The following is a 121575-nucleotide window of genomic DNA, read 5'->3' as shown; positions in this document are numbered from 1 at the left end:
TTTACTTTTAAAAGTCTATGATAACTAAGTGACCCCCTGATGTGTCACTATTTTTGACCTCAAGGGCATGACTTGAGTAGCTTTTGTAGTGGTTCACTAGGCAATGCTACATGTCAAATATATATTTCAAAGCTCTTGGCATTGTAAATGAAATTGAAATTGTGGATAACAACTGACGATGAACAATGGACAAACTGCCATCTCTGAGAACTCTGTGTTCAGGTGAGCTAAAAATTAAAGCTGAAGAAATTCAGCAGTTTAAGTTTTATGAAATACAATCAAGTAACAAACTGTTCATACAAAAAGTGTTTAATTCATAAATAGATCAGTTAATAAAGATATGGATTTAGAATGATTTATAAACAACAGAAAGTTAAGACATAGAATTAAATCTTCATGATCAAATTAACAAGGTAAATTTCACTACCACTAGCCTATATAAGTCAAAACTACATGTGTCAAAAGAAGGAAAGAAAGAAAGAAAAAAGAAAGAAAGAAAGAATCAGAAAAAAAGGTTGTTTGAGCCCTTATCCGAAGTTTGATAGAAAGGACCGAAAAGATTGCAAAAAACTTATGCACTTGGTATTTGATCAATGGCACTATTTTTTGTTTTGTGTAATCAATATTTATCCTATCCCTTTAATCAAATTGCCATTTTAACACTTATTATCTCACTTTACATGAAAAGAAATTATAGTATGTAAAAGATAAGTATAATGTTAGATATACCTGTATTTTGTATTGAGTGAATAATAAAAAATCTTGAAAAGTGCCATAAGGGGCGGAAAAAAGCCTATGAATCACTAAACAATATCATACTGGAAATCCATACTGACAAAAAAATAAGAAGTTACTCGGAGAAAAATAACAAAAGATGATTACAACAATATAGAAAAAGAAGTGTTTGCATGTTATATTCCAGACTACAGAGCAATTTTCTGTGTTTATTATACAATATGCTAACATTCTTGAATAAAATCAAATTATTTTGAAGTGTATAAAGCTATATCTTTGACTTGTAGTTTACAAAACTATTGTTTGAATTAAAAAAAAAAGATAATACAAAAACCTCCAAAATGCCTGTACCAAAGTAATATGTTTATACATTTCCCTATGTGTGAATGTCCCATGCACAAAATCATTGCTTCATCATCAAAACTCAACATAAAATAGCAGCATAGTATTTCATGTTTTTTTTCTGTGTAAATATAATATTCATGCATGTTAAGTAATATGGACATTCTATGCTACAAATCTTTTGATATTTGACCATAAGGTATTGTAAGCAACAGATATTTTACCACCTATACATTATATTATTAAAACAATTATTATATATAGCTTTATACCCTTTACCTATATTTTCATGCATACCTAATTTAATTCCTACAACAACAAATTTATGTTTTAAAAGCCTAACAGTATTATGGCTGGAGAATTAGTTCTGATCTAGAGGGTCATGGTACATGACAAATCTCAAGACTCAAAAATCAATTAGACATGTAAAATTTAAGGGTTTGCAATTTCATTATAAACTATATCTTATTTCGTTACATTTCTTTGGGTCATTTACAACACTTTAGCTCAATTAAGATACTTTTGCTCTGTTAAATCCTCTTCAACTTCAAATCCTTCAAATTAAGTGTTGAGTGCCAAAAATTCCAATTAAATTCACTGCTGTTTTCTACTCATTTTGATTTCCATTATGAAATTTGTTCAGAGGAAGAGATCAAATTAAAGGCATTAAAACAGTAAAAAGTGGAGCCATGGGAAAATTTTTCTACATTTCAAAAAATAGTTTACACTCCTGATAATAGTTTTGATATACAAGTCTGAAGCAAGCAAGCCCTTTGACCATGCAAAAAGAATGGTGTACATTAACAAAAAAAATATGTACAGTCAAATACATAAAGTATACTTTATATAGATGTGTGTATGTATATATATATTACTTGCCAGCTGCATATACTGTTCAACAAAAACAAACAGGCAGATACTGATATTTACATAAGAAAATTTTAACAACTTTGAAAAATTAACAGTTTGCAAAATACTTGCCATTATTAAAGCCACACCAAATAATCAAATATACAGTATATATAATAACATCCTGCATGGATAGATATATAATATATTGCTTGTTAGAAAGAAAAAGAAGAAAAAAAACCCAATAGAAACAGTAACATATGTAAAAAATATAAATATTCAAATTTAACAAATGAAAAATCTGTCTAATAAATTGGTACGCAGATTATAGTGAAAGCTAAATTTAGTAACATGAACATATTTCCCCAACAATAATATTTAAGTTTGACCTATACATAAGGTATTACTAAAATTTGTTTTACTTTTAAAAAAAGAAATTGATTATCAATATCATATGTATATCAAATATGCTAGTCTAGAAAATGAATGAAATCAGTTTGGAGTGTTTTATAGAACTTATTTGAAAAAGGAACATTACGTCTAAAATTGAAAAAAAAAGAAAATTTGTTTGTATTATGACAGGAATCCATCACAGACTTTCATAAATCAAAAGTACAACAATGTCAGGAAAACTTTCAACTCGGAGTATTCTGACCAGGCTTTTTACTTTAACCTCTTGGTCTTCAAACCCCTTAACTTAATAATGGGCCATTCCAAAATAACAGTAGGACAAGTCCATTAGTCAAGTAAAGGGATGTGAAGAAGTAAGTGCTTTAACAATAAATTAAAAGACGAAAAAAAACCAAAAAACAAAACAAAACAACTACACACACAATTTATCAAAAGTTGTATTCATGGTGCCATTTACAGATGTTTTATCACACAGTGATTTCCCTCTAACCCCAAACCTGGTGAATTATTGGATTAGCCCAGCTATGAATTTTTGTAACATTCCATTCCAAGTTTTAGGGATTTAAATATCAAATATTCCAAATTTAGTTAGCTACCAAAGGTATAAAGCCTGGTAAGATTGCGCGAATGTACAGGCTGGCCTGGCTCTATACTGCTGGTGTAGGCGGGTCTTTTTTCAGTTCCAGAAGGTCAAGGGTTAAATATACATAAAGACAGACTGATCTTAAGTTTATCTAATTGTGAAATTGAGCCAAAAACACACATCATACTTTATAAAGAGCAATCTTCAGTTTAATATTTAACAAAAATATGTATGGCGCCAAAGAGGGCAAAAAAATCTTCATTTCTTCTTTTCACACACAAAAAAATCTTTACTAAATCCTTATTTTATTTAAATATAAATAATTTCTGGATGTTAATGTAATATAAATAATAACAGACAAAGACAAAAATAATAATGAAATAACCTTCAATAAAAAAAAAGTAAATTAAAAAATGTAAAAAAAGAAGAAGAAAAAAATACTGGATTTTAGAAAACTGTGGAATGTATCAAAATTGTAACAATTTGAGAAGTCATCTCTATTTTTGGATAAAAACACTAAAGGTCAGTTTAAATTTCTTTTCTGAATGTAATACAGTTGTTGCAATTGTTATATGATATTAAATTATTTTAAGGTATAATTATTTTGCTATTAAATTAACCTACAGCCTGCCATCTGCAACAGATTCTACCAATGTGACCAGTGCAGACCAAGATCACATGGCACATCCATGCTGTCTGTTCATTGTCTGCACTGTTCACTACTCAGTAAGCACTCATTTAAAAATTTTCCCCTAAAAATGATGAATGGTTTTGCCCAGACTGAAAGATGGACAAGTCCATTTTAGATATTAAGTGTGGTAAAGTTTAATCAGAACAAGAAAGGTCACAAAAGTTGTAAATTTTTGCTTAATTTTAATTTTAACCGTTTTGATTAAAAAAAAACAAAAACAACACAAAACAAACAAAAAAACACAGAGGTAATGTAGTTTGAAGAACAGATTGTCACCTTAGTGCAATAACTGGTTAACTCCTATTAAATTTAAAAGAACTTAACCAATTATTGCACTATGGTGGTGATGAGATATCAATTCATTCTCGTTGCAGTTGTTTATGTTATTTTTTATAGCAATTTTCAAATTCTGAGAATAAAACCATGCTCAATATCAGGTCTATCAGTATTTTCTATGAAATATCTTAAAATGAATTAACAAATACAAGAACTACACTTTTTTAAGTAGCCAAAAATGGCACCAGGACAAAATCATAAATTTTCCACTTTTTGGGGGGATTTTTTTAGTTGTTTTTTTGGACTAACAAGTTCTACAGAACTAACAACAATCAATGAATACAAAAAATTGAAGGATAGAACTTTCTTGAAATATAAGCAATTTAATGAAAAGGCACCTCTTAAATGTTATATATAAACAATTTTATCCATTATTTAAACAATCAATAACAAAAGTTCAAAACTACACAAAACATCTTCATACATGTATGATCTGCCATTAATTCAAAAGATTACTACACAAGACAACATTTTATATTAGTACTCAACTTTTAACTGACAATATGCTGACAATGTTTTCCTCAAATAAATTTTCTACAAAACAACACTTATTGTTTATTAAAGCAACACAACTCCAGATTAGCGATCAAATTTTCAAAAATCAAAACTAAAGACAAATTTTCAAAAATCAAAAATACAGACAAATCTTCAAAAGTCAAAACTAAAGTCAAATCTTCAAATATAAAAAAATACAAATTTTCAAAAATCAAAACAAAAGACAAATTTTCAAAAATCAAAACTAAAGACAAATTTTCAAAAATCAAAACTAAAGACAAATTTTCAAAAATCAAAACTAAAGACAAATATATAAAGGGTTGTTAAGATACGAGTATACCCAATCTATCAGTTGTAAGTGGTTATAATACCTAATTCAAGGGTTAAATGGCAAACAACCGTTTATGCAAAGCCATATAACCTGCCAAAAATATTATTCATTCATATAACCTGCCAAAAAAATCTTTAATCCATATAACCTGCCAAAAAATCTTAATAAGAAATTTATAAATTAGCACAATGCCTACGTTTAGGGGAAAAATCAATTCATTAATTTGCAATAGCAGTGTCTATTGATAATTCTAACATTACTATTATCCAATAAAAATCAATGTTACAAACAGGCTATGTTTTAATTATGCATAAATTGTGGATATAAATAGCAATCACTCTCATAAAATCACCATCATATTCATTTGCCCAAGATCAAAGTTATGCATAGGTATGTATATTTATTCACATTTATTTCCATATAAGATTTAAAAAAAAAATCTATTGCTATAAATTTTGTCCTAGCCTAATTTTATTATCAGTACCAACTTTTACTTCAAAAGGTGAAAATGTATATACATTTGTATATATATCAGCACTCTTAAATATCTAAAGATTGTCCCTTCTGATTTAATGCAGCTTAACTATATTAGAGCCCCTTGATTGTCTACAATTATTAATATTTCAACCAATTAAAATCTCCTTAATTAATTAATGTTGTAAAACTGAATATATGTAATGAAAACAAAAGAAAATATATCATTAAAATGGAGTCCATTGTCAAAATAGAAAAAAAACAACAACAATATAACAAAATTCACATACACAAAAAAATAAAATAAAAAAGTACGCCCAATGTAACATTCAAATAACCATATTATATGACAATAAGTAACAGATATAGAAATATATTATGACAACTATAACCCATTTATCAGACCCTAAAGACAATGCATGTTCCTGTTTTTTAGTCTGTTAAACCATATCCCATATTGCTTAATTTAAAAAAAAAAAAAATATTAATTGTCTTAATTGTTAATTTGAAAATGAAAAAAAAATTCTCTCCGACAAAATCCACTATTGACCAGAAAGCCAGGAACAAGAAATCATTTTTCAGGACACACACTTGACGTATGATGTCGATTAACTGTTATTTATGTATTTGGTACTACATGATTTATTTAGATTCGAGAGCTCCAAAACAGGCGGCAAACATTCCGCCAACGCAGACGCAGCAACAAACGCAGCCCATCAGAATATAGGTCGCGGTTATGAGCCAAAACGCGAACCAGTACAGTGTAGGATCACAGTAATTATCTGCATTGGAATTACTTGACCACTCGTCCTTTGTCCTGTATACCCAAACATTGCCTGAAATATACAAGACATAACAAATTGTATCATATATATATATATATATATATATATATATATATATATATATATATATATAAGATCAAATTTGGATAAAAAGTATGTCATGACAGCAGCTTTTGATGTTTAAAGATATACTTAGCTCATCTTTGAGAAAAATATTTAAATCACAGAAGTTTATTAAATTCTACGAAATTCGTATTGCGTATGACTGTCTTATTTGAATAAGTATGTATGGGAAGCTGCGTTCACAATTACAGACCATTTAATGTTGGTCTTTTCTTAAAAAAACTGCCAGTTTTTTTAATGACACTGTATATACATCTTGTGACCATTGATAGTGTGTTGAATTTAAAACATAACATTTCTACTTTGTGTGAAGTCAAAACATGTTTATTTTATATCTACAAAGAGACTGTGTAGCAATTATCAATATTTTTTGAGCATAGTATATTTTTAACAGAAGTTCTTGAAAAAAAATACAAAAACTGAACATGCAGTTTTATATTAACAGAGAAGGAAACATGTATTTACATATAAAACCTCTCAAGCATCAGCCTTTGTTGTATTTTATTTTATAAGCATGACTCAGGGTTCCATGTCATAATACGTGACTGCAATGACAGTCGCAATAATTTCATTATCAAATGAAAAGAAATGGCAAATAATTCCTTTGGTTCTGTTTAGATTTAGTTTACAAATTTTACAGGAGGTATGTTGCTAAAGGAAAATTTCATGAGCATGCTATGCCTCCTTTTATTGACTTTGTAAAGTTTAATTCACACTTGCCATATGGGCTTGTAGGAGTGTAAACTAAATCAATCATCTCAAGTTATACCACTTAACAAAATACAAATATCGTTAAAAATAAGCCAACCAAACCTTACCTGCAATGAACCAAGCAAAAAGGAAACAATTAAGTGTAGCATCGAAAGGATTTGTTTTAGCATTCTTCTCGTCGCCATCTTCCTCGTCCTTGTTCTTACATCGCTGTAACAGACTAGACAGATTCTTCACGATACCAAATGAGCCGCCAACTATCAGGTAAATGGGGATCATACGTTCCGCAGGACAGTCATCTTTATGTATGGCTCCTATAAAACAAAAACAAAGCTAAATTAATCTTGACCTGATCACCAATCTGGTGGTTTAAGATAAGTTTAAGTTATCAAAATATCACGTCTTTCAATAAATCTGAGTTAAAATATCGGATATTTAGAGAATGGAAGATCGGGAAACCGAATGTGTTTGCCTCATTAAATAAAGTTGTTGCTTACTTACTTACTTACTTACATAGTTCTTTTTTAATTTTTGCTGCTTTGGGCTTCTTTAGTGATTTTGCTTCTTTTTTTTTAAATTTTTTATGAATACACGTACATTTGTATTTATATAATTAACATTTTTGGTGGATCTTACATCATGTCATCACTGTAAATGTCACAAAACAAGCCAAACCTGCTCAAGTTCAAAAAGGGAGATTTGTTTTTGATATACAATGTACCAACTTTCACACAAAAACTTAACCAAAGTGTGATGTTGACACCTGGGTGAGAGACATAGGTCTGCATTTTCTTCAAAATAATAGTCAACTAGAAATGTGTCCATAGGACACGGATGCCCCCACACGCCACTGTTCTGTCAATCTTATGACTCTAGGTCAAATATTTTTTGGACTACATGTGCCACAAGTTGAAAACTAAAAATCAACAAAGGGCCATAATTCTGTTAAATTTGGTCGCAGCAAAAATTCCTTACTTTAAAACCATCTACACATTAAGGTTGTTAATCCCTGGAAGTTTAAGCAAAATCTGCCATCCGTTTAAGAGGAGTTGCGTTCACAAAATTTCTACGTAGTATATAATGAAAAAATCAACAAAGGGCCATAATTCTGTTAAATTTGGTTGCAGCAAAAATTCCTTCCTTAACTACCATCTAAACATTAAGGTTGTTCATCCCTGGAAGTTTAAGCAAAATCTGCCATCCAGTTTAAGAGGAGTTGCATTCACAAAATTTCTACATAGTGTATAGTGAAAAAATCAACAAAGGGCCATAATTCTGTAAAATTTGGTCGCAGCGAAAATTCCTTCCTTTACTACCTTCTACACCTTAAGATTGTTCATCCCTGTAAGTTTAAGCAAAATCTGCCATCCGGTTTAAGAGGAGTTGCGTTCACAAAATTTCTACATAGTATATAGTGAAAAAATCAACAAAGGGCCATAATTCTGTAAAATTTAGTTGCAGCAAAAATTCCTTCCTTTACTACCATCTACACCTTAAGGTTGTTCATTTCTGTAAGTTTAAGCAAAATCTGCCATCCGGTTTAAGAGGAGTTGCGGTCACAAAATTTCTACATAGTATATAGTGAAAAAATCAACAAAGGGCCATAATTCTCTTAAATTTGGTCGCAGCGAAAATTCCTTCCTTTACTACCATCTACACATTAAGGTTGTTCATCCCTGTAAGTTTAAGCAAAATCTGTCATCCGGTTTAAGAGGAGTTGCGTTCACAAAATTTCTATATAGTATCTAGTAAAAAAATCAACAAAGGGCCATAATTCTGTTAAATTTGGTCACAGCAAAAATTCCTTCCTTTACTACCATCTACATATTAAGGTTGTTCATCCCTGTAAGTTTAAGCAAAATCTGCCATCCGGTTTAAGAGGAGTTGCGTTCACAAGATTTCGGGACGTACGGACGGACGGACGGACTGACGGACGGACAAGTGCAACGCTATATGCACCCACATTGTGGGGGCATAAAAATTATCATTAAATATGTTGATACCGGCCCCAATATTTGCCATGAACTTACCCATTACAATCATGGCTACTGGAATAGCCATTATGACTGCCAACATTATCGTACATCCAACTGAAAAATAGGGAGAGAAACCTTAATATTGAGTACATGCCGTATTGATTTATTGGCACAATGTTCACTTTGTAACTTTATAATGTTTTGAAAGTACATTTGTACATGCATTATGCATAATTATAGAATGTAATCTTTTTGAAAAACTGTGAAACAGAATTTGATATTGCTTTTAATATGATATCAAAACAATGGCTTTTAGTATGGACAATGAAGATTTTTCAGTTTTAGATACACAATGTATTTTTATGTATCATTCAGTACAAATTCAACCAAATCAGTTTTTTCAATCAAACAAGTGTCATAATACCATATATAAATAATACTGACTTAGTCAAAGGCATATTTATGATAAATATATATCAATTTTTAGGGCAAACTTAAAGGTGTATTTTCACTAACAGAAATAAAATTGTTTTAGCTTGTATCAATATTTGAAACTGTGTATCAATAATATATTGGATGATGGATATCGATTATATATCGATATTGCGATATTCAACGACAGCCCTACTGGATATTTTCCTCTTATGAAACAATTTAAAGACTACAGTGGGATTAAAACCTACAAGCAGTGTGGGTAAAATGACTCAAATACAGCGACCTTTACCGCACTGCCTGAGGGACCACTGTTAACTTTGCATTAAATTTTTTTTACAAAATATGCATACATGTGAGGAACTTCCACTTTCTGCAGCCATATTTTCAAAGATTTTTCTTAAAATAAGGGGTATTTTCACAAATGAAAGAAATCTCCCTCTTTTTGATGTCAGAACTTTTTTCTTTGCAAATTCTAAAATCTCCCTCTTTTTGAAAAAAATCTCTCACCTGATCATCCAAAAAAATTCACATGTATGATGTATGAATATATCTGCAGAAAAACTGTCTATACTTACTTGTTCCACATAGGATGACCATAAATTTCTTGCAGAAATCCACATTTCCTTCGGATTCTTGTTTGGCGGCCTTCATCTTACCATACAGAGAGTCATAGGATGGTGGTGGTGCTGAAATTAACAAAAATAAATCAGTATTTTTTTTCAAAAATACAGGAAAAAAAATCTCTGTAAATCCTGCATGAAGTCAAACAATTAAAGGCACATTATACCTCAGGAATAAATAAATTTTTACTTCTTTACAAACATGAGTTTTATAAAAGTTTTAAAAAAATGGTTTCAGAGAATGCTTTTGGATGCTTGTTACCAGTCAATGTGAAATAATTGTCATAAATGTAGCTAAATGTAAACCAAGTAATATGTACACGAAATACATGCAGTATTTTGACTTCCATACAAAATACTTATTCACTATATATATACCTTTTGCCAAAGGCGACAGAATGAAAGATGGTTCAGGGAATTGGGCAATTTGTAACTTTTTTGATACTATAAAGTATACCAAAGTTAAAAAGTTTTTGAGAAATATAACTAAAAGCATTTCTGAGGCATAATGGGCCTTTAACAATGCACAATTATAGACATACATTGTACATATACATAATTAAAATTTTTCTTATATGCTTTGGTGCTACATGTACTTTAATGATTATATTTATAATCCTTAGCACTTTCAAGTTAATTGGTCTTTATGGAAGGCCAGTAATTCAATGAATAATTACGTTGAAAGTATTAAGTAACAGTCATAACTACAAACCATGAAAGGATATTATATATGGATGTTGTTGCAAGTGTGAGATACATGATCCGATATAATATTTACATATATATTCATATAGCAGATAATAAACCAAATCTTATTAACAATTCAACACATAAATGCTCATTCTAAATCATTTAGGACTTTATCAGCATTTTTTAAGCAATTCTTTACAAAATTATCCAAACGATACATTTCTAATGTTTTTATCAATATTTGAAAAATGCATGGAAAATGTGTACATTGTAGACCAGTCCATTTAAATATCTGGCCGTCTGGACGGCTGGACAAGCTGATTCCAGTATACCCCCCTTACAACTTCGTTGTGCTTGGGTATTTGACCCCAAAAACAATAGGGGTCATCTACTAATCATGACTAACCTCCATGCCAAATATGAAAACTGTGGATCAAAGGAATCTCAAGTTATTGGGCGGACAAGGTTTTTTTAGTCAAGGCCCCTGTGACCTTGACCTTTGACCCAGTGACCTCAAAATCAATAGGGGTCATCTACTAATCATGACTAACCTCCATGCCAAATATGAAGACTGTAGGCCAAAGGAATCTCAAGTTATTGGGCGGACAAGCTTTATAAAGTCAAGGCCCCTGTGACCTTGACCTTTTGCCCAGTGACCCTAAAATCAATAGGGGTCATCTACTAATCATGACTAATAACCTCCATGCCAAACATGAAGACTGTGGGCCAAAGGAATCTCAAGTTATTGGGCGGACAAGCTTTTTAAAGTCAAGGCCCCTGTGACCTTGAACTTTGGCCCAGTGACCCCAAAATCAATAGGGGTCATCTACTAATCATGACTAACCTCCATGCCAAATATGAAGACTGTGGGCCAAAGGAATCTCAAGTTATTGGGCGGACAAGGAAAAACCGAAGGAGGGACGGATGTTCTTACCAGAGCTACATTATGGGGTTTTCTTTTGTTATTTCTTTTGTTCTTTTTAACCCCACAATGCAGAAAATAACCCCACAAGAGAAACGGAATGAATGACATCAAAGACATCTATTGTTATGAGAACAATAGACCAAACCCCATAATGTACTAATAATTTACTATTACCCATATCGTTTGAAGGAGTAGTAGACGAGTAGTTTGGTGGCACATGTGTGGTAGCCCCTGTATTTTCGCCCACATATTGATCGTATGCTGGGGGTGGTGACTCCGCCCCAAGCGTATAGCCTGCTTCCTGTAAATATACAAAAGAATTGGAATAACTTTTTCTATAAAGCAGCACAATCTAACTAAAGTTCAGATCTACTTATTTCTTACATGCAGATCTGATTGCCACGGTATATGTTTTGCCTTCATTGTGATTCCAATTTCCCGAGAAAGCTATTTTAAGCCATGCAATCAAACCGACCTTTACAGATAGGCATTAGAAAATATCGCTGTGCATGGAAGTAAATTCTTGTTAAGACAAATGTTTCAAGTCATTAGAAACAATCAGCTGGCAATAAAAGACTTAATTTTTAATGCCAGGCAAGAGTCTTTTGCCAGTTTACCTTCAGGCTAGTATATGGACAATCCCATGTTAGTTCTCAAAATAGTGAAAATTGCCTACACAGTACTGGTTTTCTGGTGGTTAAAATTATAAACTACAGAGCTTACAAAATTATAGGGGTGTGACGTTTATACGTTAAAATGGGTATGGTCAGTTTTTTGCTAAAATTCAATTACCGGTAACCGGGTAAGTATTTGACTAAGGGGCGGAAAAGTTTAAATTGATTCTAAATATTACCTTAGTTTTTTTATGACAAAATATGCCAAGTGTTGTATTTTGATTGTACTCAACAATGCATTTTTTCTGATCTGATCAAATATGGTATGATGCTAGTGGAAAAATAGTTACACCATATTCAGATATGTATTGTTATCATTTTGAGTAACAAAATATGAACAAAATGTCATATCTTGATATAAAGAAACAAAGTTAATGTTAAACTTTACTATTTCACTATACTTTAATCTCTAAACCTAACCAAACTTTTTATACTACGATTTACAATATAAACTAAATAGATCTACAAGTACATAGAGTAAAGTGTATTTGACACTTAAACACGTAAACCATGTTATATCTTTCAATGTATTTAAGTGTAAACAAGAAATGTGGCTTGGGTATTTGATAAATGTGAAATATGGTAAATTTAAATAACTGTTTTTTCAAGGTCCTTTCACATTGTATCAATATTGGTATTTCCTACCTATGACTTTAAAATAGTGTACAAGACTTTTCGTAACTCTGTCACATTCTTTGATTTCCATCTCTTTGTATAAGTTAGTGTTCATCCCTGCTGTTCTATAGAAATTAGAAACTTCATGGGAGTGATAGCGACAGGAGAATGTTTTAAATTTCTGTAAAACAGCTACAGATGAATACTAACATACTTAGTGTCAAGCTTTATTTGGCCTCATTATTATTCACTTAATTATGTCACTACGTGGTTCTATGAAGCACTATGAAAAAAAGAAGACGACTATGAACGGAATCCGATCGGATATAGTATCGACTTTTGTTCTTCTATGAAAATTAACATACAAAATTTTTAAGAAATACAGCATTTTCATTGGATGACAAATAAAGCTGGACACTATTTAAGTTGTTGTAACATTTAAGCCATCACCCCTTTTCCAGAAATTTAAAACTTGTAAATCAAATATGCCTGTGTCCATTCTGAGCTTATTCGATGGCTATTTTCAAATTCACTGACAGTTTCTTCATTTTCAGTTTTTTTTTTCTCCAAAAAATACAAACATGTCATTACTGCATTACCTCATTCTGATAAGATCTTACAATATGAAAACTTGTACATTTCCTGGTTCAAAAAACAGGATGTAAATAGTGTCGCACAATTCATAATCAACAATTTAACTTTCTTTTCCACATATAACTATACAGGGGAGGGCCTACAATCATGGGGTTAAAACTTTTGATCTGTTACTGTTTTATATATTTATTATGTACAATGTACACTTGATGATTATGTGTTTATAACATTGTGAAATTGTAAATTGAGTGTATTAATACAATTACTACACTTTAAAAGTATAAACACTAACATAACAGAACATTTTAGTATGGCTGATAAAAATCAATCAAAATTGGCTGTTTTTTTTTCTTCAATTTCTCCCAACTTGCCTCATTCAACAACACAAAAATTTCCAAATTGAGGGACCCAGAACTGTGTTCCAAAAAGGGGTGGAAATGAAAAATCCCAATGCTGATTTAATAGCCGACAGTTTAAATCCCTGCCATGATTATAAAGGATAATCCTTTTTTCCCTTTCATAGTTATTACTGATAAAAAGAAGCAATCCCAATGCCAAAACATGTTTTTTTCTCCAATTGAAAATCATAGTTCACTGAGTTGTTGAGTTTTCTTTGAAAAAAGTATTTTTGTTCAAAAGAGAATCCTTTGAAATCACATATACAAAATATGAACATAAGCGCTATAAATAGAAGCTATTTTTTTATCCATTAAACGTTTAACAGTTTCTGTTTGTAACTTGAAAAGTTCTTAGTTTGGCCTTGTTATGACGATTCAAAAAAATTCCCAAACTCCTATGGTGTTGATGCCTTGGTGCCATTCTGAAATTGTTTGAAAAAAGGCCTGCAGAGGATGTTATATCTATATATTTCATATTCCAGATCTCTACTTGCAGTATTATTAAAACATGTAAAGTAGTAATTTATCACAAGTAGCACAATAATTATAAGCCCTTGGCAGTTAGCCAGTTACAGATTGGTATCTGTGTTGAACATATTTCATTAATGATAAATTTATATGTTATTTCTATATTATAGATATTACTATACTATAGTGAAATAAAAGATTAAAGCAAGCTCTTGTTTCAATTTCTTGTTTTCCTATCCACTACGTGACAATTTCATTTATCAATGCTTTGCTTAGTTTCATTTTTAGACTATGACATTTTTTGCTTAGTTTCATTTTTTAGAATATGACAAAAACTTTGTAATTTTTAAACTAATTCAGAGCTTCCTGATACATGTTTATTTTTCTCTAACAAACATTTGTAATTATATTTCATCTTCCATTTAAATACATATTCATATCTCATTTCTTACTCAAGATTTAAAAAGAAAAGACAAAAAAATTCAATCTAGATGATAAAATACCTAAATCTGATAAAAATATACAAATCAGCTATTGTTTTTAACATAACATATAGTTTATTAGCATAATTATAATTAACATATTTACATGTATGTATTTTTGGTCCTATACTACTGGCTATTCTTTCAGCCAATAAAAATAGACATGAAGTTACAATTTGTATATGTATGACATGTTCAGAGATTTTTCTGCTTACTGGAATTCCAGAAAGAATGTGACTTTCAGTTTCACAACCAGGTCACAGATTGAAATCATTGTCAAACTGAAAGTAGAATTTCTGATCTCATCTTTTCTTCTGCAATATACATGTAGCTATGAAAATTGATTTATGTTTTATGCAAAGTTGATTCAAAATGGCAGTTTTATCCAGGATGACCCCTTCCTTGTTTCAACTTGATGAACTCGAAGTATTAAGTCATTTCACATTCAACTTGAAAATTTTACAATATAGGCAAAATTTTTCCCTTCTTTATTTTGGGTTTGGTTAAAAAACCCTTCCCAATTTATAACTGTATTTTTTCTTCTTTCAAATTCTCAATTTTGGCACCACACTGTGCATTATTTGCCAATTAGACTGGACCCAGACACTAACCCAAAATTAAAAACAAACAATCCATGAGAGAGTCTATTATTAACCTAATTTAAGCATTACATATCATAGCCAGCATTCCAATTAACCCATTGAGTAATGTTTTCTTGATGTCTGAAGATGTATGTCAAAGGACATGGAGGTGTATTAGTATTAATATAACAACCTGGCAGTGTGACCTTTTACAATAATTATTGTCAAACTGTTGCTAATAAGATATTGCCTTACAGTTATTTTATATAAACTTCGTCTGTCTTTCCTACTCAAGTTTCAACTGAATGAAATAAAATGCAAAGACTGGAAAAAAATGTAATTTGTAAGTGGTAAACAGTGTCCCGTGTCCTTTTTGAAAAAGACAGGTTTTAAATCCATTAACCCTTTCCCTCATATAGACGTGTTTTGACGGCTTTTTGTCCCACCCCCCCCCCTTTTTGAGGCCTCAGACAGTGAAAAAATTTCAGGCCCAAACACTGTTTCTTGTTCAAGAAATGTTGTTAAAATAAGTGATCACTTTTACAGTGCTGCCCCCATCAAAATGGTCCATCAAGGGGTTGCTAGAAGGGGAATAAGCCCCCTTGTGTTTGGGGGGTTTGAAGGGGGCAGCAGTCCCCGTCATCGCCAAGAAAATTTTGGACTTGTGACAGGCTAAAAATGGCCTCAGGTTGATCTTAGGGTAACTAATTACCAACGCAGAAAAAGTCTTTTACTCTATCTCAATCCATTGCAGCTTTTGATGGGAAAAAAACAATGCAAAATAGTGATTTTTTGCAATTTTGAGACGCCCCCCCTCCCCCTGGACCATAGTTACAAGAAATTTACGATTGCGCCTGCTGTTACAGAGGCTATGGTCCAGTCAACTTTTATTCCAAGTTTCGTGAGTATTGAAGCATTTTTCACAGTTTCATAGCAGTTTGAACTTGTGACAGGAGGCAAAAAAGGCCAATTTTCACAATATGCTCATGAAGGAAAGGGTTAATACATCAAATGAATTAAATTGAGTACAGATGACAGATTATGATAATTTTTAGTTGTTTTAGTTTAGTGTAAAAAAGTAGATTTAAGTTAAGATTTTTGGGAAAACTGCATGAAACATTGATTTTATTTTAAAAGAAAATTTCAATTTGGAAGAGGCCTTTAATCGGAGTCAGAGTCTGTCATAAAAGCAGGAAAATCATTGCATGCACTTACCGAGGAGGTGAGACAGGCCTTATTGTTTATATTTAAGTTTTATATATTACACAGAGCACCAGACAAGCTGCATATTTGTGTAAATACACGATTAAAATTGTCCAATTACTTAAATAAATTAAAATCATAGCATAGACTTACATTGACAATAGGCACATATATCCATACATGGAACAAATCACATGTTTAAATAAATTACCTCATTCATTAATCATTATTATCGGCATGAGCATTGAACTTATGCTTATGCTAATGGATTGGAAAGATATTTTTCATTATTGAAAACGAAACTTCAGGTTTATAAATAACAAATGAGCGGCCCAAATTTATTCAACAGTTTTGTTATTTTCTTTGTCTTCAAATGTTCTTTTTACTTTGTATTTTATTGCAACCTGTGTCAGGTATGCAGCGATTCTTCTGTCAATCATCTCGTTGTTGATAGTATTAAAACGTAGCACAACCATTGAGGTAGAATATTAAAAATAGATTATTTTTATCAGACATATCTTTGAAAGTTTGATTTGGGTATAGAAAATATATTAACATATACACAAATGTGGAATACAAAATATATATGTGAGTACATGCCATTTATGTGACAACTCCTAGAAAACATTAAGATACTGACATACTGTTATATTGGTCTCATGACTATGACTAAATAATCTACTAACTGACTGAATATGTTTTATTTTTAGCATGGAAATAGCATTAACTTTCTCTTTTAAACAACAGAGTTGAAATTAACTTACCGACCAAACATATAATATACAACATAATTTACCAATAGATTGAAATATTTTTCTCAAAATAAGAATGAATTAGACAAAAATTAAAGAAAATTACCACGTCTTTGCTAGTTGCCATTTCTTTGGTGACACAGTAAACAACACTCGTACGAATACGAAGGAATCCGATTTTTTTTCTAAAACAGCTTCGTACCAATATTATTTCGAACCACACACATTTCTTGCATATATTATTCATTTCTTTTTTGAAAATGAAGTCAGTAGTTAAGCCTGATTGAAATGTTATTGCATTTATCAAATTAAGTTAATGTTATTTTTTCCACGGATTTATATTACATAAATCCGTCATTTTTTCTTATTATAATTTCAAATATATTCGAATAAAGGATACACGTATACAGTAATGATATAAAACAAAAGTGGCTAGCCGTACGTATAAAATAACATATCAAGACATAGATCTGGATTTTTTGGCTGAGTGCTTCAGTTTCAAATATAAAACTACTATTTGACTCCACAACACTCTTCTTATGGTGGATCTGGGGATCCTCCCAAGAAAAAAAATGAAATCTGCATGTTAAATTGTGGCTTATCGTGCATTTTAGGAAACTTCTTTTTCACAAACTCTCGAATTAAGTACATGCAAGCTAAATTTCTGGTGTAGTTTCATAGACATTTTTCTCTTTAACACATGCAAGAGCGTTAAATGCTAAACTTTCTTCAAATGCTACGTAAATGATTTGGCTTCTTGGGCATTTTCGTCTGCAGATTTTATAATGCACGTGTAGACCTACATTTTCAAGAAATTTCAAATGTGCGTTAAATGCATGTACTAACTTTCACTTTTTACTCATAATAAAGATGCTGCATAATCAGGATTCTTTTCAAAGGCTGGGGAAGAGAGCGTTTCCTTAAAAAAATGGAAAAAAACGCGTATATCTCGCCAAAAGTGGATGAAAAAAGAAAGATGTAATTTGAATTTTAGGGGAACACTTTATAACTTTTAAAATATCTTTTTTCAGAGAGGAAGAGGCCTATAAATGGCCCTTGCTATAGAAGGGAGGTGGACGCCCTAATAATACTAGATATAACCCCTTTAATTATATATTTCTTTTACGTGACAATATGTTTCTATGTATATGTTTAATTTGTAATTATTGTATTTGCCATTAAGGCCCCCACGATTACACGTTTAAACGGATTCGTTTCGATTTTCATTCATAAACGTTTACGATATTGTTAACCGTTTAATCGAAATGACCATATTGTCTTACAAAATTTCTTAAACATTGCCTGTAATCATGGATTTTATCAATTCTAGTGGTTTATTCCAAAGTAAACAAACGGAAAATAGGCGTTTTCAACCCTCCACGCAGCATTTCGGTCCAAAATTGCTCGTGACATAATACATTTTTTGGTAAAAATGGGTTACAATGCAAAAAAATGTGTTCTGACTCAATCGTGATGAGCCCTGCGCATTCTTTATTTGTACATGTGTGAAAAATAGAAAGAAATACATCATTTGGCGACTCAAATACATGGTGTGTATAGTACATAGAGGTACCACCGTTTAAACGGTATCGTTTCGGTTCTTAGCAATCGTGTAAACGTTTACAAAAAATTGTAAACGACGGAGCCTTATTTGCCATCACATAAAAATAGTGTAAATGGCCAAAGGCAAATTAACATGTTGTTGCATGTTAGCCAACAGACTGAAATGAACTGATTAAAATAGAAAATCCGTTTGGAATGTTGTGATCGATACTGTTGTCAAACATGTTCATACATGTGCAGTTAATTGGTAGCTTACCCGGTATACCACGGAAGTAAGCCACTCTGAATTCACCAGAAATAAAAATCCGCCAACGTATCGTTCTTGGACAGGCTGTCAAGCAGTTTACCAATACTAGTGCCTGCAATTGATATTACATCTGAAATGCCAGGAAGGATGCATACAGTGCGAAAGACCATAGAGAGGATTGCACCATTAATCACAACGAAAAAGACCCCGTATCGTCTTGGAATCGAACCGGGGTCGCCCGATTCACAATCCATCGCTCTGTTATTGTAACTTATGTTCAACAAAACACACCTCCCTCAATGACCTAGTGTACTCACAAATTAAATCATATTCATTTCTGGTAAGAATCTGACCAATATCTCATCACACAAACCTGTCAACATTTAAGAACGTATAGTTTGTAATTTCTAGCAGAAAATCTAACAGCTTAAAATAGAGCCATTTGCACACAGAGCTATATTTTTGTATATAATTTATGTCTCTGATGAGCAGTTATATTCACTGAAAAAAAATCCGGGAAATATTATTAAAGGATTACAAAACAGATTCATCGGTAGATACTTCACCAAAAAGAATAGCAAGTTTATCGCAAGTATCCCTATTTGATTGATGTTCGCCAAAAGAAATAAGAATATGCTTCAGTCGGTGCGGGGGTGGGAACTTGGCGGTAGCTTTTGTCTTTCATTTATCACTACTATCCATGAACAGTCGAATCAAACCGAGCCTGCAACATTTGCAATATTGTTGTATTGTGCCCTCTTTTTTCTATATTATTTTGTAGTAGTAATAATAAAAGTAAATTTCTATTCGAGAAAAATATAGAATTTTATTGACATGAACCAAGCTCTATAAGGCGATGTGCAGGAGAATAGTTGTCGAGAAATTTATAAGTTCAAATGTTAAAAAGCCAACCTTAAACTTTCTTGTACAAGGTACAAATCCATTGGACATACATAAAAATGCACGAGAAATATGCGCGCGCAGGTTTGATTTGGCGCCAAATTTGCAGGGAATGTTTCAACTCGCAGTGTGGAGGGATTTTAACATTAATTTTGACTGTCTCTCGTGGTTACATTTAATTTACTGGTGTATAGACCTTAAATGAAATTTTGATTGTAGTTTTAAACAGTTTATTTCAAACAATTAATACATTTAGAATCTGGGACTAAAATGTAACTTTCTGTTTAGAACGAATAAGTGCATTAATCAAAAAGCTTATTTAAATGTCTTCTCCTACATTTTGTATTTATTTGTATTAATCAGTTATTTTATTGCAGTATTTGTGTAATATTATTTGAAACAATTAAATTTATTTTTCAACAATTTTGAAATGAAAAAAAAAATCAGATCTTATAACAAAAATCTAAAGAATGAATTAAGCTGCGAATTAATTTATATGCTGAGTATAGTGAAACTAGTTTAAAGGATCTAAAGAATAAAAAATAAGGTACAATAACATGCTTAGATAGAATGAAAAATTAAAGAAGTTTGGGAAGAGTTAGTTGATTCGAATAGGCTAACATGGTCAATAAAGGTAGAGCAATGACGGGTGAGGATTTTGATTGATTTCGCACGTGCATTGTACCGATTAGGAATTAGCGGCCGCATACCGCTGAATTTTACATTTAGACATCTAGAACATCTTGAAAAGTTGAAAATTACACCGATTTGTATACGGATTTTCTATGATTTTAGATATTGTCATGCTATCTCATTTGAATTATCGATGTTAAATTCATTGAATAAATTCAATTTTACACGATTGATTAGTAAATCATGTTTAATTCATTCAAAATAATAATGTAAATACTGATGACCTGTCAAAACTTGCATAGTTTTCGGATAATGAGTAGAAATGTATTTTCTGTCTACAATATACTGAATAGACTAGTTTAATGCAGTTCGTATGGATTTCTCTTTGATACTAAGCAACTTTACTTCATTTTCAGTTTAGAATAGGCTTGTTTTAGCTGGTCTTTAAATGTTAAATGGCTGTTGATACCTAGGACAAAAGATACATGTAACATAAATCACAACCAGGATTGAGTAGAAAGTTTAAAGCTCATATGAAACTCACTCCAGAGGCTGAAACTTGGGGGTGTTACTTCCATAAGACAGATATTCCAATCCATATCAGCAGCCATTGTTAGATTCTTTTACTGGTAGTCATTTTTTCTCTTTTTTTTTCTCATTTTATGGTTAGTTGGTTAGATATTCTCTTATTAAGAATCAATTGATTTATTCTGTGTTTACAGATAAATATGACCACTCATCGTGTCTTAGTGACTGGAGCATCGGGTTTGCTTGGTAGAGCTATATTAAAGGAGTTCAAAGCATCATCTAGTTGGGAAGCTCTTGGTCTGGCATTCTCTCGGGCTCGAGCAGATCTAAAGAAAGTGGATTTAACTGACAGGAAAGCTGTGAATGATGTAGTCAATGAATTCAAGGTAATTTGATCATATCATAGGTTTGAAACTGCATCAAAAGTCTCATGTACAAAACCTTGATTGGTATATTTTTTATGGTTAAGTTAATCAGAATTTCTGTACTGTGTATTGAGGTGTGGCATGTTACCAACCAAAACGTTAAATCCAGGAGTATATTGTTAATGTATTATCCTACAGATACAGAACTAATTTTATCTTTAGAATTACCACATGTTTTATTCTTGTAATATGCTGAAATTGCGATTTTTGTGCTCCCTGAATGAGATCATAATTATAGTCATTGCATTTGTCCATCCTTTCGTACAGACTTAAACTAAAGATACATGTACTTTAATTGGCTATGGGAATAGTAATTGAATAGAAAAAATTGCTGTGATGCTATTCATCCAGTAAGCTTTTGTATGGTCATGTTTCTCCTAAGGGGCAGAGAGAACAAAAGGTAAGAGAAAAGAGTAGAAACTCTAAAGGACCAAAATTTAAGGAGTTAATTCCTTCTGTGCACCTGTTATTCACTTATCTCCTTCACTTATTTCCTCCTCAACAGCTGCTTTTACTGCAGCAACATCACTTTTGGATGTTACTGTTGCTGAATGGCCAGATCTGGGCTCATGTTTGATATCCATTCCACCTGATTTAAATAATGAGACTCTTCCTAACCGAGGGATATAATATATAATAGGATACTATCCCATAATCTTGGTCTAAATCTGATTTAATAATCAGGCATGGCAAAGCCAAGCAGTGCCCAAACTTTAAAAAATACTCTTTGCTCTTCTTGAAAATTGTTGTCCTTTTCTGTCATTTTTAGACACAGTGTACATAAGTTTTTTTGTTTAAGTGAAAATTTTAAACTCTGCATTAAGGTTTAGTAATAGAAAGAGCATCGAAACACGAGGCTATCTGATGTGTATGTCAGGGGGCGTAGCGTAGTATAAATCAGATTGCAGAGGGTTTTGATGTTCTTTCTCTTTTGTATCTTAGTCAAACATAAAAACACGTTCCCTGATACCACGATATGAAACCCCACAAAAAAGTAACCAATGAACGAGCATCTGAATAAGATATTTCCATCGCTATTCCTTTCTCTGTCGTCACAATATGTAAACCCCGGACAAAATGAACCAATCAATGGGCATGCTCTGGAGTGCAGGTACCTAATACATGCACTCCAGTTAAGGCACTGTGCATGTATATGTATACAATTTGACTCTGACACATTTTCAACAGAAATGTCCCCAAACTATGATACAATTCTAAGTTATTCATGCATATACATGCAGGGGAGAGTAAAACTTTTATAATAGTTAAAGTATATGAAACGAGTTAGTTACGGGGGTATAACAGTGGCTAGGGCGACATCGAGGCATGTTTCTGCCAAAAAAAATGTCTAGACCTCCTGGGGACAAGGTCACCATTTCTAAAAATAGCAAAATGGTTTCCAAACAATAACTAAAGTTAGGAATGAGATATTGTAATCAAACTTGGTTTATAGCAAGTTTATATAAAGATCCTGGTTGGGATTGCAAATAAATGAAGTAATTTTTTGAACACAGTTGATACTTCATTTTATTATAGGTTGAGTTCAAATTTTCCTTCAGACCACTTATTTTTCAAAAAGTCAAAGATGCTGGAGGGGGTATTCAGTGATTTTTTTTTCAATTTTCAAAACAACCTGTGGCTTTATGAAGGAAAAAATATATCGCAATAAATCAGAAAAGGGGAAAATCAAATTATAACAACTGAGAATTTCAATTCAATTTAACATTTGCATGTTACATAGCAGAGGCTTTCTATAGGGACAGCTTTCTGTCTTCTAGCTGATGTGTCAGCTGCTGTTTAGTAAAGATTGTGCACAGGGCATTTTAGGGGGAAATTGTAGCATTTTTAGGGGGAAATATACTTATTTTTGGCTAGGGGAAACAGCCTTTATTCGGCTGTAAAATACAGGGAAAGAATCACTGGTATTGATCACCTTTAGTGATAGCTCTAGTTGTTTTTACAGCCAGATGTTACAGTTTGTTATTTCATGTTATTATTGTTACAGCCAGATGTTATTATTCACAGTGCAGCAGAGAGGAGTGTTGATGTGATAGAGAAAGATCCAGAGGGAACAAAGAGAATCAATCTGGATGCTACACAATTCTTATGTGAAGCTGCTGGTATGATCTTGCATTTATCTTGTAAATCATTGTTGAAAAAATAAGGCATTAATCCATAATATCTTGAATTTGTGTAATGGCCTTGCCTTGCTGAATAATGGCCTTGCCCTGCAGTTTTATGCATTGTCCTGCTTTGCAATAGCCTTACCCTGCTGTTTAATGGTCTTGCCCTGCTGTGTTATGACCTTGTTCTGCTGTCTGATGACCATGCACTACTGTGTAATGGCCTTGTCCTGCTGTTTAATGCTCTCTCCGTTGTGTAATAGCCTTGTCCTGCTGCCTTATGCCATTGCCCTGCTTTGAAATGACCTTGCCCTGCTGTCTAATGACCTTGCCCTTCTGTGTTATGTCCTTGCCCTGCTTTGTAATGACCTTGCTCTGCTGTCTGATGACCTTGGCCATCTGTGTAATGGCCTTGCCCTGCTGTTTAAATGCTCTTTCTGCTGTGTATTGGTCTTGCCCTGCTGTCTTATTTCCTTGCCCTGCTGTGTAATGGCCTTGCCCATGTGTCTAATGACCTTGCCCTGCTGTCTAATGTCTTTGCCCTTATGTGTTATGGCCTGGTCCTGCTGTCTGATGTCCTAGCCCGTCTGAGTAATGACCTTGCCCTACTGTGTAATGGCCTTGCCCTGCTGTTTAAATGCTTTCTCTGCTGTGTAATTGCCTTGCTTTGCTGTCTAATGTCCTTGCCCTGCTGTGTAATAGCCTTACCCTGCCACCTTCTGTGTAATGGTCTTGTTCTGCTGTGTTATGGTTTTGCCCTGCTGTGTAATGGCCTAACCATACTGTGTAATTGCCTTGCCCCAGTGTGTAATGGCATTGCCCTGCTGTTTAAGATTTTGTTCCTAAATGAGTTTTTGAATTATAAACTTTATTCATTTTGACACTGAAATGGTCACAAGGTTCTTCCACCAGATAAGCTAGAAAGGCATCCTTTCAGTGTGAAAAAGAAATGTCCTTGCCCTTCTGAGTAATGACCTTGCCCTACTGTGTAATGGCCTTGCCCTTCTGTTTAAGTGCTCTCTCTGCTGTGTAATAACCTTGCCCTGCTGTCTAATGTCCTTGCCCTGCTGTGTAATGGCCTTGTCCATATGTATAATGACTTTGCCCTGCTGTATAATGACCTTGCCCTGCCACCTTCTGTGTAATGGTCTTGTTCTGCTGTATAATGGCCTTTCTCTGCTGTGTAATGACCTAACCATACTGTGTAATGGCTTTGCCCTGGTGTGTAATGGCATTGCCCTGCTGTTTAAATTGTTTTCTTAAATGAATTATATCTTTATTCTTTTTGACACTGAAATGGGGCCACTCTTAAAAAATTATCTGTTTGCTATTGCCGGCCGACCCAGCGAAAATGCCCCGACTCAAAAGTTTTTTTCAGCTTAAAAAAATCAGATTTTTTTTATTTCCGCCAAATCAGCCAGGGCATTCCACCTAAAAAATTCCCTCGAAAACAAAAATAAAATCGGAGGAAAATCACACATTTAATATGTAAAGTAACGAGTGATCATTCATGAGGGCATTCTGTGCGTTACTATTTAAAGTATTTACATAAATAGCGACCAACCAGGGAAAGATATTTTCCTTACGTCATGCAGTACTGCATGCGCGCGGCAATTAAGTCGAATTAACTAATAATAGAACGTATCAAATTAAGGTGTGGAAACGGGATTAAAAATAATGTTTGTTCAGTTAATGAATATTTGTAAAGCATTTATATGGTCACTAGTTTACCATGTGGTAATTTTAAGTATAGGTTAGAGTGCATATTGGGTGTTCTTCGTAAATAAGAAAGCTAAAAAGGAGCGGAGCTTGCGGAGCGACTGTAGCTTTCTTATTTACGAAGAACATCCAATATGCACTCTAATCGGCTTAGTGCTCCGCCCACTTGCGTTTTATAATATAAAACGTCCAGTTTATAAAATCTGTTCTATTAAGATTTGTAACCTGAAAATTTGAAAAATCCTCGTCGGTGATTGGCTTAAAAAAATTGGCGAGCACTAATTCATGTTATGATTACTAGTGAACATGTTTTTTATTGTTTTTGACTGTCTTTTACATGTTAGTTTTGCCGATGATGATAGTGTAGCCAAAATTTCCACAATCTGTTACAACGTACTAAGTGTATTAACTTACGTTCAGTAAAAATTATATATAAAAAAAAAAAAAAAAAAAAAAAAAAGCCTACCTACCGACCCACTCCTTATAACTCTGGGTCGGCAATAGCAAACATATATATTATTAAGGATGGCCTGGTCATAAGGTTCTTCCACCAGAGAAGCTGGAAAGGCACCATTTCAATGTCAAAAAGAATAAAGTTTATAATTCAAAAAATCATTTAAGAAGAAAATCTTGTCAATTCTTAGTGGTTTTAGTGGTGGATCTTTTGCCCTGCATTCTTCATTTCTACAAATGATTGATTCAGTATAAATTTAAATGAAAATAATTGTTGACCATGGTGTAACTGTAAATATGATCAGGGGAAAGAACTCATGTAATACATTTAGTCTAGTGGTTATAAAGAGTTTTTACCCCTGATTTTGAGGACTTCTCTACCTATGTTTACTAAACATTGTTAAGTAGTGCATGATTTTTCATTGATTTTACGTAGTTTTCAGCTGGGACTTGTTACTTACATTTGAATGTATTTCTTGAATAATGCAACATGTGTGTCATACATTTCAGTTTTTAGAACATGTATAATAATATAAATGTAAAAAATATGTTACATCATATAGACTGTTGATATACATTGAGAATATACATGTAGGTTAATGTTGATTCTAAATTTTATGTTATATTCAACTACAATGATTTTTGATTGAAATTTTTGATAAAACAACAACAATAACAACAACAACAATAACAAAAAATGAAAAAATCCCATCCACAAAGAGTGTGTCCATAAAATTAATATTGCTCAATAATGTGTTGTTATATTTTCAGTATATATTTTCAGATGCCATTAACGCCTGGGTTTTATTTATAAGTACAGATTATGTGTTTGATGGAAAGAACCCACCATACAAAGTAACAGACGAGCCCAACCCATTAAATCTTTATGGTAAAGGTAAAGTGGAGGGAGAGAAGCTTACACTAAAAGTCAATTCAGGTGATATTCCAAATGCTAACCTTACACTTAATGTCAATTTGGGTGATATTTCAAATGCTAACCTTACACTAAAAGTAAATTCTTGGACGATATTACAAATGCTTACCTTACGCTAAAAGTCAATTCAGGTGATATTCCAAATGCTTACCTTACACTAAAATCCCAGGGTCTGTTATGCCCTGGGGTTGTATGTAATTATATTTGTGAATGAGTAAGCCCTTATAATGTTTCAAGCAAAAGTTTAAAACGATATCTTGGTCATCATGTATATGATATAATTAATCAGTTATAATTATAGTGCCACAAATTACTAAAAAATCAAAACCAAAGCAGTTTATTTATTTCCCTCAATGTTTGATATGATCCTGGATTCAGTGCGTCACGGATGAAGGGTCGAAATATTGTTCTTTACCATCATGCGGTACTGGAAAAAACCCAAATGAAAGAATTCTGTAGTAAAATAAAAGAAAAAGTATATCCTGTTGGAGGAAAAACAAACTGTCTCGTTTTCAGAGCACAAATGTTAAATATGAGCGTTTTGAAGTGTCATTCCAATTTCTGTCATCATAACGTTTTTGAAGAGGGACTTTGAAATATTATTAAGACGGTAGTTTTCGTCTGAAGGCTTGCTCCTTTAAAACAACAATGATTTTTTTTTCTAAAATGTTTTAGGTTGGTCAAAAATGCTACCCTTATTCATGCCTAGAAATTGTCAGATTGGGAAGTTGTTATGAGAACTGGACATTGTCAATGTTCTGTTTAACCAATCAAAAATATTTTGTTGTCACAAGTTCAGTGGAATTGATACCTAAGATCTGTGAATGGATTTTAACTTCAACTTGCATGTAATTTGTATATCATTTTGATGTTACGTCCTTAAATTTACAGGTTATGGTGTGTTACGTGTTCCTGTTTTATATGGTGAAATAGAGAAACTTTCCGAGAGCGCAGTAACAGTGTTATTTTCAAAGGTCAAAGACACTTCAACTAAGTCATTAATAGATGCTAAACAACAAAGATTTCCCACACTTGTTGATGACATTGCATATGTCATAAGGGAACTGTCTGAAAAAAAGTTACAGGTAAATAGACATTTAATTAAATAAAGCTCTAAAATAAATCATTGCAGTGCACATGTTGTAAATTTGATGGCAAACATCGGCATGTTCAATAACGAACATGTACAATTATGAGCAAATAAAGTAGTGTATTTACAATATTGAAAATGTAAGTTAGTGTATGTACAAAAGTGAACATGTAAGGTAGTGTATGTACAATAGTGAACATGTAAGGTAGTGTATGTTCAATAGTGAACATGTAAGGTAGTGTATGTACAATAGTGAACATAAAAGGTAGTGTATGTACAATAGTGAACATGTAAGGTAGTGTATGGACAATAGTGAACATGTAAGGTAGTGTATGTTCAATAATGAACATGTAAGGTAGTGTTTGTACAATTGTGAACATGAAAGTTAGTGCATGTACAATAGTGAACATTTAAGGTAGTGTATGTACAATAGTGAACATGTAAGGTAGTGTATGTTCAATAGTGAACATATAAGGTAGTGCATGTACAAGAGTGAACTTGTAAGGTGGTGTATCAGTATGTACAATAGTGAACATGTAAGGTAGTGTTTGTACAATAGTGAACATGAAAGGTAGTGTATGTACAATAATGAACATGTAAGGTAGTGTATGTTCAATAGTGAACAGATAAGGTAGTGCATGTACAATAGTGAACATGTAAGGTGGTGTGTGGACAAAAGTGAACATATAAGGTAGTGCATGTACAATAGTGAACATGTAAGGTGGTGTATGTACAATAGTGAACATGAAAGTTAGTGTATGTACAATAATGAACATGTAAGGTAGTGTATGTTAAATAGTGAACATATAATGTAGTGTATGTACAATAGTGAACATGTAAGGTAGTGCATGTTCAATAGTGAACATATAAGGTAGTGCATGTTCAATAGTGAACATGTAAGGTAGTGTATGCACAACAATGAACATGTAAGGTAGTGTATGTTCAATAGTGAATGTATAAGGTAGTGCATGTACAATAAAGAATGTAAGGTGGTGTATGTACAGTAGTGAACATCTAAAGTTGTGTTTGTACAGTAGTGAACATGTTAGGTGGTGTATGTACAATAGTGAACATGTAAGGTAGTGTATGTACAATAGTGAACATGTAAGGTAGTGTATGTATAATATTGAACATATAAGGGAGTGCAATGCCATGTATAATAGTGAACATGTAAGGTGGTGTATGTACAGTAGTGAACATGCAAGGTGGTGTATGTACAATAGTGAACATGTAAGGTAGTGTATGTATAATAGTGAACATGTAAGGTAGTATATGTTCAATAGTGAGCATTTAAGGTAGTGTATGTATAATAGTGAACATGTAAGGTAGTATATGTTCAATAGTGAACATGTAAGGTAGTGTATGTATAATAGTGAACATGTAAGGTAGTGTTTGTACAATAGTGAACATGTAAGGTAGTGTATGTACAATAATGAACATGTAAGGTAGTAGATGTACAATGGTAAACAAATGAGGTAGTGTATGTACAATTGTGAACATATAAGGTAGTGCATGTACAATAGTGAACATGCAAGGTGGTGTATGTACAGTAGTGAACATCTATAGTTGTGTATGTAGAATAGTAAACATGTCAGGTAGTATATGTATAATAGTAAACATGTAAGGTAGTGTATGTAATAGTGAACATGTAAGGTAGTGTATGTAATAGTGAACATATAAGGTAGTGTATGCACAAAAGTGAACATGTAAGGTAGTGTATGTAATAGTGAACATATAAGGTAGTGTATGCACAAAAGTTAACATGTAAGGTAGTGTATGTAATAGTGAACATATAAGGTAGTGTATGTACAATAGTGAACATGTAAGGTAGTGTATGTAATAGTTAACATGTAAGGTAGTGTATGCACAATAGTGAACATGTAAGGTAGTGTATGTACAAAAGTGAACATATAAGGTATTGTATGTACAATAGTGAACATGGTGTGTAGTGTAGTACAATAGTGAACATGTAAGGTAGTGTATATACAATAGTGAACATGTAAGGTAGTGCATGTACAATAGTGAACATGTAAGGTAGTGTATGTACAAAAGTGAACATGTAAGGTGGTGTATGTACAATAGTGAACATGTAAGGTAGTGTATATACAATAGTGAACATGTAAGGTAGTGTATGTACAATAATGAGCATGTAAAGTAGTGTATGTACAATAGTGAACATGTAAGGTAGTGTATGTACAATAATGAGCATGTAAAGTAGTGTATGTACAATAGTGAACATGTAAGGTAGTTTATGTATAATAGTGAACATATAAGGTAGTGTATATACAATAGTGAACATGTAAGGTAATGTATGCACAATAGTGAACATGTAAGGTAGTGTATGTACAAAAGTGAACATGTAAGGTAGTGTATGTACAATAATGAACATGTAAGGTAGTGTAGTACAATAGTGAACATGTAAGGTAGTGTATATACAATAGTGAACATGTAAGGTAGTGTATGTACAAAAGTGAACATGTAAGGTGGTGTATGTACAATAGTGAACATGTAAGGTAGTGTATATACAATAGTGAACATGTAAGGTAATGTAGTACTATAGTGAACATGTAAGGTAGTGTATGTACAATAGTGAACATGTAAGGTAGTGTATGCACAATAGTGAACATGTAAGGTAGTGTATATACAATAGTGAACATGTAAGGTAGTGTAGTACAATAGTGAACATGTAAGGTAGTGTATGTACAATAGTGAACATGTAAGGTAGTGTTTGTAGAATGTTGATTATGACAGATATTTCCTGTACAGTATTGAATATAGGAAATAGAAAGCCAAAGGAATGAACTTTTTTACCTGTCATAAAAAGGGAAATTGTGAGTTTTATAATGTTGTTATAGTGGATTTAGGACTTGAAAGATTCTTATCACCTGAATACAGCAAAAGGTTTATCAGCTACAATTATTGTCAATGAGTAACCTTTTGAAAAATGTAACAGGACACAAAAAAGTGCTTATAAAGAATAAAAATTATATCATTTTTGGCTTAAAAGGCCTTTAAGATTGAAAAATATATATTAAAAAATGATAATTTGATGATAGAAATGACAGGCTTATACTACCAGTATAAGGCAATACAATACTGCATACTTGTTCTGTCAGATCTGCTGCTGTTCAGATTTAATTATAAAAATGTCCTGTAACTACAGTCAAACCTGTTTTAAAAACCTCCTTTGAATAAAGATCACACTGTAAATAAAGGTCACTCTGACTAACCTTCAATTTTTGAATAGAACATAGTAACCTGTATATAAAGACCACTTGTCTATAAAGGGCATGTTCAGTTTGTCCTTTTGTTTGCCTTTGTGCACAGGTTTGACTGTATTGATGGAAATTTAATGCTTAACAAATCCATAGAACAGAATAACCTACATATTAAGACCAATTGTTTATAAAGGGCATGATCGGTCTGTCCGTGTTTGACTGTACTGATAAAATTTAATGCTTAACAAATCCATCACAAATACTGAAATAAAAAATTCAAAACATTGTGAAGTGTTTTACTTTGAGGAGCAATGAAAATTGTGAGTGTTTTCCATTAAAACTATATATTTCTTTTACATTTCAATAAAGTATTCTTTCCTGGAGGCATTAACACAGTTGATTCACAATCTATGGGTCATCAAAGTCCTTCCAATTTTATTTCCCATGTTTGATGATATTATTACAGCTTTATTCTGTACACGAGCAAGAGTGGTTTCATTAATTGAATATTTCCTCCATCAGATGATGTCTGGATTCCAGTTATATGTCGTATTTATTACCCATTTTGATAGCAATATGACAGGCCTTTTTACTGGTGTGAAAATGTATAACACTGTCAAGGGTGTTAGTGACGTGTGAAGTTCTTTAAAGGCTTTGTCAGTGTAATGATTTTGTAAGTAAAGTTCGACGGCAGCCACAAATGGAAAGTTTGTTTACTTATCACACATTCTAGACTCGTATCTATGATCAGAAAATTTGGTGATTTCCCCGATCAATGAAAGATGTTTCCACTGGGAAATTTACATTATTTCCTGCGGGTTATTTTTTGTCATTACAGTGTATGATAACGAATTCTTGAACTATTAAATAACACGATATATTTCCATTAATTTGCAAGTGGTATTTCTGCTTTATGCGAAAGAGCTGTAGTGCCGTTTTATCATGGAATATATGATATAAATGTATGTGTAACAGCACTAATATATTCTTTTGAATAATAATGGATTTTTTTTATTGAGAATAGGTGATATATGTCTTGTTGATTTAATAATTAGTTTTGTATATGAATTTGAAAACTAGAAAGAAATCAGAGACTTAGATTACAGAGGGATAAGAAGCTCTAAAAATAGAAAATTTTCCCGTCCTGACCTACAATCCCTTGCGCAAGATTCATTGGCCCATGTAGTTTATCAATTTCCACCATCTCATTTTCCGTAACTGGATGCCGGATGTGTAAACATCCAGTACAGAGAGTAATTTACATCTTCCTAATCTCTTATGCTTTTTTACATTTTTGCAACTTCTTTTCCGTAACTTCCTTTGCTTAACATAACAAATTTTAGATAAAATGGTTGTGTACTTATCGGTCAATTTTTCTTGTGTAAAAACATGGTCTTGGAAAATCTCACAAAAATGTGAATTTGCGGGATAATCATTCCCTGAGTGTATGATGTCATGGCTCCCTCCCCAATATAAATATAGCTCTGTGAAAAAATATATATTTAACCCTGAATTTGCTGAATTTTTGTAATGGACATGTCCTGCTTTGAATTTGGACTGGTCTATTATTTATGTTAGGGATATTTATATAAAAATAAAACAGTAGATAGTTCTCGAGTTTTACAATATTTACCTCCCTTGCCAAAAGTGGCAGCCATTTTGAGGTTCAATTTTCTACATGTATATTATATAACCAAATTTGATTAAAATTTTTTTTGATTAAAGATGCAATATGTGAAAAGTTTATACACATATTAGGCTACATGAATAATAGGAGATTCCATAAATTATATTGTGAATTACTTTTAATTAAGGGGGGGTGGTCCTTGGCCGAGTGGTTAAGGTCGTTGACTTCAAACCACTTGCCCCTCACCGCTGTGGGTTCGATCCCGACAGGGACTTTGGATTCTTTCATGTGAGGAAGCTATCCAGCTAGCTTACAGAACGTCAGTGGTTCTACTCAGGTACCCGTTCGTGCCTGAAATAATGCACGGAAGGGCACCTCAGGTCTTCCTCCACCAGTAAAGCTGGAACGTCGCGATATGACCTATAATGTGTCGATGTGACATAAAACCCACAATAAACAAACAAAACTTTTGATTAAAGTAAATAAACCCCTAAAAATGCTCGTGTAGGAGAGGTGCATGTATGTTTTAGAAACAGAGCTTATTTCTTTGTTTACATCTGTTAACACATTCATTACTTAAATTTTCAGGATCCAGAAATTAAAGGAATCTTTCACTGGTCTAACAATGAAGTTTACACCAAATACGACATGGCTGTGACAATGGCAAAAGCTTTCGGTATTTCAACTGAACATATTGCACCGGATATGTCCTCTAGTAGTACAGCTAACAGACCTGATAACTCGCAGTTGGACTGTTCTCGAATTGAAAATCTTGGCATCAATAAACGGACAAAATTTTCCGAAGCAATAGTGGACGTTTTAAAGCCTTACCTTTGAGATTTGATTTAATAATTTTTGGGCTTGGTAAAACTGGTGCGTACATTTATATGTTGATTTTTATGATGTAATCTTAACAGTGGTTTATGTATGTTTTGAACAGGGGAATTTAGTGTTGTTTTGAAGAAAAAGTGGATTTTTTATGTCAGTAAAAATTATTGACTCCCCTAACAAAAATGGAACATGATATATGTGTCATTTCCTTAAAAAGTATATGAGATACATTTTATTTATTTTAAGTCTCAGTGGATTGGTCTACAATGGGCACATTTCCCAGAAACGTGTCAAATTTTGATAAAAAACAATAGAAATGTATCCTTTGGATAATCCTAACAAAATATTGCTTGAAAAGAAAGTGTTGATAAAGTTCTAAGTGATTTAGTATGGACATTATTATGATGAATAATTATATTTTGTTCTAGAACATTTTATTATCTGCTATATAAATATATGTTATATTGGATCATGTATCACACTTACCAACAATTATTCTTTCATGGTTTGTTGTTATATCTGATACTAAATTCTTTCAAAGTTATTATTTATTGTCTTACACACATTCCATTATAGACCAATTCACTTTAATGGAGCATTTATAATGTTACAATAAGACAAGATTTAATGTAAGTTCAAATGTTTTTATTATAAAAGCAATTCTTACAGATTTTACATGTATAGTTGATATTTTTATTTGATAAATACTTATACATGTATATATTGTTACCTTAGTGCAGTAACGGGTTAACTCCTATTAAATTATATATGGAGTTCACCTGTTACTGCACTAAGGTATGTTATGATATGTATGTTATGTTGGGAATGAATATATTTTGGAAAATACTTATATTTTATGAGATCTATATATTTGAATAAAATAATATCACAAAACAAATAAATCAGTCTTTGTCAGGTTACAGAAGGAGAAAAGTCTTCTTCATGTATTTCATTATAACATAGATAATCTTTTAACAATGTTGGTAAGTTAAGGGACGGAATAAGGGGCATAAGTGAAGAATTTTGTACAAAGTTAGATTCTGTGTATACTTTTAACCTCTCTCGAATGACTTTTCTGCATGCGTCCTTGAGGGTTGGTATATTAAAACATTGGTTCGTTTCTTGCTGAAACTGTGTACGATACATATGTGGTATCAGGGCTAATACCTTTGGTATGTACCTTTTTAATATGAACACATTAAAATTAGGTATTAAAGCTTCCCTTTGGCAAGTTCTATATTGGTCTTTCAGGGCAATGTGGCAGTTTTCATCCCACGCAGCACCGTGTTTAAGTAATACAACAGCGACTGGAAGATTTGAAACTTTTACCGCCATGGATAATGCTGTCATGACAACTGTGTTTATTTCACACGTAAGGTCAAGGTCACAATTGGCATTAATTAAGCACTTTGCTGTTTTGATTCTCCTTTGGTAAAGTTCACATGCACCTGGTTCAAGTCTGCCAGTCTTTGTAGTAGTACTGAACAAGAGACATCTTTGGGAATTGTAATTGTGCAGTTTAGTTGCTAACATTAATGGTGTCATCCCGTGCTCTGTACTCATATTTACGTTAGAACCGGTGTTGACACAAAATTCTACTGCTGTAGAAAGTCCCATTTGGCACATTTTAAGGAATGGTTCAAAATCACAGTTGCCTTTGTTGTTTCTATCTGCTCCATGTTCTAGCAAGTATAAACATATATCTTCTGAACTATTTGATATGGCATGTTGCAAGGGAGACACTAGCATGTTGTCTTTACATGGATCAACACAGCAACCTGTTCAAATACAGATGAAATGTTGGTTTGTATATAAATGTTGAACAATAATAAATATTCAAGTCCTTATTCAAATTCTTCACAATTTATTTATGCCTTTTAACAGAAGTTTGCTACATTATGCACAAGTCAAACTTTTTTGTCTTAACTATGCCCTACTTTTTTGTCTAATGAGAATACCTAAATTTGAAAATCCCTGCTCAAATCAAACTCAGTTTGACCTTGAATCATAAATGACATTGACCTTGAAGGCCAAATTATTGTAATTTCACACTTTTATTTTGCTATTACTGGCTATACTTTGTAAGTAATGCATGACTTGTCTTTACAGTTAGACAAAAGAACCCTTATGAGAAAAGTCGGATGACGAATAATTCAAATACGAACTTGACATTTGAATTATGGACTTAAATCTTCAAGGTTTAATTGTTGAAATGTGCTTAAATTATCATTATTTAGATATTTGATTTATACTTGCACAAAAGAACACATAAGACAAAACCGACACATTTGACCGAATTATTTTACCATCACTTTGACCTGTTGATGACCTTGACCGTCAGAGTCATATTGTATTACGCATGAATTTTTATTACTGTCATTTATGGATTATATTCATTCTTGGAAAAAAGAAGTCTTATGACCAACCTGACACAATGTTTTATTGAATGTGACCTTGACATTTAAATGAACTTGACCCTCAAGGTCACATTTTAATTAATTTATCTTAAACTATCATAACTTTGTTTTTAATTCTTATCACTTATTATGGACAGGTTAAATTCATATTGGGACAAAGCAACACTTATCACCACAGAGACATGTTGAATAATTTAAGTATGACCTTGATCTGTAAATTGCGTTGACAGTCAAGGTCATGCATGAAAATTGAATGATATTTTGTCCAAAAAAATTATGTATTATAGGTATATTCTACTATACAATATTATTCCGTCTTCGGATTTATTGACTTTAGAAAGTTGGAAAAGTCGAGATACCCCCTTCCCCCCCCCCCCCCTCCACTGGCAATGGCTTGTGTTTCTAATGAATATGATATCTTTGTAAGGTTCTTGAAATAAATCTACGGCTATGTTAATTTACGTATCATGAAAAGGTAAATGATATTGTTTAAATACAAAATATCCAAATATTTAAGGAGAACCTACCAGCGTTGACTAACATTGTGGCAATGTTGAAGTTGCCTTGTTGACAAGCCACGTGTATTGGATCGTAACGGTTCTTGTCGCATTCAAGAATAGGGTGATGCTGTAAAAGCAGATGCGTGATATCCGTGTATCCTTTGTAGACGCTATGATACAAGGCTGTGTATCTAAATAAATAAAGAATATATCGTTACATATTGCTTACAATTCTTACTTTGTTCAACAAACCCTTGAACAAATTGGGATTAAAAATGTGGCATATCTGACATGATGTAGTTGAAGTCTTGTTTCAGACGTGTAAACAATGTAATGATCGGTAGACTTCAAACGCTGATCACTTTCCTTGACAGGTAATGACTAATCAATTTGACCTTGACAAAATGATCCATGTTGCAGTATTTGTAAGGTTGTTCAACTAGTAACAGAAATATTTTAACCACATTATGAAAATATTTCAGAATGTGGCTCACCCGTGACTTAAAAAAGCAAAAAAAAAAATGTTTGTCTGTGGTCGGTTCTTGTCGTCAAAAACATCCATTTTCAAAATCATTCAAAAATGCCTTATCTCCAAGCTGTCTAGTACCAAAATAGTTTAGCTTTTGCAACCAACATAGAGACAGGCCAACCTTCAGATGTGTGCAGCCTGAGCAAGCTGTCTACTTTTAGCTGCTACACCTTAAAATTTCATCTTGATATCCCCAAAATTAATTATAACAGTTCCTAAAAAGCTCGTAAAATGCGTTCAATATTTACTTAAAGGCCTCAGAAACAGATATTTTTCTTTCTTTAGAAAGCGCAGACATGAGTTTTATCATGTTAGAGTTAATGGTTTTATTACCTGAAGAAAGAAGTGCTTAATATAGCATTATTTGTAATAAAAGTATTTTCACTTCCATACTAAGAAAATATAACTTTACTTATTTCTAAAAAAGCAACAGTAGCAAAATATTGTTCTGGGGTAATTGGCCAATTAGTAACTTTTATAAAACTATAACAGAACACCAAAATGAAAATCTTTTAAGAACTGAAAATAAAAACATTTCTGAGGCATACGGGGCCTTTAAGAACAAAAATAGATAGCTATTTTTAATCGTTAAAACTGGTCTAGTCCATTTAAGAAAAAGCGGATATAGGGTTAAGGTTAAATTCAAGACAAGACGGAAAAGAAGTAATAAATGTTAATAAAATCACTGGCAAATAAATCACATGATTTTTATGAAGATTAAAAATTTCTTCAAAATTAATGTGTCCTGCTTTGAAACTAGAGCACTCTAAATCTCTGATTCACTCACAACCTTAATAACAGCTCTACATGTCCGGATTAAGGCGGTATGAATGTGACTGACATTATATTACCAGTATGATAATAGCATTTGATGCTAGACTTGTTTTCTTAATTTACTTGACAGGCAATTTTCCTATTTATCTTAACCTTCTTAAACTCCCAGTAGGTTTCCTCTAGTAAATTTCATTATGACCTAATATGACGAATTGTCGTCTGGGAAACAGATCTTCAATGACATTTTCATTCATTTTATAATTCGTTGGCTTTAAATCACTTGCTCCTCACCACCATGGGTTAGAAACCCGCAAGAACATTTTGATTCTTTCTTGTGAGGAAGCTATCCAGCTAGCATACGGACCGTCGGGGGTGGTTCAAATTAGGTACCCATTAGTGCATATAAAGGCCCTTCCATTACCAGTAAAGCTGGACAGTCGCTATATGACCTTTAAATTGTCAATGTAACTAAAAACCAAACAGAACAACAACAATAACACTAACAACCGCAAAAAAGACAGGAAAAACAACAAAAACAACAACAAAAATATAATCTTATTACTTGTTCTCGTCCATAGCATTAACGTCGGCTCCGGCGTCCAGCAATTGTTTTACTAAATGTATACGACCAGTTACCACTGCTACAATTAAGGGAGGTTGACCAGGTTCACTGAAAATACAACAGTTTATTTTGTGTGTAAAATTGTTTGAATGACGAATACACAAACCAAATACTAATACCGAGTAAATAATTTGAAACTAATTTGTTACTATGTTAATCTGGAATGTTTCTCCGCCTCAACCTAATTTTGTTATGCAGTTATGCACTAGCTTATACTGCACGGGCTTATACTGCAAACATATAAATGTGTGTTATGCACGGGCTTATTGCTAATAGATATATGTGTGTTATGCACGGGCTTATTGCCATCAAATATCTGTGTGTTATGCACGCGCTTATGGCCAACAGATATCTGTGTTGATAGTACTTAGTATTAGACATAACGCAAACCATGGAAGAATTTAGATAACCTGTGAGATGCATTACTTAAAACTTTATCAACATTTTTTTGCAGGCATTATTCTATAAGAATATCCAAATGATACATTTCTATTGTTTTTATTAATATTTGAAATTCTAAATGAAAATGTGCCCGTTGTAGACCAATCCACTTTAATGATTAATGATTTTTTCTACAAATTTACTCTTTTTTTCTTTTTACCATTGCAAAGATAAAATAAAGATAAAATATTACTCTTTTCTTAATTGAACACGGTGTTCAAATAAGATTTAATTTCCCTGCATGAATTATCACTTCATATTGATTTTATTCGTCGATACTAGTATTTGTTACTATGCATTGAATAAATCATTGTTTTTTTTTCTAATTAAATTTCCTCCCATTTATACTTTCTGTTTATAATGTCGCTTTTCATTGGATAATCGTAACGTATATTAAGTTAAAAAATGAAAAAATCTCCATTGTTATCAAAAACAATGATGCTTTTGTATTATGAATTCAGTACAGGTTAAATTGCCGTATATATCAACGATTGTTAGCAATATAACCATCGCCTAGCGGCTCATGTTATATTCCCAAAAACTGTGTATATATGGCCATATAACCTGTAAAAATCTTAATAACTTGTAAATATGTTTGACGGGTTATATGACCAATTTTAAACGACAGTAAACTTATATAACCAGAGCCGCTAGTGTTATATTGCAAATTACCGTTTATATATATACGGTCATATAACCTGGCGCACATGTTTATGACAAATTTATGATACAACACAACTAATTAAAGAATAAACGAAATTTACCCCATAAATTGACATCAGCCGTTAATACAGAAAATATAAACGTCATGTTTATTCAGTGAAAAGTGACGTTACAAACGTGCAGTATTATAAAGAATATATTTACGTCATGCTTATCCAATGAAAATTGACGTTACAAACGAGCAGTGTCATAACCAATAACGAATTATGAATCTTATAACGCATATGATAATAAAATGATAATAATTATACTGAGATAATTCATAATTTGAGAAATTACAATTTATACTTACATGTATACACTCCCTGGCGCAGTAACCATTTTTTCTGGATAACTCAAATCTATACCCTGTACTTGTAATAAGTACTCTAAATTCTTTTGATCATTTAATTTTAGTGCTCGAGTCAGAGGCGTTGATCCATCACTGTATCGGAAGTTGACTTTCGATGTACCGTCATGACATTCTAAAATTAGAAAATGTTTTAAAGGAATTGCGAAATCTTATGTAGCAAAATGCATTTCGACACCCTTTTCGTACGATAGTAAATCTAGCTATACCGAAGTATCTAAAATAATTTATAATCAAATAAAGGAAATGAAAACGGGGAAAATGTTTGGCTTATCAGTATGACAAATGCATGTCAAATTTTGGCGAGGGTAGGGATTTCTTTTACGTAATCTTATAGCGTCATGAGTTTTGTTTTGTTTTGTTTTTGGCAACTGTTGCGTGATTTATTAATCGCGTGACACTAAAGTTTGCCATAAGATTACGTAATATGAATGGGACTTTTTATGTTAAAAAAAACTTATCCCTTAAAATCTTTAAAAACTTCAAAATACTAGCATATTAGAGCAGTGCCAGTAGTTCGATTAAACCCTGACAACTAAGTCACATGTAGTTATTACTATTTAGAAAATAAAAATGTTATGAATTATGAGGTGAGTAAAGAAAAGATAAGTTTTCCCCATCAATTTTTAACAGCTGCACATGGACAGTATGTTTTGGGGATCATGCTTAAAAGCCTTCAGTTTTGTTTATTTGTTCCAGCAATTGGGATGCTGACAGTTTTTATCTATTTCCGGTCTTAGTGTGGCGTCGTGGCCGAGCGGTTAACGCGTCGGATTGGTAATCTAAGGATTGCTGATCGCATGGTTTCAAACACTGTCGACGCGCGAGCCGTTAATTTGTTTCCTTAAGCAAGAAATTTTACATTCATTGCTTAGAACAAGGTTGGCTCCAGGAGCGGATTCGAGAGTGTTTCAATAACGTTATAGCGTCCAACACATTTGAACTAAAATGGATTTGTATAATCCTTACTAGAACAATAAAGCGCGTTAACAGTGCGTGAGTGGAGGAGGCACCATCTATACAGCCTTACAGTTAGGTGATAATATAAAAATAACATCAAATATTTAATCTATCTATCTATCTCTGGATACTGCCAACCCCTCTTACGAGTGTTAAAGGCAGGTATACATTGTATACATTTAAGAAACAGCTATAAGATACAAGGGAATCCGGGAACCAGTCCCTAGCTCTTATTGAATAGACCCCTTGGTTCTTTTACATGCCCAGTGTACATGTATACTATATAAAATTCGAAACCAACACAATCTTACCTGTGTTTTTGCACGTGTTATCCGTGCTGGCTTTAATATCATCATAGAGACCAGGAGAGCGCCATCGTCCGAACTGAAAATATTAATATTAAAAAAAAAGTATATATTTGTAATACATGTATATTTGTAGTTTTATATAAAAATGGGAATTTTTAATTAAAGATAAGGGTAAAATGTAAAATTAGACGATGAAAAATATGGTTTTTATCACTGTGTGTCGTGTCTATCTGAAAATGTGAAAATGAGCTTCATCTCTTGTTTATTGTTTTTTTTTTTTTTTGGGGGGGGGGGGGGGGGTGGGGGGTGGGTTTCCATTTGATTATTCCTCTATAAGGTACGCAAGTAATCTTTGGACGAACTGGCTTTCAAAATGTGTTGTTTTTTATTATCACAATAAATAAATAAATAAATAAATAAATAAATAAATAAATAAATAAATAAATAAATAAATTAATTAATTAATTAATAAATATAAATAAATAAATAAATGAATAAATAAATAAATAAATTCATTCATTCATTCATTCATTTATTCATTCATTCATTCATTCATTCATTCATTCATTCATTCATTCATTCATTCATTCATTCATTCATTCATTCATTCATTCATGAAAGAATGAATAAATAAATAAATTATTATCATTTTATTATGCATTAGCTTCATTCTATTAACGTTTTCATCTGGCCATCTGTGGATTGAAATGAAAAAAAATGTTGTCACCGTCTCGTACATATTCATCTGGTCATAGTCCAAAAACGTTAAATAAATATGTCTTACGGATAACATTCACTTTCAAGGGCTATTTTAATGAAAGAAATTCCTTTATCTAGATTATGTGACTTAAGAATCGGATAATTTATCATTTATGAAGTACTAAATTTAAATGAAAACGTGACGTCTCTTATCTTGTAATATACCCACATTACTATATAAATAGATTTAGTTTTTTCCCTTTTGTATGTCGATGATGACACATGATTCAAGATAGATGATGAGTAATTTGCACCCAATCTGACTTAAATTCAGATCTACTTATTTCTTACATGTAGATCTGATTACCACCTTATATGTTTCGACTTCATTGCGATTAGGATTTCTCGAGAAAGCTATTTTTAGCCATGCATTCAAACCGTTCTTTACAGATTGAAAATAAACGAAGTATCAAAATATCGTTGTGCGTGGAAGTAAAACAAATAGAACTATTTTTTAAGTAATTTAAAACAAATAAACAGGACAATATAGACTCATTTTTTAATATGCAAGATTGTTTTGCCATTTTTCCTGCCGGCTATTTTGTTCTCGATATCCTGAAATTTACCTAAAAATAATTCTTTTAATTGTGCAAAGTGACCCAGCAATGAAAATCGCTTTTAAATGGTATAAATGGGAATAAAGCTACACCTTACTAATAATAATATCCTATATTAGTTTGTTGCGTTGTTGGCATGATATCGGCATATGTATAGTAATATCTTTGCCGCAAGGTGTGAGTTCGAGCCGTCCCTGTACACATACTTTTTGTAAATTATTTGTTGTTGTTTATCTTTTTTTATTATGAATTCCCCCCACCCCCTCCCTTCTTAAGTATCTGATTGTTGTAAAAAATTAATGCTAAATATAAAACATGCTACAAGAAATAGTGACAAAACGCTTTCCACATAGAAAAATAGTAAGGTTTGGTATTTTCAATAAATAAATATACCCCCCCCCCCACACACACACACAGTGCGGAAGTAGTATTGCTTGAATGAAAGATCAACTTCTTGAATTCACGTTTTCAACTTCACGAATTCACGATTTCAACATTTCAACTTCACGAATCCAAATTCATGAATTTACGTATTGAACTTCATGATTTCATCTTCGTGAATTCACGATTTCAAGTTCGTGAATTCCGTATCTTGAAAACGTGAATTCACGATGATAAAATTGTGACGAAATCGGGACATTCTGAGGTTGAAATGTTCCCACCGGTCTATCGTACGTTTATGATGTGATCACCATTGAGTTATTACGCCTAATTATCGTTCTGTGGTAGTAAGACACAAAAACAATCGTTTTGGTGTAAAGTGTGGTACTGGCGATTTTAGTTTTGTTTTTAGTTAAAAATAATGCAGATGTATGCAAAAAGGAAGATAAATATTTTCGGATAACACCGGCGTGAACACTATCCATTCATGGTCATCAGCTTATCTGAATAACCTTGGTTGTTTGTTTCGTATCAAATGATGTGTTACAGTTTTCTGAAATTGTAAATTCAAGAAGTTAAATTCGTGAAGATCAAAACGTGAAATCTTGAACTTTTGAAGCTGAAATAGTAAATTCGTTACGTTGACATCGTGAATCCATAATATTGAAATGGACAATTCATTAATTCAATATGATTAAAAAAAATGATGAACAACCTTCGAATAACTCAAAATCTAGTTTTTCCATGTTAACACGTGGCCTTTCATCTAATTTTGATTAAAAATTGTTGTTTTGTGGCATTTTTTATTTTTTTTTTTATTAAATAACTGATGTATGAAGTTGAAATTGTGAATAAATGAATTTGAATTAACGAATTTATGAAGTTAAAATGTCCCCCTGGTCTTCCATACAAAACTATCGTCACACTTGATTTGTATCATATAGTACGACGTTCTATAAAAAGTTAAAAACGAAATACATGTTGTGTAACTGGAGATATTTTCCTTTATAATCGGCGGCTAAAAATCAATTAATATTTAAATACATGAAGTTTGTAAGAGAATAAATCTAACCGAATACAAATTTCTCGTATCCCAAGATATTTTATTTGTTTTCAGTTGAAATTTAGAGGTAATATGGTATGGTTAATTTATTCATTCATTCATATAGTTATCTTATACATGACTGTATATTATAGTTATAAGTCGGTAGGTGCAAAATATGTATCTTCATGATATTTGATATGCTTTTTATTTACAAGTACATGTAGATCTTCTTTTACGAAAACTTTCAATAGTAACTGATACGTTTAGTCAATCGTATGATTTTACACTTTTATCAAGTTATTAAACAACATTGTACCTGATTCCATTTGTCTCTGGCGTACCGGAAAATGTTCCAACTGTCGTCTGCAGCTAGATTTCCGGATGTTTCAGCACGTTCATCCGTCTCCTCAGCAGACGACCGTTCGCCAGACGAAATATTCCGTCTCATCTCTGAATCTTCACTTTACTTCACTTCACTTCACTTAACTTATGTGAATCTTAAATAAGAACAAGATTCCTCTTTCTGTCAATAATGTCCATGTCGTCAGCTTACTTTCACAAACGTGTATAAATGTATATATATTTTTTTTCTTACACTCACAAGTCGAAATCTGAACCAGCTTTTTTTTTAAATTTAGTAATATAGTAACACACATTCCATCCTCGTATGAATTTAAATAGTATTATCAAAGTATGTTAACGTATACCCGTTTATCACGGATAAGTCTTCATTTCACAACTTAAATCGATCACAATTTTCTTCGGGTTGAACTTAACTGGTTTAATCTATTTTTACGGTCAGTAGGAATGAAAGAATACCCAGTTATGGATTAACCAATTCGCTATAAACAGAAGTATATGCATATAAATAAACCTATTTTTAACAAAATACATACAAGTATGGTGTACCGGCAGGACATTAAGTTAACTTCTTACGGTTCTATCTTTCTTACTTTTTACTGTCTCAATTCTGAGTTCCTGTAACGAAAGGTCGCTAGTTTTGGCATTGAAAGAGTAAATAGGACTTGCTCACTTTGCAGTCATCAAAAAATAAGTGATGTGTTTTAAAGGCCCATTATGACCCCAAAAATGCTATTATGTTTATTTCACAAAAGCTTTTTACCCTTAATGTCCTGTTAGCGTTTCCAAAAAGTTACTTATTTGCAATTTACATGAACCATATTTTGCATGTTATGCCTTTTGGCAATTAATACAGTTATAGAGATTTAGTATTGTGTATGGAAGTCAGACTACCTCTTTGTTTACATTTGTTTACTTTCATGACAAATAATTTCCATCAGCGCTACTTTTTACAGAAAATAAGCATCCAGCTGGCTGTAAAAGCATTATTTTAACGTAGTAAAACTCATATTTGCCCTTTCTCAGGAAGAAAGTCATTAGTTTCTGAGTTATAATGTGCCTTAAAAGCAGCATACCTCCAGATGAGCCAAAATATTTCAATGAAATCAACCTTGAGAAAAATTTACTAAAAGTTTAGAAAAATTAGAAAGATTCAATATTCAAGTAAAATTTTACATATTATAAGTGACTAATTGCTTTTTTTCATCATTTCTAACTATAATTCTACTGCGTTACTAACGCAGTAAGGTCAATTTTTGGATATTTTTACCTATTTTTGTAATTTACGTGGGTTGTAAGTGCCATTGATAACGTGTAAGTTTCTTCCTTTCGGTAACTATACAATATTGTACTGTTAAATACATTTTCAAAATTTTCCTGAAAATAAGCATTAAACTGGAGGCGTGCTGCTTTAAATGTAGTGAACTAATAAAATACACATTCAAAGAGCTCCTCTGAGGTCCAAACGCCTTAAACATAAATTTGAAAACCTTACAAAATTCAACTTAGGCACTTAGAATAAGTAAAATGGAAAATATGAAAAGGATAATAAATAAATAAATAAATATAAATAAATAAATAAATAAATAAATAAATAAATAAATAAATAAATAAATAAATAAATAAATAAATAAATAAATAAATAAATAAATAAATAAATAAATAAATAAATAGATCTATTCCGGAATGCAAAATAAAAATTATTATTAAGGAAAAACGTATTGAGCAAATGATCTGAAAGTTTGCACACAAATTATTTATAAATAAGTTATTTAATTAATGACATTTATATTACTGCACGTTTGTAACGTCGCTTTTCATTGGGTATGCGTGATGTTTATATAGTTTTTTATAATACTGGACGTTTGTAACGTCACTTTTCATTGGATAATCATGACGTTTATATTATTAGTTATAAATATTGTTGACAGGTTATATGGCCCTATATAAACGGTTGTTTGTAAATATAACCCGAGCCGCTAGGCGAGGGTTATATCGCAAACAACCGTTTATATACGGCCATATAACCTGTCAGAAATATTTATAACGAATTTATAATACAGCAAGCATCATTTTTAAGAGAAAAAAGTAAGCATTCTTCATAAATCGACAGCAGCCGTGTATATAAAACTATATAAACGTCACGATTATCCAATGAAAAGCGACGTTACAAACGTGCAGTATTATAAAGTTTTATATACACGGCTGCTCTCGATTTATAAAGAAATCTCGCTTTATTCCTCTATAAATGATGCTTGCTGTATTATAAATTCGTTATAAATATTTCTGACAGGTAATATGGCCGTATATAAACGGTTGTTTGCAATATAACCCTCGCCTAGCGGCTCGGGTTATATTTACAAACAACCGTTTATATAGGGCCATATAACCTGTCAAAATCTTTATAACTAATAATATATAAATTCATCGAAAAACGATTTCCAACACTGAACTTCGCAAAAAACACGCAGCATTACTTCAGAGCGATATAGAACATTTCAGATTGATATGTTTTCTGATTACGTCCGAAACTAATATTTGTTTGAATCAGCATGCCTCCAGATTCACGCTAATCTTCACGACAATTTTGATTATGTGGTAAAAAGTAAAATATTGTGAAGTAGACAAAGAAAGTAACTAACACATCGCAAACGGCAATTAAAATCCACGTAAAAAGCATATGGTAGGAATCCGGTTTAAAACTGGCGTTCTGCTTATTAGTCTAATGTGTGCTTTTTTGGGAAAATAACAAGAAAACGTACATTTTACATTAATCCATCTATGTAATCCATCCACCTTATTAGCGCCATCCTAACAACGGTATACAGTATTGAAAAAAACATATTTTGTATTGTTTGATCAACGTAAAAAGTAACAGATAAGAATAAATGAGTAGAAAATTTGAACAGAAAAGTCAATTGTGAAGTCTTAAAATATGTATATGACCAGTTTATATCTTCAATAACTTCGTCAAATCATATCTTAAAGTCTAGCCTAATTTCGGACTGAATTTACATTAAAGAAAATATTTTTTTAAAGTAAAAATGAAAGAAATACAAATTCATTTCGCACCTCAAAGCATAATGGTGACCTCCCACGCAGCCGATAAACATTAACTATACTATAACCGACACCGAGTATTCTTCAATCTTCATAGATTCTTAAATTACAGGATTTACCCAAAATGCATTGCAAAATAACAATATGTAAATATAGTATCAATTATCAGCCAGTTGTTTTTCTCCTTGCATTCCAGCTGCAGCTAACGTTGGTTTTGCCATATTACTTACATAATGAGCAAAAATGATCAGTAAAAATGATCAGTAAAAATGATCAGTAAAAGTTATCAGCAAAAATTATTCAGCTGGAATGTATGACATATGAATATGAATATTTGTTTGCCATATGCAATACTACGAAAGCCTTATAGTATCAAAGAGATTTGAAAGGTGTTATAACGCGAATCAAAATGTTATTTACGCGAAACAAAAGGTGTTATAACGCGCAAAAGGCGTAATGACGCGAATAAAGGCGTAAACACGCTACATGAATGGCGTAATAACGCGAATAAAAAGGCACAATAACGAGAATACAACGCGTTATTACGCGAAACAAAATGCGTAATAACACTAAACAAAAAGTGTTATAATGCAAAACAAAAGGCGAAATAGCGCGGAACACTTTATTTTATTTGATATCATTAGGGTTTCGTACAATACTGCGTGCATAAAAAGCATATATAAATATATATGATGCAAAAACCTACAACACATACCGTATATTGTTTAATTCCATAAATGTTGTGTTTGTTTCGAAATTTAATAATGAATATTATATATTATCCATTGTATAAATGAGCCGCGTCACGCAAAAAACCAACATAGTGCGGTTGCGACCAGCATGGATCCAGACCAGCCTGCGCATCCGCACAGTCTGATCAGGATCCATGCTGTTCGCTTACAGACACTATAACAAGTAAATAAAATGATAGCGAACAGCATGGATCCTGATCAGACTGTGCGGATGCGCAGGCTGGTCTGGATCCATGCTTGTCGCAAACCTATTATGTTGGTTTTGTCATGACGCGGCTCAAATGTATTCATTCGCGTCGCAAATCTTTCATTTCTACTCCGTTAAAGTAAATTGATGGTAGTTGATATCAAAAAGGGTATCTAATTCTTCAAAGTTTTGAAGTTTCGGATAAAGTGGGTGGGAGTTATATTAAACTTGCAAAATTTGCCATAATTGTTTTTGAAAAAGTTTATAATTACGTTGTTTGCACATTCTTATCTGCGTAAAGTGTTTTTTTATTAAAAGCGTCTAATGAATCATTTCAGAAGTAAATGATACAATATTCCCTAACAAAATACTCAATATCTACCTTAGTAAGTTTATCATGCGCAAACCACTTGACGGGAAACTTAACCTTTTAACCTGTTTGCGGCAACAAATTTTGCGCACGCAACCAATGCAGACTTAGATCAGCCGGCACATCGAAAGACGCAATGAATGAAAAACTATCATTTTAAAATGCTTCACCGTGTCCGAGCGTCTGTCTATAGATATTTAGGTAACGTTTAAGCTATGCAAAATAATAGCTTTGGCTATTATAATATATATAATATTTTCCAGGCTATTTTGCCTTATGATTGGTAATAAATGTTTCTTAAATGATGATTTAAATAACAATAAAAAATAAGGGGAATTAATAAAGATACGATGTTTTCAATATAGTTCAAACTGTTTATTTTATCAAGTCAATGTCTCGTATCAAAAACTCAACCAATGGAAAGTACCTATTTTATATGATTCTTTGTAAGTTTATGTATTATATGGTTAGACATCTTTGATCAGCTTTTAACTAACCTCACTTGCGACCCGTATAATTAAAATATGAAATTTCTCTTTGACTGTAAATGACAGAAAAACAAGACAAAAACAAAAACGTATAATTTTTGCACAAAATATATGTTTGTATTTATTTATTTTGTAGTGAAGAACATACGGAGTCACTTCGCGGGAATACGCAACAGGTATGCTGTTTATTATAAGCAACTTTATGAAAAAAAAATCAGACTCTTTTCTGTTTTTTTTTTGTAATTGTTGTCAATTATTCTTGATGTTGATGGCATTAGCGAATTAGATAGAGATAAATTGATGTGGCGCAGCGTATTTAATACTACATTGCTATAGCAGAATGAATTAGTTGGTTGGATCGAGTAAGTGTATTAGAGGAAATATATACGATACGAAATATTTTCAAGAGTAGGGACACACTAGAAGAAAATACAGTATTCTATATGTGATTTGTAATTACCCTCCAAACCCTAAACCTTTTGGTGGCCATGCATGCAGTCTGATTATCATCTGCCCACTTTGCTATTCAGTCTGTTCACACTTTGCAATTTTCAATAAAAATGGTGAAATGTGTTCCAGTTTGAAAGATAGAAAAGTCCATTTAAGATAGCGGCGAGGGTTATATTGCAAACAACCGTTTATATATGACCATATAACCTGTAAAAATCTTTATAACTAATAATAATATAAACGTCACGATTATCCAATGAAACGCGGCGTTACAATCGTGCAGTATATAAACGTCACGATTATTTAACGAAAAGTGACATTACAATATACACGGCTGTTGTCAATTTACGAAGAAATCTCACTTTCAAAAAGGAAGTTTGCTGTACATATATTATAAATACGAAATTACGATGGTGAAAAGTCGAAACCACGATGATGAAAAGTCGAAAATTCGATGGTGAAAACTCGCAACACACACATAAATCGAAACAACGAAAATACGACGGTGAAAGTCGTTTCGAAGCGTACTCTTCGTCATCAATAATGGTGTATTCCTAATTTAAACTCTTAAGTGAGAATTTTTAATCAAAATGTTTGATACGAAAATATACTGTCTCGATTTAATACCAGCTAGGCTTCATAAAATATGTGATGGCCCTATAAATATTATTTTAACAACAAGTACATATCTTATCAGTGTACGCATTAAACACAAATTGAGAGGCCAGGCTGTTACCATATTAAGATTCTTATTAAGAAAGTCGTGTTGTTCTGTACTGTTGTCGTAGATTTACATTATACTTTCCCGCGCTACTTTGTACGTAAATGGCGCTTTGTGATACGTTGACGTCTATGACGTCATTATTGTATTTCAGTGTTGTTGTTATTGTTTGACGTACATACTTGTAGTAAACTGAGAAAAGACAGACTGTAGTACTTTATCAACCAATATACGATAACTGTATTTCGTTCTAAAGTTGAGAAGACAGACATGTTTTCTTTTATTTGTTTGTTATTTGCATTTACAACATCCTGTCTCGCTAAATCTACCCCGCCTACATTAAAGCACGTATGTGTTCGTGATGGGAAGACTTACCAAATAGGAGAGAGATTTCGGCCGACTCCTTGTGAACATTGTTTTTGCAGTGCTGATGGTCATCATATGTGTGCTATTGTCGATTGCTTCTTCACACCATGTGTTGACGCCGTACATGATCCTAAAAAATGCTGCCCTCAGTGTCCTAACGGTAAGAGAATTTGTTTTCATATTCTTTGCAATTATTACCAATATTTCTATCGGTAGAAGTAGAAATGTATAGAAATAACTACAGGTTTAATAAAGTATGTCTACGTGAGAATATTTAAAGAACAATTCAAGTATTTGAAGTCGCCTGAGCAATAAATTAATCTTATAACTTCACTTTTTGTATCTTTTTTTGCCCATTTCGTCATATTTTAAAGTCTTTGGTAAATATAGGTAAAGGCAAATATTCCGAATGTTTGAATCCTTGAACTCAATGAACTAGCAACATGTGGTACACACATAATGACGTAGGCCAAAATCAAGTAAATTGCTAATGAGTGGTGTAGCAACCAGTAGGGTGCCGAGGGTAAATTATCCAAACTTAAAAGGGTGTACTGTTTATCCATTACACGACAAACAAACTATTTAACTTATTACATATACAATTTGAAAATAACATTTATTGATGTTGTCATTTTTAGATTTTATATTTCAGGCGAGAACTGTAAACACTCGGACGGAACCATTATAAAGAAGGGAGAAGTATATAATCCAAATCCATATACAAGCTGCATGTGTCCACCTTCGTTTGATTTTGGATCAACACTTGCAGTATGTGATTGATTTTGATTTAAACATATTTTATTGCCAAAAATAAGACATATACATACATAAAGACAGTTTCGTACAATACAATGACATGGCATATTTGGCAAAAGGGTTGACCCACAAGTTCTCTCAACATAAGCAACGGGTCTTCCCTGATGCAATAAATAACAATAAGTTATTTTACAAGAATGACTATCAGTCAGATAGAAGCAACAAAACTCACATATATATAGTACTTGGCTTTAAAAATGATTTTAGGTAAGAAAGAACAATAAAAATGATTTACTTGCAGTATGTGCAGTGAAACCAACTGCTGCTCCAACTACTGTTGGGCGTGAACCAACTCCAGCTGCCCCCTCTCACGGCTAATGATTTAGAAAATAGATTTACTGTTGTTTTAGCTTTGCTTTTCATCTTTTCCATGGAATCATGGTGTTTATAATGAAAGTTGCATTAAATAATTTTGATTCACAATAAATGTCATTTCTTTTGTTTGTATATAATATTATCAAAGCACAGACAAAAAAACTGTATGTGGAATTACAAATGTGCTCACCTTTCTCATTTCCTCATACATATGTATAGATTTTCTGTACGAAATCTTAGCATAGAATTACTTTCACTTAAGTCTTATCTCTTAAACCCCCACTCCCTGCTGATGATGGTCCTGCAGCATAATATCATGACCCCATCTATGTCTGAAACAAGCAATCGATCGGACGTTAACAATTTTGTTTATTCTATAGTGTTTAATGGAAGCCGCATCATTACTTTATCTTAATGCAAAAAAATATAATACTGCACGTTTGTAACGTAGCTTTTCATACAAGGCTATATGTTGTCAATTTACGAAGAAATCTCACTTTTTTCTCCAAAAAGAAAGTTTGCAGCATAATAAATTCGTTACAAAGATTCCTGTGATGGGTTTTCAATCAATGAGCTTACAAACCAAAGTTATAAAGGAAGGTTTTACATTGTATTTGAATTTAACGTTCTAACATGTATTGTATACTGTTGGAACAATGGAATCAGAGAAACTTCAAGTGGCCTGGTCTAATAAAAGCTGTTGGTAAGAGATAATAAAAAACACCTGCCATCCGAATTAGCTAAATGAAACCTGAACGTTAAGTATTCAATGAAGCTGATGAGAAATTATGTAAAATATGCAATAACCTAATCAAATAATATGATAAGACTTATTATGGCTTTTGCATAGCATTTAACGATCGCTTTGTTCGCTTCTGTTTCTCCTAGTGATTATAGGAGTAATGGCTTGACTTTTTCTTCGAAACAATATATATATGGAAATTGTTTAAACATCTAGAAAAAGTTACCTGATCATGACCAGAAAGAAATTATTCTTTGCCATGGAACCAAACATGTAATATGGATTTGCTATTCAATTCTGTTCGCTTTTTGCAATTTTCCCTAAAATGATGAAAAGTGTTGTCTAAATTGAAAGATGGACAAGTTCATTTAAGGTATTTATTGAGAAAGTGGTTGAATATCTAGAAAAAAATGCATTGTTTGGACCAGGAATTTTTTTTTAATGGAAAACAAGTAGAGTCACCGTACCAGTGCTCAACCAGTTTTGCACAAAATCACATAAAAACTCTTTCAGAACAAAAAGTTTGCTGGGAAACTTATTTTTGTTACAAAGCTGGCCCTTTCTAACTCACAATAAGCTAAAGCTTTTTAAATACACAGATCAGGATACAATTTACCACGGAGTTGTATATAGGGTATAAAACCACTATATTTTTCAGGCAACCAAACCAGTGCTCGACCAGGTGGTTTTATCTCTATCAGAATTTTTATTTTTTAAAAACAGATATGACTTTTTATGTTCAACAATTCTATTTCAAAAATATTTTGAAACATTTATGTTTTAGTGTCTATAGATGTAAATATGAGAGCAAATATGATACGAAGGAAATGCTATACATTGACAAATAATAAGAGTTTATTAAATTATAAGAGTTTTGGAATTTACATATACTGGGGTGTTTGAGATTACATATTCTCATATTTTTTTTTACTAAAATCACTCTGCAAACATAGTTTAGTGTGATAATTGGTGTAATATACAAATTGTCTTCCCTTTTAGTGGTGTGTTCCCAAATTGTTTCAGTATTGCTGCCATATTTGTTTACATGTTCATAGCCCCTGCCTTTTATGGAAAGCAGGGTTTTGATAATTTTTGAGCACCTTTCCTATGGAAATCAATTGGAATCATTAGAGTAAAGGCAATTTAACAAAGTATTGTCCACATTTGCCCTTTATTATCATTATTTCAGTGTTTTAAATAGTTTTTACTGCTACTTGTATTATAGAATTGTATTTTTGTACTGTTAAATATTGCCTGCAAAATGGCCAATCTTCTATCAAGCTTGGAGTACTTGTACATGGTGTAGAGGTTACAGGTCAGGTACAAATAGCACACACAAACTCCTAGAGTTTTTCCACTTTAATGCATAAATCGTACACAAATAGAAGTATTGGTCGAGCACTGGGCTGGTCGAGCACAGGTACTGTGACTCTATATCGTAAAAGAAAAATCTGGAAAAGCGGCGATTCTTTTCGAGAGCTATAAAAAACCAAGTTTAAAAGTAAAAATTGCGACTTGGTTTGATTGAGTCTATTCTGGAGAAAAATGGAATTATCTCTATCCCCCAGCACCGACAAGCAGTCTCCACAACACTTGACATATGGTGTTATGAGTACAATATTATGGAACAGTAGAGACGCATAAAACACAATTTGAAAATGTTAGAAATTTTCCAGCGGGTTTTCAATAAAAAGTTACACATTTCTTTTTTTACTGCGTACATATTTAGGATCGCGTGAAAAAAGATATTTGTTTTAAAACAGATTCCATAAATTACTTACAAGAACCTACTAGATTCAACTAGATATAATTTATTCATTCTTTTAATGACGCCACGGGTACATTATTCGGTAGAGAAATATGTTTTAGATGCGTTGCATAACAAGAACTAATCTTTCCAATTCGTTCATGCCATCATCATCTAGAATTAATGACAATGAAGCGATTAATAAAACATGCAATAAAACACATTTATCACACACCCGTGCCGATTTTGCGACTCCGTAAATATGGTATTGCACGGCCGTGCATATATTTTGACGTGACGTCATTAGCGTTATAAAGACGCGCTAAATGTTCGCGTTATACTATAGGCGCGTCAAAGAAATATGACTCTTATTTCACTTTAAACGGTCTTTATTTTATTTATGTGATAAATAGAGGCTCGCATAATATAATTTTATTCAACTCGTGCAATAAATTCAGTATTGAACTTACACTCATTCAATATCCTCTATTTGTAAAGTATGACAGGCACATTATTTTTTGAATTGCAAGTGATATGTTACACCATAAAACCAATTGGTTTTGCAGGCAAGAAGAACTGCGCCTCATAATATAACAAGTTAGCATTTTTTGTAAGCAAAACCAAGAAGTGTGGATTAATTTTTTGTAACTCATCTTATTCATAAAGTACTTGTAATCAGAATACAATACATGTTATGTACAGTACTTGTACTGCACACACACATAGTACAAGTGCAGTTCTTGATATGTTTCGAGGAAATGAATACTGTTGCTATCTGCTCATTTGTAACTGAAACTTTAATTCGTGGTATCAAATGACTGATATCAAATGAGATAATGTTTCGTACACTGATATTTCCAACACACTTTGATATTTTAAAACACTATTTATGAGCTAATTTCGGTAATACCATGCTTATTAATACTTGCGTTCCCGTTAGACGTAACCTTTTCGATTATCCATCAATAATAATTTTCTGATGGCATATTGCTGATGTCTGAAAATTAGAGACATAATAGGGTTTCTGGTAGATTGCTATTATAACAATTAGGTGAACTGAAAGAAAACGCTTCGGCATTTTTGCGATGTACTCTTCATTAGTTTGGAGTTTTGTTTCTTTACAGAGATAAAACACGAAGCTATTGCCCAATGGAAATGATCTCCAGAGGCCCGCACGACACGGTCGCGTTTTTTTGTTCTTTCTGTATATAAAGTATGCAAATGAAATACTGAAATATTTTAAGAACCACCCGTTAAACACCATTTGTCTGATTCCGTTGCGAATAAATTCTTGCATTAGTGTGCGGTTTCTTTGCAGCAATATAAGACAGATTTCATTAATAAACCAACAAGTTTCTTGACAGCGAGGAAGCGCGAACATTGAAACGTTTACATGGCAATGGTCACATTTTGCCCTTAACTCATTCGTACGCCATATAATTATGACTGAATTGACAACTTGTATTCCTTTAGAGTGATGATGACCGGATTATGTATAAAATGACAGTAGCCACTGTGGTCACTGTAATGCTAGGTCACTTTCATGTCGGGAGGCCCCAAGTACTGTGTTTCTTTTTCTTATAAAGGTAAAATTATGTATGAAATGAGACAAACGTGTGGTACATCATACATCTATAACTAGACTTAGAATGAAATGTACAGGAGCGTTAGTACGAGTTTAACGGTAAATATCATTCTTATTGTACATGGGTAAAAATCAAATTGCGGGACGTAAGTACAATAATTGCAGTATTTATTGTGTTTCGAGCCCATTGGAAGTAAATTTATTTACGGGGTTATAAGTACTTCGTCATCAATGGTGCTTTGTTAAAACATAATTATTTTATATTTTATCAAGTACATGTCAAATATTTTTTTAGGGCAACAATGATCTTTTTTTTACATCAATGGTGCTAAGAAATGTTTTGTCAAAATAAGGAAATTTATGCTGGCGTGCGGTATATCTGGTTTAGTAATTCAACAACATTAGTGTAAGCACGATCGGTTAATCACAAGCGGATTAACGTAAGTCTAGTTGATTTACATACTTTTGGTATCTCCTCAGATTATTACATTATTCAGAAATGATAATGTTAATATGTACTTCTTTCTCCTTTGGGAATGACTTCTTCGTCATTTAAACATTTTACTTTCACTATGTCGTAGACATCAATAAATTATCCCACAGAAATACTTATAAAACGCTCCAATTTAGTTTTGTTTTTTGTAGTAAAAATGGATGTGACCCTTAATGATTTAATGGTATCTCTCTTCTCATACGATTCGAAGTGACAAATACATTTCAAATACTTAAATGACTTTGACATACATATTTATATCATCATCTTTATCTAGAGTTACGCTGTTTTTATTGAAACTGGTCGTTGAGATTTGCACTTGACTCTCTCACAATATAATTTAATCAGTTGAAATACACACTTTATAACGGAAGGAAGATCAAACTGCAGTTCTTTTATTTGAAGTTGGATAACCAACGAAAAGAGATTAGAAATATTAGGCTATTTCAGGACATTTTGTGAACGTAGATTGTACTGATCTGAGTGCATTTACCGGACTTCACGTTACAGAAGCTACTTTTAAATCAAACATATGATGCGCACTTGAGATTTTTCTCCAAAATGACAATGGCAATAGATATGGCATGTTATAGTTTATCCACTACCACTACCACTACCACCACCACCACCACTACCATCACCACTATCACGACAACAACAACAACAACAACAACATGACGTTTCATTCTTATTACGTGTAAGTACTATAATGTAGTATTTATGGTGTTTCTGTTGAATTTGTTTACAGGGACATATGTACTATTATTTCGTCAATGCTTATAAATGGCCACGGACGCCGCAATTTAACAAAGATAAGTGTAAACAAATGTATTGCGGTATTTGTGGTTATTTCCTAGTATTCCAACTAGATGATTGAAGGTTGATCGGTATAATATAGCTTAATTCCTTTTTTGTCGTAAAACTACTCCATTTTGATATACCCACAGACTCTTTCATTATTTGTATCATAGTTTGGGGACCTTTCTGTTGAAAAAGTGTCATAGTTAAATCGTATACATATACATGCACAGTGCGGTAACTGGAGTGCAGGTATCAGTTACCCGCACTCCAGATCATGCCCGTTGATTGGCTCATTTTTGCTGGGGTTTACATATTGTGTTTTTTTGTTTGACTATGATACAAAAGAGAAAGAACACCAAAACACTCGGCAATCTGATTTATACTCGGGGGCTACGCCCCCTCGTACAAATCAGATAGCCTCGTGTTTCGGTGCTCTTTCTATTACTTAGAAATGATATCCTTCCGTCTCTATTGAGAATTGCTACTCCGTCTTTCAAACATGTTACTTTCATAATGTCGTAGACATCAATAAATTATCTTAAAATTTGTTTGGTAACTACGCATTACTACGAAAGCCTAATAGTGTCAAATAAAATAAAAAAAATAAAAATGCAAAGGCGTTATAACGCGAATAAAGGCGTTATTACGCGAATCAAAAGGCGTAATAACGCGAATAAAGGCGTTATAACGCGAATCAAAAGGCGTAATAACGCGAAAAAAGGCGTTATAACGTGAATCAAAAGGCGTAATAACGCGAATAAAGGCGTTATAACGCGAATCAAAAGGCATAGTAACGCCTTTATTCGCGTTATATAACGCGAATCAAAAGGCGTTATAACGCGAATAAAGGCGTTATAACGCGAATCAAAAGGCGTAGTAAAGCCTTTTTTCGCGTTATAACGCGAATCAAAAGGCGTAATAACGCGAATAAAGGCGTTATAACGCAAATCAAAAGGCGTAATAACGCGAATAAAGGCGTAATAGCGCGAATCAAAAGGCGTTATAACGCGAATAAAGGCGTAGTTACGCAAATCAAAAGGCGTAGTAACGCGAATAAAGGCGTAGTAACGCGAACCAAAAGGCGCAATAACGCAAATTAAAACGCATTATAATGCCAATTTAATACCGTATTTATACTAATCAAATTGCCTAGTAACGCGAGAAAGGAAGACCAATATTGATCTGAATTTATTGCTCAAGATATAAACTCGTATAGAATAATACAATATACATTTACAATAACTATCATTCCATTTGCACAGTAATAATGCAAACTATTTGTCATAAACTAATGAAGACTCTTTAATATTTGCCAATATAAGATGACTTGGTGTCTTATAGGTCCATTGGACTGGACTTAAATAAAGTTACTCTGAATTCACATGTATCACATCATTGATTTTAAACACGTCACTATAGTAAATGAATTTCTTTTCTTATCTTTTCTTTTCTTTTCTTATATCTTATCTTATCTTATATGTGCGTCATATGTTCAATTATCTACGGATATGTCCTGTATAATTACTTAATAACCTGTAGTATCTTCTAATTATGTGAATGTCGTTCCCAATTACGCCATAGGTAATAGGCTATAGGTAACAAGATTTTGAAAAAAACGTAAGGTATAAGTAAATCACATTAGGGTGAAAGTATATCTTAATTATTGATAGGTATGCTTAGAAGGGTGAAAGTGTTTCTGTTAAGTTACAATTATAGGAGACATTGTCTTCTTTGTCCTTGTAGAAAAGTATCTAATGTTGGGTGATAGTAACCTCTAATCCAACGAAAGCATTTCCTAATAAAAGATTAAAAAAAAAATCAAACTGTGGTCTTAGGACGTATCCGTACAGAATTGAAAATAAAACGTACATCTTGATCAATTCATTTAGATCAACATTGTTCTTCCTTTCTTACATGACTAGGCCATTGTTTGGAATTTATATGGTATAAAATTAGCGTTATTTGTTTTGCGTTATTACGCCCTTTGTTTCGCGTAATAACGCAAATAAATTGTAGAAAAGAATTGCCTTTATTCGCGTTATTACGCCTTTTGATTCGCGTTATTACGCCCTTTGTTTCGCGTGATAACGCAAATAAAGGCGTTAAAACACGAATTGAAAGGCGTTTTAACGCGAATTAAAAGGCGTAATAACGCGAATAAAGGCGTTATAACGCGAATAGAAAGGCGTAATAACGCCTTTATTCGCGTAATAACGCGAATCAAAATGCGTAATAACGCGAATCAAAGTCGTAAAAAACGCAAATAAAGGCGTTATAACGCGAATTGAAAGGCGTAATAACGCGAATTAAGGCGTTATTACGCGAATTGAAAGGCGTAATAACGCCTTTATTTGCGTAATAACGCAAAACAATAGGCGTAATTACGCGAATCAAAAGGCGTAATAACGCGAATAAAGGCGTTATAACGCGAATCAAAAGGCGTAATAACGCGAACCAAAAGGCGTAATAATGCAAAACAAAAGGCGTTATAACGCTAATTTAATACCATATAAATTCGAAACAGTGGCCTAGTAATGTATGGAAGGAAGAACAATGTTGATTTAAATGAATTGATCTAGATGTGCGTTTTATTATATGCTCGAAAGAATTTCGGGCATGTTATGTTATACCCCCTGGCGTCCGTCCGTGCGAGCAAACATTTTGGGTTAAGGGGCTATATAACAGTAAAAAGAACAAAAGAGAACAATAGGTTCATTCCGTTATCAAAGGGTTTATGGGCTAGTAGACCTTAAGAAAACAAAGAAAATAACAAAGAAAATAGCCCCTAAACCCAAAATGTTTGAACGTCCGTCCGTCCGTCCGTCCGTTAGCAATTTGGTTTCCGGAGCATAACTTAAGTTCCATTTGGCCCACAATATTCAAACTTCATAGGGGGATTGTTATTTGAAGGAGGTAATACTTTATGACCTATAAGTCACCAAGTCATCTTATATTGGCAAATATTAAAGAGTCTTCATTAGTTTATGACAAATAGTTTGCATTATTACTGTGCAAATGGAATGATAGTTATTGTAAATGTATATTGTATTATTCTATAGGAGTTTAAATCTTGAGCAATAAATTCAGATCAATATTGGTCTTCCTTTCTCGCGTTACTAGGCAATTTGATAAGTATAAATATGGTATTAAATTGGCATTATAATGCGTTTTAATTTGCGTTATTACGCCTTTTGGTTCGCGTTACTACGCCTTCATTCGCGTTACTACGCCTTTTGATTTGCGTTATTACGCCTTTATTCGCGTTATAACGCCATTTGATTCGCGTTATCACGCCTTTATTCGCGTTATTACGCCTTTTGATTCGCGTTATAACGCCTTTATTCGCGTTATTACGCCTTTTGATTCGCGTTATAACGCCTTTATTCGCGTTGCTACGCCTTTATTCGCGTTATTACGCCTTTTGGTTCGCGTTATAACGCCTTTATTCGCGTTATCACGCTTTTGATTCGCGTTATAACGCCTTTACTCGCGTTATTACGCCTTTTGATTCGCGTAATAATGCCTTTATTCACGTTATAACGCCTTTGCATATTTATTTTTTTATTTTATCTGACACTATTAGGCTTTCGTACATTACAGACGTGGACAAGCCAAACAATATAGCAGACACAATTCAGATACAAACGAAAATTTATGATCGCCTTTTATTCCGCGTATACATAGAGAATAATAGGTTGGTGCCGTGGATGGAGAAAGTTTATCTGGCGAGGCGGAGGAATTTATTGGGTGAGCCGAAGGCCGAAGGCTCACCCAATAAATTCCTCCGCCTCGCCAGATAAACTTTCTCCATCCACGGCCAGATAAACTTTCTCCATCCACGGTTCGGCTCACCCAATAAATTCCTCCGCCTCGCCAGATAAACTTTCTCCATCCACGGCACCAATCTATTATTCTATTTATCCTGTCACCGTTTTTTTTAAAGAATTTTATTAGGCAAACTACCTTTAATCACACTATCGGAAATGTTTCTATATAAACAAAGAAGGCCCGAAGCGTGCATTATTCTACAACAATGCACTCGCCGTTCTTATTATCTCCCTGTGTATTTTCACATTGAGGGCGCCATTTTGTTTGAAAAATGTGATAAATAAAAACAATTTTTTGTCGAATTTTGTTGTGAAAACTATCTAGAATGAAAGAAAATGGTCTAACTAAGAAAATGAATTCGAACACCAATATCTTTTATTCAGTCGTTAACGCTGTACAGACGTTTAAAGTATGAGTGAGACTAAATAAAGGATTGGAGCACCACACTTAATACCGTATTCCGGTATATACCGGACAAGGCGCTTGAATCGTAAAATGCCAAAATCTTGTTTTTTTACGCAACGGAATGAACTTTAATAGGTCTTCTTCATCTTTTCACACTGATTTATGTATGATAATGCATGAAAAATGTTAAAATCAGCGAAAAAAACGATATTTGTCTATTTTGTGATCATGATTTCTGCAAGCGTCTAGAGGTACTGCTCCAATCCTGTATTGAGCTAAATCCTTAAAGTATTGTTTACGTGACGTCACAATGTAGCGCCAAACAGCACGTGCAAAACAATCAAATCAAGTACGCTATTTTAATGTCGCAAACGAGTTAAGTTTTACATTTATTTCACTTTTAATAATTGTTATTTCGCTTGAAAAATTATAGAGTGAAATAAAATAAACATCAACGTTTCCAAAATTCGTTATTCTACACACAGAAGATTTAACGACAGTTTTTATATTTTTTCTTGAAAAGTAGTCCGGCAAACATGCATACCACGTGATCAAGTGCCGTAGATCAGTAAAAATATACGACACCTTGTTATCGGGTCGAAATTGATACAAGTGACAGGATAAATTGACGTATTTGTATATCTTAACTATCAGTGCCTTATTATGCGCTAAAAATCATGTGAATTTTAATTAATCCCTTTTCTCTTATGAACTCCACCCCCTAAACAACAACAACAACAACAACAACAACAACAACAACAACAACAACAACAACAACAACAACAACAACAACAACAACAATTGATTTTTTAAAAAGAAACTTTGTCGCTAACCTTGGCAACAATTTTGTACAAGAAAATTGTCGTCTGCGTGTTGCCCTGTACCTATGATATGAATCACGTTAATAAAACATGCTTTCTCCGTATATCAGTCTATAACGTGCAATGAGAAATGCATTAAGAAACTGACATAAATTAATATTAAAATACTTCTAAACATGCATTCAAATAATCACGGGGAAGCTTTTGTTGTTGAAAGATAGATTCTAAATTGTTTTTCATTGTGTTTGTCAACTGTGTTTAATGTATTTTCCTTTGATTTATCATGCCATTCACTCATTGTTTTTGTATCCGCCACACAACGAAAGTAAGTTGGATAAACTTTTCCGTGTTTCCGGCCGGACCAACAAATGGTTTATGAGCTTAATTTCGTTAACGGAGGAAACTTCATAAACTGTTGTGGTAATTGTCATCGCTTAATGTGAAAAAATGCAAAAGATAAAGAAAAAACCTATTTACCTATGATTTTGAACGTCCGGCCATCTGTGTTCCGTAGCGTTTTGTTTGTCTTATGTATAACTAAAAAGTATTAAAAATATCTTAAATCTCCACACAGAAAGAAAGGGGATTTGCCCAAGGACCATAACTCTCCTTTTTATAATTTCTGGGTTATTATCGTACATATCTTTTCATAATTAGCTAGTGTCTTGAGTTTATCTCAAGACGTAATAGATAGGAAGCGAAAGGTTTTTGTCAAGACTTCTTTTTCTTTTTACGATGGAGTTCCCCAAGGCTCGGTCCTTCGGCCTCTTATTTTTGATATACGGAAACGATATAGCCGATTCCCTCTTAAGACACTTTGCTGACGATAGTTCTGTAGCAATGTCATCAAACAATATGAAAACAATCGGAGACGCTCTTAATCACGAACTTGATAACGTTCTGACTAGATCTAAACAATGGTTAATAAACTTCAACCAAGACCACCATTTAGGTGTTACATTTTGCAAAGACGGAAACTGGCATGAATCGTCTCCTCTGCACCAAAAAATCTATATTCAATGAAAGTGATATAATTCAAAGGTAAAAATCCTATTTTTGTCCAAGGACTAAATAAACGTCATTACTATGGGATTTATGTATACGAGTACAACATGATTTTCTTTAGAACTATTTGAAAGATAATATTATTCCTAACTTAAATATTTCTTCATTACTCAGCTGCATCATTATGATTTTCAGGATGACGTCAGCTGTCCGACTAAAATGATAGTGACCATCTGAGCTGGCGTTGCTTGCTAAAATAAGGTGATGTAGAAAAGGTAAACAAATTGATTGCTACATTTCGGGCTTAGCAATTCAACGACATTTGTGTTACCACTGTCACTAAATAACCAGTAAATTTATTTGTGTCTCGTAAAAGTACTCCATTTTTATTATCCCCCTGACTATTCCATTATTTAGAAATGATAACATGATTAATATGTACTGTAATCTATTTTCATTTGAGAATTACTTCAATTCCTTTCAAACACTTGGCTGTCACTATGTCGTAGACTTCAGTAAATAACCTTACGGATCTGCTTAAATAAAAACTACTTTAATTAAAAAGTTCTTTACTTTTTGATCAATTCAACTTAAGCTGATTCATTGGCATCTGGTATTCTCATGTTTCAAGTACATTTCAAATATTAACAAATTGCAAACACTTATCTTACATTGTTAAAATTAAGCCTACACTTGTATCAGTATGCGCATACCTGCAGCACCGGACATTTAACTAATGATAAATGTTGCAGTATTTACTCTTTGGAACTGGTATTGTACTGAGAGCCAGTCAACAGCCAAGTACATGAACAATTTTCATAACACTTAGGAGATAAAATTGCTTTGATGTATAAAATTAAATTTTCAGCGTTACAGTCCGTAAGATTTTGCACTTTTTTCTTAATATTTATGTAGTTAATAAATCACTATTTCATCAGAAAAGAATCAAACTGAACAAAGCAAAAAATGTAAGAAAACATTACTTATTTCATTTAAGTCTTAAAATTATCGACCTCATAAATCACTATGCAAATTTTGTAAAATTTCAAATCCGTAAGGAGAAATTCTGTTCAATTATTAAATGTCTGGTAGTAGGTAATATATATATCTTTAATACTTATAGAAGAAGGCGTGTTCTTACACCTACTTTTTGATTGTTAATGAAATATTTTCTGATAAAAAGACATATAGTTTTTGCACAAAATACGTCTTTATTGTGAACAACATTATGAGTCTCGTTGCGAGGAAATGTATGCAGTTAATTTCCAGCAACATTATGTACTTTGCGTGAAAAAATCAGAACACCTTTTTCTGCTTTTTATGACTTGTGGTAATCGATGACAGAAATTCTTGATGTTAATGGCATTAGCGAATTAGTTAGAAATAAATTCTTATGATGCAACGTATTTATATTACATTGCTGTACCAGACGTAACCAAATGAATACGATAATTGGATCGAGTGAATTTATTAGGGGTAATATACGATATGAATTATCATATCCCATGCCAGATTAAATTTCCTTTGAATGTATTCTATTACTGGATTTATATTCATCCTGTTCATATTAAGCCTTCGACAAATTCTCCTCATGTAATCAGTGCAGATCAAGATCAACCGACGAACGAGGACATAATTACTTTTATTTTGATATAAATTTTGTTTGTAGTACATTGGCTTAGCAAAAAATAACAACAAGGATATAAACAAATTTACCGCGGCTTTTCTGGTTGGAGTAGTGCTCAAACAAGCAAAAATGTATCCATTGTTTGTTTGTTTTTTTTTGAAAAAAAAAAAGGAAAAAAAACAACAAAAAAACAAAACAAAAACAAAACAAAAAAAAACAAGCGTTTTCCCTGTGTCTCGTAAAACTACTCATTTTAATATCCCTTCAGACTGTTCTATTATAAAAAATGATAACCTTATTATGTTTCCTTTCTTCTTTGGAAAATATTTCTCTGTCTTTCAAAAATGTTACTTTCACTATGTCGTAGACATCAATAAATCACCTTACATTTTGTTTGTAGACTACGAATTGAACAAATGTCACATAACAGTCAAACATATAGCGGAAGCTTCTCCGAAAAAAAGAAAGAAAAGAAATACTGTAAAGAAATTTAAATAGGTCATATATCGTGTATATTTTTAGTTTCAACAACATATATTGTAACAGATTCATTTCCAGTGTCCAGAAAAACGCAATTCATATTATCAAGTTGTTTATTTTAATATTTTGTTTTTATATTAGAAAAGACCGACTTTCGAACAATTGATGAATGTAAAATAAACAACTGATTTATTCAAAAGGAAACCTTTTTTCAATAACCTTGGCAACAATTTTATGTTTTCCATAAGAGGAGTGTCGTCTGCGTTTTGGCATTGTAAACACTTGAGATAATGCATACACTTGTACCAGCATTGTAACACCTGCAGCACTTGACAACTAATGAATAAATATTGCTGTATTTACTCTTTGACATTGGAATTTTACTGAGAGTTAGTCGTCAGCCAGTTCAAGTATTATTTTGATTAAACATATGATGTACAAGTGCTCTGATGTATAAAATTTATCAGTTTATCAATATGCATACTGTTTTCAGCGGAACGGGCCATATGATTTTGCACTTATTTCTACATAAACATTTACTCCTTGCATTTCCAGTAACGCAAGAATGTGCAAATAACGTAAAGGAAAAGCCGAATCTGTGCAACGCTAACACACAGTAAGTAAACGAACCAAATATTTTATTCTTAATAAAATTTAAAGACATGAATTAGCGCATACTTCTGCTACGACAATGTACTTTAACCAGAATTATATTTTTTATAGAAATATGTTTATTTTTTTAGATCATTCAATACATGAGAAAGGCAAATTGATTACCGTTTCGAAGGTGACTTTTGTGTTTCGTCAAATAAATATGTACATTTAACACATTTAAAACATTATTGTTTTCATATTCTGTATACCTAAAAATCTGGAAACAAAGTGATCCCTCGAAAGCATTAATCATTACAAAATTACATTGCAGACTCGGTTTGATTGAGTCTGTACATGAGGGATAATGAATACGTGCAAATCCCTAATGCCCCCTTGCACCGGCTTGAGCGGTACCCAATTTTCAATACAGTGCTGGCATCAATGATCCAGAAGGACCAGAAAAATAAAACAACACTGAAGTGAAGTACGGGGCAACTTTTTACAGCTGCAACACAGCACTTGACACATGCTGTTGTGAAGTATACAACTACAAGCGACTATAACAAAAGAAAGAAGCTGGTAAAAAAATAATTAGCTACTTTTAATGAGACAACTGCCGTTGCCTCTGTGCTGCATTCACGAATCCGGCGTTACCTCGTATAAATGGTCTCAATTACGTTTTATCTGCTAGATTGAGTGCAATATGACACGAGTAGATTGGAAAATGCCTCAGGGACACCGAATATAAAAAAATCATAAAGTAATATGTACGTTTTTGTATTTAAAGATTTCAACGAAACAAAAAATCACCAATACGCTAGTCAGGTCATCATTTTCACGAATGTCTCAGCAACCATATGCGCTAATCATTTCTTCCAATGTGGCGTACAATAAAAAATAATGGTCCAGTTACTTATCGCGGTGCTCGTTTTAGCCACTAAGTTGCACAATTATACGTTACTTTTGGCCAATTCCTGCGTAATTTTCACAAACCTGCGTTACTGGATATAATATACGGTGAATTATGTAGTTAATAGATCACTTTTTCATCAGAAAAGAATCAAACAGAACAAAAGCAAAAAACTTAAGAAAACATTACTTATTTTATTTAAGTCTTAAGATTATCGACCTCATTCCACAAATTTTGTAAAATTTTCAAATCCCTAAGGAGAAAATCTGTAAAAGAATTAAATGCCTGGTAATAGTTAATATACATGTATTTATAATACTTATAGAAGAAAGCATGTTCTTAAACCTTCTCTTTGACTGTTAATGAACTATTTTCTGATAGAAAGGCACAGTTTTTGCACATAATATGTCTGTATTTATATATCGTGTAGTGAACAACATACTGAGCCACGTTGCGAGGAAATGTAATAGGTATGCAGTTAATTACCAGCAACATTATGCACTTACCGTAAAAAAATCAGAACACCTTTTTAGCTCACCTGAGCATGCTCAGGGTGAGCTTTTAGGATCGATGATTGTCCGTCGTCCGTCGTCCGTCCGTCGTCCGTCCGTCCGTTCACATTTTGTTGTAATCACTCTAGCGGCCGCATTTTTGCCTCAATCATCATCAAACTTGATCAGGATGCTTATCTAGTTGATAGCTCGGATGAGTTCGAACATGGGTCATCTCGGATGAAAAACTAGGTCACCGGAGCTAAAAATAGAAAAACCTTGTTAACACTCTAGAGGTCACATTTTTGCCTCAATCATCATCAAACTTGGTCAGGATGTTTGTCTAGGTGATAGCTCGGATGAGTTCGAACATGAGTCATTTCGAATGAAAAAGTAGGTCACCGGAGCTAAAAATAGAAAAACCTTGTTAACACTCTAGCGGTCACATTTTTGCCTCAATCATCATACAACTTGGTCAGGATGCTTGTCTAGGTGAAAGCTCGGATGAGTTCGAACATGGGTCATCTCGGATGAAAAAGTAGGTCACCGGAGCTAAAAATAGAAAAACCTTGTTAACACTCTAGAGGTCACAATTTTGCCTCAATCATCATCAAACTTGGTAAGGATGTTTGTCTAGGTGATAGCTTGGATGAGTTTGAACATTGGTCATCTCGGATGAAAAAGTAGGTCACCGGAGCTAAAAATAGAAAAACCTTGTTAACACTCTAGCGGTCACATTTTTGCATCAATCATCATCAAACTTTGTCAGGAAGCTTGTCTAAGTGATAGCTCGGATGAGTACGAACACGGGTCATCTCGGATGAAAAAGTAGGTCACTGGAGCTAAAAGTAGAAAAACCTTGATAACACTCTAGCGGTCACATTTTTGCCTCAATCATCATCAAACTTGGTCAGGATGCTTATCTAGGTGATAGCTTGGATGAGTTCGAACAAAGGTAATCCTTGATGAAAAACTAGGTCACCTGAGCTAAAAATAGAAAAACCTTGTTAACACTCTAGAGGTCACAATTTTGCCTCAATCATCATCAAACTTGGTCAGGATGTTTTTCTAGGTGATAGCTTGGATGAGTTCGAACATTGGTCATCTCGGATGAAAAACTAGGTCACAGGAGCTAAAAATAGAAAAATCTTGTGAACACTCTACTGGCTACTGTTTTGATCCAAATATCCTGTAAATTGGTCTGAAAGTTTGTTTTGATGATTTCTAAGTCAAGTTCGAACATGGGTCATTTTGGATGTAAAACTAGGTCACACCGCCCAAATATGGAAAAACATTGTTAACATTCTAGTGGTCACATTTTCTACTCAATTATCATCAAACTTTGTCAGGATGCTTGTCTAGGTAATTGCTCGGATGAGTTCGAAATCGCATGTGAAACTACGTCACCGGAGCTAAAAATAGAAAAATCTTGTTAACACTCTAGTTGCTACTGTTTTGATCCAAGTATCCTGGAAATTGGTCTGAAAGTTTGTTTTGATGATTTCTAGGTCAAGTTTGAATATGGGTCACCTGGGTAAAAAACTAGGTCACACTGCTCAAATATGGATAATCCTTGTTAACACTGTAGTGGTCACATTTTTGACTCACCTGTCATGAGACTTGGTCAGAATGCTTGTCTAGGTAATTGTTTGGATGAGTTTGATGGATCAGGTGAGCGATCTAGGGCCATCATGGCCCTCTTGTTTATGTTTTGTGGTAATCGTTGTCATACATTTTTGATGTTAATGACATAAGCTAATTAGTTAGAGATAAATTCTTGTGATGCAACGTATTTATGCTATATTGTTGTACCAGAGTCAAATAAATAATTAAATAAAACGAATATGTTAGTTGGATCGAGTAAGTTAATTGGGAGGGGGGTGGGGGGGGTGGGTAATATGCGATACGACTGATCATTTATCCTATGCCTCTTTAAATTTCTTTCGAATGTATTCTATTTTCATCCTGTTAACCTTTTTAAAAGCCTTCAACAGATTCTTTTCATGCTACCAGTGCAGCCAGACCAATATCAACTGGCGAATGGTGAAGTAAATATGTTCACGGGGACATAAGTACTTTTATTTTGGTTTAAATGTTGTTTAAAGTACTTAAACAACATGGATATAAACAAATTTATCGCGACACTTCTGGTGGTATGTGTTTAGTACCCAAACAAGCAAAAGAGTAAGCACCCTCATTTACATACAAGCGTATTTCCTTGTGTCTTGTAAAACTACTCGATTTTAATATCCCACCAGACTGTTTCATTATTAAGAAATGATAAACTTATCATGTTTTTGTTCTCCTTCGGGAAATACTTCTCGTTTTTTCAAACATGTTACTTTCACTATGTCGTAGATGTCAATAAATCACCTTACATTTTGTTTGCAGATCACGGATTGAAGAAATGTCACAAAATTTAGGTCAAACATATAGCGGAATCTTCTCCGAAAAAAGAAAACAAAGAAATCCTGTAAAGAAATATATCTAGGTCGTATTTCGTGTATATTTTTAGTTTAAACAATATGTATTGTAACTGACTTATTTCCAGTGCTCAGTAATACACAATTATTCATGTAATTTGGTTGTTTTACTTTAATTTACTCGAAAACCCCGATATTCAAACAATTGACGAATGTAAAAGAAACAACTGATTTTGAATAAACATTTTTTTCAATAACCTTGGCAACAATTTTATGTTTTTCAGAAGAGCATTGTCGTCTGCGGTTTGGCTCGTTATCGCTGACATAAATCACGTGAATTACGGGAATAAACCATGCTTTATCCGTAGATCAGTCTATAACATGTTATCATACTGAACAATGAGGAGAAATGCATTAAGATAACAGAGAAAATATCAGCAAACAGAATTCGACTGAGACAAATTAATATTGAAATATTTCTAAACATTGCATTTAAACATTTCAAATAATCATATTTATGGGAAACATTTTTTTTTGCTTTTTTATTGAAAAAAAAAAGAAAAAAAAAAGAATTCAGCATAGATTTTTAATTCTGTTTTATATTTATATGAATTTTATCTGTGTTTGGTTTTATCTGTGTTATGAATACACAGAACGGATACGGTATTTCGGTCTTACATATGCTAAGAAACAAATAGTAATTTAATGCTGGGAGTTGTTAACAAGTTTACTGCCAAATTATCAAGTAAAAGTCCATCTTATATAAGTGAATTTACAGATTTACATTGTTTATATATTTATTATTTTGGTTGTAGAAACCGAAAGTACAAAATGAAAACCAGTTGACATTAAGTCGGATTTGTTTTAAATAGTACATCAGTGGGCTTTTTAAATAAAAAAAGTGTTGTCAGACATATTTTCAATCATTATTGTACCGAAACATACCTTTTTCCTAAGTATGTCAAATTAATATATATTCGTTTTACATTGCAAACTCTTTTTCTGTTTACATCTGAAACACGTTGGTAGAACTACTTTTTCCGAGGTTATAATAGATAATAGCCAAGGATATTCTGATTGCACAGAAGAGCTCAATTTGGCTTTAACAAATTGCACAGCTTCAGCAACAAAAGGAAAGGGCAATATGACCTTTACTTATCTGCACCTTCAACAAAATGACATATCCATGTCGGAAAATATGGCTTTTACATGCACTAAGCTGCAATTTAAACAATATTCAATGCACAATAAAGGCAATATAGCCTTCTTATGTTGCAACTTTGAAAACGAACACAAAGCCAAAGGCAATATTGCATTTACTTAGTTGCACCTTAAACACAATACATCAAAAAAGAACGAATCATATGGGTTTTAATGAGCTGAACTTAGCAAATTCAACACAAAAGCAGGAGCAATATGACTCTGGCTCAATTTCACCGCAAACCGAATGCAACATCTTTATCAACGTCTCAGCAAGGTAAATATGAATGTATCTGTCTCATATAACACAGACATTGAAAAATCTAATCGTTAGCAGAATGCTATTTTAGCTCGTTATCGATGACATAAATCACGTGAATTACGGGAGTAAACCATGCTTTATCCGTAGATCAGTCTATAACATGTTATCATACGGAACAATGAGGAGAAATGCATAAAGATAACAGAAAATATCAGCAAATGGAATTCCACTGAGACAAATTAATATTGAAATATTTCTAAACATCCATTTAAATATTTCAAATAATCATATTTATGGGAATTTTTTTATTGAAAACAAAAAGCTCTGATAATGTATAAAAAACAATCTCAGAAATAACTGTTTTAAAATTTTTGAATTTAATTAGACAATCTGGGACATAAACATAAACATTAGCATTTTGTCTTCTCACAATACATCTGATAAAATGCCAAATTTATTTTAGTTCCATTTTTCGATACAATACTTATTATATATTTCAATGTACAACCAATTATCTATCTTAATTTGTAAAATGAATTAGTATAATAATTTTCTTACTTGCTAAGTAATTGATTGTTTCCAGCTGAGAAAAAAAAACAAAGGCACACTAGAAACATTGTGTAATCTTGTTGCCAGACTGTCTTGTGGTTAATTTGGACATCCTTTTGACGTAATTGCCTTATTTCGTGAGCAAATGACTTTTAAATTCGACTAATTGATAGCCCTTTGGAGACAAGCCGAATGTGAGGCAGTGGATCGATATCTTAAAAAACTTAGAAGAATAAATACAAATAAAACTTGATTGATAAATTAAAGTCAATCCCAGGATAGATGTGTTTCGTAATTAAACATGTAGCATCGTATAAAATCGTATAATCTTACACTACTTTAAACTTTCGCGTGCTGGTGGCTACTGAACAAACGACAAGTGCAGAGCAAAAGTTTTAGCCGGTATATTCGCGCAATCTGATCATGGTCTGCATTGTTCGATTTTCATTCAGTACATACTTTGAAATTTTCCCTTAAAACTAATGAATGGTTTGTTTAGATTGAAAGTTGGACAAATCCATTTAGGATATGTAGAGTGGTGAAATTTAAAATGTCTCTTGAAAACAAATTTGATTTTAACATGACTACGTATTCTTTTATTAACTTACATTCATACAAACTTGGAACCATTGAATGCAAAAAAAAGCTTAGAATAATTTCAGCTATACCATTAAATCTTGTAAATCAGCCCAAAAATCATTCTTTTAGTTTGATTATTATGGAATTACTGAACTCGTGTGATTGTTACAACACCGCTTAGAAATATCTCACGAGATGATATTATTTCACGAGCTATTATCATACAACACCGTTTATGACGTATATGGAAACAAATTAGCAGTTCTCCTTTTATGTCACCAACAATTACAAATAAATATTGAGCTGAAACATATTGGCACAGGACACTGGACACTGTTTATCCCTGTAATTAATTTTAAGTTAGGCATCTGGAAAACAATAGTTTCTATGCATGAACCATACAGGAAAGTTATTCTTATAATGCAAGTGATAAAGATTGCTAATTTGGCCTTGTGAGATACACACATGACCTTTGACTAGGACCTCGGATCGTAATTATCTCACCCAGTTCTGAAATTCTCAACATCATTGTACTATGTGGTTGAAATGAATCGCAATAGCGATTCAAAATCTTGTAATTATTATTTAAGTGTTTTTGTAGTTGTTGTTAGTATTTCTGAAAAAATACGTTTAAATCTACAAATCTTTAGATATTTTCCTTTCCATACGACAATTCTCAGCAGACGACATTATGAGAACATTAACAAGTTGTAATGCTAATGTGATACAGAGTATCACCGTTATATTATACGCCGGTAGATTACCATTATCATGACAGGACATTACGTATTTTGTTGACGCTAAATAAATCAGACGGACGTTTTAGAAGTTGCTAATGGAATCATTCATTAATAAACAGTCATTTCCGAGGGCAGCATTTCTAGATGTGAGGAAAAATTAGAAACATAAAAAAAAAATTTGGATATTAAACATAAAAATCCAAGTTTATGTTCAGAAAACAAATTACTATTATTTCTATGTTAACGATTTTCCCTTAAAGTCGATACCTATATATATTGTAATCTGCCAAAAAGGAAGGGCAATGTTTTAATAACATGGAAATCAAAGTTAAGGAAATATTATGACAAAACAAGGGCATCTCAAAATATACGTACAGGAGCCAATGTAAAAATGTTATTCCTTTTTTTCTAAATGATTTTAGCAATTTCATTAAGCGAGTGAACAAATTTTGTTCTAACCCAGAACAAATTTCCTTTTGACTTTCCTTTGACTTTTGTGCAGCTTATTATTCATGGTATAAAACCATTGCAGGAAGAAAGTTTAGGGATTCCAAAGCCACTCTGAGGAAAAGAAATATGGGCTATTAGGTAATTTTAGTCATTAAATAATCGTCGAATATCTGATTCACCTTCATTCTATAAACTTACAAACTTTCTACTAAACAATGTATTGCAGGAAAGTTAATACACGTGTGTTACTTTTCTACTCAGCCGTTATGGTTAAGATTTAAGAAATGTAACATTTTATATCCTTTCCGAACCACTTTACTTGCAAACTCTTCTCATTATCAGATTTTGACGTAAATAAAAAGTACCATATTGAAGTCTTCTTGTAGGGAACCGAGAACGTTTCTAATTAAACAAATTTCTACTTATGGAAATAGTTGTTTTGTATTTTCTTATTTTTGAAGATAATTCTATAAAAGTAAGAACAAACTTGATGAAAATGAATGTCCATCTCAGATGGGTAAGTAATTAAAGGTCTAGATTTGCTTTAGAAATGCTTCTGTTTTCATTTTTCAAAAGCATTTTATTTTTGATGACATTTTATTGTTTCTAAAAAAGTTATTCGTTGGCAAATTACCAAAACCTTCTTTTTCACCTGTTTCAGTGTGGCAATTAGTACAGTTATAGTGATTTAGTATTTTGATTGGAAATACTGCTTTATTTACAACTTGCTACTTGTTTGACAAAATATTTCACATTCAACGGCGCTACTTTCATGGGTAATAATCATCCAACATACTCTTTTAACCATTATTTAAACGTGATAAAGTTCATGTTTGCACTTTTTATAGAAGTAGAAATTTATTTGTTACTGAAACATAATATGCCTTTAACTTGGAAAATATGATATCATATACTTGAACAAAGCTGCCTTGTATGTATTGGTAAAATGTCTATATATTCAAGATGCTATAGTAGTTTTTTCTTGAAAAAGCATTTCCATGTTTGTAAATAATATAACTCGCAAAACTTTTGTTTTGGCTCGGTCATACAGACACTGTAAATATCACATGGCTTTTTTGCCAGCTTAACTGTTTCAGGGAGACCCTCTTCGTGTGCATTATTTCAGGCACGAACGGGAACCTAAATAGAAAAACGGACGATCCATATGCTAGCTGGATAGCTTTTTTCGAGTTTCTGGTGGAATTTTAACCGACAGTTGTGATGGTCAAGTGGTTTGAAGTTGAAAACATTTACCACTCGATCAAAACGACAAGCTTCTTCTTTTGTATCAGTATTAGACCTAACCATGCTCCATATAGATAAATTGTATCAGACATATGTGAGATACAGCGTAATCTTTGCTGAAGCGTATTACATTTGACACAAATCCTATCATTTTCTGTCCATATCGTAAATGTATCAATCTTGGATGAAAACTAAAACTGATATCTTGCCATGCATATAATTATCATCTTGTCAAATATCCCCAAGTCACAATTTGCACATCTGTATTATTCGTTATCATAAGACTCCAAGAGAAAATATAGGTGCAGAAAATATGTTAAATATATTGAACACAATGTGTTATCTAAACCGTATGCTACATATTGCCTCGTATGCTTAAACATGTGCTAAGGGGCATGGAACGGTAGCTTATAAGGTTTTAAATGATCTATTTTTGGTATAAAGAGTAATACGGCATCCCAAGCTTTATATTACTTCCAGCTTTGTCAAAATTAAATAGATGAAATTATATGTCTTGGTTTCAGTCAGTATGTCAAAACATACTGCTTAAAACCATAATAGCAAAACACAACAAACACACAGGTCCTTTTAACAAGTAATAAATTTTATTTTTCAATAAAAAGTAATATTATGTGTAAGGTGCGTGAAATAAAAAATACACGAAATTAATCATTTCCGCTTGAAATAAAATGACATAATATAAAAACAAACAAATAAACATTTTTTTATCAATTGCATTGTTTGCACATTCAACAGAATGTCTCAAGTTATCAGTCAGCTATGATTGGAACATTCATACAATAACACACTTATTGTAAAATTTACATTTACACAGTTATTAATGAAATAGTATGGCAAATACTAGCCAAAACAAAGGTCATAACAAATACATTTGTATTACATTTCCAATATGCATTGTACCATTGATTTGGAAAGATTTTGAATTTCATTGCAAAACAAATAAACTTGATTCAATCTGTAAGAAATAATTTCAATTTAATCGAACAAACATTTTATAAAAACATTAGAGTGTATGTATTGTATTATCATATAACATTACGATTTTAAACTATGTGCTAGATATGAACATTTCCTTTTAAAGACCTTTCGATTTCTTCAAGCACAATTAAAATACCAAATATAGATCAATGCTGATTTTTTCGTATTCTGAAATTGTTTAAACAGTCAAATATTCTCAGTCAACATTTTAGGCAGTTAAATAACTATTTAAATAACGGTAATGTTAAATAACTATATAAATAACAATAATAAGTCATAACAAGACGGTGAATAGAGAGTAATAAAATATTAACATTTTTTGGCAATAATAACAAATTCAAAATAACGAAAACATCTTTCCAGTTGAAAAATATTAACAATGATAATACATTCAAAGTAAATGTCAATATAATCTTTCTGTATATTCTAAGCAACAATTATTTACATCTTGAAGTGAATCACTGACACACGACAGTAATTCAGGGAATTTCCCTCGACCCGCTCAATTCAAGCAAGCAAATAAATACTGATTAACCCAAAAACTCATAATTATGCGATTACAAAGTAGTTCTGTTTCGACATCTGATACTCTATTTATAGCACTACATATCATATAACATTTTATTCAATTAATAACATTTAATGAAATGTTAGGAAAATCAATTGAATTAGAAAAATATGAAACTGGAAATCTGAAAAAAATGTTAAGATATTAATAACTGTTATTGATTTCAAGTGATCAGCATATGATCGGTTCATAGCAAAATTACACTTATTTAAGCCAAAGCAATATTTTCATGCCTCAGAAACAAATATTTATTAACTTTTTCAGAAAAGGCAAACATGAATTTTATGTTTCAATAATGGTTTTAAAGAATGCTTGTTACATGAAGTAAGTAGCAATAAATGTGAAATCAATTCTCAATAAAGTAGCAAATGTACACAAAGTAGTATTTTGACTTTCATACATATACTAATTCCCTATAAGTGTACTAAATGATAATGATAAAAAGCAACATATTTAAAAAGATTAAAACTGGCCATTGAGTAAATCTTTGGATACTTTGATGTACACCAAAATTAAAATGCTGTTGAGAAATGAAAGTAAAAGCAGGTCTAAGTTTTTATTATTATCTTTACTGAAATTTATCATTTATTTATATTTCTGCATCGATAACAATATTATCAAATAAAAATATTGTTATTTCTGGTCATTAAAAAATAGTATATTCTAAGATTATAATTTTCATACTGAATGACTGGAAAAGACCTGATAATGTTCTAATATTGGCAACCAGTCATGTATATAAAAATAACAAAAATGCACGAAAACGGAATAACATAACAATGATAGCAAATTAGTTCTGCGTTTTGTTTTAATGTTGAGTTTTATACTTATATAATAAAATACTTGAGCAAGACATAAAAGCAAAATCATGTATAAAAGATACAGTAGTGTTGGTCAAATTTAAATTCCAGGTGCTGAGCAAAATTAATTTGCAATATTAAGTGTCAACAATGCAAATTTCGTCAGTTAACTTTCAAACAATCGTAAAAAATTCAATAACATTTCGTTTGAAGGCAAAAGGTACATGCATTGAAATCTGGATTTTAGATTAAAATCATATGCATACATTTAATGATTGAATGATCAATATATAATGTAATATGTAAAGAGTTTGTTCTGTTAATCATATTGATTATTTCATATATATTCATATGCGTAAGATGATCATCACTCAGTAAGACATAACTAAAATCGAGAGGTCCTTAAGCATTTTAGGTCTGGACTCAACAAGTTCAAAGACAGTCGAATGAGTCGAATGTGAAGAGGTGAGTGTTAATTCAGACGATGTTCTATGTGTACAGGAATATGGGTTAATAGTTTAAATGTTAAAACCAATTATAAACTGTTTGTTGCACTTACACTTCTGATTTATTGCTCAATCGTGGAAAGAACGGCACGAACAACATAAATCAAATCTTTAACACAATATTTGAATGAAAACTATAAACTACAAAATGGTAAAAGTTTTGCATTATCGTAAACAATTTACATGCAATTCTAGAATTACCTTTACCTATTGCAATCTTTTATTCCTGATTACTGATTTGTCTTTCAAGACAAATTTTGCCAAAACAATTGTGAAGATAGCATTAATCAATTGATCCATAAAGCTTAAATCTTCATCATTTTTGTTTTCCGACAAACAACTGTCAATCTGTTTGTTTACAACAGTTCTGTTTTCATATCGTTTCATCTAAGCACTTCCTATTGACTCCTTGTTTTCATTAAAAAAATAGTCAAATGTCAAGGTTCGTAGATCCCATCAACGTAAAAGCAATGAATTTAAAACTGTCAATGTCTTTCATGTGCCATCCCCTGCACATCACCGTTTCGGACTTAACATGAGGCAAATGACACACGGAGCTTCCGTCATGGTTCAGATTGCATAATTGCTATATAAATATTGATCCAAAATGCAAAGTTTTTCATGTACGCCTTCTAACTGAAGACAACATGACTGTATATCTTACAACAAAAAGGATCCTTCGTCGTTAGCTTTTAGACAAACATTATCAATGTGACTTGTTGTCTAGTCGTCGCCTAATGTACTGTAAAGAGTTGACTGCAAAGCAGTACCAGACAAATGTGAGCTCGTATTCAGAAAAATGTATAATATGACCAAAATATAGCATTGAATATTAAGAAACATAAAGGAAACACAACCCTTGAAATCTTGTCCACTCTTCGTGCAGCAATATGGCATTCATACTTCAGTACAGTTACCTTGTGAACCGGTAAAATTCCATTTTCCTGAAATAAAAACATTTTTATTCATATCTGTGGCTTAGAAATTTGTACATATGGCCACAATCTTATTAACTTTTCGTGGATGTGTTTTTTTTCTAGAAAACATGAAAATATTTCAATTTTGTCGCCTGCTCACAACCAATATGGCTTTCTCCAAGTCTTGCAAGTTTTTGTCTCCAACCTCGCCGTGTGTATCCAGTAACGCAGGAATGTGAAAATAACGCAGAAATCATGCAAAAGTAGCGCCGAATTTTTGAAAAGCTATGGCCGAAACGAGATAAAATCGGTTAGAAAATATAACCAAAATTTTATAAGTATTATTTTGCAAACGATAGAACTGAAATATTTGCATGATTAAAATCATAACTTTACGACAAAATCTTACCTCTTTATTTGGATCTTGAGTCAACTGAAATTATAAAATTTTACTTATCATTTGTTTTTTGGAAAAATAGTTAATGTATGTTATATATGGTTAAATGATCAGATACAGGTGTTCAAGATAACATCGTCTACAGTTCTATATTTTTAATTGTTTTTCCTTTTTCAGTTTTAAAGTATTTACATTAAATTAACGTTTTTGATGTACATATTTGGAGAAATTGTTTTATGTAAATGATTTCTTGTGATTCAAAAACAAGTCTGTATGTCATGAAATACCCTGAAACAAAAAAGATTAATGAGTCACATTAACATTGAAGCTCTCTGAAAATGTCAAACCTTGAAAATTGTAAGTAAAATACATTATCAACGGCACTAATGTTATATTATCATTAGGGGAATAATGGAATTTAATGTCTCAATACTTACTGGCAGTAATTCTGCTTGTTGTCGTTGTTGTAATAAAGCTTTGGTCTTTTTTCTCGAAACCACATTAACGTAAGAATATTCTACTAGTGCCATAAAAACAAAAAGCAGGCACGTAAACATCCAAACGTCTATTGCCTGGAAAATGAAAGAGCAAAAATAATGATATTATGTTGCAAAAAATCAATACGAATTACCCACTGATTCTCAAAGATAACTACACTTTGCAAATTAATCGAAATATTCGTACAAAAAGCAAAGACAAAAAAGAAATACAACAAGACAAAAATACTAAGAACAGTCTCAATCAAACTGAGTCTGCCATTTTCATATTATTTTGTTGCTGTCATTGATCCGAGGGATCCTCCAATTACAAGATGCCTTTTCACTTCGAGGACAAAACTGATATTTGATTTTGATAGCAAAGACTCTTCAAAACATTTTTATGCATACTTTATGCTTTCATCAGCAGTTAATCGAGCAGGATGATATTCCTGTGGTAAATTGACATTCAACTGTTCCTGAATAAATCATTAAACGCACATGCTGACATTTATGACTTGTTTCCAACGTCTTGTCAATAAATAGTTCAATAACGAATAATAAAACCCCAAAAAGAGTACTAACTATTCGTCAAACTATCCTTAGCCTTTACCCTTTATGTCGTCTTACTTTCAATTATGCATAGTCTACTGGTAGTAAAAGTGATATTATAAATTCAAACATTGGGCATGAGAGGCCCAAAGTATATGAATTGTTGACATATTACGTATCAAATCCTAGAATAACCGAATGTTTTCAAAATTTAAACTACAGGAGAAGTACCGAAGTCATGTCGGTCTTATTTAGCCTATTTTACAAAAGCAAGTTTTATAAAAGCATTGATCAAATAAAAGAAGTTACCTTGACATATGACACTTGTGGAAGAGATTGTTTTGCCCCTGAACTTTGTGTCGTCATTGTTAAAACAGTGAGCACACCGAGGGAAACCCTTGCTGGAACAGCATCATGGTCCATCCAAAACGACACCCATGACAGCACAACTATAAGAACACTGGGCACAAACACTTGAACAATGTAGTACCCTACTTTTCTGTTGAGCCGTATTTTAGCTTGAAGACACGCAAATTCGCCCCATGTAACAAAAAGCATAACTTATGAAACTTAGAAATCAACTTCAAAATGTCACTTGCAAAGTATGAAAATCTTTGTTGTTAAAAGAGCAATTAAGTCTTTTGAACTGATTAGACCAAACCGAGCTCTCAATATTTTCTCATTTTCAAAATACAATTTTAACTATAATTGGCTAAATTGAAACAAATATGACGGCTGAATAACTTATATATCTCTTTATATTTGTTATTATATTTTCTATTTAAATCCAACAAATTTGAAGACCCATTAAGCTCAATTTGGTGTCCAGTAACAATTTCCGAACAGGAAAATACCTTTAGTATAGTGATGCAAATTAAAATACCACTTGTTTACTTTTTGCTACCTATATGACAAAACATTTCACTTTCAGAAACACGATCCACAGGTTATAAGCATCCCATATGTTTTAAATCCATTATTTAAACATTGCTAAACGATTTTTTGCCGCTTTCAAAGAAAAAGAAATATTTCTGAGGCATAGTACGCCTATAAAATACCACAATTACTAGGATAATGCCGTAAACATGTATTTCTTAAACCTCTAATAGTTAAGATATATATTTTGCTCAGACTTAAACATTTAGTGCTTTACCACAAAATATAGAAAACTTGAATACTTTCAGCATGAACTCCATCACAACCTTCAACCGAGTTAAGTTCATCAACAAAAGCTTGGAACTGTGGCATCTCGACGTCCTCTAGCTGTGGTATCTTCACAGATGATTCATTATCCCAATGATATACAACATTTTCTTTAGTGTATGCATCTTGAACAGAATAATAATTAATAACAATTTTATGATAATTATATAATATACTTATAATAACTGGTGATTAGTATAATTGCATGTCGAGCTTTTAATGATTATGATGATGATTAAAATGACCCCAACTTTTGAGAAAATAAAAAATATTAAAAATGGAAATCGAACCCTTTATTAAAAATGGAAATCGAACCCTTTATTTTAATATAATATACAGAAAAACTTATAATCGGTAAACAGCAGATGGTTTCAATAATAATAACGATGATTAAAATGATCCCGAGTAAAAGTATATAAAAAAATTGTATCAAAGTTTGGGGACCTTTCTGTTGAAAATGTGACAGAGTAAAATCGTATACATACACATGCACAGTGCGTTAACTGGAGTGCAGGTATTAGTTACCCGCACTCCAGAGCATGCCCGTTGATTGGTTCATTTTGTCCGGGGTTTACATATTGTGACGACAGAGAAAGGGATAGCGATGGAAATATCATATTCAGATGCTCGTTCATTGGTTACTTTTTTGTGGGGTTTCATATTGTGGTATCAGGGAACGTGTTTTATGTTTGACTATGATAAAAAAGAGAAAGAACATCAAAACACTCGGCAATCTGATTAATACTCGGGGGGCTACGCCCCCTCGAACAAATCAGATAGCCTCGTGTTTCGATGCTCTTTCTATTACGAAACTGACACTTATGTCAAACACCTATTATCTTAGTAGATGTAAATCCTCACTTAAATATACGTGTAACTCAAACTCGCGGGCAATTTGAATAAATTAGGTTAAAATCTTTATTAGGTTTATTTTATCGATTTAAACCCTTTTTACCTTGTAACTATTTATAGAATCAATTACTTTGTATCGTTGACACGTGTCATAATTCGCTCAAAACAATGAATATGAAAATTGGTTGCATGTATAATTACATTCTTGTATCATAGTTCGGGGACCTTTCTGTTGAAAATGTGTCAGAGTTAAATCGTATACATATACATGCACAGTGCGTTAACTGGAGTGCAGGTATTAGTTACCCGCACTCCTGAGCATGCCCATTGATTGGCTCATTGTTGCTTGGGTTTACTTATTGTGACGGCAGAGAAAGAGAAAGAGACAGAAATATCAAATTTAGATGCTCGTTCATTGGTTACTTTTTTCCCGGGGTTTCATATTATTACAACAGGGAACGTGTTTTATGTTTGACTATGATACAAAAGAGAAAGAACATCAAAATACTCGGCAATCTGATTAATACTCGGGGCCTACGCCCCCTCGTACAAATCAGATGGCCTCGTGTTTCGATGCTCTACCTATTACTTATAATTCGATAAACGTGTCAGAAAGAAGGGCTATATCGTAAGAAAACATCTGTAAAGTTGGGAAAGGCCTTAACAGACGGTAGGATTTAGAAGTACAACACCAACTAAATCTTAGATGTACAAGCAAATCTTAATGTGTGAATGCTACTATTTCTTGAATTCGTAAATTTACAGGTTAGAACATGCTCTGTTTTGTAACCTTATTATGTGAGTAATGAATGAAATTTCAGAACAATTAAGGCTAAAATGAAAACATAGTCGTAAGGTGGAGTAAAGATGATGTTAAAAACATAAGGTAGTCGGATTTGTCCGAATCCCAATATAGGAATTTCCTTGCTGGAATCATTCCCATTAATTAATGAATATAATCACCTTAATACCTTCACATAGAACAGGCTTAGGTTGCTCAATTATTCCACTTGTAATTTTCTATATGCTCCCTCCAAGTTATCTACGCCGAAACTTATACCTACCTCATAAACAGTCTCTTTAATAATGACAGCATTCACAGTAATAATACTGTAGAAATATTGCGAGGAATCTGTATGGTGGGAAACGCTTTGGGAGGAAACATGATGATTCAAATAAAATAGATACAAGTGTTGTATTGCTTTGTAAATTGTACATCACACCTTTAATTTATGTTGTACAATGACACATATAGGGCCCCGATACGAAGACTTTTACCCATCGACACAATAATTCTACAGAAGATATCATTACATCGCCTATTAAAATATCGTTATTTTTCCTAAAATGTATCGTGTCTTCGTGTCGATACACTTAAATGTTGAGGGTGATGGCTCAATAAGTGATCATATTATCATGTCTCCGCCTTCGACTTTTGAGGTGCGTAAGACACGAAGATGCGAAATGGCAGAGATCAGCCGAACCCGCTTTAGGTTCATTTTTCATTTTTCAGTTATAAAGGCGATAAATCTTCAAAAAGCTTACAATGCATTCGTAATAAAACCTTTGAACATATCGTTTGCAACTTAATTGGACTAATAAATATTACTTCGAATCAGTTACTTTATATTGTATCGATAATCTAGTACAAACAAAATCATATCTTTCATCGCAAAAATAAAAAACAACGCATAAAATGTTATTTTCACTCTGTGGGCGTCATTGAATTTTGTGTTGTTTGTTTATGGCTAAATTTCGTCAAAAAATGTTTTTGCATTTTTATGTTTTCGCATAAATTGCCAACTTTCAATTTAACTTAAGGTCTTGTAAATTATTCAATTAAAATTATCCTCAAATGGCATCATTCTTTAAGCGTGCACTTTTAATACCTTGATATGTTTTATTTTACGGCAAACCTTATCAATCCACCTAATTTTCTGGACTGAAGATATCCGAGCAATATAAGATAATGTGCACTTCATCAGTTCATCCGAGCTGTCGATAACAAAGTCGATATTATCCGAAAGTATGTTATAAAAACAAGTAAAATTAAAAAATGGTAACATTTTAGCACTTAAAATCCCATTATGCCTCCGATTTTTTTTCTGCATAACTTGTTATGTTTGCAATAACAAAATTATAGTGAATTAGAATTTTGTAAGAAAGTCAAAATACTACTTTGTTTTACATTTTGCTACCTTTAGAAAACATAACTACTACTGCTTCAGTTGTTTAATATCTAATATGCTCTTAATTCATTATAAAAAAAGAATTAAAGAATTAAAAAAAATACTGCTATTGGAAATGACTAGACTCCACTTAGTCTCTAATACCAAACTTCAAAACAGTATAAAGCAATTCGTTAGAAATTACAGTGTTTAAAGTTATATCTGATTAAATAATTTAAAGAAATTAAAAATAAAAACAACAGTAAATTTATGTTCTTTTCCTAACCTTATAGTCGTTTCCTGAAAGATTTGCAACATAAATGTCTATGTTATTTAATATACATTGTTGTTTTAAGTAGGTTTGGCGATGACATTACGCATGTCCCATTCATATTCAATAATTTAAAATGTAACAACAAATTGCTTCCATTCTAGGTATTCTGTAACAGTTCCAAACAAATATAAACAATGATCTACCAACCATACACAGCTATTATACAGCGTCATACATCTTCAACAATTTCAAAAACACTTTTGCCATAAGGATTAACGAATGTTAATCGACACTTGTGGCTTTCGTCGCAAATACTATTATAAGCGACTGATACAGATTTCTTAGCGAAAGTTTATCCGAGTATTTAAAATGTTATCTTAAGAAAAGCTATTAACATGTATGCTTCAAAGAGTATCAGAATATTGTTTCTAAAATGGTAAATAAACAATTGCATTATCACCTAAAACCCAAACAAATCCCTAATTATGGTTGTTAAATTGTTTCATTTTAACCGTCATTTGTGTGAGTAAAATATTTTTTTATGATCATTCAATCATGTCACAAAGTTTGTTTCGTGTATTTTTTTTTATCTACCGGAATCTTAGACAACTTCATCTATACAAGTTCTCCTTCATCACAAAGGCTATGATCTAGCTTACAAAATGAGACAGAATGATCGAGTGTTTGTAGACAATTTTGCCAGAAAATGGATGTTTGACTTGTAGTTTAAATTAAGTTTATGTCTACTGAAGTTGAAACACAATCTATGACTTTTCAAATCTTCTTAGAATTCAATGTTGCGTTATCTTTTGTTTGTCAGAATGGAAACACGCACGTCATACATTAGCTGTATGCTTTGAAGAAGAGGGTGACTGTTCTGTTATCTCTAAATTGTTTTATGATTTTCCTCTTAATTGCATAATTCAAACTGAATTATCTTAATTCACGAATTTGACTTTTTTTACAGTAATAACAAAAAGAGAATCATTTAATAATTCACCCGAGGATTTATCATGCGGAATGTTTTGTGAAGAACAAAATGCATGTCGCTAATCAAACTACAAAGTACAATAATATTCAGTGCAAAGCATGACAGACGAATTTCGTTTCTATTTGAACAAATATGCGATATAGGTGAATGTAAAATACAATGTATATGAAAAAAGACTGATTCGCATTTACGTAATAAAAACCTAGCATAACATCAATCATTTTAAAAACGCACATAAAAAACGTTTAGTTTTTCTCTGTTTTAAACATTAATGAATATACGAAAGCACAAAAGTTGAAACAAATTGTGATTAGCATCTAATTAGTATTCCAGCGGTATGTGGTTCGATCCCGGGCGAGGCGTAATTTTGCCATGACAAATTATTTTGGATTATCAGTCTATGGTCATTTGTCTCTCATCGGTTATTCAGTCCACTAGTCGGTTACTTGCGGAGATTTTGATAATTACTGGATATTAATATAGGTTGATACAACCAATAGCTGTGTTAATGTCGGCGTTAACAAACCCGAAAAAACTAACACAGCAACAACAACAACAACAAAAACCCAAAAACGAAACAACAACAACAATAAGAATAACAACAGCAAAAACAATAAAAACAACAACGAAAACCATCAACAATTAAAAGAAATAAACAAAACGAACAACACAAAAACTAAAATCAACATTAACAAAAATATAACAACAAACAAACAACAGGAATAATTTAGAGAGTATACTCACAGCTTTCGACAACAATAGGACAAATCTGTTCGTCCAGAGGGTATTTTTGCAGTTTCATATTGCAACTTAGTGTCAAAGACAATCTGTAAAAGGAAAGAAATGACCGTCTGAGGTTCAAATAGGCATAAAAGAACCGAAACCAAACTTATATTCATTCAACCTGGTGCAACGCCACCTTTAGAAAGTTTTACATTTTTCAAATTTAATTAAAAAAGCTGCTCAGTCATTTAAAAAAACCCTCAGCGACTGTGTTGGATGTAAAATGTGGTATGGATAATTATTTGAATAAAAAGATGATTCTTATTTAAGAAAATAAAAATAAACTATTACAAAATTCTTGTGTGCTTTGAATGAATTTACATTAAGGTACAATTTTATCGCACCATTGTATTAAGACTTAGTTTTTGTTTTGTTTTAGAATTTATCAAAAAAACATTTAAACCGACATTTCTGTTGACATCAACAACTAAAATCAATATGATGCTTTTAAACTTAATATTTACAATTATTGTACGTGTAAACATTTACTTTTTTATTTCATAGGATGCGTCAATAAACACCACTTAATTATATCTTTCCCACGTGAATATAAAATAAGAAGATTCTACTTCAGATAATGCATGAAGTTTTAATTTGTCATCATCAAATTAATTAAGCTTAAATTTATTATGAAGTTTGCTAATTGCTTTTAGAGCTAATGTCATCATTTGTCAGAAAATTTAACCGATATATTATTTTAAAAAAAAGCTCATTAAAGTGAATAATTACATTTTTCGCTATTTTTTCTATTTGAAGTTACATTGTTACATTATCGAAACCATTTGATCTGTATTTCGATAAGGTAGATATAAATAGACAACATTGAAACCTTACAGCAAACTTGAAAATGTTCCTCGGGCATGAAAGGCACCGGTCATACCTCGGCTTAAAGATTCAACATTAAATTTTGAATATGAAATGGTGGGTTCTCGAATTTAAATATATTCATAGAAGCAGTGGTCATCAAGGATCCTAAAATGTGACACATTCGTGCTACTTGAGGAAGAATGGCATATGGTCAACAATTTTTCTTGAGTTTCCTACGTTTTCCTTAATTTGATTGATGACTATTACAATGTTTTGACCTTGCATTGTCTTTATGCCATCCTCCGCATTAACATTTTGTTCGGTGCTTTGCTGGGTTCGTATGAGGTAGGCCAGTGTTGTCGAGTTTGTTGGGACTGCGTTTATTGAATGCCGTCTATTTTGATCTTGATCCTTGTTCTCATTTTAACCATGTTAACATTTCCATGAAAGTTGGCAATCTTCGGGAAGTAATTGACTAAATATCCTTTAATTCTTACAATGCCTTATTTCGCATGATAATACTTCAATAATATAAGTACTAGTGAAAGAAACAAGGAAAGCATATTAAGATATTTAAAAAAACATTGCCGCTTTTTCGTTTTGTTAAAATTACATTTAAATTTTATATTAAGATAGTCACCTTGAGCTGTACAGAACTGTTCCATTTTTGTATATATGCATCATCCGGTTTGGAACGGTGACGTCATGAACGCTTGCTTTTTTCTCGTTAGAAAAATATGTATCTGGGACCTGAAATAAAAGTGTGTCTAAAATTGAATATTCGTTTTACATGCATGTTTCTAAATAAACTTGCTTAGTCCTTGTATATAAACCACCTGGAAAACCATATGACATAAAAGCGTGAGAATTTTAAATGTATTTCTATAAAAAAACATGATTCAAATCATGACAAAATTTGAATATTTGATGACTTATTTATATACCCTTTATGGTCTTTTGAACATTATGTCATGTATGCATAAAGCATGTTTAAGAAGGATAAATTTGAAAAAAAAACCTATGAACGACAAGTTTTTGATTTTGAAAGTTGATGAAACTGAATGTGTTTATTCAAAATAGGCCATAGCCGCTGAACCTACAATCACTGCATTGAAATTGTTATTCTACATTGAGACTTCTCATTTTATATCAATAATAAAAAAGTCAATATGCTATAAAACAGATGGTACTCCAGAAAATTCTAAGTTTAATTTTAGTTAAGATCAGAAATAAATTTAATAACGCCATACCCAGACTTTATCCATCATTTTATTATCCATTTCTAACCATTCCAAGTCAGTCATGTTGTCGTATTTAAGTCGATTATCTTCCCATTTTTGCCGCAAGAAAATGTCAAGGGAGAAATCCTGAAAATATTGCTGAATGTTTTGAACAGTTTATAGTAAAGGATGGAAACATAACAATACATTTGATGCAAAATTAAATTTCAAATCTTTTGGCAAGTTACCAATCTTTCGGAAAAGTTTGTGCTTTAAAGGACTAAGTTTTATAAAAGAACAAAAATCACATTTTAGAGTTACATATATCCACGTAAAGAGCTTTTAACAATTGAATTGTTCATTTGTATGTTTTGGGACCTGCTTATTATATATTTTCTACTGTTGGGGAGGGGGGTGGGGGAGAAAGTCGCGCCAACAGAGTATAGGTCATATAGCGACATATCGACTTTCCAGTTTAACTGGTAGAGGATGACCGCAGACAGATGCTATCTCGTGCATTATTTCAGGCACGAACGGAAACCTGAATAGAACCACCGACATTCCGTAAGCTAGCTGGAAAGCTTCCTCATGGAAGAATCCAATGTCCCTGTCTGATTCGAACTCACAGTGGTGATCGGCAAGTGGTTTGAAGTCAACGGCCTTAACAACTGATGCCCTGGAACTAAAACTATTAAACATACTTTATTGATATAATAAAACATACCATTGATGATTCGCTGACAGAGTAAATGTTTTGTATCAAAATCTTTACGGTCACATTGGTAGGGTTATCTGGAAAATACAAGGAAACATGAATAAAAATCTTGCTAAGGTTATCTGGTAAGAAATATAAGAAAACATGTTGTATAAAATATTACTAGTAACTGTCAAACTGGCAGGATTATCTGGAAAAAAATATTTAAACAAAAACAAACAGGTCAACATGTTCTGAATCAAGTTTTTACTATCATATTGGTAGGGTCATTTTACAAAATACAAAAATACAATATAAAAGGTTCTGCAGTCAAACTGGTATGGTTGTCTGAAAAGTAAAACAAGTAAACATGTTCTTAATCCAAATAATAACTGTAACATTGGAATGGTTATCTGGAAAAATATATCCCATAATTTACTGTTACTTTGGTAAGGTTGTGTGAAAAATATTAAGAAATATGTTATATCAAAATCTTTACATGGTAGGGTTATTTGAAGTATAAATAAAAAAAGAAAATGTTCGGTATCAAAATCTTTTCTCCCACATTGTTAGAGTTATGGGAAAAATACCAGGACACGTTATTTGAAAACAATAGTACAGCACTATTCCCTGTTGGGAATATCGTCTCTGCTCTGGAAATATCAAGATTTTTTGTGGGGGATTTTTTATCACTTCACGAACGAATTACGAATTTTCAGTCTTTGTTGATAAAGCCCCCAGGTATTGTTTTAGATAAAAGTTACTGTCGTTATTTTGTGTCCCTTTCATACAAACGTTGTTAATAGTTAATACATTATTTGGTTACTATTTATACATGTAACAGACAAGTCGGCAATATATGAATTAAAATATGGTGAAGCTTGGGGTAAGGCTTATTTGTATAAAATATTGCTTAAACATTGCTGAAACGTAAACAACCAATGTAACAATTAGGAAAATGGCCTCCGAAAGGTCCTTTTCGTGAACATAATACAAATTATCTGGGTTTTGATAAAATCGCAATACCACCTCTTCTTCTCATATTCATTAATTATCACTGTCTGAACATCGGTAATTTTTTGATGATTATGTTTTCATTATGTATTGTTTATTATCAATAACAATCTTTTTTATTTTCAAATTTCTCTTGTTGCAGTATATATATCTTTTAAATCAAGCAATAACACACGTGTATTGCCTGCCTATGTTCCTTGGTGTTTAGACACAAGGTTGCAAGATATATGTACAATGTAAAACAAATTTTAAAATCTTGTAAACTATACAAATAGGGAGCCAAATCCGGCAAATAAGCACTAATCACAACTACGAAAACAAGCAGATCATGCATTAGAATATTAATATAATTCTATACGTATGTAACCCTAGTGATAATTGACTCCATTCTATTATTGCGCTATCAAATAAAAAAAAAAGAAAAAAAAAAAAAGAAAAACGACCCCAACCCCAAACTCACCAAAAGAAATAAGAAGTCAAATGTGGACACTATTCTTAAGAATCATTACTTCTCTACCATTCTGCAGCTAAATCTGTAACAAATGTGACTCACATGTTGAAAAATCTATTTAATATTTTGTTGGTTGTAACATGTAACATTCTATCAAGAAATTCGAAGATGAACAGACTCCCTTACAATCACATACACACATTGATCTAATAGATATTCTATTATTCAGTATCTAGTTTCTAGTGTCTAGAATATTTCCAACTCAATGACATGCAAATGAAATACACGATTTTGTTTATCAAGATGCTTTGAATGTATTTTTAACGACGGTTTTTCGTTTATGGGAATATGATGACAGGTCAATTGTGGATGAATGGTAAACAAGTATTTGTGACACAGTCTTTTTATGCATGAATCTATTTCTCTTTTATTGGGTTTTTCGTCGAATCAACATGGTATACTAGTAGGTCAAACAGCAACTTTCTAGCTTTACTGGTGGAGTAAGACCTCATGTTTTGTTTTTGTTTGTTTGTTTCATGTTACGCCTTTTTCCAACAGTATTTCAGTCATATTGACGGGTAGTTTCCTAACCATCGTTCCTGGAGAGTTACACCAGTACTAGACTACCTTCTTCCGCGCCAAACTACCAAAGCATCTCCCGGGGAAACCCACGCCAGAGAGGTAACTGGATTAGAAGTCATCGACTCTAACCCCTCGACCACGGAGGACGTCAATACCTCAGGTGCACCTTCAGTCACAAACAGGTACCCTGAGTAGAACTGCCAACATTACGTAAGCTAGCTGGATCGCTTTCTGACACGAAATAGTCTGAAGACGCTTGAGCAGCTCAAATCTACGCACGTGAAAAGAATCAACTCAGACATGCATGCCCGTGTAATAAACTGATGTAAACTAATTTATTGATGTCTATGCCAAGAGGGAAACAAAAATGATTAAACAGCAGTTTAATTAAGAATTCAAAATTAAACAGGATCCTAGTTTGAAAAAAAAAAAAAAAAAAAAAAAAAACATAAAAAAAAACATAAAAAAAAGACAAAAAAAACCCCCCAAAAAACTTACTTTATATGTATTTTGTAAGCACTTTATTTTTGAAACTATTTAACACAATTTTCTTGTCATGAATTTATATCAGAGTCAAAAAACAATTTCTGTATCTTTATTCATTTATCAAAATTTGATAAATGAAATATACTTTATTTCTTTACCGTAAACGAGATTAACAAAATTTTCTTCTCATACAACAAAATAAACAAGTTGATTTGATAGAGAAAAGATGCAGAAATAAATGGTAATAAACTCTTGATTTTAATAGTTGATAAAAACCAAAGTTGACACTGAGACATGATAAATAGAATTAACTTTGACAAACAACCATTCCCTGAACAAGCAACACTTTGCCATTAAATGTTGCAAAATTATTGCTGTTCTAGAAGAAATTTTCATTCGCATAAAGTCAAGCATTCGCATTACTACATCATTTAATATAAACGATAATTTGCTGTATAGATGTTCGTTCTGCATGAGGTTTTTCAGATTCATTTACGGTAGCATTTACCGGTATTGTCCATGAATAGGTCTTATCAAACTGAGCCTGCAATTTTGTCAATTTTACCGCATTGGCAAAAATTGAAGAGTCAATGTAAAATTTTAAGATATCCTTAAGTAAGATTGATTCATTTAAAGAGAATATATTTTAACTGCTATTTTAGCGTTTTTTTTCAATTTTAATCTTTTTCTATTTTTTACATGGGTTTTCCCTTTTTAAAAATTTCCCAAAAATTTAAAAATACATGAGAGGTACACCCCAAACCCTCCGTTTTTGGTGTATTTTTAAATGTTTTCCAAAAAACATTTAATATAAACCCAGAACGGAACCCCCTACTAGCAAAAAAAAATTTTTGGGGTTTGTACTGTTATATTCGATAATTGTATATATTTATATGTATATATTCGGGAAATAAATATGTTTAAACTTACATATCAGTTTTGGTTTTGCCTTTAATATCTTAACAAATATTGTACTTTATTGCAGGACCTTACAGCAAGGCGATAGTAAAAGCCAATCCTGTTAGTTTTCGTTATCATTTTATTAGTTTCCAACCTATCTTCAAAAATTAATTAACAAGAAGTCCTGGTGGCATTGTAAAATCTTGTTATACACTCCCTCGTTTTGGGAAGTAAATGAATCTTTAATAAAACCTAATTGCTAAATTATGTTAGCCAATTACATTAGATTTTGACCTTGAAATAGATCACTTTTATAGATTTTCGGGAAAAAATATAACTTAAGGCAAATATGTGCTTCAATACCTAAGGAAAAAAGAAGACAAAAAATTGAATAAATAAATAAATAAAAAAAGTAAATAAAAAATACAAAAATCACACAAAAAACAACAATAACAACAACTTCAACAACAAAACAACAACAACAATAAAAAACAAAACAAAACACAACAACAACAACAACAAAAAGTAATGTGTCAAATATTAAACAGCGCAAATAAATTCTTCATAAAGCTTTTAATTTGCAAGCATTATACAGCCTTATTACATTGGTTAAGCCCGTTCCTAAATCAAGAGACTACTATCAAACCTTTTTGCAATGCCCAGATTGTATGTAACACATATAAAACAGAAACATGCAACAGCTCATACACGTAGATCAAATATAGGACCATTGCAAAATACATAAAATATTCAGGAGACGATGTCTAACGTTGTAATGTAATCACTACGTAATTCAAATCGATGCTTGCAGTATATCATTCATTGTGTATTGCTTTCAGATAATGCAAGATAATAAAGGAAATACATCTGTACAAACATAAAATACTGTAATTATAATACAAATACAATTTTAATAATGAATTATTTCTATCAAATTGAATATGATGTTTTAAAACTCAAGTACTAATTTTCAAATGATACGTTACGAAATATATGACAATCTGATATCAAATACTGAAAGGTCTTGAAACCAGCGTAGCATAAAAAATGTTTAAGTTCTGATACGTCAGCAAGCAGCTTTTAACGGACACATTTCAAAACATTTTTTTGGTATATCAACTTGTTTCTAAATTGATTGGGTAATAATGTCAGTCAAATAAAAAAAATAAGACCCTCCTTTTGAAAAATATACAGACGGATGCAATGCTTTTCCAAGACATTACACTTCATACAAGTAGTAAGGAATCTAATGTATACTTATATATTTATAAAAAATCCAATAATACAGATCGACAATGTGCATTGCTAAATCAACCATTTATAATAACGCCATCTTTATTTGTTTTGGAGAATGTTAGAATTTTAAGAGTTAATTAAGTTTTTAACGGCTTTAAAAAGTACTAATTTTGATCACTTAAAATATGAAATATGTAAACAACACTTGATATTAAAATTTTACAATCAGGAAAAGAATACCCTTTTAACCATTGTAAGTAAAACTCAATTCCCCTTTTGGGTGGGTATCTCTGTAAATTTAAATTTTAAAAGCCAAACCCTTTAGTTTTTTAAAAAACATGGGTTTAATGGTGACACCCCAAACGTTTAAAATTTTCAAAGCCCATGATTCAATTTAAATTGGGGATCCCTAAGCGCAAATATTTCCCTTTTATTTAATTTTCCCAAAAAGACTTTAAAGTGAAAATTTTAAAAAAAAACAAAAACATTTTTAAAAAATTTTCCATTTTGAAATAAAAAATATTAAATTTTTGTAAATTAAGAGAATGAAAAAAATCCCGTAATTTTGGGGATTCTTTGTTTATAAAAGAACCCAAAAATTCCCCCTTTTTGGAATTTGATTTTCAAAACCGGTATTTAGGGAAAAAAAAATTTAAAACGTTTCTTGCCAAATAGTAGTAGATGATTTAAATCATATAACTTTACACTTTATATAAATATGCTTATACAAATATGTTTACATTTTTCTTCCTTTATGACAAGATATTTCACATTTGATGCTTTATTTGATAAGCATATTAAATGCTTAGCACCTATATAAAAACATAATAAAATACACGCGAGCACATTTTCAATGAGGAAAAGGTCAGGTCTGAGGCAAGCACGAAAACACGTCAGTTCTGAGGCATAATAAGCCACTAAAATACAGGTGCCTACACGTAAAACACATGTGCTAACACCAATAACAAAAAGGTACAACCAGTGAAAATGGTGCCATCAAAACCATGGAAAGAAAAGAAATCTTGTCATGCAAGTAAATGTTATATAACCAGTAAGATTTTTTATTTATAAAAAATACAAAATGCCTTTTATCAGCATTTGTCTTGTTTTATAATGTCTTGGGGGAACGTATATAATCTTACTAATGCATGTGTAATGATTTATGTTGAATAAAGTATATATGAAATGAAAAATCCTGTAATATCCTACATATCTTTTGCTAGTGTTTTTGTATTTATGATAAAAACAATATGCAACATATTTTGTATTGTCAGAAATAATTTGAAAATATAATTCTATATTTGGTGCCTTAATAATTAAAAAAACGATAAGCATATTCAAAATTCATCCAACAAAAAATATAATAAACGTATTTTTTTCTTTTTGTTGTCAATTGTCAGAAATGCTTAGAATAGAAATGCGTCTAATCTAACTTTATTTGTATCAGTAAGCTTTATAATTCATAGAATTACTCTTTCCACTGTTACAATTGTAGTCATGAAATAATTTGTGAAAAAGCAATAAGCGTATGTTACTTAACGTGTGACATTGAGCTATCATTAAACAATTCTCCTGCAAATGTGCGAAACTATTGTCAATGTTCTCGGAAAGCATTGATAAAAAACACAGTGTATCCCCATATTGCACAACAATAGTAATGTTTTGCCATAACATTGCTGATATTGCACACCACAAACTATTAATACTGACAGTAAGAATGTTAATTATGAATGTGAAGATGATGTTGTGTCATAATGAAATGTCAACGAAAGATGGTTTAGTAAAAGCTTTTGTAGTACTATATATTTTCTGTTAAATCTCTTGTACTCTAATGTTTACTTTTACAAAGAAAAGGATTATAAGAGTCTCATTGATGAACATGTACATAAATATGTAATACATATACACAATTTATTGTCATAAACTAGATAAACTAGGAAAAACAAACCTTTTAAAGGGAAATCCCTTCGAAGCAAAAAACTACAAAGTTTGATGAAAATTGCAGACTACATTTGGTTGAGTATGTTTTTGAGAGATAATGTAAAAGTGCATCATCTCGTAGGTTTAAACTGTATACATATACATAAATGGAGTAAAATATTTTGAACTCTTTAGGCCGCTCAAATTTGAAAACGTTATTGGTTCTGTTTGGTTAATCCTGTTCATGTTCGTCATTTTTTTCAAGCTCTCGCGCATGCCCAATTTGCCCCCAGAACCTGAACAGTCAAAACAACCCAGGAGGCAGTATTAAAATGTTATTCACTGTGAAATAAAAATATGTATTCTTTACTTAATTTAATATCATTAGTAATGTTCGGCTTGTTATTTGACATCACTACTTTCTAGTAATACTTGCCATTATGATATATAGCAGTTTATATTTTTCTTGCAAAAGCGGATTAGTTGAAAGGAAATGATGAGTAAAATAAATATCTTATAGTAAAAGGACATTAGGGTTAACGCAGCACTTTATTTCAGATTAAAATTAAGCCCTCTCAAAATGTTTGGAGTTATCATATACCTTTCCAAACATGTAAGTCACATAATACTAAAAAGCATATTATACTAATTTAAAAGGTTTTGATATCGTTCACTTACATGTTTTTAAGGATAAAAATTATCGTATATTATTTTTGTATTTCTATTTGACATTTGAAGGTGATATAGTAATATTCTTTATAAAAACTAATAGTGATTTCATGAATATCTTTTTGTGTTTGTTGTCGATGGTTGTAGACAGATTCTACATAAACGTTTTGTCTAATCTATAAAAGGGACAGGGTATGTCATTCGTTAATGTTATCCAATATCGTTAGGATAATTTACTGCTGATAGATCATGATGTGATTTATCGATAAGAATATAAATCAATACTTCTCTGCAAAGGAAATTATTGTTAATCCTATTGTAGGTTCTCAAACAATTTGATTAAACAATCCAGCAGAATTCAGCAGAGAAAACGAATAGATAAGACAAAGCTTTTCACTCAAAACTAGTTATTGTTTTATTAGCAAGAAAAAGTGACAAATTCAAAATAAAGTGAAGGCACTGACTATCAATTTCAATATGCATTAACATCATACCATAACGCAGCTCATATTGAGCGGTGAGCAAGTAAGAAGCATTCAAGTAGTAATTACCTTTCACATCAATGTTTGACTCTTACCAGTTCGCATTGCATGAACATGTTTGAAATATTTTAACTGCTTTTAAATACATACAAAGAAGCAAGCATATAATATATATGTTTATGGGAGTCAAGGGCATCATACCTTTAGCGATACAAGAAATCTTATGTGCATACCATTTCAAATGCAAATGTTCCTCATAACATTGACGTTCTGTTATTACCAACAATTCCCAATTCAACTTGAATTGAAAGCGTTAAATTTCAGGGGAAAACTTGAAAAGAATAATAATATGACTTTAGTGAACAATGTAAGCACGGGTTAGGGTAATCAACATCAACTTCAAAGAAAAGCTTTTACTCTTATTCGACTCTTAATGAAAACTTTACGTTGATCATGTTATAAAATCAACATTTTAAAATCCGTTTGCATGTTCTTGACAAAAACCTTTTGGGGTAGGGAATAAAATGGTGAAAATCTTAGAATAAAACTACGAAATATACAATGTGCATATACGATTTGTACACATAAGTGTACCAGTTGTTCCATCGCGTTTATTTCTAGGTTGTGAGCAAGGCAGTGTGAGAAAATTAAAAAAAATATCTTATACAATTAAAAAGTAATTAAATACTTGACTTGGTAGACTTAGTAGAGGCAAATATACTTTAATACATACAGTTTGTGATCACGACCAAATTAAAGACCTATAGAAATATACATTTTCTCAAAGACAAACATTACGTCATTAAGCATCAAAACATCAATATGCTTATGATCTCATATTTGGACACGATTTAGCATTGAAATGACGGTGTCTAAATATAAATCCTGAAGGATATAGAGCTCGTATCTACATATGTCCCTAATGAAAAGTGACGGTCTACAAGTAATAAAGATCAATCAATACTTTATCTCCCAATATAGTCCCAGATCGTTTCTTAATGTAACAGAAAATGTCGCAAGAGAAATGTAATTCAATAAAATACCATATCGTCACAACAAAGCATGCCTGTGTAGTATTACGAATAAATATTTGTGAGATTTAAACTAAAAGCAACAATAAATGTCACGGTGTTGTTGGTCTTTAGTTGCTGTTTGATAGATGAAATAACTTAGCTAAAGCGCTAAGTTCATAAGATTACACGATGTTAAAATTTATCAGAATGTATGATTACTAACATATTTTGTTATATAATGATAATTTTCCTCGCCAGAGCGTTCCTGTTTCAGTGAAATGAGTTTTTTTATATACATATGTACATATGTAATATTTCATCTGCTTGAAGTAAAATTGAACCTTTTAGATTTTTTTGACTAAGTTCTAAAATAATGCTTTTTCCGTATCTTCTTAAGCGATGGCTGTGAAAGGTACTTTTAAGTCACACTTTGTTATGTGTTAAATCAGGTATACATAGTCATAGTTGCTTGATGAACAAGACAGCACACTAATTACTTTGGCACCCTTGCCGACATTTATTAAGATATATGTTTGTCCTCAAAAACTTCAGACGTATTTGATAAAACATGCAAGCACTGTTTCAAAAGAAATGTTTAACTGTGTTAATTATATGACATCAAAAATTGTTAATCACAACGGCAACGGTTTCCTTAAGCAAACTTCAAATGGTTCTTATTCACACAAGATACTTCATTTACTTACATTGAATATGCCAATTAATTTACATACTCGTTATATATATTATACATGTATTTTTAAAAACAATGTACATTAGGAACTGATATATTGATAACTGTTCAGTTTAAATGAATTTTTCTAGGGCTTCTTTGATACATTTCAATCATCAACTTCTACATGCACGTAAACCAATATTTTCTCCCTCTTTGACATAGAAGTATGTGCCATAAGATTATGGCACAAAGGTTTCAGCTTTTAGAAAATGAAACTATTATACTTGATATGTCAGGCTGACAAAGGTTATTATGATCTTATATACGAGTAGATGTATAATGTAATCTTAAACAAGATATGTTTGTAAAACATGTATGCCCCCTATCGGCAGCCAATTAGTCATGTGATCAGGTTATTATGCATGACTTCTGACCCAATGAACAAACAATTAATAAGGGTTATCTAGTAATTACTGGTCATGACTAGTCACAAGGTAAAATTATTGTGACCCCATAGGTTGTGTGCAGCAATTTAAGTTATTACAAATCTTACCAAATAATATATGCATAAATTTTATGAATCATGTAGGCCTCATTAATGACAGCCAAGTTGTTATATTACATAAGACCTTCAAATGTGTATACCAAAAGCATTTTTAGTTAAATATAAAAATATCAACCAAGGCAACTTGAGTTGTTAAGTTATTGGTCAGAAACCGTCATTAAGTACAAGGTCAATGTGACCTTGACCTTGGACCCCTTGACCCCAAAATCAATAGGGGTCATCTGCTGGCAATGACCAATCATCATACCAAGTTTGAAGTTTCTAGGCCTAAGCGTTCTTTAGTTATTAATCGGAAACCGTTTTTACCTACAAGGTCAATGTGACCTTTGACCCCTTGACCCAAAATCAATAGGGGTCATCTGCTGGTCATAACCAATCACCATTCCAAGTTTGAAGTGCCTAGGCCTAAGTGTTCTTTAGTTATTGATCAGAAACCGTTTTTACTTACAAGGTCAATGTGACCTTGACCTTTGACCCCTTGACCCAAAACTCAATAGGGGTCATCTGCTGGTCACGACCAATCATCATACAAAGTTTGAAGTTCCTAGGCCTAAGCGTTTTTAGTTAATTGATGGAAACCATTTTTACCTACAAGGTCAATGTGACCTTGACCTTTGACCCCTTGACCCCAAAATCAATAGGGGTCATCTGCTGGTCATGACCAATCACCATACCAAGTTTGAAGTTCCTAGGCCTAGGGGTTCTTAAGTTATTGATCGGAAACCGTTTTAACCTACAAGGTCAATGTGACCTTGACCTTTGACCCATTAACCCCAAAATCAATAGGGGTCATCTGCTGGTCATGACCAATCACCATACCAAGTTTGAAGTTCCTAGGCCTAAGGGTTCTTTAGTTATTGATCGGAAACCGTTTTTACCTAAGAGGTCAATGTGACCTTGACCTTTGACCCCAAAATCAATAGAGGACATGTACTGATTATGACCAATCACCATATCAAGTTTGAAGTCCCTAGGCCTAGGGGTTCTTAAGTAATTGATCGGAAACCGTTTTTACTTACAAGGTCAATGTGACCTTGACCTTTGACCCATTTACCCCAAAATCAATAGGGGTCATTGGCTGGTCATAACCAATCACCATACCAAGTTTGAAGTTCCTAGGCCTAAGGGTTCTTTAGTTATCACTCGGAAACCATTTGGTCTACGGACCGACGGACCAACGGACCGACGGACCGACAAGTGCAAAGCAATATACCCCCTCTTCTTCGAAGTCGGGGCATAATAATGAAAAAATATAACCATGCGAATGTACTTGGCATCCAAATATGTATATTACCATAATATCATTTATAAGAAAAAGGACACGTACGTATTTCTTTCACACGTTTCTTATTTTTTTCGCATTGGGGCAGTTTAAGATAAAATATGTAATAGATATGTCCTAAAGTAATATTGTTCTGAATCCTAGACACGTTTCTTCATAACTGGTGGCCTGAATAAGGTTATTAGGAAATTCGATACATTATAGACTAAAGTTTGTTAGTGTGGATTTACGCCGCAATAACACAATATAGGCTATATGGCGCCGGAACGGCAAATATGATTTTGGCTAACCTAGGGTGATACAAAATTTCAAAGCCAGGGGTCAAAACCTCATTACCTGCTGGAGCTAAGAGATGCATAGACATTTTTTTAACCAAATAAATTAGTCCCCTCTTACGATCAGTTAGGGATAAGCGATGGTTAAAATTCTTATGGCTCAACCAATTAAAGCAACCCCTTTGTCACAAGGGGTATAAACTAAAGATTTATCTTGTAATCGTTTATAAATGAGATAATAAACTGATTGTCAATGAAAAACTAAATTTTAAATATTTATAGTAATGCAGAATGTAGACTTTTATATTAAATATTTGCTTTTAATTTTGTTAAGTTTTACGACACACCAACACAGTTTAGGTGGTCATATGGCGCCGAAAAAATCATTTTGACTCGTCAAAGAAGTGTTACAAATCTCAACACAGACTCGCTATATAATACTTTTTTTGGAATCATTAAATTCAAATCTAGATAAAATAACAATTTATGATAGATCCTTTGTGTGTTGCATGCATTCATTTGTATTTATGACAAAACAATATAAATAAATACATACGTTTATCAGGATTGAAAAAATAATTTTTGTCATGAGTTTTATACATGCATATAGATACATGAAAAGAAATGCTCAACTTGAACACATTTTCTATTTTTTGTCATATGTCAAATAGGTTGATATGTTTCTTTTACTTTAAAATTTTTTTTTTCAATTATTGTCAGCCTAAGTTTACACTAAAACACCTTTTGTCATCAAACAGGTTTTGTCCCTCTCCTTTCGCCGCCCTTGTGTCCACTCCCGGTTTAGGTTTGGTGCCTTCTAGATGCCCTGCTATGTTGGCTTGGTTGTGCCCTGTGAACGTTTTCTTGTTGATATTTATTATTGTCTTTTGAAGAGAAAACAAATACGTGTATTGTTATCAATTGTAGGACCGACTTAAGCAGAATTTATCATTTAAAAATACAGGATATCCAACACTGGTTCTGTATATAGTCGTTTGTTTCACGAGTTTTACGTATATTTTGTAAATGGATAGGGTCCAATATATTTAATTTACTTCTTGTATGATGTGATCTATCAATATCAGAATATAAATCTATTTTGTCTGCAAAGTAAATTATGATAAAACATATCTTCGGCTCTCAAACAATTTGATTTAACAATCTAGCTGCAGAATTCAGCAGGGAATGGATTTGATAAGATAATGCATTTCGGCAAAGAGTAATAAGAAGTTAGTTTATTTTTAAAGCAGCACGTCCCTGCGTCAGACATATGTAAAGGTTTACAAATTGCTATGCTTAGACACTTACTATTTATGGAAATTAAATTTGGACGACACTTATGGAGTCCCTATCTATATTCAGCCAACTCAACCCTTATATTTGCGCAATGGGTCAAAGATCCACATTAATCCTTTTATGAGTTTGACCACTTTCCATTACTAAGATATTGTAGGATTATATTAAATATAGATTAAAAAAAACAACCCCAGACTCCGTAAAATTAAAGTGTTTGTTTATTTAAATTTGTAATCAGGAAAAAAGATGGAACTGTGAAAGGGGATGAGAGGTTATGAAGCCTGCGTATAACAAAAGAGAAATGTAAAAATCAGTCACCGTATCCTTAGGGTGATTGAACCACCCATCCAGGAAAAAGATAAAAAAAATGAACTTAATCATAAACATGGACACACAATAATTCTGAAAAATCCTCATGGATTGAAAATATTTCTTTGATTATATTTACGGGACGACTTTTTATAGCCCCACATGGCACAAATAGCGCTGATGCAATATGACCAACAATGGCGCTGATGTGACAATAAAATAAAGAAAATACCTAAAACAAACATCAAAACGTTATCAGTTAACGAATGCCTTCTTATTTGGACACAATTTAGCATCCAAATGACGGTGCCAAATATATAAATCCCCCAAGGGATATTAGTGTTATAGCTAGTATCTACATATATTCGTAATGAAAAGTGACGGTCTACGAGTTATAAAGAACAATCAATACCTTATTCCCCAATAAAGTCCTAGATCGTTTACTAATGTAATATAAAATGTCGCAAGAGAATTGTTATTCACTAAACATAACCCTATCGTTCCAACAAACCATACGAATCATTACTACATTGTACTTTATATAGCTATGATTTTGCTTATCACTTATCCAACAGATGGTAACAGTATTGTTTGTATTAACTTTTTGTATAGACCAGGCTAAAGTAAAAAATTATATTTAGAAGAAACGTTTGGGTCAGAAATAATGCTATTGTCTATATGATATATGGTCACTGATGACAATATATATTTAATTACACTTTGTAATAGTAATAACAGCTAACGATATTTTCTTAATTATTGCTCTTTGACAAGATCCATAGTATTTAAGTTGTAAAAGATGTGTTAAGGAACGTGAGTAGGTACAAGCAGGCGTAGTAGATGATGCGCTTACATTGACAGACCAAATAAAACCGTGGTGTTGTTTTCATTTCCTGGACGAACCTCCAATTTCTAGAATGTTCCTTTTATATAGGGTGGTTTTATGTCAACAGACGGCACTGTTCTTGTCAGTCACATAACTCATTTTTCCTCATGCCATGTTTTAACTGTTGAAAATATATACCCGTAGTTCATCTCAGCGTTATATATGTTTTTGGTCATTTTGGAACATGGATTTAAGTACTTAATGTTGAAAATGTATGCATAAGACGCATAAGTATTTCCATATTGTCTAATTCAATATTGTGTATGGAAGTCAAATACTAATTTGTTTACATTTTGCTACCTTTACGACACACCGCTGCAAGTTCAGTGCTCCTTTTTCAGTTATTAAACACCTAACATGCTCTAATTTCATTGTTAAAACATTATCATGTTTAAACACATGTTTGACATTTCTAAAGGATTGAAAAATATGTTTTTCTGAGGCATAATGTCTCTTCAACTTTAAAAACATTTACACATATTTTTGTTTAGTTTAAACATATTTATTTAAGCTCAATTGCGAAACAAGTTCTTGCAACTTATATTAATCACTTTCGAGTCCGCTTCCTGGAACCAACCACTACTGAAACATATGAAGAAACATGGTCATGACTCTGAGATGCAGACACCTTAACCACTAGGCCACCGCTCCCCTAAATCAGTTTAAGTTAACCAAGAGAATCAAGAGAATGATACAGTAATAGATACTTCAAATGGTTCTTTAAGAAACGATAAAAACTAATTAACTTGAATAAGCTAATTAATTAAGTTAGAAATATACACATTCCATACTTTTTGCAAATATATTCTACATCAGAAAATGCTACATCGATTATAGAGTGTTTGTCTAAACTACAGTATATAGAATCATAACTTCAAACTAAATTTTAAGATTTCTGATATGGGTATTATTTAAATGGTATTAAAATAATAATTATTTTTCAGATATTTTAACTATTAACTGCCAAATGAACATTTTGAATAAATATCATTCCTTAAATTTATCACAAAGGAGCCCGCGAAATGATACAATTTCACACAAAAGAAAAAATTGACATCTTAAAATTTAACTTAATCTTTGGCAAAAAGGAAAAAAATCAATTGACATTTAATGCAGCTTTGACAAAATGATAAAACCTTTTAAATTTAGTTAATTACCGTTTATCATTACAACATGTATAACAATTTACGTTCAATTCTGGCTTGAACATTAATATTTGTATGTACTAGACAAAATAAAATTAAGAAAGGAGCAAATACCTATCGCTTGACACGTTTCTTTCCCCATTCATATCACACAGATGTGTTTTAAGAAAATAATAAAATAGACATGTCCCAAAGGATAGCTCGTCACGTATCTTCATTTAAACATAATGGTAACTGATGTAGTGATTAACAAAATTAAGGAAATCGATACAGAACAGACACAAGATGTAATTTTATAATTGTTCCTTCCTTAGTCAATGCCCTAATGGTCAGTAAATGCTTAATTACAAATGTTGATAACGGATGAATAGTGTTAATATATACATATTCATATTTCGCATTAAACCCGTCTGACCAATACAAAAACGTGATGAAAACTGTTGTACCTTTTACGGATAATACAAATAGATGAGTGAAAAGAGTGGTAATTTTGAAGTGAACATGTCCACATGTAGCAGTGAATATGAGAGAAATTAATTAACTACAGCTTAGATATTAGAGAGGCCCTTTCTCTATAATAAGGAAACCTTTAACTGTAAAGGATCCTTATAAAAATTCAATCCTGTTGATTTTTGTTTGGCTGAAAACGAATTAATATCATTGGCTTACACACCATTTATGCTAAATAATTGATTAAACTCTAAACGGTTATATGAATATTGAAATATGAATACCACCAATTTTAAACAATTGTTATCTAATTTTACCTTCAAGAAAAACATTGTTTACGAAAACTAATACTTGCTACGCAGTTGCAATTGTACAACGTGCAGTAATTAATATATTATTTATTTATAGTTGCGTGGCACGGTTTTATACATAATTTATCACCGTCCTAATAAAATGTCTTGAGAAAGCACCAGAATTAGAAATATTAAGAAAAGAAATGAATAACTGAAGCTACTGAGTGCCACAGAAAACATTAGAGAAAGAAACCCGCTAAATATGGGTCTGAATTCGCCATCTTTCATATCTATATTACATAATTATTTTCAACAAATGTCATAAACATTTCACAGATAATTATTTAAAGTTTATTATATTTTGTAGGTACGATTTAATAATATCAGGTATTGTCAGCATTATTAAAAGATAAATTATTTACATCATTACATTTTTGGTCATCATATAAGGTTTGAAATAAAAAAAACACACAGCAATTTGTTGCATTACATAGGACCTTCACTTGTCATCAAACAATTCTCCTACAAATGTACGAAATGGTTTTCATAGCTCTCGAAAACTTTGTTCTAATATATTGTACACAACAGTGTTGTTTTTGCAACCAACATTGCCAATATTAGTACACACAATTATCAATACTGACATTACAAATGTGTAGATAGCTGACGCCTGATACTGCTATGTCACAATCAAGTCTCAATGTCAGTTGGGCAAAATGTTTTGTAGAATTAACCCTGTTTCAATCTCTTGCACACAACTGTGAATTGGTCCGTGTTTTCTCTAAGTCAATAGAAATGACTTGAATATCCTTAATGCAGACAGCAATAAAATACATGCACATTATTCATGGTCATTCACTTGATAATTTGAGAACCCTCAAGGTCGCAAGAGACGGCAAATTTGATAATGTTGCAGGCTGTAAGGACAACAACAAATTAAGAAAAAATGAATAACAAAAGACAGCATTATAATAACAAAAACAACAAAACAAACTCACATTAAAACAACAAGACGCACACGAACAAAATTGAGCTCTCAATGTACATGGATACAAAAGTTTATGCAGTTCTTTGTTCTTGAAATAATGTTAGGGCTGTCTTATAAAGACGTGGAGAATTGCTGTAAAACAAAAATATTACGCATTGTCCTCAAATAATTTGTACACGTGTAGTAAAAGCAGAAACACAACATAAGCATTTTTGTGTGTTTTTCTTGTTTATTTTATTTTTTGTTTGTTTGATATGATGGTGATACAAAGGTATATTTTTCATAATTTTTCGCTTTCTTTGTAAATTTAAGATTATGTTAATTTGTGTTTCCGTTTTAAGTATCAAGATAGTTTTCGTGATATTTTTCATGATATTAAGTTATAAAAAATTCTAGTTTTATAGATGTTTGTTTTTCGTTTTTGTGGATGGCTCAGGATATTTAACAATTGGTTTTGCATAAAGACATTTTTAACGTGAATAGTACATATAATCTATAAAAGGGAAAGGGTATATCACTTTTTTAATCCAATATCGTTAAGATAATTTACTGCTGGTATAGTGTAATATATCGATCAAAATATAAATCTATATTTGTCTGCAATGGAAATTATGCCATAAAGTATCTTCGACTCTCAAACAATTTGATTTAACATTCCAGCAGAATTCATCAGGGAATGGATTTGATAACATAATGCATTTTTGCAAAGAGAAATAAGAACTTCATATAAACGTTACCACATCTTTAGATTCGAACGAAACACTTAAAACCAAAAATGATCAGATATCAAAATACAGTGAATCAAGCTATTTTCAAACACGGACCATCCGCAAAAACATTTTTTTTTGTTCCTTAATTTTGATTTTAAATGTAAAGATATTACCTGAAAGCGTGCAGCTTTTCACAATTATTTCTTTCGCATGTCATCTGTAATGATAGATATGCAATATTGGTGTGCTCAAACTTTTTTAACGGAAACAATTCATATCCATTAATTAAATATCACAATCTACTTAGCATTTGGCTTTATGTGTTAAAAATATTTAACCTGTAAGTGCAACATTTTTAGTGTAACCAAACAGTTTTTTCTTTTCATGGCTTTACACAGTCATTTGGTGTGAGAACTTGTGATTATGTCGTGAGAAGCCATTTTAATTCACTCATTGTTCAATATCCAAAAGTTTTGTAAATCGTTTAAGGAACTCCAGTAAGGTCAAAAGCCTAAATACATAAAATTGATTTTTTTTCATAGATCAAGTTAAGCCATTAAAATGAAAATATCAGCAAAAAGTAATAAAAAATATTCAAAATTTGATTGCAAATTGATAGCAATTGCAATTCAAATTGAAATTTCCATGCAAGTAATTGTTTTAGACCTACATCAAACAGTACACAAATGTCAAAAAACCTCAGTGGAGTCCCTTTAATATACTTTTAATCTCTTTTCTATGCAACAGGCACAGATACTGCGACAAATCCTATATAAATGAAGTCATTTCATGACACAAATCATCTACAGAGGTTTTCGTCAGGAGCTTAAGTTTATGAATATATTCAAACATAACGTAATTCTAAGCAGTCTCCATTCCTTAATAAATTTTGTAAAATACTTATATATTAATGTATATAAAGGTCAAGGACCTTCATCTTTATGCATTACAAAATATTAGGTATGCATAACATTTGCAATGCAAATTTTTCATATAGCTCTGGGATATTTCGATATTTCTGTTATTGCCAGCAATCCCCAATTCAACTTAAATTGAAAGCGTTAAATGACAATTGGGCCCAGGAAAAATGATTTATAAAATGGCTTTCGTGATGTAAGTCCCTAAGGGTAATCACGACTTTTACTTCAAAGAAAAGCTTCCACGACCGCTCGTAATGAAACTGAAGTAAAACAAGTGATATCGACATGATTTTGAAACCTGGTTAGATGATTGGGGTTTTGAATATCGCATCTAAAAATGAATAAATAAAAAAAGAACAAACTTACAACCTCAACCCCAACAAAAACAAAACAACAACAACAAAACAACTACACTACCACATATGAGGCATGAGAGGGGAATATCATGGGATAAATTAAAGAAATTCAAAACAAATCCCAAACTAAGTGCAACGATTAGGATTTTATAGGCTTTAACTTTTTATGTAGTAAAGGCGAATATATAAACGGATACATATGATTCAATATGAGATCAAGGCCTTAGAGATATACAAACCAAAACAAATCAAAAACACCATCCCATAATAATTATACCAATTAGAAATAATGAAAATATTAAAACACAAATAAAAAACCCGAATTGAAACAACAGTACATGTATGCCGGGTTGAGCATTCAAATGACAGTGCCAAACTATGAACCACTAGGGATATTGTTTTTATAACTCTATAGCTAGTATTTATATAAAGGATATTTGTTTAGTTCAGTGTAAGATCGGAATATATTTCACCGAGTGAGCACCAAAATGTATATTTAACGAGTGGCACAACCACGAGTGAAATATGAACTTTTGGTGTTCACGAAGTTAAAAATATATTTCAATCTTACATAAAACTAAATAAATTTTCTTTTTATTATATGCAAAGAAACGTTTAAAAAGACATTTTAACCTAGTACTAAATGAAAAGGGCGCCAAATAATAATACAAAAAGACGACGTGTCGTCGGAAATGACGTCACGTCATTAATTTGGTTTCCAGTACTGTGAACGCTTGTATTTCACTGAAACAACGTAGCGGGCTCAAATATTTAAAAACAGTGAAATATCAGTTTTTATTCCACTGATATATTTTTATAAACCACCGAAAAGCATGTAATAAATGTATATATTCGTTATCTACGAGTTTTAGACAACAACAACAAAAAACAAACAAAAAAAACAACAAAAAAAAAAAACAAAAAAAAAAAAAAAAAAAAACAATCAGAAGAGTACACGGTGGTTATTTATAAGTAATAGAAATTATATTTGATCTGCATGTCTGTAACGTTCGGTTAGTCTCAAATAACGTTTACTGTCTCCTGAAACAATGACTGTTGACTATTGAAATCAAGGGAAAAGGGTGATCCCTTGGAAGCATTGAATAAAATTATATAACATTGAAGATCCGGTTTGATTGAGTCTGTACATGAGGGATAATGAAAAAGTGCAAGTACGTACACGATTTAAATGGTCTGCAATTGGCAAGTATTTGATTTGATTTTCTTTGCATTCGATGAACTTATATATCTTTAAGATACCATATCCCACTGTCTTTTTATACATGTATAAGCCAAACACAACTATAATGATAGAAATTGAGTACAGATGTTACGTGGATGCATCTAAAAAAACGCACATACTGTTACATATATTGATCGCACATTGCTAAGTTTGGCACCTTTGCCAACATTTGCTATTTTTGCTGTATATTATTAGATAGTAATATAGTTCATTGTAAAAGCAAAACATTAGAATGTAACTATTTTAGCACTTCGTCATTTAGTACAATTTCTTTTGTGAACGTAACACTGTTTTTTTAGCATAAAGAATTTAAAACAAAATCAGATCTTAAGTTTTCATATATATATAACAACAGGAACATGTTGGTTTAGACACAGATTGTTTCTTAGATAGAGCACATATTTCAAAAGGTTTTTGGCCACAATCAATCTATGTATCGCATGAATATTTAAGCATTTTTACCAGTGCACATCAATCATGAAAATAATATAACAAAACATACTTAAAATACTAGTAGTTCTTTATTAAACAATAAAAGTCATGAGCATGAGTGATAAATACAAGTTATCGGTTAATGAATTAAGTACCATAAATTATGAATTAACCCATTAATTCATATACACGCCTTTTAACGCCTTTATCACCCCCCCCCTTTTTGTTGTCTCAAATGATGAAAAAATGCCTTATTTAGGCCCCAAACACTTGTATTTGTTTGAGAAATGTTGTTAAAAAAGTGACCTCTTTTTCGGCGCGGCCCCCCAACCAAAAGATACATCAGGGGGTTGCCAGAAGGGGGATGTGCCCCCTTCTGTTTGGGGGGTTTTAAGGGGGGCGGAGTCACCCTCATCGCCAAGAAAATTTTGGACTTGTGAGAGGCTGTAAATGACCCCAGATTGATCATAAGGTAACTTGTAACCAACGCTGAAAAGCAAATTTTGACTCTATCTCAATCCATTGAAAAGTTACAGCACTTTGAAATCAATTTTGATGGAAAAAATCAACGCAAAATAGTGATTTTTGGCAATTTTGAGATGTCCCCTCGTTGCCATGGTAACAGAAAATTTAAGCCTGAGCATGTTGTTGCAAGGGCAATGGTCCAGTCAACATTTGTGCCAAGTTTGATTAGTGTTGAAGCAGTTTTTATAGTATTATAGCAATTTGAACTTGTAACGGGAGACTTTTCAATGAAAACAGCCATTTTTCACAAAATGCTCATGAAGTAATGGGTTAATGAAAAAAATAAAAAAATCTACAAAACAACAATTTTTCTTCAAATTTATATAACAGGCCTTGTTCAAACATGAAAAAACGCGATTTAGGGTAATTTCAAGTATTTTCATCATTTTCTGTTAATGAAAAAAATAAAAAAATCTACAAAACAACAATTTTTCTTCAAATTTATATAACAGGCCTTGTTCAAACATGAAAAAACGCGATTTAGGGTAATTTCAAGTATTTTCATCATTTTCTGTTAACCCATTACTTCATATACACGCCTTTTAACGCCTTTATCACCCCCCCCCCTTTTTGTTGTCTCAAATGATGAAAAATGCCTTATTTAGGCCCCAAACACTTGTATTTGTTTGAGAAATGTTGTTAAAAAAAGTGACCTCTTTTTCGGCGCGGCCCCCCAACCAAAAGATACATGTTTAATGCAATTAGGGAAATCGATACACTATAGATACAATATGTTTCTTGTACCAGTTTCTTAATGAGAAAACGTGCTAATGGTGGGTAATTACTAAATCATAAATATTGGTAACAGAGGAATATTTGGATGTATAATTTATGTACATTCATGTTCATATAAAAATATAAATTGAATGACCAATAGAAAGAATTTTAAATTCATATGACGGAAGCTAGTATATGACGCCAGTGAAATCTCCTTTTTACAGAATGAAATGTGTTATATGCACGTTAAAGGCAAATAAAACAGATGGATGAACGAGAAATAGTGCTTGTTTTGTAAGAAATATTATCATATAAGATTAAAATATGAAATATAATGCTAAACTGTGTTTTACTAGTTAAAATTGAAAGAAAAACATATATCTCTCTATCACACACACGTACAAGAAAGAAAGAAAAGGAAATAGAAAAAATAATACCCGCCAAAAAACAACAACAAAGTCCTTGAACAACAATTGTATGTTACTGAATGCCATCAGCCGCCTTATGGATGTATAAATGTATAAATATAAAAAAATGTTTACAATATACACAATATACTTGCTTACCAATTTTTATTTTTTTTTGGGGGGGGGGGGGGAGAGGGGATTACCTCAATAAATAGTTAATAAGAGCAGGACTATTTAAGGCCATGAATTATGCATGTTGCGTTGGTACTTAACTGTTGGAGAAATGTTTTATATTGTTCTTCCGTCTGCTCTTTTAGAGAAAATGACAATAAAATCCTTAGAATTCGGCACATAAAAGGTTAAAGTAATAACTAGGATCATTTACTTTATTCAGTGGTATACGTCGGAAACGTTTATTTTACATATGTATGCTAATGTGTCTCTGTTTTCACTTTCCTCTTTGGTGTCTAGCATGATTTCCTTTCGATTGACCTGTTTCCAGCGTGGCTCTTTAACAGTCGGGGGCTATGTGCCTCTATTTTTTTTATCGTTAATGACGACAAATTAAGAAATAAATACCAGGCGACAATATATGAAAAAAAACTTACTTCAATGAAAAAAGTATAAATAGTTACAGGTAAATCACATATCAAATGTTATTTTTTCGAGAACAAAAATAACGTGCATAACGTGCTAAATTAAAAAAAAAAGTTAAAGACAACTTACTTTCTTCGAAGTCAGGTGCAATGCTCGGATCATATTTAGATAGATGGCTGGTATTACCTGATACTCCGAGTAATACATTTAGAACTGCTTGTCTGAAAAACATAAATCTGATTATCAAAAACTGTCAGTAAATGTATCACGTACATGAATTAAAAGCTTTGACCATTTAAACAATATCATTACACATTGAATTAAACGATCTAAAGTAAATATTACTAAAATTCAAAATCTCAAACAAACAGAACACACGAATTTTATGCAAAATTACTGTTACATATCTAAACATTTATAATCATTCGCATCGTATGAAACTACATTTGAGCCGTTTGAAATTTCAGAGTATTTTTGTACTGTTAGAAGCATATAACTTAAAGACAGAATCTTTGGATCCATGTGTTAAAGGAAATTTTTCTGTTTACTTTTAACTTTCACTGCACTAACAAACACATCCTTATGAACTATTCTATGGAGTATGTTCACCTGAGTCGTATGACTGTACAATTCTCTGATTGTAAAGATTGAAATGTCGCTATTGACAGCTTAAGTAACACCCTTCAAATCACAGAAATACAAATCTGGTAACCTAACAAGAGATGCATCAAAGCTAAATAATCAATGAATTACTATATTATCGTGATTTTATGCCCATCTAAGTGTAAATGGTGAGTGCACAGGTAAATCTCAAAATATCTTTCAATTTGCCATAATTGTGTTCCATCTTTTTTAACAATAAAAAAATAAGCCGGACCCAGTACATTTTAAAAATCTTTTTATAATTTTTTTAAAAAAAAGGGTGGCCTTTTTTTTATAATTAAAGTATTTTTTATTTACCCTTTTAACAATTTTTATTTAAATCATTTTAAAATAATATTTTTAAATATATTATCGTTGAACTTGACAACACAATGAGCACAATTTTTCCTACTAATGTTTCCCAAAATTTAGAGGAATTTAAAGGAATGTAAACTTAGTTTTTTATTCTTTGAAATTTTAAAGAAACTTCAAACATATGCTGCCTATGTAATGGCAAGAACAATATTAAGTGTCAAAACGATATTTTATCCAAAGGTAATTATAGTGAGGAGAATTAATGCTGACAATGTGAAATCAGCAAGAACAGGTAGAACAAAATTTGTATGCATACTCATAAAATACTCGTCAATTGTTTTTTCTAGTCAGAACAAATAAATTGAGTATTTCGGATGAAAATATAAATTGTAAATCTCTGTAGGAACATCAGCAAGTGATGAATATAAGTGATACATAATTATATTGGTCTAGACTAGAGAAAATACTTGTTACTTGTAGTTTAAAGAATGCAAATTTTTAAATGCACATAATGGAAAGCAAAAAAATGTATCACAACTGATGAAAAGAAAAATCCCACAAAAAAAAACTCCCCATCAATAAGAACAAAAAAGAAAGACAAAAACGACAAAAATTAATATATTTAAAAAGACAGCTGGACCATGTGCTATAAAATATTCGAGAAAACGATACTGGGGGTTTTGGGGAAACCAAATTTGGGTTTAAAGGGGATCCCGAGTCAAATTTAAAAAAAAAACAAAAAATGAACTGTAATGATTTAATGTCCTATTGAAAAATATTAACAACACTTTTGACTTTAAAAGGGAAACCCCCAAAAGGGTAAAAAAGCCTAAAACACATAAAAAATTTTCGAATTTTCTTATTATAAAAAAATAAAACTTAAGTCGTTTTTTTTCTGTTTTTTGCCCGACGGGGTTTAAAAAGGGGTTGAAAAAGTTTTTTTAAATTTTGGGGTCTTTTTTTCAAAATAAGAGTAATTATTCTGGTCAACCGGAGTGAGCAAATGATCTGAAATTTTGCACATAAGTGATTAGGATAGACCTACATCAGATAGAACATTAATTTCGAAAACAGTCCCCTGATGTCAAAGAAAATCTAAGTGGAGTTTATTTAAAAAGACGTAACAAAACTTTTGTTGAAGATGCATTTATTTCGTAAACAGTCCCGTACTGTCAAAAAGAACCTCAGTAGAGTTTTAAAGAGACATTGCAAACAGATGCATTACAAAATATAGTTATGAATATAGCCCGCCAAGTGTATGTTCACTAAGTTGTCATACATTTCCTAGCATTTATACGTAATGCATAATATAAGAATTCACTGCATTCAGACAGGCAACTTCTTGTCAGAACAATTAGAACAATAAGTGAGTGCACGTTCATATCTCCACACAAAACTACCTGGATTAAACAGCACAAATGAGATGTATTAAACAAGTAATACTTTGCAATTAATCGACAAATAAAATGTAAAATGAATAAAATGTCTTTCCCGTTAAATATTTCATGTGATTTCAGTGATTTTATAAAAAGGAGAAAAAACTTTGTATATGAATATAAGAAATAGCTTCGTTGAAGTTGTTTCTTTCATCTAATTTTCAGACAAAAAGAGGTATTTTAGATTTAACTTATTATAAAAACAACGCTATTATTGTTGTGCAAGTTAAATATGTTGTTATTTACCTGTGTAGATAAGGCAATGGAGATAAATTTTTGTTCGGTACAAACGCAAGACAATAAATAAATAAGTAAATAAATAAATAAATAAATAAAAATTAAATAAAAATAAAATTCAAGATATGTCACTATTCATCTATTTATCAACTATATGAATATCTTTACAATATAGCTATTTAACTGATAGTTTTTGTTTTTAATTTGTAAAAATGTCGTTTTTTTATCGTTTCATTGTGTAGGAAAATAAACATATTTTTTCCATTATTTAAAATAAGATCCTAGACCATGTGCTGCCCCAATTATCTGTTAAAAATTTCATCATGATAGCATATTTCATAATTTTTGAGATTTTTGCTGATTGTCAAAAGATAAAACCATGTCGTTGCCAAACTTTGTAGGTGTTATTCTAATGTCATTTATATTAAAAAAAATCATAAAAGATATGAATAATACGAACATTTAGAAAAGACGTCTATATAAACACAAAAGTGTAGATTTAAGGTTACTTTTGAAACATAAAATAGTCAAATAATATTTTTAGTTAAAACAACAGTACAAGGCCTTACCTGGACATGTTTCCAGATGCATAACAAACGCATACACAAAATAGTAGATATACTAAAAGAGTTGAATATATTCCCGCCATATTCCACAGGTTTTACACAATCCTTTGCAGACGAATTTTCACAACCTTATTTAGATTAATGTCATTTTTGGGCAGAAAGAACACTTTTAAATTTTTTCAAAATTCCGTGGTAACAAAATTTAAAAGTGAATTTAGAAACCCCCTAAAACCCGGGGCTGTTTTAAATCTCCAGAAATTAAATTTAATTGAAAACATAAATCCAAATGGTCACTGGCGTTTGAGAGTTTTATTTTTTAAACATATGACACTTATACCCTTTCTGTTTTTCTCCCTTTTGTGTTTTGCGAATCCCCGCGCCGGGGAAAATAACGTTTTCCCCCTCCCCCCAATTAATTTTTTTATTTTTCAAAGAAAACTATTTTTCAAATTGGGATATCTTGTTTAAATTAAACATGCCTTTGTTGTCGATTTTTTCATCTTTAGGGGCTAAAATTTTCTGTTTTTTTATTTTTTGATTTTTTTTTTTAAAAAGAAAATTTTTAACATCTTCCTTATTTAATTCTTTCCAAAAATTTTTCCATTCACATCTTGTTGCTTTTCTAAAAGAACATCTAGAAAGTCCCAAATTTTTCACATAAAAAATCCAAACAAAAAACCTGTTTTTGGTTAAATTTTTGAAAAAAAATTAAAGGGTTATTTTTTCTCACACGCAGTACAATTTAAATTGCGTTTAAATTAACAAAAATTGCGTTATGTTTACAATATGAAAGCATATGAAAAAAGGTGAAAGTAAGACGTTGTTTTCAGAGATACAAAAAAAACCCTTTATTTAAGGTTAAATTTAGGCATTAATAAAACAAAAGGACCTTTGGGAAAAGGTTTTTTTAACCAAAAAATTTCTTTGAAGAAAAAATTCGAATTTTAAAATCAAATTTTCCAAAAAAAATAAAAAAATTTTCAATTTGCCGGTTTAAAAAATTTTTAAAAGGAAATTTCAAAACATTTTGAAATTCCTTCCCAAAAAAAAATTTTTGTTTCAATTTAATTTTTTTTGGTTTTAAGATAAATAGAAATTATTAAAAAATTTAAAAAATTTTTTGAGAAAAGATTTTTTTTCAAAAAGAACAAATTTTATAATTTAACTAAAATCATTTTGATTTTCAAAAATTCCCCTTTAAAAGGTGGGCCCCCTGGGAAAAAGCAGTAAACAAAAAGGAAAAATACACACTGTCATTGAATTTAATTTTTGAATTTGAGTTTGTAATTTACAACATAAACAAATTTTCCCCTTCCAAAAAAATTTCTCAGTAACTGGTTTTTAAACCAGTAAAATTTGTCGTATCGATTTTTCCCCGTACTCGTTTAATTTTCCCAGGGAGTGATTAAAAATGGTGTATGGCAGAAAATTTAAACTTGATGCCTCTAGCCATAAAAAGAAAACACCCAAAAACAAAAACCCAAAACATTCAAAAAAAATTATAAAAAAGGGAAGGAGAAAAAAATTGGGGCCCTTTTCCTTTTGGGTTTTTTGTCATAACCCCATTTAACTATTTGAATTTTTTTTTTAAAAATTTTTTTTTAAACAAAGTTAAAAAGTAATTAAGGGATGTTTTAAAACATTTAATTAATTAACTGTCTTTTTGTAGGGAAAGGGGAGGGAAAATAACTCAATTTCACATTTGGGAAATTTTTTTATCAAAATTTTTTTTTTTTTTTAAAAATTTAAAATTTTTCAAAAAAATTAAACTTATTTGACGAGGAGGCCCCTCATTTTTTTCAAACCCTTTAGAAGAAAATGAATTTTTATGTTTAAATCTTTGACTTGTTTTTTCAAACTCCTCTTCCGAATTAAAATTAAGTGTTTATCCCTAAATTTTATATTTTCAGTCGCTCATGATTTTGGTTAAACAATGTCTTCTGGTTGTAATGTATATCTATGTTTGAAACGTTTGGGAATAAATATTTTTTAAACTAAAGTTGAAATTCATGTATTCTTATTAAATGAATTTTTGACCGTCTCTCTGTCAGCATGTACATGTTATGTAAAATTATCTGGAAAAAGTGACATCGGAAGCATTAAAAACAGCAAAATTACATAATTACATGAAAATTGCAGACTCGGTTTTATTTACGGATATATGAGGGATAATGAAAATGTGCAACATCCTCATGCCCCCTTCTTGAGAGAGCGATACTCAATTTTAAACACTTAAAAGTGCTGGACTCAATCATCCTATTATTATAACATATTTAATTTGTGAATTCACTGTGCCTCAGTTGATCACATTGCTTACTGAGAAAGAATCATCTGAAATGTAACATGTTTCATGGCTTGTTTAATCTTTCTTTAATCATCAACTATTTGAAATCGTCTTCTTAAATGCCTAAAGGTTTCTGTGATACATGATATATATATAAAGTCTTTGTCACAGTGAAAAATAGCTGTTGACACAACACGTTTAGAAAATGTGTTAGTAAAGTAAGTGAAAATGCAATGTTTAGAAAGTCCATGTTTGTGGATTTGTTTCATATACTAAAGGAAAGTAGGGAACGACATAATGTATTAATTATGAAGATCTATCCTGTCATTTAGAAAAAGTCAGATAATCTGATTTTATTGGTTAAGAATTAGACATGAAAATACTTTTTTCACATACTGAATTTCCCTGTACTTATTTATGCACGCTTTTATAATGAATTTAGTAGAATGTAATGGAGACAAATATTCGTGAGTGCACGTATAGAAGTGATCCCTTCAGACACAATAAAACATAAATAGAACATGAAAATAGCAGATTCGGTTTGATTGTTCTTTAAAGATAATGTATTAGTGCAACATCTTTCACGCCCCATCCCCCGAAGCACCGTCTTAAGAGGTATTCTCATCAACTTATTATAATTATATCAGTTCTTATAATGTCCCGCCTTTCTTCGCTCTTGTGCCTTCTCTCGTTTTTTGGTTCGGAGACTTCTTTGTGCCCAGCTGGTGTGGTTTGGGTGTTTCGGGGCTGCCTTCTCTGTGTGTCGCCTTACCTAGTTGATCTGTGGTCTCATTCTTTTTCAAAAACAGTTTTAAATTTTCAATACTAATGTGCTGGAATCAATGATGCCGAAGGAAAAGTCAACGTCTCCTTTTTAGAGTATAATAGTATAAGTACTTTTTTCTGATTCAAAAAATAATTTCATCCTTACATTTTCTATGACGCCATAAGCATTTTATAGTTGTTTAAGCAGTAAGTTAACTGGATATCAATTAAAACGATGCTTACATTTTATTTCCCTAAACTATTTTTGCTACAGTAATTATTAAGCAATGCGAAACTAAAGAGAGCATAAATTGACAAAAGCTATGTATGATCAGCATACAATATTTTTCAGAAATACATGTACATTAACAGATATACACAGTTCTATATTTATCCATTTTTTAGCTTAGAAAAAACAAAACAAAAAACAAAAACAAACAAACGCCAAGTAAATATTGTGTCTTGGAACCAATACACAGCATTTGGAGCAAAATAATGTAAGTGAAAAATTATCGTCCCTAAAGACATTTTTATCATACTTTAGAACGAAACAATACGTCTTCAGTGAAGCTATGATAATAACATAAAAATAATGTATTCATAAGGGAACGGACGATTAATTGTGTGTCCATCAATGATTTTATCTACGGAAAATGATTATAGATAAGTTTCTTGAAAGATGTACACTGTTAATATATTATCACCGCATGTAAAAAAGACATTTTATAAAAGTACAAAGTCATTATGTGACACTTTAAACACAATACTTAAAGCTGTTCTTATGGTTCTCAACACACAACAAAAATTATTTCATGACGTAATCAATTACATAGACAATTTTTTGTCCGCTACATATTATCAATTCAATATCAACCTACAGAATCCAAATTTTAAATCCTGAACTCAGACTTGTTTGACTTCCATTATCTAGACTGACCTACCTGCACATACGTGCAGACTGACATGGCTCTTTACTGGTAACAAAGGCTTATCAATTTCCATTTAAGCAGGTTAAAGCGTCTACAGATTTAAGATAATTTTTACGCGCACTCAAATGTAAAAATATCGTGAAGTGAACACAAGAAAGTAATTTTCATAGTACAATCCAATCCTCAAAAATAATTCAAAATCTGCAAATATAGTCCTTACTGCCTTAGTCAAGCAGTAGAAATATAATGTTCCATACCACAAAATCAGTCTTAAATCGCACATAAAATGTAAATGTTCACTATAATCCGGAATCTTTTCACTCTTTTCTAAAAAACTTATAACATTTTTCTAAAGTTTGATTTCCTTGAAATATTCTGGCTCATCTGGAGGCATGCAGCTTTAAATAATTAATAACACTACATATAACATGTAAACTTCTAATAAGATTGGCAAAATTTGAAACGAAAAACTCTTAATTAAGCGAAAATTATTTACTATACATGCTACTGTTATATTAAAAAAATTTGTTCTACATGTAGTGCAATGTAATAAAATATTATAAGAATCCAAAATTTGGAATGTAATAAGGAAATATTACTTAAGATAAATGAAACGAATTTTAATTTTTTCAAACAATTTATTCTGTAATGCATTAATTTTTAATACCTGTGATTATTATCAAAAGCCCATTATTCCCCAGAATTGCTTTTACTTTTATTTCCCAAAGGCATTTTAATCTTAGTGTCCTGTTATAGTTTTAAAAACGTTACTCATTGACCAGTTACCTGAACCATTACCTGTTTGTCTCTATTGCTTTTTTGGCAAACGGTACAGTTATGGTGATTTGGTATAGAAGTCAAAATACTGCTTTGGTTACATTTTGCTACTTTTATGACAAATAGTTTCAGTTTCAGCGCTACTTTCTTCATTTGATAAACCATTATCTACACATCATAAAACCCATGTTTTCTCTTTCTAAAAGACGCAAAACAAATATTAGTTTCTGAGCCTTTAATGGACCTTTTAAAACTTATAGTTGTTGTATAATTAAGTTTTGTTTCTTTCAAATCATCAATAGACCGAACAGTAGTTATCCTTTTGAAAAAAGATATTAATTGATGTCAAAGTCGCTGTATAGCCTCTTTGAGCCGGTTTGTTTAGTACACAGACATAATTTTAGAATCACACTGAATGCAATAGCACAAAGTAAACATGTATTAAAATTAAATACCTTTGCTTACCGTAAATCTTTAAAATAACACAACACTACCTTTACGGATTGAGGCATCAGAATACAGACACATTTTTTAAAAATCCTGCATGATCGTACTAGGCGACTAAATTGGTTCAACTTACTTGAGTCTATGCATCTCTAAGTTTCAACTGATGAGGTGGTTTAACCCCTGGTGTTGCTTTGAATTTGTAACATCTGAGTTAAGCCAAACCTATCTCATCTGTTCCGGCGCCATACGACATCAACGTAAAACCAAACAAAACCAAAATGAAACACAACGCTAAAAAGTAACAGCAATACGAAAATAAGGCAATGTATTTTTTAATTATTCCGCCATTCTAGTGGAAATTTACGATAATAGGAACAAAATACCATAATTTACAATCTAATTTTAAAATACGAACGAAATTTGCTCGGTAGCGAAATCTGAACATAAAGGTAGGATAGCACATTACAATAATTATAGCCATAGCTTCAAATGGTCTTGAAGGTACTGTGGTTACTATTTTAGATTTAAACAATTGGCTGTCTTTAAAATGAAGATTAAGCTTGTTTACTATGTGTTATTTGTTATTGTGCATGTAAAGTCAATTGCTGAAGTAGAGAAATGCTTTATTTGCCCCGTTTTTGTAGGTATAGTTAACATGACAGACAAACTGTGTTGATTTACTCACCGTATTTTTTTACAAAATAAAAAGCAATGTTTTTTTAACGGCCTGAATATTGTAGATGAAATATTTTTATTATAGATTTGTTATCTTATGACATATGTATTATTAAACAAAACGAATCTTCATTTTCAAAGTTGTGGTGTTTGGGATAACCTACATGTTATCAGACGTATTGCTTTTCTTTTGTGCTACCTTAATATTATCCAAAATGGTTTCTTATTATAAATTATAGCAGTGGATAGTCAACCCTTTGCTTTATATCTTATACATTAATAAATAATCGTTCTATTGTTTGTTGCCTCGGACATGCAGTAGCAATTAGGTTAGCAAAGACACAAACGTCTCAATTCATCTTGTCAGTGTTGTTATTTTTATAGTAAAATGATAAAAGATTGTGAAGAAAATATGCTTTTAAAATACCCTGTAGTTACAGTGCATAAAATGAGATAAATAATTGTGAAAAATATATATCTCAACTACAAAATAGCAACAAAACACCGTTGTGCCTTTGCACCTTGTTATTTAATTATTGTTGCTGCATGCTTCAAGTACGTAGAAGCATAAACACACGGTACTGGCATCTTAATGCCCTTTTCCGGTAATTAAGTTGTTTTTATGTAAAAGATTGTCAAGTCAAAATAATTTTAACAAGAGCCATGTTAGCATGGC

At 31.9% G+C, this 121575-nt stretch overlaps 5 protein-coding genes across 13 annotated transcripts; 2 read left to right on the top strand and 3 right to left on the bottom strand.

Annotated features, from left to right (window-relative positions):
* Positions 1 to 293: 293 nt before the first annotated feature.
* LOC132732559 (uncharacterized) lies at positions 294 to 17533 on the bottom strand. The gene is made up of 6 exons (XM_060719040.1): positions 17386 to 17533; positions 11687 to 11813; positions 9853 to 9963; positions 8897 to 8956; positions 6974 to 7180; positions 294 to 6083 (listed from the first exon to the last, which is right to left on the bottom strand). Exons 1-6 carry the CDS (start codon positions 17524 to 17526, stop codon positions 5890 to 5892), a joined length of 840 nt encoding a protein of 279 aa, XP_060575023.1. The 5' UTR covers positions 17527 to 17533; the 3' UTR covers positions 294 to 5889.
* Positions 17534 to 20673: 3140 nt separating this feature from the next.
* On the top strand, positions 20674 to 34060 carry LOC132732546 (methionine adenosyltransferase 2 subunit beta-like). Of its 6 annotated transcripts, none has more exons than XM_060719021.1 (6): positions 20674 to 20759; positions 21345 to 21536; positions 23581 to 23695; positions 26655 to 26807; positions 27696 to 27889; positions 33328 to 34060. In XM_060719021.1, the coding sequence occupies exons 2-6, from the start codon at positions 21351 to 21353 to the stop codon at positions 33574 to 33576; spliced, it is 897 nt and encodes a 298-aa protein (XP_060575004.1). In that variant the 5' UTR covers positions 20674 to 20759; positions 21345 to 21350; the 3' UTR covers positions 33577 to 34060. The 6 variants fall into 6 exon arrangements, with proteins under 6 accessions (XP_060575004.1, XP_060575007.1, XP_060575008.1 ...); XM_060719024.1 differs by having other exon boundaries at positions 20754 to 20858; XM_060719025.1 differs by lacking the exon at positions 20674 to 20759 and adding an exon at positions 20865 to 20989.
* Positions 34061 to 34482: 422 nt separating this feature from the next.
* On the bottom strand, positions 34483 to 44754 carry LOC132732549 (ankyrin-3-like). The gene is made up of 6 exons (XM_060719029.1): positions 44252 to 44754; positions 41197 to 41269; positions 39869 to 40040; positions 38353 to 38460; positions 36515 to 36678; positions 34483 to 35348 (listed from the first exon to the last, which is right to left on the bottom strand). Exons 1-6 carry the CDS (start codon positions 44381 to 44383, stop codon positions 34483 to 34485), a joined length of 1515 nt encoding a protein of 504 aa, XP_060575012.1. The 5' UTR covers positions 44384 to 44754.
* Positions 44755 to 50476: 5722 nt separating this feature from the next.
* On the top strand, positions 50477 to 65928 carry LOC132732553 (von Willebrand factor C domain-containing protein 2-like). Of its 4 annotated transcripts, none has more exons than XM_060719031.1 (3): positions 50477 to 50849; positions 51342 to 51457; positions 56190 to 56261. In XM_060719031.1, exons 1-3 carry the CDS (start codon positions 50594 to 50596, stop codon positions 56244 to 56246), a joined length of 429 nt encoding a protein of 142 aa, XP_060575014.1. In that variant the 5' UTR covers positions 50477 to 50593; the 3' UTR covers positions 56247 to 56261. The 4 variants fall into 4 exon arrangements, with proteins under 4 accessions (XP_060575014.1, XP_060575015.1, XP_060575017.1 ...); XM_060719032.1 differs by lacking the exon at positions 56190 to 56261 and adding an exon at positions 63443 to 63589 and having other exon boundaries at positions 50479 to 50849; XM_060719034.1 differs by lacking the exon at positions 56190 to 56261 and adding an exon at positions 65910 to 65928 and having other exon boundaries at positions 50481 to 50849.
* A 9458-nt stretch (positions 65929 to 75386) lies between these two features.
* On the bottom strand, positions 75387 to 115193 carry LOC132732548 (glycine receptor subunit alpha-2-like). The gene is made up of 12 exons (XM_060719028.1): positions 115026 to 115193; positions 111956 to 112047; positions 89035 to 89102; positions 88341 to 88457; positions 87731 to 87840; positions 86245 to 86327; positions 81166 to 81340; positions 80805 to 80866; positions 80322 to 80572; positions 79422 to 79556; positions 78997 to 79020; positions 75387 to 78614 (listed from the first exon to the last, which is right to left on the bottom strand). Exons 1-12 carry the CDS (start codon positions 115103 to 115105, stop codon positions 78462 to 78464), a joined length of 1350 nt encoding a protein of 449 aa, XP_060575011.1. The 5' UTR covers positions 115106 to 115193; the 3' UTR covers positions 75387 to 78461.
* Between the last annotated feature and the right edge of the window lie 6382 nt (positions 115194 to 121575).

Source organism: Ruditapes philippinarum, unplaced genomic scaffold (genome assembly GCF_026571515.1).
Source record: "Ruditapes philippinarum isolate M1 unplaced genomic scaffold, ASM2657151v2 ctg1211_1_1_1_1, whole genome shotgun sequence".
Taxonomy (NCBI): domain Eukaryota; kingdom Metazoa; phylum Mollusca; class Bivalvia; order Venerida; family Veneridae; genus Ruditapes; species Ruditapes philippinarum.
This window is presented reverse-complemented; position numbering and strand designations above follow the sequence as displayed.

What these genes read in the sequence shown, in the direction of transcription:
- LOC132732553 (XM_060719031.1), top strand. Translation starts at nt 50,594, where the DNA reads ATGTTTTCTTTTATTTGTTTGTTATTTGCATTTACAACATCCTGTCTC. An exon ending in CTGCCCTCAGTGTCCTAACG is followed by an intron (nt 50,850 to 51,341) that starts GTAAGAGAATTT and finishes TTTATATTTCAG; the next exon opens with GCGAGAACTGTAAACACTCG. An exon ending in ATTTTGGATCAACACTTGCA is followed by an intron (nt 51,458 to 56,189) that starts GTATGTGATTGA and finishes ATATTTTTTTAG; the next exon opens with GGCAACAATGATCTTTTTTT.
- LOC132732549 (XM_060719029.1), bottom strand. Translation starts at nt 44,383, where the DNA reads ATGAGACGGAATATTTCGTCTGGCGAACGGTCGTCTGCTGAGGAGACG. An exon ending in TAACACGTGCAAAAACACAG is followed by an intron (nt 40,041 to 41,196) that starts GTAAGATTGTGT and finishes TTCTAATTTTAG; the next exon opens with AATGTCATGACGGTACATCG. An exon ending in CACAATGTTAGTCAACGCTG is followed by an intron (nt 35,349 to 36,514) that starts GTAGGTTCTCCT and finishes GTATTTGAACAG; the next exon opens with GTTGCTGTGTTGATCCATGT.
- LOC132732559 (XM_060719040.1), bottom strand. Translation starts at nt 17,526, where the DNA reads ATGAATAATATATGCAAGAAATGTGTGTGGTTCGAAATAATATTGGTA. An exon ending in TGGCAACTAGCAAAGACGTG is followed by an intron (nt 11,814 to 17,385) that starts GTAATTTTCTTT and finishes GTATATTTACAG; the next exon opens with GAAGCAGGCTATACGCTTGG. An exon ending in TTTTGCTTGGTTCATTGCAG is followed by an intron (nt 6,084 to 6,973) that starts GTAAGGTTTGGT and finishes TGTATATTTCAG; the next exon opens with GCAATGTTTGGGTATACAGG.
- LOC132732546 (XM_060719020.1), top strand. An exon ending in ATGTAGTCAATGAATTCAAG is followed by an intron (nt 21,537 to 23,580) that starts GTAATTTGATCA and finishes TTATTGTTACAG; the next exon opens with CCAGATGTTATTATTCACAG. An exon ending in ATTCTTATGTGAAGCTGCTG is followed by an intron (nt 23,696 to 26,654) that starts GTATGATCTTGC and finishes ATATATTTTCAG; the next exon opens with ATGCCATTAACGCCTGGGTT.
- LOC132732548 (XM_060719028.1), bottom strand. Translation starts at nt 115,105, where the DNA reads ATGGCGGGAATATATTCAACTCTTTTAGTATATCTACTATTTTGTGTA. An exon ending in CTGTCAGCGAATCATCAATG is followed by an intron (nt 88,458 to 89,034) that starts GTATGTTTTATT and finishes CAATATTTTCAG; the next exon opens with GATTTCTCCCTTGACATTTT. An exon ending in CTCAAGATCCAAATAAAGAG is followed by an intron (nt 78,615 to 78,996) that starts GTAAGATTTTGT and finishes TTTTTATTTCAG; the next exon opens with GAAAATGGAATTTTACCGGT.